The sequence below is a fragment of the Bicyclus anynana genome, chromosome 27, assembly GCF_947172395.1.
Source record: "Bicyclus anynana chromosome 27, ilBicAnyn1.1, whole genome shotgun sequence".
In the NCBI taxonomy this organism is placed as follows: domain Eukaryota; kingdom Metazoa; phylum Arthropoda; class Insecta; order Lepidoptera; family Nymphalidae; genus Bicyclus; species Bicyclus anynana.
Window position 1 is genome coordinate 6,361,520 of NC_069109.1, and position 144,179 is coordinate 6,505,698.

Consider the following 144,179-nt stretch of genomic DNA (forward strand, 5'->3'; position numbering starts at 1 on the left):
AAAGAGGTGTAGTTGTTTCATCGTGCTAGCCAGTGTGTAAGCACTGACATTTTAGCTCATAGTCTTCACCAGGAAGATCTTCCTGCAATGCTGTATGGTTTTCCTCTCGGCACATAATATCGGTTTTATTGTTATGTAAAACCGTTATATTGATGTGCCTATTGAAAACCATACAGCATTGTCTTGAAGACGTGTTTGTTATCTGCTGGTGAAACATATTATAGACACAATGCTATGATGATGATGATGATGTCGATAGTAAGATCTGACATCAAATTAATTGTTAATTTAACTAGGTATTTGACTTTTGCTTATAATTTTTATCATGGTTTTGCTACTTTATATATAAGCAAATATGTTTTTAAATAAAAGAAATCAATTTTTATGTATTTTGATTACAAATGTAAAATAAAAATTGTACCAGCGTTTGTATTATTACAGTTGAATTAAATTTTTGAAGAAAAATCGTACGATAATAAAAAGAACTAAAATATTAAGCAATCTTAATTGTATGAAAATAAACTAAGATCAAAAGCGTAACACTTATTTGGCAAAAATCACACCGCGCTGAACGTTTTAAAAATATTTATCATGTTTATTTTTAGGAAAATCAATTTCACGTCAATAATGATTAAAAAATGTGACTGATGATTTCCAGTTTTCAATCGGCTGGTTATCTGACCATCATAAAGATGCTACTACTTATCTACAACTGCCTGGGGAGGCGTCAATGCCGCTTTGGATAGGAACTGTTTGACCCCAGTTCCCTATTACAGAACGAGAAGCAGCTTTAGGTGTAATACCTTGTATGTAATATGTAATAAAGAGATTATTTAAGTTCTCAACTTTGCCTATTTTAGACTTACTTTTAACAATCAAAGACCTGACTAACGTTACTGGGCATATGTATATGTCGTTATGTTTGAAAGTTTCCATACCGATTGTCTATATGAGTGAGAATCATTTTTTGAACCAAATTCCGGTATTAAGTATATATATTCCCCAGTATCACAAAAACTATCTTTTGCAATTTTTAGCAAAGTAAAGTCGTGAACTCTACGACCCGATGCTAGCAACCAAAACCGTAGCTGAAATTGAAATTGAAATTTTATTTATCCTCTCCACACCATAATATGTACAACAATATAACTGTGTTAGGTTACAATTTCATTATGTGATAATGTGGGGACCGGTGCTCGCACCGGGTACAAAACCTGTGTTGCAAGACACCACGCTGATGTAGCCGTTCTCCTAGACATTTCAAAAAGGGTATCTTTAGGTGGATTTGTGATGAAAGTCATCTGAGCCCAACCTCGGGATCCCATATGGAAATTGACTTAGCGACTTTAGGTTTAGCTTTACTAATAGCCTTAAGGGCATGTTTTATTATGAAAATTAAGAAAAATATTGACACCTGCCATCCGTCTGGAGTGACATATTTTTTTCAAACAAATAAATAAAATTAAAATAATTTAAATATATACGCTACAAATAAGCCAAATCAAATAGAAACAGTAAAATGAATTTGAAGAACATTATAAACCATAGAAAATATGCGACGAGTTGGCGGCCAGAGCACCAGCGCACGAAATAACATCTTCATATCGTCGTCGACGTCGCCGTCGTCGTCTGAGGAATTTAAGACCCCGCCAACATCTGCGGGGGATGAGACACCCGTGCGGACGACTCATCGGGGTGTCACCACACGACGACGGCAACACCAACAACAACAGCAACAACACCAGCAGAACGTCGACGAGATACCACTACCGGAGAGCTTGGATCAAGAGGGGCTGCGGGCTCCTGTGAGTGCTCCCGCTACCGGTGATGTAGTGCGTCGCATGAGATGGTCTCGTCCACTCAATGAGAGCGTCATGCGAGCGTACTATGGGGCGACAGAGGGGGGAACTAACCTTACTGCGTACCGGTCAAGGATGTTGTCTATGTTTCAGACTCTTGAGCCAACAGTGACCGTGACTGCGCAGCGACTATCGGATCAGGTGCGAGCAATCCAGCGACGTCATCTGCTAGATGAAGCTCACCTTGAACGACTGCGCTCTACTTCAGTACAAATCGATACCATCCGTAGCTTACCTCAGCAAACATTGCAAACCAACATCCCAGAGGTGCTACAGGATGGTATCGATATGCAAGTAAGTAGCCAGAATTATGAGCAATTGAGGAGAACTTTGGAGGATTCTATTGTGACATACAGGTACATGCCTCTTAATTTAAGACCAAAATTGCCTCGTTTGCCTGTACATAGACGAAATATGGCGTTAGTGGGGGTTCTAGATCAGATTTTAGGTGAATATCTCGTAACATCTGAGGACCTAAGTGATACGCATTCGATTCTATTCTGTGGAGCCGTTGCGGCGTGTCGTATTGCGGGTGTCAAATTCCCTGAACCACGCACGGTTCCGCAGAGGACGGGTCAAGCACCAGCTTGGCGGACCAGAATCGAAAGGCGTATCACACTGACTAGAACTCTCATAGCTAAGCTAATCTGCTTCAAGGAGGGCAACAATCGCCCTAGAGTTATGCGATTTGTGAATCAGGCTTTTGCTGGGACTGACACACGTCCGTTCCAGTACTTGGCTTGTGTCACCGAACGCATTGACTTCTTGAAGCAGAAAGTCTATGCATGGGCACAACGCATTAGGCGTTATAAAGAGCGCATAGACCGGTATAATCAGAATAGAATCTTCCAAAGTGACCAACGGAAAGTGTACAGGAACTGGGAACGATCCAGTGCCTGTGTGACAGATGGGGAACCTCCGACTTCTGATGCTATGTCAGATTTCTGGCGTAGCATCTGGTCGGCCCCCGTAGGCCACACTGAAGGCGATTGGATGAGTACTGTCAAGGAAGAGTGTGCAATGGTGGAACAAATGATTCCGATATCCATTACTACAGAAAATGTAAGTTGTGCAATTCGTCCAGCGTCAAACTGGAAATGCCCAGGACCGGACGGATTGCACAACTTCTGGTTAAAATGGTTTCGTAGCGCCCATTCTATCTTGGCAGTGCAATTTCAAAATGCCATTGACACTGGATCGCTACCGGCATTTTTAACAACTGGTGTCACGTTCCTGCTACACAAATCCGGAAGTACCACAGACCCCAAAAACTACCGACCGATAACATGCTTACCCACCATCTATAAGCTCCTTACATCCATTCTGTCATCAAAATTAACGATGCATATAAATGCAAATAATATTTTGGCCCCAACACAGAATGGATGTAAGGCCCGGTCTCGTGGTACAAAGGAACTTCTCCTCATAGACACTGCTATTTGCCAACAGGTTCGGCGAAACAGAAAAAATCTCACGGCTGCTTGGATAGACTACAAGAAGGCCTATGATTCGGTGCCTCATTCATGGCTCATGGAGGTCATGCGGTTGTACAAGGTCGATACAACACTATGCTCTTTTCTTGAGTCATGTATGAGACAGTGGATGACAGTTCTTCGTCACCCAGGCGCTTCTGAGTGTTCTGAATCGAATGAACTGATAGGGATTAGGCGAGGTATTTTCCAGGGCGATAGTTTGAGCCCTTTATGGTTTTGTCTAGCCCTTAATCCTCTCAGTACTTTACTGCGGGATTCAGGGCTAGGCTTTCGCCTTCGCAGGGGTGGTGAGCTCATATCTCACTTGCTTTACATGGATGACCTCAAGCTGTATGCATCAAAGCGTACAGACCTAGTGTCATTGCTGAAGATTACTCAAACCTTTAGCAATGACATAAGGATGGAATTTGGTGTAGACAAGTGTGCGGTCATCAATGTAGAGCGAGGAAGGATAGTGAGCTCCGAGAATATAGTTATTTCAGAAACTATCATTCTCAGATCACTCCTTGAAGGCGAGACCTATAAATACCTTGGAATGACAGAAGCACTTGGTATTGAGACAGGGAATATGAAACAGGTAGTGAAGGAACGCTTCTTTGGCCGCCTGAAAAAAGTCCTAAAAAGTCTTTTATCAGGCGGTAACAAGGTGCGTGCCTTCAATAGCTGGGTCATGCCCTTACTCATATACACTTTTGGCATTCTAAAGTGGACTCAAACCGAACTGGATTCCCTGGACTGTAAAGTCCGCAAACTGCTGACGTCATACCGGATGCATCACCCCCGTTCATCTGTAATGAGATTGTACATCCCACGCAAGTGTGGAGGACGTGGCTTCTTAAACGCCAAGAACCTCCATAATCGTGAGGTGTGCAATCTCAGAGATCATTTTCTCAAGATGAATGTGAGTATGTTTCAGGATGTCGTTGCAGTGGATAAGGGACTTACCCCGCTATCCCTAGGCAAAGAGAACTGGCGCAAGCCTATAGTAATTAGTAACTCAGATCGTGTGGCAATATGGAAGAGCAAGGAGTTGCATGGACGATTCTACAAGGCCCTTACTGGGCCGGATGTAGATCAAATAACATCTGTATCTTGGTTGCAATTCGGTGACCTCTTTGGGGAAACCGAGGGTTTTGTCTGTGCAATTATGGACGAAGTTATAAAGACGAGAAACTACCGGAAACACATTATGAAAGATGGCACTCTAGACATCTGTCGAGCGTGTCATCGTCCTGGGGAGTCCCTCAGGCATATTGTGTCCGGGTGTTCTCACCTTGCTAACGGCGAATACTTGCACAGACATAATCAAGTAGCCAAGATAATCCACCAACAGCTTGCTCTTCAATATGACCTTATCGATTTTGAGATGCCTTACTATAGGTACGACCCAGCGTCAGTTCTTGAAAATAGCAGTGCATTGCTCTACTGGGACCGAACGATTATCACTGACAGGTATATTGTAGCCAATAGACCTGATATAGTGCTAGTCGATCGGTCAGTGCGTCGTGCAATAATTGTTGATATTACTGTTCCACATGACGATAATCTGGTTAAAGCCGAAAAGGAAAAAGTATCAAAATACTTGGACCTTGCTCACGAGATTACCGCCATGTGGAATGTTGAGTCAACTATTATTGTTCCGATAGTTGTTTCAGTCAATGGTCTTATAGCGAAAAGCTTCGACCAACACCTTAAGAAGCTTTCGCTTAACTGTTGGATCAAGAGTCGGATACAAAAGGCAGTGATTCTTGAGACGGCGCGTATTGTGAGGAGGTTCCTCACTCTGGAGCCCTGACCACCGGTTGCTTGGGCACTCAAATGTCCCGCAGCGGGAGGGTGAATTTTTTTTATAAATTTTTAATAATGTTTTGTATTTTATACTTATATTGTTAAAAATTTAAAAAAAAAGAAGTAATAAATAAATGAGAGAGAAAAATAATAATATATTCTTGTTTCACTACTGTGGAAGAAAGTGATTACCACAATACAGGGAATCCTAGTGTGGAAATCACAGATATATGTATTCGAAGGATGCAACTCATATAATAATGATCGAACTTCGCTTAGAAGTTCGTTTGATCATCTATTATTTTTATGTGTACTAGTGAATATATAAATTATTATTATTATTATTACTGATTATAATTGTATAGGTATATAAAATAAAGGAACATAAAATAGGTGTTGCAGATGGAATGATGGGTTAATTACTGACAATAACAATGTATATTCGCATGCGTGGTTCACAGAATTCCTGAATGAAACTGATATCATCATCATCATCATTATCAACCCATATCCAGCTCACTGCTGAGCTCGAGTCTCCTTTCAGAATGAGAGGGGTTAGGCCCATAACCACGCTGGCCAATGATTGGCAGACTTCACACACGCAGAAAATTAAGAAAATTCTCTGGTATGCAGGTTTCCTCACGATGTTTTCCTTCACCGTTTGAGACACGTGATATTTAATTACTTAAAATGCACTGTAACTGAAAAGTTGGAGGTGCATGCCCCGAATCGGATACGAAGCCACACCCTCCGGAATTGGAGGCAGAGGTCATATCCACTGGGCTATCACGGCTCTATGATATAAACTGATATGAAATGTGAAAACTTTTCAAGACAATAGACAGAGAGTTTAGTAAAATTTTTAACTTTAAACGCATTAATGCTAGCCAAAAATTAAAGTTTAGCGAATGGGCTACTGTAGGCATTTACAAAAGTAGAGACAAACTGTACGAGTTGTACGAGGAAAAACAATATACTTAAACGCGAACTTATTTAGATTATGTCAAAAGTTACTCAAAAATTTTCAAACGTGTTTGTATTCTTGCGAAATCGTTACACATCAAACAGAAAATAATTGAGTCTGAGAACAAGATACAAACCACCTGGAATATAATTAATAGAGAATCGGGAAAAATCAAACCGCGGGATATCAGTTTTGAATTAATTGTCAATGACAAAAAGGTAAACACTGATATCGAGGTTGTTAATGCCTTTGAAGATTTTTTCCAGAATGTTCCTATCTTGTTAACTGATTCACTAGATTCGTCTGCTACGGAAGCCCAGAGACTATTAAGAGGCAATGTTAAAGAGTGCAACGTCCTTTTTGAATTTCACCACATAACTGTATCAGACATTAAAAAATCTTTCAATTTGTTAAAATTAAAAAGAACCGGAGATCTGTGGGGCATGTCAGTGAAAGTAATATCTAATATAATTGATGTCATTGCTCCCCACTTAGCCATTATTTTTAATGAATGTGTGGACTTAGGTATTTTTCCGAACCTAATGAAGCATGGCAAATTGATACCACTTTTTAAATCAGGAGACAAGTCAGATCTTAATAATTATAGACCGATTACAATATTGCCAACACTTAGCAAGGTCTTTGAAAAAATCATATTAAATCAACTTTTATGTCATTTTAATTTAAATAACTTGTTTCATCCTGAACAGTATGGTTTTACAAAAGGTCGCAATACAACTGATGCAGGGGCTAAACTTTTAAAACATATTTATGAAGCATGGGAAGGTTCTAAGAATGCTATTGGTGTGTTCTGTGATCTGTCCAAGGCGTTCGATTGTGTTGACCATAACACCCTTCTACTCAAGTTAAGCCACTATGGCATCAAAAGTGTTGCACTCGATCTCATTGCCTCTTATCTCAGTGATAGAACACAAAAGGTATGCATAAATGATATAAAGTCGCACGGTTCCACTACCATAATGGGCGTCCCACAGGGTTCAATTCTTGGTCCTTTTCTATTTTTAGTGTACATAAACGATTTACCATACCATGTCAGCGGCATATGTGAGATTGTACTGTTTGCTGATGACACATCCTTAATTTTTAAGTCCGACAGAAATAAAGATAACTCTGACGACGTAAACCGTGCCATATCGCATGTGTCGCATTGGTTCACTGCAAATAATCTACTTTTGAATGCCAAGAAAACTAAATGTATTGAGTTTTCATTGCCAAATGTTAAAAAATTAGATAAGTCTGTAATGATCGATGGTGAAACACTGGAAATGGAGAGTTCCACAGTTTTCCTGGGAGTGACCTTGGATTGTAAACTTCAGTGGGGTGCTCATATAGAAAAACTGTCTGGTAAACTTAGCTCAGCGGCATTTGCCGTGAGAAAAATAAGACAGTTTACTGATGTTGATACAGCTAGGCTTGTTTATTTTGCGTACTTTCACAGCGTAATGTCTTACGGTATTTTATTGTGGGGCAAGGCTGCCGATATACAATCTATATTTGTACTTCAAAAAAGAGCAATTCGAGCAATATATCAATTAAAATCACGCGAGTCCCTTCGTCAAAAGTTTAAAGAAATAGGTATACTAACAGTAGCCTGTCAATATATATATAACAGTATAGTCTATGTAAGACAAAATATTAATTTGTACAAACGAAAAGGAGATTTAAACCCACGTCTTACTAGACACGGGCATAAGTTAGTTATTTCTGCATATCGTCTCCAAAGAGTAAAAAAATCTTTTGTAGGTTTGGGTGTACTCTTCTATAATAAGATCCCCAAGACTGTGATGGACCTGCCAATGCATAGCTTTAAGCAATGTGTTAAAAAACATTTACTTAGTCGAGGGTACTACAACATTGATGAGTTCCTTAATGATAAAGATGCTTGGAGGCCGTTGGATCAGCTTCCACCTTCACACAGAAAGTAAAACTATAAGAAATGTAAACAGTAATTGTTATTAATTGTAAATTATAATACTGTATGACTTTTTCAAAAGAGCAACTGTTGAGTTTCTTGCCGGTATCTTCTCAGCAGAACCTGCCTTCCGAACCGGTGGTAGAATCTTTACAAATAGTCAACTGACGTGTCAAAAGTGCTTGTAAACTGAGCCTACTTGAAATAAATGATTTTTGATTTTGATTTTTTGATTTTGAAAATGTAGATGGCCAGACCTAAAGCGGGCGATCGAAAGAGTTCGCCACACTAGTTGTTTTTCTAACGAAATAACTAACTAATAATTTTGACGGCCTCCGTGGTGCAGTGGTATGCGCGGTGGATTTACAAGACGGAGGTCCTGGGTTCGATCCCCGGCTGGGCCGATTGAGGTTTTCCTAATTGATTCAGGTCTGGCTGGTGGGAGGCTTCGGCGTGGCTAGTTACCACCCTACCGACAAAGACGTACCGCCAAGCGATTTAGCGTTCCGGTACGATGTCGTGTAGAAACCGAAAGGGGTGTGGATTTTCATCCTCCTCCTAACAAGTTAGCCCTCTCCCATCTTAGACTCCATCATCACTTACCATCAGGTGAGATTGTAGTCAAGGGCTAACTTGTAAAGAATAAAAAAAAAAGTTCGAGTTCCGTGGCAGTGTGCTATAAACTTATTAAAACATCCTTCACAACATAAAACATTTTTAAATAATTTCATTTACTCTCAAATGCAGCTCAAAGAATATAATGATAGCTCTAGGGTCGTAGACACAAGTATTATGGATCAGTAAAAGCTTTTGGCTGCAAAGTTGGTCAATAGTCAAAGGTATCGTAACCTATATCCTTCCTACTTGATACTTCATCATCATTAGAACCCGGCCGCTCAGGAATAGCGTTTCTGACAGGTCGTGATCGAATGGGCGATGTCACTTCGAACTGGCGAACAAGGTTGTTGAACTGCGCTGTTATAAGGTTATGCAAAGTGTTTGTTTATGTTGTGATGAGACAAAATATGTTATTTATTTACTGAATTATTTGTCCCATTCTATCACGACCTATCAGAAACAATCTCTGAGCGGCCGGATATTATCAGACTTTTTTAAAGGGCCACTACAGAGCCTTGTAGTAGAGGGATATTAAACATCCACCACGACCACCACGCGGCTATAATAATAATGTTTAATTAATTAACGACTATTATCAGATGATATCAGTTATACTATATCTATACTAATATTACTAGCGGACGCCCGCGACTTCGTCCGCGTGAAACTCGATGTAAACTTTCAACTACCCCTACCCTACCCCTACCCCAAAATTTTTAAATAAAAAAATTATTATTGTACCTGCCTCGACATAGATAGGTAGTGTGTCGCGGACTTTTTTGTAGATATTTATACGATCTACCATGACGCCGTAATCCACTGGACCGCCGAGTAACAATACACTAGAGCACAATGCTCGGGCATCGTTCTGAAATTAATCAGTAATAGTAGCATATTATATAAATATTTATTCATACGGATATAATGAGTGACGTATATTTTTTTCCTATTTTTAATATTTTTTTTTAATTTAAATTTAAAAGACTCTCTACTTTTAATAAGCTAAACTAAAAAAAATTATAATGTTTTTTTTTCTATTTTAACCGACTTCATAAAACAAATCTGTAATTAAAATAAACAAATTCGTACGGTTCACGTGTAAATAGTCACTTCCAATGTCTACCTACATCTGATTAAAACCGATTTCATAAATCCACCGAAGTCACTAAAACATACCCGTATTTTTTAATTGATGGATAACTTCTGAGCTCGTGATATTTTGCCATTCCCGCCACCTTTATAGTTACCTGCCACTGAGTTTATATTAAAAATCATGGATCTACAGAATTAATAATGAATTAAATTCGTAGACAGATAGAGTACCCAAATAATTTGTATAATTAAAACGTGGTTTTCTTTTGAATGTTGATCAGTCAATGAATGTTTGCCGTGTGTGGTAAATGGTGAGGAGCTACAAATGCAAATTGATAAATTTAAAATTATATTTATACGCTTGTCGAAATCTATTAGGTACGGAAGATTGATTGATTATTTGACGGCACGGCCATGTGATCCTGCTTCCTACATCCACGACCGTAGGTTCGATTCCCACAACTGGAAAATATAGGTGTGATGAACATGAGTGTTTTTTTGGGTGGGTGGTTCCTTTTTGTGCAGGTGAATGGTGTAAAAAACTGGCAAAAACTTCTAGTTTAGTATATGATACCTTGATACCAAATCTAAGCTCGTTTCCCTCAGAAAATGACAGACAATTTTGTATGTGGATTTGGGTGCGATTTTGCTGGTGCTGGTCCTTCTGTAATTGGTCTGAGCGTTGACACCTACTGAGTTTACGCTATCCCATTTTGATTCCGTTCATATTTTCACCTTGTGCCTATACCTCAGACGAATAAAATGTCTATGGTTTATGGTACATCTACAAGAACACGAAGCAGAGCTATGTTATTAAAAAAGTTATTGTCACTGTCATTTTTGATATTTATTTTCGGAATTCGAAATTCGTCATTTTCATTTGTGATTTGTCGTCTGTGTTCTGTCTGTGAATTGTGATAATTTTCGAGCGGCGTTTTTATCTTTCGATGCGCAGCAATAATAAACAATTAATCTCGTATATTTCTACTTTAATCGTATCAAACTAAATTGCAAAAAATGGCCGTAAGTAAATATTACACTATAAAACACCTAGGATACCTTGAAATCCTATAAACTTGCAAATAAAAGACCTTACTGAATTATTTTTCTAACCTAACTTGAAGGTGTTTTATGTTGTTTTTACTGTTTTATTATTATAGAACGCGTTACTTGAGTGATAAATTATCGTTTTCAGTCATTAGCAGCCGCTCAAGTGCAGGAAGTGCGATCTATTACACGAATAGAGAGAATTGGTGCCCATTCTCACATTCGCGGGCTGGGACTCGACGATGCCTTGGAGCCAAGAGCAGTGTCCCAGGGTATGGTGGGGCAGAAGATGGCTAGAAAAGCCGCTGGGGTGGTTCTGCAGATGATCAGAGAAGGTAATGATTAAATTTTTTTGGTTGTCATGGTTACTTCGTTTAGGTTACGGTCTCAAGTTATTTATTCTTTTTTTTAATTTTTAACAATGAAAAAAAATTATATTTTCCTCAAATGAGTCAGAAGCAGGCGTGACACTCACCTGATGCAAAAGAAGAATCCTCGGGGAATGAGAGGGGTTAGGCCAACAGTCCACCGCTAGCCCAATGCGGATTGGCAGACTTTACACACGCTGGTGGTACTGGTATGCGGGTTTCCTCAAGATGTTTTCCTTCAGCGTTTGAGACATGTGATATTTAATTTCTTAAAATGCACACAACCGAAAAATTGGAGGTGTAACTAAATATAAAGTGACTTCCCCAGCAACACTCCTTGAGGCATTTGGCAAACTGGGCAACCTGCTAACCTTTTGGAGCGAGCTCGGTTGGCTGGAGTGACTCCAGCGGTGACCAGCACTAAATGGACCTACGTACAACAACCCTTGTGGCCAAGTGCAGAAAGTGCAAGAAGATGAAGTGATTTAATTGTATTTTTCAGGTAAAATAGCAGGCCGAGCCGTACTCTTAGCTGGCCAGCCCGGCACAGGGAAGACAGCCATTGCCATGGGGCTGGCGCAGGCTTTGGGACCTGACACACCTTTCACTAGCATGGCAGGTTTGTGCCTCCAAATCAGAATAAATATGAGTATATTAGAACAATACACACATCACATAAAGGAGATTTGAACATCACATAAAGGAACATGAAATTATTGCCCTATAGAAAATTTAAACCCGCACTTAGAAAGTGGCTCATTAATTATGGATTTTATTCAACTAGAGATTTTTTTAATTATAAAAGCAAATAAAAAACTATGTATTGTGACATTTTTAATATTTCAATTTTTTTTTTTTTTTTTGTTTGTATTTATTAATTATGTTTATCCTATGACATTGTAAAGATTATTATTATATTATTAATTATTATTATTTGACATAAGTACTCGTACCTGCACAGATTGTAATTTTTTATTTGTTCTAATTTTTATTTTTTGATTAATCATCTGCTATTTGAATTCATTTTTTTTATATTTTGTTAATAGTATTTGTAACTTGTGTATGCCAGAAATGGCTGAATACATTAGAATGTATGTGTTCTCAGCAAAATAAATGAATGAATGAATGAATTTACAGGATTTTTGCTCTGACAAAGTCACTAGCATTTCTTGTACTGACAATCTGAGAGCAGCCCTATAAACAAAAATGTAAAAAAATCACAAAATTTGGTTAAAATCTGTTATTAATTGATTATTGTATGTATGATTATTGTGCATTTGTTTTTTATTTTGTCACTCAAGAAAGTATGACTACTCTATTATCTATATTTATCTATACTTATGATAAATCTCTCTACAGGTCAATTCTGTACATAAAATATATTTCCAAAATAACTATCAAGGGGTGATTAGAGATTGATACTGTACAGTTTTTTCTATCTCTCTGTCTGTATGTTCGTTATGGAAATAAAAACTACTTGACAGATTTTAACGAAACTTGGTATTATTCTTCATACTCCTGGGCAGGTTATAGTATACTTTTCATCACGCTACGATCAATAGGAGCAGAGCAGTGAAGGGAAATGTTGGGAAAACGGGAGAAGCGAAGCTTGACCGCATCCGCTAGTCCAATATAAAAGGAGCTTTAACTACATAATTTGTATGTGACAGGTTCAGAGATATATTCACTGGAGATGAGCAAGACTGAAGCCCTGACGCAAGCTATCAGGAAGTCTATCGGTATCAGAATTAAGTAAGTTACAATTTCTTAATACAGCACACATAGGTAACTTACCTTCATGGTAACTTTTTGCCAAAGACTTGGAGTTTATTCGACTACATATTATATGACTTTATGTGCTTGAAAATTTTGATTATAAGCTTAGAACAATTAGGTATGGTTAATATATTTTATATACCATTTTATAAACAAACCATATATAATTTAAAATAACTAAGTTATGAAAGAAAGATATTATGGAGCCGTGATAGCCCAGTGGCAAGACCTCTGCCTCCAATTCTGGAGGGTGTGGGTTCGAATCCGGTCCGGGGTATGCACCTTCAACTTTTCAGTTGTGTGCATTTTAAGAAATTAAATATCACGTGTCTCAAACGGTGAAGGAAAACATCGTGAGGTAACCTGCATACCAGAGAATTATCTTAATTCTCTGCGTGTGTGAAGTCTGACAATCCGCATTGGGCCAGCGTGGTGGACTATTGGCCTAACCCCTCTCATTCTGAGAGGAGATTCGAGCTCAGCAGTGAGCCGAATATGAGTTGATGACGTGTAATGAAATGCCATGCGTTTTCTACCTTCATTCCTAAATTCTTTGTTGGTAAACAGTATTCATCAAGAAAGGCTATAGTATAGTAACCCATTTTTGTCATTCAGATTTATATTACATTAAAAAAATGCATTTAATACTTGAACTACTATACAAAAAGTTTGTTTGCATTGCAGAGAAGAGTCAGAAATAATAGAAGGGGAAGTGGTGGAGGTGATAGTGGAGCGAGCGGCCGGGGGAGGAGGGGCAAGAACGGGTCGGCTCACGCTTAAGACTACTGACATGGAAACTAACTATGATATGGGCACTAAGATGATCGACTCACTGCTTAAAGAGAAGGTTAGTGAAAATAATTGATGAACTGGTTGGGAAGGCGCGGTAAGAATGGGTCATTAAGATAATCAACTTGCTGCTTAAAGAGAAGTTTAGTGTTAATAATACCTCTATATTATCGTCAAGTGGTGGATGTAATAGTAGAGAGAACAGCCAGGGGAAGCGGGGCAAGAACGGGTCGGCCTCATGTTCAAGACTATTGACATGGAAACTAACTATGACATGGGCACTAAGATGATCGACTCGCTGCTTGCTGCTAATTTGTAAACTGCTTGGGGAGGCGGGGCATGGATGGGTCACTAAAATAATCAATTTGCTGCTTAAAGAGAAGGTTAGTGATAGTAATTTGTAAACTGCTTAGGGAGGCGGGGCAAGGATGGGTCAGGCAAGAATTCATGACCTTAGTCTTCAGCTTGGTTGGCATGTTGCTCTTAAATATTTCTTTAAAGCTCCAGTACTTATTCCATGTTAACTGGACCCTGCGCTCCACCTCCTGGTGATTTCGTGTTTTGTTTTGTTGTTTTGTGATATGCTTGTGTTTTTAGTGAGCAGATTACGAAATGGCAGTAGAAAATTTCACCAGATATGCAAATCAGCAATGCTTTCTTTGTCCGCAGGTGCAAGCGGGTGACGTCATCACAATAGACAAGGCCACGGGCAAGATCAACAAGCTAGGGAGAAGCTTCGCGCGCGCCAGGGACTATGACGCGACTGGTGTGGTTATATTTATTTTTAGTTTTGCATAGCTGTGCTTATTATCATTTAGAAGGACGAATATCTTAGCATTCCATGGATTCACCGTGCGGGTGCCGGGTCTAGAGGAAACCTCCGAGCAAAGTCCAGGACTTGTGACCAATGGATGTAGGGTTAAGGGTATCCTTGACAATTAACTAACATTCCCCATTACCGGCCCAGGCCTACCCTAACCACCCGGCAATTTACTTGTATCCAAAAAAATCTCGATAATTCAAATTCTAAAATATATTAATAATTCATCTTTAATTTGTTACCAATGGACCATAGTAGCTTGAGTTTTACGATATTTTTTGAAAACTTATGATAAAATTATACGGCTTAAAAACGTTACTTTGCCGCTTTAGTACACCAGCGAACTTTTTGAATAAGAAATGTTATAAAAAATGTATTTTTCTTCATAAAACATACCTTTATTAAACCGATTATTTAATCAGACCCTTAATACATCATATTATCGTCTCCGTATTGGTAAGATCCTAATATAGCAGCATTGGATACCCTTTCTAGTATAGAACTTGTTGCAGTTCTAGAGAGATTTTGCCATAGCCATTTTTAGTTAGTTCAATTGTTAGGTCATAATATTTATTCACTGTTATAGTGAGGTCCTTTTAAATGTTACTTCCAACATTGACGCAGGATTAACGTGACATTGTTTGTAAAATGAACATGTAATTGAATGAACGAATGAATAATTAAAGTGGTTTGTATTCAGGACAGCAGGCGCGCTTCGTGCAGTGCCCCGAGGGTGAGCTGCAGAAACGCAAGGAGGTGGTGCATACGGTGACGCTGCATGAGGTACAGTAGAATAGACAGCAAGCTGTAGCATATTTCTATGATATGATGATGATGATGATGATGATGATGATGATGATGATGATGATGATGAGCCTCATAAAGCTCAGAGTAACACAGCAGGCGATGAAGTGATTTAGACGCACAGTTTCACTGTATGTCTCTCTTTTATTAATATGCAAAAAGGTCTGTGATGGAATAAATCTAATCTTCCTTTAATGTCAAATCAGAGCCAAAACCCAAATTCATGTGTGCAAATATTTTCAAATTTAAAATTGAAGTAGAAAGATAAAGATTATTGTGGTGACTTTAAAATAGGATGATGATGATGTTAATGATTATAATTCAAATATGAAGTAGGAAGATAAAGATGATAATAACAAGGGAGTCCTACGCCTGTGTTGTAGTAAAATTTTAAAATAGGATGATAATGATGAAGATTCAATTATGAAGTAGGAAGACAATGATGATCATAACAAGAGAGTCCATCGCCTGTGTTGTCGTAAAGCTTTAAAATGGGATGATGATGTTGATGATGATGATGATGATGATGATGATGATAAATAAATAAATTATGACACAACTTGACTTTTAAAAGTGCTTGTAAACTAAGCCTAATTGAAACATTTAAATTATGATTTTTTTTTAAATGATGATGATATTGATGAATGTGATGCAAATGTTAAAGGTGGACGTGATAAACTCGCGCACGCACGGCTTCCTCGCGCTGTTCTCCGGCGACACGGGCGAGATCAAGAGCGAGGTGCGCGAGCAGATCAGCGGCAAGCTGCAGGAGTGGCGCGAGGAGGGCAAGGCGGAGATGATCCCCGGCGTGCTGTTCATTGATGAGGTTAGTAGCGATATATCTGCTTGACAAGAGATATATTGTCGACCAATAGCGGTGAAATCTAATTGTCTTTGTCTTGATGAGACTAAGGCGTTAGTATAAGTAAGACTAACATGGACAATTATATTGTGGTGGTATACCTAGTCAATATATTATGTTACTTAAATTTTAAGGAAATTGTCAATCCATTAATGTTAGCCATGTTCATTTTGAGTTCGTTTTTGCCTTGTATATAATCGGCACTATCACGGTAACACGGTTTTTGCAAACATGTCAACATATCTTGTTACTGAAGTTAAACACGTTCGCTGCGGTACGAAGTCAATTGACCTCGTACACCTAGTGTCGTCAAAAGATACGAGGTCGATTGACCTCGTTCAGTACCCCATAATGTTTTAGTACGAGGTCAAAAAACCTCGTTCCGCACCAGGGGAAAGTGTCAGTGCCGCAGCAAACGTATGCTGTGTACCCAGACTTTAGTACAGCATTTGACAAAGTTGACCATGTTGTTTTATTAACAAAACTTGGACATTATGAAGTTCATCAAATGGTGAAGTTCAAATGGAACATTATAGAGGTGTTTTAAGTCATATCTTAGTGGTATTATCACTCACTCTCTGCATATGAGTCCTCTTTTAAACTAACATCTGGTGTACTCCAAGGTACTCACTTAGGTCCAATTTTATTCTTTATTTTCATTAATGACCTCATCAATTCAATAAAATTTTGTAAGTATTTTAACGTGTGAACTTTCAAAGCTTCTAGATATTTTGACCATCAGTATAAGACTCAGATAGTAGTTTGTCTATATTCCAAGATGATGGTTGTGTTTCCAGGCTCACATGCTGGACATCGAGTGTTTTTCGTTCCTAAACCGCGCGCTGGAGTCGGAGACGGCGCCCGTGGTGATGATGGCCACCAACCGCGGCATCACGCGCATCCGCGGCACCGACTACCGCAGCCCGCACGGCATCCCGCTCGACCTGCTGGACCGCATGATCATCGTTCCCACGGCGCCCTACACGCACCAAGAGCTGCGCGAGATACTGAACATCAGGTCGGTGATTAGCTTCCTTGAGTGCTGCATTCGACAGCAGAGATAGCAGGAAAAGTTATGATAATAATCGTGTCGTTGATTGATGGTAGTAGTGTTGTCGATGATGATGATGATGATGATGATGGTGATGATGATGATGATGATGATGATGACGATGATGACGACGATGACGAAGCCTACGATTAGGGCAACTATCGAAGCTTACTAACTAAAGAGGCATGATTGATTATTAGTGGGCGAATACTATGTCGTGTAGAACACCCAAAGGAGTGTGGATTTTCATCCTCCTCCTAACAATTTAGCACGCTTCCATCTTAGATTACATCATCACTTACCATCAGGTGAGATTGTAGTCAAGGACTAACTTGTAAAGAATAAAAAAAACTATGGAAGGATATTTTCAACATGTGGCACTAGGAATATAGTTTAATGATCTTTTATTTGTATGTGTGGGTTTTTCAATTGGGAGATTTGCTGAAATTTAAATCACAAAAAATTAAGTTGTCTTTGAGCCAAGTTGTTATTTTCAAAATTTTTCTCATCTCTGCGATTTGTTTGATTTCAGAGGACTTTACGGTAACCAAAAGAACATTGTCATCAGCAAACAAATATTTATGCCAGTAAATTGCATTTCATGTCATTAACGTAGAGCAGAAATAAATTGGGACCAAGTATGCTCCCTTGAGGGACTCCAAATTTACAATAGCTATAAAAAATGGAAAATTCGTCTAGTTTGACAAACAACGGACGACGATGCTATATTAGTTTTGTAAATAATGAAATGATTGTTTCTCAGGTGTGAAGAGGAAGACTGTCAAATGTCCGCCGACGCGCTCACCGTACTGACCCGCGTGGCGACGGAGACGTCGTTGCGGTACGCCATACAGCTCATCACCACCGCGTCGCTGGTCGCCAAGCGGAGAAAGGCGGCGGAGGTATGTATGTAATAGGTAATAGCAGACGTCCGCAACTTCGTTCGCGTCAAATTTTTGTACAAGTCCAATCAAATATCAACCCACATTCGGCTCACTGCTGAGCACGAGTCTCCTCTCTCTCAGAATGAGAGGGCCAATAGTCCACCACGCTGGCCCAATGCGAATTGGCAGACTTCACACACGCAGAGAATTAAGATAATTCTCAGGTATGCAGGTTTCCTCACAAAGTTTTCCTTCACCGATTGAGACACGTGATATTTAATTTCTTAAAATGCACACAACTCAAAAGTTGGAGGTGCGTGCCCCGGACCGGATTCGAACCTACGCCCTCCGGACTCGAAGGCAGAGGTTCTCGAGGTTCTCACGACTCTTAATATGTAAAATTTTAGAGAATGAATTTGTAAGGAATTTGTTAATGTGACGTCATGAGACAGTTGAAATATGGCTGACAGCGTTTTAGCTCGTATTTTCATAATATAGGGTGTTGATTTCATCCTCCTCCTAACAAGTTAGCCCGCTTCCATCTTAGACTGCATCATCACTTACCATCATAATTTTATTTCATTCTAGTAGAACGATAATGAACAATAGAACATTAAAAAAATGTGTCAACTAGCCTATTATAGATATTTCTGCATAAAGTTTAGCTGATGAATAACTAGTACCGCCATCTGTCGAGCTAAGTCTGAACTAATGTATCAATTGAAATGTTTACTTTGCAATCCACAATGTTTAATATTCACGAGTAGATAGCGTTCGTAGAGAACTTTGAAACAATCCCTTTTGAAGAACCTGTTGCGATTCAGTTATGCCTGAGGCTCATAGATGGCGCTTTTTAAGCAACTTAAAAAAAGAGGTTTTAGTTTTTTTTTCAAGAAGTTTTTCTTCAGTCGCTTGTTCACAGTCGGTTGTGCACACTCGGTTTTTATTATAATGATATTTTGCGTGTACCCTCAGGTGAGCATGGAAGACGTGAAGAAGGTGTACTCCCTGTTCCTCGACGAGCATCGCTCGGAGCAGTTCCTCAAGGAGTACCAGGACGAGTTCATGTTTAACGACGCCGCGGGAGGTAACACTGTTGTTTGTTCAATGAGCTATCGGTCGACCATGTCTTTCTCTCACTGTTATGAATTATTATATATATATAAATTATTATATATTAAATTATTTTCATTTTCAGATGCACCACAATTGATGGAGGTTACACAGTGAGATGTAGAACTTTAAAAGTTAAAATATCAAAGTGACGATTATTCCATAAAAACTTTATTTCGTGACTTAAACGAACTTTTTGTGTTGACATCAGAAGGTGATTTTATGTTAAGCCTTAATTAAGCTATTTTTTTGTAACAAATATAATTAAGTGTTAATTAAGTATTGAATGGGTTTTATTTCATAATTTCCAATAGGAATAAGTATAATATAATATGTAGAAAAGTAGCCATATCCTGTCGCGAACATTTTTTAGTTTAATTTGAGCTACTGTTCCTGAGATTAGCGTGTTCAACCCACAGATTAAAAATTAATGGCAGATAGAGCGCAGAAAAATGGCGTCTTTGTTTTTAAATTATTTTAATATTTTAAACCAAAAACTAAAGAAATAAGATGGAGTATTTTTTTATTGGCAATTATTATATTCATTTACGTAATTGTAGTGTTAAATTTTAAAATACAAATTATGAAAAAACTTTGTATATGCGGACGTCAAGGAGACGCGCGACGTTTGGGTTTTTTAGGTTTCACTGGCTTCACCACGCTGCTTGTAAAGTCTCATTCTGTGGTTCAACTAAACAAACTCTTATGTGATATTAAATTATTTATAAAAAAATAAAATCCATTTTCTTCAAACAATGTATTGTACAAAACACTTAATCTTACTTCACCAATATAAAATCACTTCAATACAATAATGAGTAGACAGTGCTTGTATATATAGCTTGGCAAGTCGTTGATGACACTCTCATGATATGCGGGCGACGGGAGAAAGGACTACATCGCTACCCCTCCCGGCCCGCGCGGACCATCGGGAGTTACGAAGTTTGCGAAGATATACGAAGTGCACACTATAGCTAGTAGACGGGGAAGTCTATGTCGACGTGTCGGGCCCAGGCGTGCAGTCCGCCGGTCAGGTCGCGCACCCGACTCCGGTCGGGTCCGACCAGCGCATCCAACACGCGCTCCGCCGCCAGCTGGGAGTCGTTGCCGCGCCGACACACGAATGTTACTGCAATTTTTTTTTATTAATGTTATTTTTAAGAAGGCTTAAATTTTGTCAGTCCATTTTTTGAGTTTACTCCTTAATAATCGATTTTTCATATATAGCTTCCGGTATGAAAAAATATGGGCAGTAAAATTCGATGAACGAATGACAGCGTTACGTTTTTTGTGCGCAACCTAGTCTGCGCACCTTTCACAGATGAAAGATCGCAGTCCGGCGCTAAGTTGGTAATATTGAACTTTATCCACCATATTTTATACAACTGATTTTTTACATAAGTTGGTCAAATTGTTTTTGCTAAGAGTAGTAGACAGCGCCATCTATATTACATCATACATGTGTTGAACTCGGCCTCGCTCGCATGTCTACCAATAGATGGCGCTCTTTGGTGTTTATATTGAAATGAGATACGAGCGATGTCATTTATATCAAGTAAGATCTGGATCCAGCGCTTTTTTTTTAAATATAAATAAATAAAATTTATTTACCATAACTCGTACAACTTCTGATCTTTTCCATAAGTTCTTCAAATTGTTTCTCACGTAACTTCTCTAACGGGTAGTTGACAGCGCCATCTATGTTACACATGTTGAACTCTGCCTCGCTTCGCACGTCCACCAACAGATGGCGCTCTTTGGCGTTTAAGCTTTTAGCTAATTCCTTTGCAGAGATTCTGTTTTCTGATTGTAATATGTGTAAATCTAAATCCTGCAATACGTAATAAATCAAATCAAAATCAAAATTTATTTATTTGAAGTTTTGGAACGTTAAGTTTGACTATTTGTGTTAAAACCTCTACCACCAGTTCGGAAATCACTAGGCAGGTTCTTTAGGTAACACATTACTAATGAAAAATAATAGACTTAATAAAACTCATTTTTACTTTAAATATACCTTTTCTTTAGCTTGGCTCTGGCATACGACCTCATAGTCGAGTAACTTCGTTATCGTCGGTTCGTCAGAGCAAATCTCGCACGCAGGACTCCTTGGCCGGAGTTTTACTGAAAATAATAATAAACAAACATTAGGAGACATTTTTAGTTCATTCAATTTAATATTAAATATATTGGAGATGGTCCGAAGTTCTATGGAGCCCAGGATCAGTCATTGTATGTATCCTGGCGGAAATAAAAGAGAATCTATATTTTGATTATACAAATCTACGAATTTACTTTAATTCTTTCGAAATAATATTCATTCTCTCCCAAGAAATGCAACACTAATATGAGTAATAATGGCGAATTGATGACATTTTGAATGCAGTCGTCGATTTGACGTTTGCTGTCAATTGTCATGTCATAGTTGCTTTATGGGCGCCATCTTGATATAACTCAAAAACTTGGGTTTTAATTTTATTTATTTCTTTTTATTTAGTTAAGATTCATTCGCTTATTTAGATTTTAATAAAATCTTTGTATTTTTAAAATTTTAATGATACGGGGTATAACAGTAGACCTGAAATGGACCATCTCCTTTAATTTTATTATAATACTAGCAGACCCGGTCAAGCTTCGCTTTGACTTCTGTGCGCTTCTTCCCTACCTATCCTACCCTACCCTACCCCTTACCCTACAAATGCTTCATACAAACACCCTCCCCTTCCATTTTAGGAAACTGGGAGGTTAAAATGAGACAAAAAGTAGCCTATGTCACTTAGAAAATCACTTTTCAATTATGCAATTCGTCGCTCCGTTTATATTATTAGAACACTGTAATAATTATTAATATAATTAAATTTAGGTGTTGAAAACACAACACCTAAATTTGGACAAACTGACAAACAATATAAACACCTGTTCTGAAGGTGCTGTCACCACCATCGAAGAGTAGCATCCTCTGCACCAGCAGCTGCGTGTGAGGGTGCCCCACCAACAGTTTGATAGCTTCCAGAGCTTGCAGCACTCCTGCAAACATACATATAGTACTTTTAGCAGACTCAGAAGTGGATTAAAAAATAAGAAAACTAATGTCCAACAAAGGTTATGTTTCACAATATTTGTCAGGACAACTTAATTAACAAATCAAACGGTAACCAAAATAAGACCCTAGAAAGAGAATGACCTTGAGTGAAGTCACGCACTTGTGAACGTTGTGTGTAGGGTTAAAAGATCCTTTAGCTGTTAACAAACACTCCCCTTTTACAATCAAGTCACTCCTCCCGCCTATCCCAAGTAACCCATAAAGAATTATACAAGCTAGAGAGGGGTAGCGATCGGTTGGCGGGAACGACTTGCGGCATAAGATGCTCGTCGTACGGTCGGCTTCAGTGTGCTCGTGGCGTTCGAGCCATCCACATTACTTGTTGTGTAATTCTTTAAGGGTTACCCATAGCTGGGGAGAGTGACTTGAGTGGAAAAGGGGAGTGTAACTTAACTGTCAAAGGCGCCTTTAATCCTACACACAACGTTCACAAGTACGTGACGTCACTCAAGGTCTTTCTCTTCCATTCTAGCGTCTTATTTTGGTTACAGTTTGATTTGATAATTAAGTTATCCTGACAAGTGTTTTTGTAATCCACTTCTGAGTCTGCTAAAAATAATGGATTTTCGCTTTTTATTTTTATAGGTAAGTTATGTTTTGAAGTCGGTTGTATTTTTTTAAATATTAATTAAGATAATACAGACGCATTACCTATGACCCCCGGTATGGGGCCGGCGACCCCCTGCGCGGAGCAGCTGCCCACGGTCTCGGGCGGCGGGGGGCGGGGGAATATGCATCTGTAGCACGGCCCTATGTGGGTCTGCTCCTAGAATAAATTACATTTTATATTAATATTAAATAAGTCCCTAAAATGGAATGACCTGAGTGAAGTCACGCACTTGTGAACAATGTGTGTAGGGTTAAAGGATCCTTTGACAGTTAACAAACACTTCCCTTTTCTACTCAAGTCACTCTCCCAAGTAACCAATAAAAAATTACTCAAAAAGAAATGTGGATGGCTCGAATATCACGAGCATACTGAAGCTGACCGTACGACGAGCGTCTTATATCGCAAGTCGTTCCCGCCAACTGATCGCTACCCCTCTCTAACTCCCTACTCTTTACGGAAACAAGTCGCGCCACCTAGCGTCGGCACGAGCTAATACGAGATCGAGCGACTTACATTTACATACATTTCCTACAGTATATTTATTTATTTATTCACTAACCTTTTCATCCCCACCCTTCCCTCTATACCCATATATGGTCAATTGCCCTTCCATCTTCAAAGCGCTGCCAGATATCAAAGGTATCCCGGTCAAGACACTAATGTCATTCAGCATATATCTAGTCGGTACATTGTCAGTGCAGTCCAGAATAAGGTCGTAGTTCTTTGCTATTTCCAGACCATTTGAAGGGTTAATGTCGATACTGTAGGGGGTTATTTTGATTTTTGAGTTTATGCTGAAATAAGAGACAAATAGGTTATAATTTCCATTTTAATTTTAACTAGGTTCCAGCTGCGAAATCGTCCGCGTGGAATAGTACTTACCAGTGGCGAAGGATGGAATTTAGATGAAGGCAAGCAGTCTCAAAGAAAAGGAAACTCATATAGCGTGATACAAACTTCAGTTTCTGATATATTTAGATATCTACAAATCGTATCGTACAACAATACGTCGTTGTATCGTAGCGTACAACAATGAACATGCATGAATTTTTAAAGGTAACCCGGCCGGAATCGGCTTACATGGACTCTTCGCCGCTGGTACTTACTTAACTTAGGGCTATCGCTAACTTTAACCCGTCTGCTGTGATGTTGTTTTAAAACTGCGATATCTTTTAAGATATTAATTTAAATCGAATTATGTGAAGGGCATTTTTTTTTAAATTAAATACTTATAATGAATGACGTATATATTTGGATAACGATTAATATCATCTTTATAAAAACAGCTTTGCAAATAATGCATTATTTAAGAACAAATTTAGTTAGCATGAAAAATATTATATGAGCTAACTTTAAAAGATAACACATAATTATACTGTCGCGAACTTAGCTCTCAATAGGAAAATTTTCGATTTTGAAACATTCTTCATTGATGCACCGCTCCTATTGGTGTTAGCGTGATAATATAGTCTTCCTCGATAAATGTTCTATCTAACAGTAAAAGAATTTGTCAAATCGGACCAGTACTTCCTGAGATTAGCACGTACAAACAAACAAACTTTTCAGCTTTATAGATATATAGCTTTATAGTATAGATTAGTCGTCTGCGTTGAAATTAGAATCGCACGACTCGCGAATGTATTAGCTTTTGAATTAGTATTTGGAATGGCTGCATCACTGGAATGGTTCCGTGCACTCTATCTGGATATTATTCTTTAATCTGTGATAATAAATTGCTGATTATGGCTGTGGAAATTACATGGACATGAGGATGCTTACCTTCTTAGGCTATTGGCAGCAGACTGAGCCTTGCTAAGGTTCTGGTCTCTCTCCCTGTGTAGAATCTGTCTGTGAATGTTCGTTACATCAACTTCGTCATAGTCTATGATGCCTATTTCACCTGAAAGTCAAATTTTGTATGGGGTATACAAGATGGTCATGTATTCGATCCCAGGCTAGGCCGATCGAGGTTTTCGTAATTGGAGCAGTTGTGGCTGGTGGGAGGCTTCGCCCGTCTTAAAATGCAGTGCTGCAGGTACTTATATTGTATTTTTTTTTATTAAAATTTTATGATACTGAGAACCTCCTCCTTTTCGAAATCGGTTAATAAGAAATGGTATAATTGTAGGTATTATGGTACTGGACTGGACTGATGATAATGATGAAGACTCACCAACTCCAGCTCCAGCAAGGTACGCTGATGCGGGACAGCCCAGTCCACCGGCTCCAACTATCAGCACCCTGGCAGCCATGAGTCTCCCTTGACCCTGCACACCGATGTCAGGCAGGAGGATCTGACGACTGTACCGTTCTATCGCCCATTTGGGCAAACCACCAATACGCACTTTGGTATTTTCTGTAGAATTTTCATTTATCTGAAAATGATATTTTTTTTATAAATCATATTTTTAGGTATTTTGACAGCCTCTGCAGCGCAGTAGTATTTACAAGACAAGTCCTGGGTTCGAAGTGAAGTTCTTAATTGGTCCAGGTCTGGCTGCTGGGAGGCTTCGGCCAGGGCTAGTTACCAGCAAAGGCAAAGACGTACCACCAAGCAATATAGCGTTCCGGTACGATGTCGTGTAGAAACCGAAAGGGGTGTGAATTTTTATCCTACTCCTAACAAGTTAGCCCTCTTCCATCTTAGATTGGCGGTACGTCTTTGCCGGTAAGGTGGTAACTAGCCACGGCCGATATCTCCCACCAGCCAGACCTGGACCAATTCAGAAAACCTCAATCGGCCCAGCTGGGGATCAAACCCAGGACATCCGTCTTGTTAATCCACTGCGCATACCACTACACCCCAGAGGCCGACAAACTTTTTTGTTTGTGAACCACTTTTAAGATAAGATTAGATAATGGTTAGACTTGCATTCAAAACAGTTCAGCCATTAATATATAATAATTCATTTAATTTGCTATCATCCGCAAAAAGCCAACAAACCCATGCAACACCGTCACCCAGGTCCGACAAAATACTCTCTACATATGTTTCACCCCGAAACCGGAGCATCCTCAGATGTTGACTCTACAACGTGCAATTGCAAAGATATTAAATAAATTATTATATATTCATGATGAACTTCCGCAAAGTAACGCCTGCTTCTATACAATTGTTTAGCCATTCTTGAGTTTATTGTGAACTAGCTGACGCCGCGCGGTTTCACCCGCGTGGTTCCCGTTCTCGTAGGAATATAATATATAGCCTATAGCCTTCCTCGATAAATGGGCTATCTAACACTGAAAGAATTTTTTATTCCATTTAAATTAACTTACCTGTAAAAATTTCTGCTTGATTTCCACAAGTTCTTGCTCTTTCATCTGCAAGGTATCTTTTAATTCAGCTATTTCTTGTTCTAAGCGCTGTATTACATCCATCACTGTTTACTTAAATATTCACTTGTTTTGTAGGGAAAATGTTCTTATTTATTTATTTATTTAAAATTTGTTTGCACACCACAATGAAAAAATACAAAAATATAGACATAGAAAATGTTCTTACAAATGTTTTATTTAAGTATCTATTTATTTATACTCATAGTTGGGCATTAAGTAGTTAATCTGTTAATCGTTAATTAATGAAAAATGGATTAACTTTTTAAAATGTTAACGGACATGTTATTAATTATATATATAATAACAAAATACTATATTAATGTTAAAATTATAGTTAAGATCAACAAAAAATTAATTATAGCACTTTTCTCCAGTGCTCGTCCTCATTTTTCCATTGGTGATCACAATGATATAAAAATGCAATTTTAGTCATATTAATGGATCAACGATTATTGTTAACTTGCGTTAATCAAAATGTAATGCTTCAATGTTTAATGAAGCTAACTTTTTTGTATTGGATTACCGATTAACTATTTGATTAATGGTGCCCAGCTATGTTTATACTTTATTTGCACACCAGAAAAAAATACAAGAATATAGAAACATCATAAGAAATAGACACCAAGTAGGGCATTTTATTAATTCTTTAACAAGCAACCCCTTGACCGCTATCACACTTCATATTAAGTGATGATGGAGTCAAAAATGTATTTGGGTCACTCAGAAGAGGCACAAGTATATTTGAACCATGCCTCTACGGTTTATACACGAAATCGTACCAGAACGCTCAATCGTTTAGTGGCACAGTAGCGGTAGAGTGATAACAAGCCATGGCCTATCCCTACCACACAACCTGGTTGGCTAAGGTCTAAGCCAATTTAGATATAATATTATATATTACTATATTATAGAAAATAAAAAAAAAAAACTACCAACTGCGCTAGAGAGATCGTAAAAAGATTATAAAAAACAGAGAGAAACAGATACCGGAAACGGCATTTACATACATTAGCAGTTTTAAATCATGTTTTACAATCTATTTTTAATGGTACACTACAGGAGCATGTTAACTTCCAGGACAAGGCAAAATTAAGCTTCCATGTTCCATCATCCATATTTACTGCCACGTATGTTGAGCAGCTCAAAGCAAGACCGAATAGGCCTTAAGCATATTCAAAGCACACAAATCCCAACCTAAACCTCTTTTTTTCACGAAACTTTTAAAGGACTTTTTCTACCGCACATAAATATAATACCACAATTAAATTAGAATCACTTTAAAGTAATTTTAAGTAACTTAGATATATGTTTAATACATAAAATAGCTAATTTTGTACAAAATAAAATAATACCTTAAAATTTAAATGTTTTGACAGCTGAATAAATAAAAAATAAACAGCTGATGGAAGTGTTGTATGTTTAGAGCGAATCGTAAGTTCCACAAAACCGTAAAAAATATCGATTTTTAATAATATACAAAATAAATCGTGTAAAATTTAAATCATGTTTTAATTAGGTACTCTGTACCTACTCTTAAATCGTAAGGTTTAATATTTTGATCAAATTCCTCGTCAAATTTGTTTCAATCAGTTTTACTCTCAAGGTTATTTTTTATTTTTATTGTTTAAGATTGTATGTTTTTATGTCTTGTTTTTTGCATCATTTTCAGAATAAGAGCTGTGATAGACCAGTGGATAGATATGACCTCTGCTTCTGATTCCGGAGAGTGTAGATTTGGATTCTAATCCGGTCCGAGCATGCACCTCCAATTTTCAGCTGTGTGCTTTTTATGATTAAATATCACGCGTCTCAAATGGTGAAGAAAAAACATCGTGAGGAAACCTGCATACTAGAGAATTTTCTTAATTCTCCGCGTGTGTAAAGTTTGCCAATTGGGCCAGCGTGGTGGACAATTTGGCCTAAGCCCTCTCATTCCGAGAGGAGACTCGAGCTCAGCAGTGAGTCAAATGTGGGTTGATAATGATAATGATTTTGATAATATTTTAATGCCACAAAGATAGGAGCCAGCTCTCCTTTTCATAGCTCGCCGAGCCAAAAGCGAAGCCACATACGCTAACTGGGACCAATAGGGCAGTCAGTTAAGCAGATAAAAGAAAAATCCAAAAAAATATAGGTTACCCACAGAATAAAGAAGATACAGAATAAGACTTTACAAGCAGCGGGTGAAGCCGGAGAAACAAATCATCCAAACGTTACGTGTCTCCTTGACATTCGCTTAAACAAACTTTTACTATAATTTGTATTTCAAATACTGACTCGAAAATATATTCGTTTTTGAATTTTTGTATTTGGAGCTGCTTTCTTTAATCAGTGAGGTTACCTAAACAAGCAAAAGAAACAAGTTGGGAGTAATACAATATTGAATCATTTATTAATAAAACTATCGAGTATAAAAATCTATGGATAAAATATAATTTCAATATAATTAGATACCTACGTGATCCAAGAGTCTGCTATAACTAGATAAACTTCATTATAGGAAGACTGGTTGTTAGCTCATGCTCGTACCATAATTATGTATGGTAGCCAATTACGGAGTTTATACTATCGGTTTATAAAATCAAGTGTGTTTAACCATAACCGGCTCTCGTTTTTTAACGTATGTACGTATAAATAATTCTGTGACTACGATAGAAACTTAAACCATACAAAATAATGTAAATGAATGCCATATGCTTTTAAATTATACTACAGCATTTCTTGATGAGTACTGTTTACCAATAAAGAAATTAGGAATGAAGGTAGAAAACGCATGTCATTTCACAAATTACTTATTTTAAATTATGTATTGTTTGTTTATACGATTTTATATAAAATATATTAACCATATCTATTTGTTTTATAATTATTAATTAAATTTATTTTCATCAATATATGAAAAAGTTAAATGTAATTATTATTCGGTGTGAAATGACTAGTGATTTATATCCTCATTTTTAATTTGTTGGTAAACAGTAGGTACTGTGCTAAGTAAACGGTGGAGCTAGGGTGTTTTTGATATCTACATGACCTTTAATTTTCTTAACTCAACTAGATACTGATAGAAATGCTTTAATTAACAAATACGTAAGTAAGTATATTAAAAAGTACGACAGTTTCATAATTAAAATTTGACGTCGCTTACTCCTATTTGCCTACCACGTCTCTGGTGGAAAAGAACTTTTATATATTGTAAAAAATGTCTAACTTGTTTAAAATAATAGAGATTTAGTAAATATCTTATGCGCAAACTACTTAAATAGTATCATACAATGCTTATACTAAGTATCCATAATAATTGGCATAAAAATCCTTAAAAAATATAAACTCAATAACTTATCACAAAATAAGCAATTTCATTTAGTTTAGTGTAAAAAATGCGTGTACCATCTCTGATGATTTATTCGTTTTTCCAGATTCGTTGAATCGTAACTAAGTAATAAACATTGGTAAATTAGTCGTTAAGCTTTCTGAAATTTATCAATTTTCGGTTAAAACATTCTTAAGCGTTCTTTAGCATGATCCAGAAAATAGGGATTCATTTTTAGATCATTTTATTTTATTTCACCCTTCAGGCGGTGTTCTGCCTTAAATGTTGATTGATGGTAACTTTTTTTTTTTTTTTCGTAGGGGGGAAAATCCTCATGGACACCCGTTTGGGTAGTGCCGGACTCCTACCGGCTAAAAACCCTCCTACCTTCAAAAACGCTAGTGTACCTACCATTTAGCCTACCACCAGCGTCACTGCCTCTTTCACTTTCCCAGTTCCCTTTCATCCTTCTCCTTTGTTTTCATTACGCTTTCTAAATACATCTTAATTGCGTCCCATTTGTCACTCGCTTGCAACATATTATATTTATTAGGTTTTCAACCGTGATTTCCTGTCCTACCTCCTTTGTCACCTCCTCTCTTTCGGTTTTTGATGGTATCTGATAATGTAATGGTTAAAGTTATCTTTATAACCGACCGATTAAATGATCCAAAATCTGAGGATCTAAGAAACTGTCTGATTTCAGGGTTCCGTAGTCCACAAGGAACCCTTATAGTCCATCCGTCCGTTTAGCGCAGAAACGATTACTACTAGAAAGCTACTACTAGTAATTCGGCATGGGTATAAAAACAGTAGAAATGTAAAAAAGTCATAAAATAAAATCTTGATAAATATTTTTAGAGTTCTTCTCCTACATGTAAAGTAGGGATAAATTTTTTATTCGTTTATTTCATAGTATGGGGTATCTTTGTCAGTACTTTTGTGCACAATGGAATAAAGTGCTAACTTAATCTACGGAATCCTACACTGCGCGTGGCCCGACACGCACTTGGCCGGTTTTTATTTAGTTTTAGCAAAAAACGTTGTATGTTAAACACGAAAGTATTAAGGAGGCTTTCCCAGAACGAATTTTTCAAATGCGATTCTAGCATTTAAAGCTGCCATTCTTTTCTTACTACAGTCTTCCATTAACACTATGGGTTCGAGCGTCACCTTGTCAGCTGATTCTAAACCACATGCTTGCGATTTAAGAGATACCTCGGGTTTATGACTTAGCATATGATTTTCAAGTTTCATCGTTTCTTCTTCATTACGGAAAGTGAACTTTTCAAACTCTACCATTTTAGGCGATTCAGACTTAGATGGTATTGGTTTTATAATGCAATTTTTATTGGGTGTCGTTTCAGTAGGATATTGTATTTGCTTAACGCTGTTATAAGTTTCTAATATAAGCTTTCTTTGAACATTTTGTGTCCAACCTAAAGCCTGTTTCCTATCAGCTAAACGTTTCATAATTTGCGGCAAAACTACAGACTTTTCATAGATGTCTGGTCCTTTTGTGAAACCTATTTTTTCACTGTCATTTTTTACGATATGCCTCTTGCTATATACTTTCGTATCCAGTTTTACCGTTTGTAGTATTGGAATCGATTCGTTTTGGCAATTTGAACTATAAACTGATGGACTGTTTAAGTCAACTAGGCTTGCTTTTATTTCATGGCAGTATTTTTGATCTATTTTAGAAGAAAACGCCTTTTTATTTTCATTTAAATGCACATTATCTTGTGAAGTGTATGCTATTCGTTTATCGTCATGATTAAACGATTTTGCCATTAATTTTTCTGTTTTTAAATGTTGATAACCATTCTGTGTTATAAATGTTTCTTCGTTATTCTTTAGTTGATTTTGTATTTTATTATTCAATGATGTTTTCTGAGGTACATCAATGTCATGAGATATACGTGGTTTAATAGAAGATATCGGCACGGTTTCCTTAATTATTATAGGTGCTTTTAAAACTCGCTTCGGTCGCAGTACATTGTCTATCTCATCTTCGTACATAGGATTGGGCTCAGTGTATTTAAATTTCGGTGCAGGATCTATTATAAGTTTTGAAGAATAATCACGATCGAGGACTTTGACTTTCGTATTACTACATTCTTCCGTTCCATTTTCGGGATGTTCTTTCCAATGCGACAAATTTTCACCCTGTTCTGCTTTCTCAAATAACTTTGTGTAGTCAATGTTCACAGTTCCAATGTTTTCTATAGGTGTCATTTTATTTTTGTCATCACTATTTTTTTTAATCTCTGCCGGAGTGACGTAAATATTTTGAAACAAATCTAACAAGTCAAACTCAGATTTTTTAACTTTATCCAAAAACGATCCATGTAAATCTGGACTAAGATCGGATGAATTTTGTCGTTCATTATCAATGTCACAGATATCAACAAGTATATCCGTAGGTACATTTTCTTTTACGTCAACATTAATTTTCTCTGGCTCTAAAACGTCGTAAACATTAAAGTTTTTTAAAATTGGCGATAGGTTCTGAGTTGGGTTCATATTTAAGCTTTTATGCAACATCAAACGCCATATCTGTAACACAAGAATAGTAAAATTATTAGCATGATCCATGTAACTTTATATACGTCGTAAAGACAAGTAAAGCAAATAATTATAAAATCAAGTTAATTTATCCATACATATTGGAGGATGGATCTGTATGATTTTTATGAACTTATAATTTTGGCCCAGAGAAATGGAACGCGCAGCAACTACCTAAAGATTACCTACCTGCAGATTTTCCCTTTTGTTCTCTTAGAGAAAATATAAGTTTTTGTGTGAAGTCTAGGACCCATCATCATCATTAATATATCATCATGAAACCACAATCATGAGTCGTCTATAACCTGCGACTCGCCTAATATCATCCGTCTACCTGGTGGAAGAGGACCGATAGCATGATTAAGCTATCTTGTTTATTTTAAGAGTAAAGACAAAATTAGTAAAAAAAATCAAACTGTAATGTATGGGTTATTCAGTTTTCAGGTTGTATATGTGTTGTACAACACATATACAACTGGCTGGTTGTATTTATGATTGATTAATCAACTGACAGTACATTTCACTGACGGATAGTGAAAATATATAATTGATTATCGAAGGCTAGTTTTATTATCCAACATTTTACAAACAAATCCATTTACCGGTTTTGAGCGATTAAACAGTTAATAGAGATTTGCTGCAGTTCATCAAAAAGCTACATACCTAGCTAATTCGCACCGCCGCCACTTTGTTGTCGTAATTAAATACCAGTCAATGGCATAACATTTTAAATAAAATATTATTAAAATCGATACGAAAAACCGATTCAAAAACATTGTTTGACTACTGTACATCACTAGCCATCTGACGTTAAACCTAAACGTCATGATTTTATCATTAGGGCACACGCACATGAATGGAAAATGTTTACCGGAAATAAGTAGAAAACAAGTAAATAAAGTCCGGCTGCTCAGAGATTGCGTTACTGACATGATCGAATGAGACAAACATATTCAGTTACAATTGCCTCGTTTTTTGTCTAATTACCACAAAGATCAGTTGGCATAACCTTGAAACAGCCCAGTTCAACAACCTTGTACGCCAGTTCGAAGTTGCATCGCCCATCCAATCACGACCTTTCAGAAATGCAATCTCTGAGCGGCCGGACTTAAATAAAAAACAATATGGTAATTCATAATATAAAAGGGGTAGGGTAGGAGTAGGGTAAGGGTAGGGTAGGGGTAGAGTAAGGCTAGGGTAGGGGTAGTTGAAAGTTACCTATCGAGTTTCACGCGGACGAAGTCGCGGGCATCCGCTAGTATTTAATAATTATTAGATAACGTATGCGTGAAACTGTTTAGCCTATATGGCTTAAGATCATAAAAGTCCTGGTCCGATCGTTGAATATATGGTTTTTCTTTCTTCCAACAAATTCTAAGACACCGCCCCGAGTTGAGAGGTAGGTGTTTGCCACACCTTGGAGAGCACTTTAATCCATCTATTTCAGCCATAGTCAAACATCATTACCTATTTTATAGTTGAGGGAATCTAGAGCTTAGACCCACCACACCAATCGCAGTACAAAATATTTGGTTTTTCTTTACCTACGTATATTGTATAGTTATTATATTATTAGATTTAATTCTACATGTAACTTAGTTATAAAAAAATTCTGTTATGAGATAAAAACTTAACTTACACATATATGTAAATCTTGTAAAAACAGACGGTATGTCAAAACAAACACATATTATGATTTTTTTATTTACGTATTTTAATATACGTAATACGTATTGTTACGCGGACTGAATCCCGTCATTTGCGTTGGGCCTTGAAAATTCTAAAATTTAAGATCATTGTGAAATCAATAAGTATGATTAATAATGAACAGTTAAATGTAATTCTGGTTAACACTTTTGTTTAAACGTATTTTAACAAACATTCTATACCTTTATTTTCAAAACGATAATGATAATTATACCTTTTTATCTGCAATGATAAAAAATCTCTAATGGCCTGTATTCTTTTACTTATTTTGCTTGTTTGTGAAAAACACAACACCAAGTAGGTCAAGAGCACATGTAGCCTTTTGTATTTGTACTATTTTATTATTTTGAGAATGTAAATCCCATGAAAATATTATAAAGAAATACATAAAACCATAGAGTACATTGAATATAGGGAAAACACTGTGGAAAACACCAAAAGTTAGAACCGCAGACATAGAGATAGAGTAGAGACCACAGACCAAGGAACATATTTAGACATAGATCAGGGTCACTACTGTGTTAGATCGTTTTTGATCTATATCAGAGAGGTGCCATTTAGCGAGGCAGGTCCCTTTATAATTAGTCTGAGGGAGTTGTTGTAGCTATATGCCGTACAAACTACTTTAGTATTTTAGTCGAGTACGAACAATTTTTGGACAGTAAATCGAAAAATTGTTCATACTCGACTAAATACTAAAGTAGTCCGAACTAGACATAAATAGAAATAAAAGTTAATTTATGCTCTATGCCATGTCCAGCCCCTGATTCCTCTCAGGAGCACAGACGACAAATGAAGGTTAGGAGTATTAGTGTTCTGTGCCATGCCATGGAAGAATGTATAATCTTTATGAAGCAGCGCCATCTACATCCTGGATTTAAGATTCCAGGATAGTAAATTCAATTATTTATGGTGTGTCTGTATTATAATGTTTTTAGAGACCTAAACCGTGTAAGTACGAAAAAATAACCGAAAAAAAATATTATTATTTATCCTTTTAAGTTTTGAATGTGTTTGTATTTCTAAAGCAAAGAGATTATTAAAGAAAGACAGTAACTATACATTAATTTCAACGATGTCTCACATAGTCAATTGGCCTAGTGGTGCTAAACAAAGGTATGATCTAATGTCGTTCTGAGTTCGAGCCCGGGGGTAACAAAGGAAAACTTTTTGTCTTTTTTTTGTTTTTCTCAATTGGTTTTTCAACTATTACAAAATCAAAAGTCTTTCTCCTTTACAAAAAATAAGCAATTCTATTTTTATAAAATAATGGATACTATAATAAAATACCGTAGCTAGTTACTAGATGGCGCTATCACAGGAGTTACGAAAGAAGTTAGAGTAGCCTATCTATTTCCAATAATACACTGTAATCTTTGTTCTGTGCTTTATTTGTCGTCTGTGGTTTTGTGTATCTCATGCTCTGTGGTACATACAAATTATTTCGCTTTGCATTTTCATGGAAAATTCGAAAAAGATTAAGTTCTACTGCAAATACAATGTTTTCTAATTATATATTTTAGTAAGAACCCGTGTTATCAATAAACGATTTTGATTTGTACATAATTTTTAGCTATAATGATGTTTCGTATGTGTAAATATAGATTTAAGATTTTACGTGTTGCTAAAATGTTTGTGTTTGATATTATCTTTTTCGAGTGTTTTTAATTGTAAATACTGCTTGAAGATAAGATATATATAAAGGTAAATTAATTTCCTATCTAAATTGTGAATTAAGTGTATTATTATGAATGTTTTTCGTTTAATTTCAGTAGATTCAAATCAAGTCAATATCAAGTCAAAATAGATTCAAATCAAGTCAAAATAAACAAAGTTATGTAAAGTCAACTCTATCAGTGAGTAGAGATTCCACCACCGGTTCGGAAATCAGTTTCTATAGAGTAGAATAGGCAAGAAACGCATAACTTACCCTTTTTTTAATTTTCCTATTACCAATTTTACACTTCTTATTCATCGTAGTAGATTACCTACTTTTATTAATTTTCATCATTATCAACCCATATTCGGCTCACTGCTGAGCTGGAGTCTCTTCTCAGAAAGAGAAGGGTTAGGCCAATAATCCTACTACACTGGCCCAATGCAGATTGGCAGACTTCACACACTCAGAGAATTAGGAAAATTCTATGGTATACAGGTTTCCTCACGATGTTTTTCCTTCACCGTTTGAGACATGTGATATTTAATTTCTTAAAATGGACACCAAACAATCTATGGTTGGACAGATCAAATTTTTTTACACCAAATGACAAGTTAATCATACTATGGTCCAGAGACTGATCTCCGATAGACAAAAGAACAAGAGAAAAAAAAAATTACAAGTTTACCTTTGCTGGCCTATTTACTATTTTGGTTTTATTATCCCATACATAATGTAAGATATCCACCAGTAAGCACCGGATGACATTTGTTACATAGAATCTCAATTTCGTATATTTCACTAGCATAATTCAAAGATACTGAATAAAGCTGCCAGTCCACTGAAGCGGAGCTGAGAAACTGAGAAATATTAACCAATAGATTTATACAAAATCTATGCTCCTATTAAGTGGACAGGGAAGCAAGCTAATTTAAAAACTCATATAAAACCAGTAAGCAGAGCGGGGAAACGGAGCAGGAAATCACGTGCAGGGAAGCGGAGCAGGGAAGTTTCTTCAGTAAGTCACTTTGCTCCACAGATACAGTATTCAACTCCGCTCCTGTACTGTAATGTACTATTATTGTGAATGCTGCAATCTTTCAATAGTGAAAGAACTGTTACCTGCACCATCCTACATGAAACATATTGTAATAGGGCAATAGGCTTACTCTATCTTACCTCTGACTGCTAATAACGCCTGATAAGACCAAAAGGCTAAAACAATCCACTATAGAAGAGTTGTGTGGTGGAAAGAAATAACCAACGTATGACTTAATGTAGCGACCTTCAACCTAAAACATTTTTTGGAGACCCCTGAAGAGTCTAACATGGACCCCTGGGGTCCACCAGGACCAATTTGCAAATCTGTGCTTTAACTGTTTCAGATGGAGTCATCTTGCACCCGGTTCACACCGGCCGAGGGGGGAGCAAGGTTGGCCGCTTGCGCAGGCTCCAAGAACATCCTGGTGACGGAGCACACAGCCTTCATCTCCACCAGCGTGCTCATTGAGCATGCCTACAAGATCAGGGGGTGAGTGTTGATACTGGTAGTTGAGCTAAAGGTCATAGAGTTTTATTATTTATTAATTTTTATATTGGGTTGGTTGGATCAAAAGTGCTTTATGTTTGTATGTTTTTTTTAATAAATATATGTGTATATTGTTTAAGTGTATTTATTAATTATAAAAAATCATACAAACTTAAAGCACTAGTCCCAAAGTATGCATAGCTTGTGATATGCGTACTACAAATATGATTGATTGATTGATTGATTGAGAAATGAGGAGTCCGCAGAAGGACCAAAGTCACCGACATAGCTCAATGAGTCGCGAAGCTGAAGTGGCAATGGGCGGCAACATAGTTCGAAGAGCCAAAGGACGTTGGGGCCCCAAGGTGCTGGAATGGCGACCCCGCACTAGAAAGCGCAGTGTTGGCCGACCCCTCACCAGGTGGACTGACGACATCAAGCGAGTTGCAGGGCTTCGATGGGATGCAGGTGGCTCAGTATCGTGATGTTTGGAAGTGCCTACAAAAGGCCTATGTCCTGCAGTAGACGTCCATTGGCTGATATGATGATGATGATGATTACGCATGTCACAGCCTATTGGCTTATAATAAGTTACCTTCCTCTCCAGGCTTCTATCATCAGGTCGTCAGCGCTCCGTGTACGTGTCGCGACCGTCTCGCATAGAATGCGTTGCCCACGAGCTGACCATCCTGACTGACCTGGCTGTGACGCAGGCGCGGATGTATGAAGATGTGGTGGATTGGAGACAGGAGTTGGAGGTTAAAGAGGTATGGTCACTGTTTTGATTAATCGCAAACAGACAAACTGACACGACTGAGAACTTTGTTTTAAACTGAATGACCCACGACTAGCGAGAAACTATAAATAGTAATAAATAATAAATGATTTATTGAACAAAAAACATTTAACTTAACAAGAAACTATGTAAACTTTCAACCCCTATTTCATCCCTTTCTGTTAATATTTTTGCACGATTTATTTATAATAAATAGTCCACTAATTATTTTACAAAAATAAAACTCAAAACATGAACAATTTATATTAAAAAAAACTTCAAACCCATTTTAACCCCATAGGGGTAGAATTTTTAAAAATCTTGAATGACATTATTTTTAAGTATAGAAGTATAGACAACATGTGAGCCGTGATAGCCCAGTGGATATGACCTCTGCCTTCGATTCTGAGGGCTTAGGTTCGAATCCGGTCCGGGGCATGCACATCCAATTTTTCAGTTGTGTGCATTTTAAAAAATTATGTGTCTCAAACAGTGATGGAAAACGTGAGGAAACCTGCATAGCTGAGAATTTTCTTAATTCTCTGCGTGTGTGAAGTCTGCCAATCCGCATTGGGCCAGCGTGATGGACTATTGGCCTAACCACTCTCATTCTGAGAGGACACTCGTGCTCAACAGTGAGTGGACAATAGGTTGCTAATGATGAAAAATTTTGATATAGAAGTGCATTAGTTTTTAACCGACTTCCAAAAAGGAGGAGGTTCTACGTTCGGCTGTATGTATGTTTTTTTTTTTTTTTTTTTTTTTTTTTAATGTATGTCCAGCGATAATTCCGTCAATTGTGGACCGATTTTGAAAATTCTTTTTTTGTTTTGTAGGGTTTACTTCCAGGGTGGTCCCATTTTTTTCATGTCAGGATCTGATGATGGCATCCTGGAGAAATTGAGGGGAACTTTCGAAAGTTGTAGAGACGGCTAGTACGTTTGTTAGTGTTTCCATAAGGTATTTTAAACCACTACAACTTTATGAAGGTTTGGAGTTGGTCTGATGATGGAGCCGAAACACAGACGATGGAACTCGTCAAGGATTTACAGCAGTCACCCTTTGTTTGGGCTTGATTAATTTGTATTGATGAGTACTTTCCACCTATATGGGTTGTGACTGTATTAAGGGTCTGGTGATGAAGACGAGGGACAGTGAAGAGAACTCCTCGACGGCTCACAGTAGCTACCTTGTCTTTGGACTTGATAAATTTGTATTGATGAGAACTTTCCACCTAGATGGATTGTGACTGTATTAAGGGTCTGATGATGAAGACGAGGGACAGTGAAGAGAACTCCTCGACGGTTCACAGTAGCTACCTTGTGTTTGGACTTGATAAATTTGTATTGATGAGAACTTTCCACCTAGATGGATTGCGACTGTATTAAGGGTCTGGTGATGAAGACGAAACACAGTGAAGAGAACTCCTCAACGGCTCACAGTAGCTACCTTATGTTTGGACTTGATAATTTTGTATTGATAAGAACTTTTCACTTAGGTTGTGACTGTATACACGCAGTGGGTATGCTAACACTAAAAATAAAAAAATAAAAATTTTAATAAAAAAAATTCAACCGACTTCCAACTCACAAAATAACTTTAACTAAAAAGCAAAAAATAACATCCTACCTATGTGCTACCTTCTGATCAGTTTGAAGGCGGTGCCAAGCCAGTGTCGTGTTTTAATTAAAGCTGTTTCTGGAATAACCACATAAATTTTGTAGTTTAAACGTATTTAATTAAAACATCACTGGCTTGGCACCGCCTTCAAACTGATCAGAAGGTAGCACATAGGTAGGATGTTATTTTTTGCTTTTTAGTTAAAGTTATTTTGTGAGTTGGAAGTCGGTTGAATTTTTTTTATTAAAATTTTTTAATAACCCTTTGTTTCTCTTGCAGGTGCTGGTCTGTACTTCAGAAGTGTTAAAGAAAATATTGGAAGAGCAAATAATATCTATACCAAACATTAATGTATTAGTTATAGATAGCTGTCACCTCATATTTAAGGATGAAAATCTACAATATGTAAGTTTTGACCATTGACCTTTTATAATAAAAAAAGAATTTTTAAAATCAGTCCATAAATGACGGAATTATCATGGACATACATAAAAAAACATACATACAGCCGAACATAGAACATCCTCCTTTTTGGAAATCAGTTAAAAAGGATGCACAATCATATAGAAAATTTCTCTTAAAAACTGGCCAATTTTGCTTTTACAGTTTTAGAATTATTGGTAAAGAAAATTATATCTAAAGGCCTTTAAATATAGTCCAATATTCAATAAAATCCCAAATTCAGAGCAAATTCAACCTTGAGGATTAAGTTTAAGGTTGAATTTGCAAATGCGACTACTTGAATTGAGTGCCAAGAAGTTGTGTTTAGCACTCATTGAGTGGGGACGTTTTTTGTGTCCCAGATTGTGCATCCACTTTTTAATAGGAGACTGATGGTTAAGACACATTTTATTACGAACTAGAAGACCAGCGGCTTCACCCGCCTAGTTCCTTTCGTCGGAATACGGAGATATAATATAGCCTATGACACTCACAAATAATGTGGTTTTCTTTTGATAATAGAATTTTCAAAATCGGTTCAGTAGGTTCAAAGACTATACTCCTACAAACTCAGTTTTACATTTTTATAATATTACTATATATGAATAGCATTTTGACTGCCTCCGTGGTGCAGTAGATTTCCAAGACGGAGGTCCTGGGTTCGATCCCCGGCCGATTGGTCCAGGTCTGGCTGGTGGGAGGCTTTCCCGTGGCTAGTTACCATTCTACGGACAAGGACCTACCGCCGAGATTTTAGCGTTTCGGTACGATGTCGTGTAGAAACTGAAAGGGGCCCGGATTTCATTCTACTCCTAACAAGTTAGCCCGCTTCCATCTTAGATTGCATTATCACTTACCATCAGGGCTAACTTGTACAGAATGAAAAAAAATGTTTCCAATTGTTGATTTATGTGGGTGCTAAGATAGTTTCTGACTAATTATAATTACATATAATATATAATCCACCCATACACTAAAAACATCTATGTTCATCACGCATATTTTGTTGTTGAAATCGAACCCACTGTCTTTTATGCAGAAGGGAAGGCCACTAACCACTGCACTATCCATGAAACATGTAATTTTATTGTAAGATTTTTTTTTATTTCAGATAATGAAACTCTATAAGGAATGCGAGGGAAGCAAACCAAGGGTCTTAGCTCTCACTTATCCATTATTCACAGCACCAAAAGATGCTAACGACCAAATAGATGAAAACACAGAACAAAATCAAGAAAATGACACAGCAGATCAAGTGAATGCGAAAGAAGAAGTAGCAAATGAAATTAATGAAAGAGATGAAGTTAAAGATGAAATAAATGAAACTATAGAAATAAAAGATGAAATAAATGAAAGAGAAGAAGTGAAAGATGAAATAGATGAAGGCATAGATTTAAAAGATGATGGTTTTGATGAACAAAATGATATTGGAAACAATGTTACTAAACCACTAAAAGAAATGAGCGATGAAAATAAAGATGTAGATTCAAAAGATTTAATTCAAAAAAAAGATAACGAAACTGATCTTAGTAATAATCAAAAAGAAGATAAAATTGAAAAATATGAAGATAAAGAAATAGAAGGAAAAGATTTATTATTAAAGATAGACAAAGAGATTGACCTTGGTGATAATCAAAATGATAAAGATGAAGTTAAAGAAAAAGATGAAATAAAAGTTGATGAGAAGGTTGAGAAAAAAGAAGTAAACAAGAGTGTGGATATAAATAACATGGATGATTTCAATCTGTATGAGAAGTTGGAGTGGAAGATAGAGGAGTTGGAGAAAGAGTTGTGCTGTTGTATGGATTTGGCGGAAGACATTGACGGTGGAAAACGGTAAGTGACAAGATAATAACTTTACAGTTAAAAGTCTCTTTTTGGAAGGCTGTATGTTTGTGCTTTTACCTCAGACCAAATAATATGGAATTGTATTGTTGCCAAAACCAACACAATTGTCTGTCATTCTTTGAGGGGGATTACGTAAACTCGCACATCGAAAATATTTAGCACCAATAAATGTATTTTGTGTATATAGACTACTATAATATATTTCATTCGCAACACGTGTAAGTTTTACATAGATTAATAATCATATAGCTTAGACTGGTTACACATAATATTTGATTACTTTATCAATGTTTTGCAGTTCTAGCTGTAGATCCATTATTTATATATATAAATATATAATATTAATTATTATTACAAACGCTTTTACATTTTAACGATAACTCAATGTACCCATTTCCGGGAAAAAATCAGACAATATCAATAAAACAAAAACATACTCACTACACAGTCACTAAGTCAAATTATTCTTACGGAGTTATAGAAATCAGTTGTGAAAAGTCTTAAAAAGAAAATGAAAATTTTCTAGAAACAGTTTTTACAAACGCGTTAAATCGTTGATTATAATTAATCTTTGATAGAGCGGTAAACGTTTAGCGAGGCAGGTTCCTATATAATTTGTCTGAGGTCTCGACCCTTGAAGACCACAGTCCAAACTACAAGATTGCTACTTATCTATGGTCGGAGCATGGACTTACAAACTAAGCTTTCATAGAATGAGTTATATCAGTTAAATGAAGTGTATAGATGCAATAGTTTATTTTCAGGCTATCAGCGACTCTAACTAAACCAAAGGAACTAATAGTGGAGTACAGTCCCAAGCTATCTGCAGAAACTCTATCGGAGACATATGTAGACTTGGAGAACTATATGAGAAGTACAGTCACTTCTGCGTTGGATTTTATCAACGAACACAGGTGAATATTGTAAAATATATATTATTGTGAAATATATATTTTAAACCAAAAAAAAAATTGCTCTAACCAATTAATAAATATACAATTTGTCCATAGATACGACCCAACAGAGATCTATGGTGAGGATCTGTACGAAGAATTTGCGAACATACCCAATCCTACTGTGGAGCCCAAACATATATTGAACAACTTTTTGTATGTTCTTGACCAATTAGGTGAGTGTACAAATGGAAACACTTATAGGTAACTAGCGGACGCCCGCGACTTCGTCCGCGTGGGATTTAGTTTTTCACAAATCCCTCGGGAACCATGGAATTTTCCGGAATAAAAAGTAGCCTATGTGTTAATCCAGAGTAAAATCTATTTCCATTCAAAATTTCAGGCAAATCGCTTCAGTAGTAGTGGCGTTAAAGAGTAACAAACATCGATACATCTATACAAACTTTATAATATTAATTAGGATTAGGTACCTAGCTTTTCTAGTATGATCCTACCTAAGCAGGCCACAAACAACACGAGCCGCGAAGTTTAGTGTTAAAAAGGATCTCCAGATTCTCCTGGTAAGGTGATCTGCTTAGTTTTTTTCTGCAATACAATGGAATGGGCTCCTTTATTGTGAATCCATGGAATGCTAAAATATTCATATGTCCCTTAACTTAAGGCTAAAGCCATTTTTAAAAAAGTCAATTTTTCATACTTCTCAGCTCTTGTCTTGTTGTATACAATGAATGTGAATAAAAAGGAGTATAAAAATGCCTGAAAAATATAGTAATTCGCATAGTTAAAACACAACAGGAAATAAAGAAGCCTTTATATTATTATTTGTTTCATTTCTAGGTCCATATGCAGCTGATAAAGCAGCGTTTTCACTACTAATAAAGTTGGAAAAACTAAAAATCAAGGTTCCATATGAGAGACATTTCCTCTTACTATGCCTATGCACCTCTGTGTTTGTTAAAATAAGGTGTTATGCAGACATACTGTTCTCAAAATATACATCGGATTGGGAGAAAATAACTTCATTGTCTACACCTAAAGTTCTCCGATTAGCAGAGATATTAGAACAGTTCCAGCCTCCGGAAAACTCTAAGGAAACCGATGCTAAAAGTAAATCTGACAGAAGTAATATTGATACTACTAAAGTAAGTGAAAGTGTTAGTAAAAATGTTCCACAGAATATAAATACAGCTGATTTAAAAACTATTGAGGATAGTAAAGAAAAGAATGACGTTATAAACATAAATAAAAATGATACAAATCAAACAAACGAGATGAAAAGATCTAAGACTGATGAACTGTTAAATGCTATAGAGAAATGTGATTTTGTAACTCTAGGTAATAAAATTGAGGATAAAGTGAATACTTATGAGGCTAATTTAAAAGACTTGAATGAAATTGATTGTACTTTTGAAATTAGTAGTTGTGTTAAAAGAAAAGAGAGCGATAGCGACGGAAATAAAACTGACAGCAAAGTTGAAGAAACTGTTATTAGTAAAGAGAATATTAAAAATGAAGACCTTAAAAATCATTATGACAGTCCGGAAAATAGTGAAAATACCGTTAATATTCATAAGAAATTTAATTGTAATGACATTGAAAGCGAAGTTAGTGAAAATGATGTAAATACTAGTCAAGAATATAGTGAGAATAATCTTAACATCGATAAGCAACAAGAAAATAATGACAATTCAAATGAAAATGGGGAAATTAAAATGAACATCGACAAGAAACAGAATGATAATGACAATTCAGTTGAAGTTAGTGAAAATAATGTAAATATTGCTAAAACACACAATGATGATGATAAAATTAGTGAGATTAATATTGATAAAAAACAAAATGATAATGCAAGTGAAGTTACTGCTAAAGAAAATAGTGAAAACATTACTAATACAGAAAGTGATAATGGAGTGATAGATAGAACTAAAGGAGAAAGTGATAGTGATTTGATTGTAGATAGAAATAAAAAAGAAAATGATAGTGTAACGATTGTGGATAGAACTAAAACTGATAGTGCACGGGTGAATGATAGTGATAAGGTGGGTGATAACAGGGTGGGGTTGGGTAAACGTCACAGGGTGCGAGGTAGGGGGAGGGTGCAGAGAAACAATGCTACGAAGATGCTGCAGCTACAGCAGAATCCGGATGCACTGTGTGGGATTGTGTTTGTGAAGGATGCGTTGATTGCCAACATAATGTTCATGATGATTGTGGTAAGTGACACGATTTTTAAAAAATGCAAATCTTATTTCTATAATATCCTTTTTATTATTAAGTAATTCATTTTGATAATGATTTAAGTTTAGTTGAGTAAATAATGATGTAAACCTTAGTGTATGGTTTAAATAATTTATTATAGTACAAAAGGTACTATATCTGCTAAAATATAGAAGATAGATATATGCTGTCGCGACATTTTTATACAAAATTATGTGTTCTGCAAAGTTGTAGTACATTATTTTATTCTAACATCAATAGTTTTTGCAGCGCACACCATGTAAACAAAACTTTTATACACCTTGGGTTACATTATTGGAGTTTCAGGAAGGATCACTATTTTTTTTGAAAATATAATATAGCCTATAGCTTTCCTCGATAAATGGGCTATTAAAGTATTTTTCAAATCGGACCAGTAGTTCCTGAGATTAGCGCGTTCAATCAAACAAACAAACTCTTCAGCTTTATAATATTAGTATAGATTAATAATAATTAATAAGTTAAAAATTTCTTATGAAACTTAATTTGAAAATCGTGTATGTTTAAAAGTTAAAGATTTCTTATGAAACTTGATTAAAAAATCATGTATGTTTAAAAGTTGAAGATTTCTTATGAAACTTAATTTGAAAATCGTGTGTGTTTAAAAGTTGAAGATTTCTTATGAAACTTAATTTGAAAATCGTGTATGTTTAAAAGTTAAAGATTTCTTATGAAACTTGATTAAAAAATCATGTGTGTTTAAAAGTTTCCAAACGTCAAAAACGCTGTCGTCCATTTTGTGACGTCACCATGTTACTTGATGTAGTGAACGTCAAACTAAAGGATGAAGGATTTGTGAATGTGACGTCATGAAACAGTTGAAATATAGACCATCATGGCCGAAAGGCGTTTTAGTGTAGAATATTGTGTAAAATTATTTGACGGCCTCCGTGGCGCAGTGGTATGCGCGGTGAATTTACAAGACGGAGGTCCTGGGTTCGATCCCCGGCTGGGCCCATTGAGGTTTTCTTAATTGGTCCAGGTCTGGCTGGTGGGAGGCTTCTGCAGTGGCTAGTTACCACCCTACCGACAAAGACGTACCGCCAAGCGATTTAGCGTTCCAGTATGATGTTGTGTAGAAACCGAAAGGAGTGTGGATTTCATCCTCCTCCTAACAAGTTAGCCCGTTTTCATCTTAGATTGCATCATTACTTACCATCAGGTGAGATTGTAGTCACTACAATCTCACCTGATGGTAAGTTACCACAGGTTAACTTGTAGAGTATAGAAAAAAAAAAAAAATTACAGGACATGTCACGCAGTCGTCCATCCTTGTCGCACCTATGCGCCCAGTACTGCGCGTCCGAGGGAGAGGGGAGAGATTGTCAGAAGGAGGGCAAGAAGCAAGAGGAGGTGCTGAAGAAGTAAGTTGAAAAAAATTACACACATGACTTATTTAAAGGAGAAACCCAATCTCGTTACAAACTCGGACTCTTTGTCTATTTGCTGTAATATAATGTTTTATATGTATAAGCTGTGATAGCCCAGTGGATATGACCTCTGCCTCCGATTCCGGAGGGTGTGGGTTCGAATCCGGTCCGGGGCATGCACCACCAACTTTTCAGTTGTGTGCATTTTAAGAAATTAAATATCACGTGTCTCAAACGGTGAAGGAAAACATCGTGAGGAAACCTGCATACCAGAGAATTTTCTCAATTCTCTGCGTGTGTGAAGTCTGCCAATCCGCATTGGGCCAGCGTGGTGGACTATTGGCCTAACCCCTTTCACTCTGAGGGGAGACTCGTGCTCATCAGTGAACTGAATATGGGTTGATAATGATGATGATGATGAATGTTTTATACTTCTAGGTTCCGTATGCACGAGTGCAACTTGCTTCTAGCGACTTCTGTACTAGAAGAGGGCATTGACCTGCCCAGATGTAACCTAGTGGTTAGATGGGATGTACCCCCTTCGTAAGTATACAAGCTGACGCCCCGCGCTTTCACCCGCGTAGTTCCCGTTCCCGTGGGGATACGGGGATGAAATATAGTTCATGATACTCGCAAATAACGTGGCTTTTTAGTGGTAAAAGAATTTTGAAAATTGGTTCAGTAGATCTAGAGATTATGGTAAATACCAACAGAAAGTTACATTTATTTTGAGGCTACATTTTTATGTCAGCATTCCCACAGGAATAGAACCTTCCGTTATGACCAATTTTTGAAAAAAAATTTAAATCAAATTATCTGTCATTCATTTAGGAACAAATTAGGTAATTAAAATAAATTATTATTAAATGTAAAATGATTAGCAATTTATACTTTTATTTTTAAAGAAAGCAAAGCAAATAAAGGTATATATGTATGTTTGGATCTTCTACCATAGCGCCTAATTTAAGTATATGTTTATTTTCGAGCTATGCTCGGAGTATCCCTGCGTGATCGAATCAGAAATGAGGAGATCCGCAGAAGAACCAAAGTCACAGACATAGCTCAACGAGTTGCGAAGCTGAAGTGGCAATGGGCGGGGCACATAGTTCGAAGAGCCAATGGACGTTGGGGTCCCAAAGTGCTGGAATGACGACCCCGCACTACAAAGCGCAGTGCTGGTCGACCCCCCACCAGGTGGACTGAAGACATCAAGCGAGTCGCAGACATTTGCTGGATGCAGGCGGCTCAGTATCGTGATGTTTGGAAGTGCATACAAAAGGCCTATAGTAGGAGAGCCCGGGGTGCTAAATTTGCAGTTACTAAAGCGTCAAGGGGACCGATTGCATTTGGTAGATTAAATGATAGGAAGAATAAATGCTTATTTACTTTTTTCGCTTTTAGCGGTGGAAAAAAAACTACACACTTTAAAAGCAATTGTTATTACTTTCGTTTAATGAAATTGTCAGAAAATTTTAGCGTTTAATTGTGAGATTATTTCCTTCAAAATAAGTAAAAAAATTATTCGCGTTCGTAACTCGAGAACTAAAATATTAGTTAGGGTTTTATTTTGTAACTTTGGGACCCTCCCATTCCATTACATTAACGCTAATTACGCTCAAATCACTAGATTTTCGAAATGCACACCTTTTAGTAATTAACTAACCTATGTTATCCATATCTGACGTTCTGGTTGAGGATTTCTGAAGTTAGTTTTTTTGGTTGCCCTAAACGTACCCACCAATATTATGGGCGCATACTTGGTGGAGGTACTCAACAACGTGCAAGGTACTTTATGTATATCTGCCTTGCTTGAGTAATTGCAAAAATCCCCTCTCCGGCTCCTCTACTATGACCTGCAGACTCCATCGGCGGATATGATGATGATGATGTTTATTTTCCAGGTACCGTTCACACGGGCTCTGTCGAGGCCGGGCACGAGCCCCCCGGGCTTCGGTCGCGCTGCTCGCATCCGCCGAGGCCTCCAGGGAGGCCCTAGTTCACAACCTCGCTGTCTACAAGGAGCTTGATCAGGTATCGTTTCTTTTTTTTTTTTTTTAAAAAAAAACATTTGCCTCTTTTTTTTAATATTCCCATTCCCCTCTAACTAGTCGACAAAGACTGTATTAGGAGTGGGTACGACAATAGACCAACGGGCAGAGATCGAACCATCACCCCTCGGTGATGAGTCCGACCGCTCTTACCGTTGAGCTATTGAGGCTATAAATATATTACTGACTGGTAGATTTGATATTCTAAAATCACTAATATTTGAAATTACATAATTTGAATTTTGAAAATACGCGACAGCTCCAAGTGAACGCGGTCATGACTAAAGACCCAGGATGAGATTATAGATCTTGATCCATAGTTGTGAGTTATAGCAGCGTATACCTTTTATTTTTAAAGTGATAACTTCTTAGAAAAAATACGGGTAAACAGCTTCGTAACGTAACGCGTTACGGCGCCACTCTGACTGGCTTCCCCTTCTCTCGCGTATACTGGTGCAGGTTTAAGTTATCACTTCTGTTGAGCGTCCCGACAAGTTTCTTTTTTGTTTAATTTGACAACTAGTTTTACATATCTTCGTATTCGTCCGTTTTTGTGCGTACGTTGGGAACCCTAAAAAAGAAAGAAAATAAATAAAAGTTTACTTAAACTACTTGTAAATATAAAAATCCTTAAAACTGCACTAATGTCTCTAAATATTAGTCTAAATCTATGTCATAAGTCTAAATCTAAGTCCATATTCTAAATATAAAACTATATTCTAAATCTAAGACTATATTCTAATTCTATATTTTAATTCTAAGTTCATATTCTAATTTCTACAGATAATAACTAGGAAATGCGGCTGCGGCATACAATACGAACCCCCATTACAAGAGGAAACGCACGCGGATTTGGCAGCTCATGTTGTAAAACCATATACACCCAATGCAATATTACAAAATGACCGGAAACACGAAAAAGAACGGATATTAGATAAAAATCGTGATAAAATTGATGAAAATCATGAAAAAGATAAAGTTACCAATGCAGCGGATGATATAGAAGGAAAAGATATTAATAAAATGGCAGCTAATACAATTAAAGATGAATTTGTAAATATATGTGATAATTTTAACTATGTAAATAAAGAATTAAATGAGAAATATAATATAAGCGATAGTGAAGGACTTGATAACTTATGTAATGCTATTAAAGTTAATACTAAAAATATAAATATAGATGAAGAAGTAAATTGTAATATACAAAGTAGTATAAATATTAGTGATAAACCACACGTTGTGGATAATAGTAATGTTCTAGCTAATAATGAAAATGAAACTATGGCTGCCAATAATAATAGTTTAAGTAATGAAAAAGACAATAGAGTTAGAATACATAAAGAGGATAAAGTCACCAAAGATTTTGATGCTTTTGTCGTTGTAAATAATGATATTACATGTAACAATGACAATGCATTAGGAAATAATCATATAATCCGTGATGAAACAGACAAATATGATAAAGTTATTGATGAAACAAATGAAAAGGAAATAACACTCACGAAAGACGTTAATGTAAAAGAATGTATAAATGAAATCAATGACTATGAAGATGTAACAAAAATAGAAAATCATGAGGAAATAGTTGATAGAGATAAAATAAATCATGAAGATGAAACAACAAAAGGTAACTATGAGTTAAAAGTTGACACTGATGAAGTAAATCATGACAAAAACTTATCAGAAGAAAAGCTTAGTCTGAAAGACGGAATATTAAATGAATTTGAAAGTGGTATTAAGATTGCAAATAACGATGTCAAAGAAGATAACACAAATAAGTTACATGTTAATAATCAAAAAATTGATTCAATAAAGGATTTAAGTAACAAAAAACTAGAATTTAAAGAATTTCGTGATGTAGAAAAAGAAGCGAATGGAAAAGAAAATGTAAAATATGAAAACATAAAGTTTGAATATAAAGTAAGTGATAGCAAGAAACCGGATGAAGTAGCGAGCGTGGATTTGAATTCAGCGATTGCATTAATTAATAGGTAAGACTGATTTAATTATAATTATTGTTATAAAAACAATAAGCTTTGTAATCTATACTAATATTATAAATGAGAAAGTAACTCTGTCTGTCTGTCTTGTACCTTTTCACGGTTAAACGGCTGAACCGATCAAGATGAATTTTGGTATGATCGTAAATGGAACCTTGGAGCAAAACATAGGATACTTTTTGACCCTAATATAAAAATAGAAAGGGGTGAAATAGGGGTTCAAAGTTTGTATGGAAAGTCCTTCATTTTTAGAGTTAGTCTTTTAATTGTTCATCATACTAATATTATAAACGCGAAAGTTTGTATGGATGTGTGTTACTCTTAAACGCCGAAACTACTAAACCGATTTCGTTGAAATTTGGAATGGAAATAGATATTACTCTGGTTTAACGCATAAGTTGCTTTTTATCCCGGAAAAGTTCATGGTTCCCGAGGAATTTGTGAAAAACTAAACGGGCGTCTGCTAGTGGTGAAATAATTTTTAAAATCGGTAGAGTACTTTTGAGTAAGATCGTAACAACAAAACAAACAAAATCAAATGTTGCCACCCTAAAATATTAGTTTTGTTCCAATTTTGACCAATTCCCTTCCCAGCTTGTTCCCTCACAACTTCGTAATTTATTTTATTAACATATTTTTTTTTAATGAACTGTTTTTTTTAGGTATTGCGGTAAACTACCCTCCGACACGTTCACCCGGCTGACGCCCCAGTGGTGGACGGAACAGGTTAGACTCCCGGACAGGCACGGCGAGATGACGACCGCATACATTTGCACTTTGAGGATGCCTCTCAACTGTCCCGTCAAATATAATATTGTTGTGAGTATGCATTATTTAAACCGACTTCAAAAAAAAGGAGCAGGTTCGCGATTGTTTTTTTTTTATGTTTGCTCTCATAACTTCGTCTTTCTTAACCGATTTTAGTCCCATTTAATTTTCATGAAAATCGGTTCAGTAATTTTGTGTTAAAATGAAAGTAACGAAACTTCCATCTTAGACTGCATCATCACTTATCATCAGGTGAGATTGTGGTCAAAAGCTAACTTTAAAAAAATATATATATGGCGTTTTTTTGTAGCGTAGTAGCATAGATAAAGCCTATAAGTGGTCTTTGTTATGTTAAAATTAGTGAATAAAAGTCGATTTTGCGCACACATACAAGGTATTTTAAATAAATAACACAGTGAATTGGCTTTTCTAAATTGAATATTTTTGGGAGCTACCATTAATGAAAGTAGGTCTTTTTTGGCTCAAAACTAGTGTGGAAAAGGCTACTTTGCTCACACAGTGAATATTTTCCCCAGGGTCACCCGATGCCTACCAGAGTGCTAGCCAGAAGGATGGTAGCTCTGCAGGCTTGTCGGATACTGCACAAGTCTGGTGAACTGGACAATCAGCTGATGCCGATAGGTAAGCTGATACCTTTAATTTGTAGGAAATATTTATTTTATAACAACTTTATCGCACAAAACAGAAAATAACAATAGAACACATACACTTTTAGGCAAAAGGCGACCTTATCGCTAATAGTGATCTCTTCCAGGCAACCTAATCATAAATAATCTAAACATCCTGTCAGATGGGAAATTGCAATACAATAAATTATAGGTAATATACACTAAATAATAATAACTAATATAATAAATAAATAAAAACACTATAATTCAATATTTCCACATTATAAAAATATATACTTCGTACAATTGTACACAATTATGATAAAAACAGCAAAACGTGAAATATACATAACATACACCTACATCTACATAGATACATACATACATACATACATACATACAATATACATACATACATACATACAAACAAACTACATACATACATATAATAAACACATATATATTACAATGATAGATAGTGTTTCCTTACACGATTTTTAAAAATAGGGATTTTGACCGTCTAATATGATCTGGGAGTGCATTCCAAAGTGTAGCTGCTTTTATAGTAAAAGACTCTGAATATGTTCGACTGTTACACCTAATCTTACCTAAAACGTTTTGCCTACAAGATCGTAGTGTGTTCCTAGAAGTGCGAGGGCCCAGGAAGTTGAAACGCTTGTAGCGTGCCTTATATTCAATCGTAAATACCGTTTGCAGTGAACCCTAAGCAGGCAAACTGCTATGTAAACATTTTCTGTAAGAACGTTCGCTACGATGTTAAGTTAAGGCAGTCGTTCCTAACTCGTCCTTACCAACGCTCGTGTTCTAGTTTATTCATTGTAACCAGTCCGCTTATTTCATGTATCTCAAAGTTATATTATTCGTGTGTGTTAATAAATATTAATTAGTTCATCCACTTGGTTTATTATTGGATTCCTGACAGAGGCACGCATTAACCTTCTGTAGCCTATCAATCAATCAAATCAATTACAACATAATTATCACCCATAACGCTAAACGCTAACGTTGAAATAGTGTTTAGGAAACCTACAAATATTATAAAAGCGAAAGTTTGTATGGATGTTTGTCACTCTTTAACGCTGCTACTACTTAAGAGTGTGCAATATGTGATTTGGTGGTTACAAATGGTTCTGGATCTCAGATTCTGGAAAAGTTAGGAGCCTGATATTTGGGTAAATGATATTTCAAAGTGTTAGCTTCGTTATGACTATACAAAATGCACAATTTGTAAAACTTTTCTCGATAGTTTATTTTTTTTTGAAAAATACATGTTTTGCTCACATTTTGCTTTCAATCTCGGGAAAAGCAAACTTATTTTCTTAAATATTTGTTTTGTATTGAAAATTAGGTATATATCTTGAACATGGCAATTTTGTTTTACGTTATGTTGTTTAATTTACTTGCAATTAGGTAAAAATGGTTTTGGCGTATGTAATAAAATTTGCGTCGCGCGTCAATCGCTCCGTGCTTTTCACTCACGTGAAAGTCATGATTCGGCGTCTCGCTTGCGCTTCGAATTTTATCCATATCTTTTCGAATTTTATCTTTACTCTGGATTAACATATATGTTACTTTTCGTCACGGAAAAATCCATGGTTTCCGCGGGATTTGTGAAAAACTAAATTTCACGCGGACGAAGTCGCGGGCGTCCGCTAATTGAAAATATAATATTACTAGCTCACGTCCGCGACTTCGTCTGCACAAAATTCATATTTTCAGAAAACCCGCGGGAACCATGGATTTTTCCGGGATGAAATACATTTTCTCGTGTTTTTCCCACTCGTTTGTTGACTTGACAATTTTGCTAAATGAAACTCTAAAAAAATATTTGGTCACGTGACAGCGGAATGTATTTAGTAATTCTACCGTACCGCCAAGTAATTTAGCGTTCCGGTACGACGCCGTGTAGAAACCGAAAGGGGTGTGGATTTTCATCCTCCTCCTAACAAGTTAGCCCGCTTCCATCTTAGACTGCATCATCACTTACCATCAGGTGAGATTGTAGTCAAGGGCTAACTTGTAAAGAATAAAAAAAAAAAATCTTTTGTTTGTGAAATTATACTCAGATGCACAATTAAAGTGGGCGGATAATTTTGCCTCTGAGTATATGTTTATGGCATATTTCTAGAGTTGTAATATATTTAAATTAATGTATGCAGGCAAGGAGAACTTCAAGGCAGCTGAACTGGAGACAAATGTGACTTGCAACGAACCTACCGACTCCAGCGACTGCGGCAGACCAGGCACCACCAAACGGAGGCAGTATTACTTCAAACGGGTATGTATAGCTTGGCAAGATCGTTCGTAACACTCCCAATGATCCGCGCGGGCCGGGAGGGGGTAGCGATCCCCCCCCCCACCCCGAGCGCACGACTTCATACCAGCGCAGTCCTTTCCTCTACCCCGCGCGCACGACTTCACACCCGCGCAGTCTTTATAAACCCAATAAATAAATAAGTTGTATAGTCATCATGATCATCATCATTAGGGGATCTGCAAAGAAACGACTGACTTTAGGCCTTAAATGGGCATCATCAACAACCCGTATCTGGCTCATTGTTGAGCACGAGACTCCTTACACGAGAATGAGAGAGGTTAGGCTAATAGTCTTCCACGCTGCCCAAACGTGGATTGGCAGACTTCACACACGCAGAGAATTGAGAAAAGTATGCAGGTTTCCAGGAGGTATTTTTGTGAAGTTGTTACAACAGTGATGGTATAAATAAGAGGGTATTTGATGATTTGAGCTCAGTTGTTTGTTAGGCAGCGTGCACACCGTCACGCTGCTAGTCGCGTTAGTGATTTTGTGCGATAATGTTTTGTGTATATATATATTAATCATAAATTGTTTAGTGTGGGCATGGAGAAGAAGTTTTTAGTAGATTGTTTTCTATTCACAGACAGCGTGGGCGTTCACGGATTGCCAAGCGATTATAGACACTACGGATGAGGAGATAGAGGCTACCCCGACGATAGACGACCCAGTCACCCTGGGAGAATCTAAAGGTATTCAATAATCTACTTATTTTAACGACTGCTCTACAGATACAGGTCTCCTTAGTTTTAGAGTCAGAAATCGATTTTTTTTTTAATTTTCTATTAACGATAGAAAAGCACCCAAAGAATTTTGTACATCACAAAAAGTAACACCCTATATATCGTCATCAACCCATATTCGGCTCACTGCTAAGCTCGACTCTCCTCTCAGAATGAGAGGGGTTAGGCCAATAGTCCACCACGCTGGCCCAATGCGGATTGGCAGACTTCACACACGCAGAGAATTAAGATAATTCTCTGGTATGCAGGTTTCCTCACGATGTTTTCCTTCACCGTTTGAGAAACGTGATATTTAATTTATTAAAATGCACACAACTGAAAAGTTGGAGGTGCATGCCCCGGACCGGATTCGAACCCTGTATATACTTGCTATATTTTTCAGTTTGTGATTAGCCCTTAGCATAGACTTTGATCTATTTGGGCTGCACAATTTACGCCACGCAAGCATTTTTCCCGCGGTGTCAATTGTTATAATTAATATATTGTAATAATAAATAATATATTGTCGGAAATAGTAGTCTGGGACGGATGTGACGTCGCTCGGTCTCGTGTTGACTTGTGCCGACGCTAGGGATTCAGAGAGGGGTAACGATCGGTTGGCGGGAACGACTTGCGATATAAGGCGCCCGTCGTACAGTCGGCTTCAGTGTGCTCGTGGTCGTTAATGCTCGTGGCATTCAAGCCGTCCACATCTCTTGTTGTGTAATTCTTTATGGGTTACTTGGGATAGGCGGGGAGAGTGACTTGAGTGGAAAAGGGGAGTGAACAGTCAAAGGTACCTTTAACCCTACAAACAACGTTCACAAGGGCGTGTCTTCACTCAAGGTCATTCTCTTCCATTCTAGGGTTTGATTTGGTTACAGTTTGATTTGTTAATTAAGTTGTCCTGACAAATATTGTGAAACCTTTGTTTTCTCATATTTTTTTAAATCCACTTTTGATCCTTTTGCTAATAATATTTATCTCCAATGTACAGACAGACAGAACACGCTGTACGCGATAGTGTCCCGGCTGTGGTGCGCATTGCCAGAACGCTACAACACGCGCGGACGTCGGCTGCACGCGCCACAGAACGCGCCGCAAGCCATAGGCGTGCTCATGGCGAGGAGGGAGCCCACGCAGTGAGTATTTACTCTCCAATGTACAGACAGACAGAACACGCTGTACGCGATAGTGTCCCGGCTGTGGTGCGCATTGCCAGAACGCTACAACACGCGCGGACGTCGGCTGCACGCGCCACAGAACGCGCCGCAAGCCATAGGCGTGCTCATGGCGAGGAGGGAGCCCACGCAGTGAGTATTTACAGTGAGTTACAGTGACAGGTAGTAGCGACAGTGATTGTACCATCATTTTGTGGTAGAGGAAACACCTCGAGCAGGTCCCAGGACTTGTGACTTTGGGAGTAGGTTTAAGGGATCTCTATAGAATGCATCAACACACCTTCCCTGCCCGATATTTTCTCCATGCCCACACTTAACAATTTATGATAAACAATAATCACAACACAAAACATTATCAGTAATAAATACAACACAAAACATTATTGCACAAAATCACTAACGCGACTGGCAGCGTGACGGCATCTACGCTGCCTATCAAACAACTTCAGTGTTTTTAGGGTTCCGAACGTACGTAGTACAAAAACGGATCTTATTATGTTCTAAGATAACTTAACCTAACTTTAGATTTGACAAAATTATACTTATAATTAACAATAACAACATATTACTAATGAAAGATCCGTGTTTGAAAAAAAACGTACTGGCCACCTCTCCGATTATCCCCTAGTATTTAATCATCAGATCCTGGTAAACTGACCAGCGCTGAAAATCAAATTTTTTACCTTTCTGTTAAGAACCACAGCCAACTGAGAGGTCGTCATATATAATGCGATGTCTGTCTATTTGTCACAGGCTACAGATCCCCGCTTTCCCGGTGTACACGCGGAGCGGCGAAGTGCGCGTGTCGGTGGAGGCAGCCGCGCACGCCGACGTGCGACTGTCGCCGCGTCGCGCCAGACTCATACGCAGGTGAGATGATCAATCAATCAATCAATCAATCAATCAATTTTTATTTCACCAGAATATGGCACATTTACATAGGTCTTTTCTATACTAATATTATAAAGAGGAAAACTTTGTTTGTATGTTTGTTTCTTTGTAATGAATAGGCTCAAAAACTACTGGACCGATTTTAAAAATTCTTTCACTATTCGAAAACTACATTATCCACAAGTAACGTAGGCTAAATTTTATTTATGAAAAAAATAGGGTTCCGTAGAATATTTGGGTTTTTTTGGACACAAGGTGTAAAAAATTAACCAGAAAAGTAAGTTATTTTGCGTACGCTGCCTAAACTATAAAAGATAGAACCATAAAATGTTCTAATTAGTTGTAGATCTCATAAATATCTACAAAAAAGTCCGCACACACTATACCTATCCATGTCAAGTGAGGCACAACAACCATTTTTTTATTTAAAACTTTAGATTTTTTTGGACTATATTTAAACACAATTTATTTAACTCATGCTAATAATCTTCATCAAAATAAACATTTCAATAAGGGTAGGGGTAGGGAAAGGTAGGATAGGGGTAGGGGTGGTAGGTAGGAATAGGGTAGGGATATACGAAAATAAAATCAGAAACGGGTGAAGTAGGGTTAGAACGTTTGTATGGAAAGTTCTTCATTTTTCTAGGTACATTTGTAAATGTAAAATGATTAGTGGACTATTTATTAGGTATACGTTATTAAAATTTTTAAATGAATAAAATAAAATTGCAAAAATATAAATAGAAGGATGTGAAATAGGGGTTGAAAGTTGAAATCGAGTTTTAAGCGGACGAAGTCGCGGGCGTCCGCTAGTATATTATATTTAAACATATATCCTGCCATAGTTGGCGTGCTAAAGTTCTTACAAAACAGATCTTACAAATTACAAATTTACAAATAATAAAAATAAAACAAAGTTCGAATTAATTAATGTTAATATAAATGTCACTTTTATGGTTAATGTCCCTATTTTAACTTTTCACTCATGTAATCATGTAATTGACGCTATAGTACAACTTTTTCATTAATAATAATAATAATAATTCATTTATTCATGAGAAAGTACAGAAGGTTTACAGAACAATCTATAGACATACATACTTTCTACCTTGACAGGTGTATGAATATTAAATAATATTATACTAACTAATATTCCAATAATTAAATGTTAAATCGGTGAACATGGTTTTAGCAAATAGAAAATACAAGTACAAGTAGCATAAATTGACGAGGCATTCTTAAATTCAAATAGAAATATCTATCATTCTTAACATCACATAAATACTATCTAATTTCAATTTTATTAAAATAAGAAAATAATTAATATACTATCAGAATCCATTAAACATTAATAAATCAATTGAGGTTACTACACTATTGATGAGTTCCTTAACGAGAAAGGTGCTTGGAGGCCATTGGATCAGCTTCCACCTTCACACAGGAAGTAAAACTATAAGAAATGTAAACAGTAATTGTTATCAATTGTAAATTATAATACTGTATGACTTTTTCAAAAGAGCAACTGTTGAGTTTCTTGCCGGTATCTTCTCAGCAGAACCTGCCTTCCGAACCGGTGGTAGAATCTTTACAAATAGTCAACTGACGTGTCAAAAGTGCTTGTAAACTGAGCCTACTTGAAATAAATGATTTTTGATTTTGATTTTTTTTTATTTTTACTCAGGTTCATGCGGTTCGTGTTCTCGGACGTGCTGCGGGTGCGGCGCCGCGGCATGCGTCTGCAGACAGAGGGCACCACGCACAACAACTACTATATAGTGCCTACTGTTAAAAGTAAGTTCTTTTTGAACAGACTACCGCGGCCGAAGCCTCCTACCAGCCAGACTTGGACAAATTAAGAAAATCTCAATCTGTCCAGCTGGGGATCGAACCCAGGACCTCCGTCTTGTAAATCCACCGCGCATACCACTGCGCCACGGAGGCCGTCAAATGCAAATAGATGGCGCTTTTTTATTTTTAAAAGAAGTTTTGCTTCAGTCTCTGGTTTGTTTTATGTTTCCAGAGACAAGATGGGACGGCGCTTCGTGGATCGACGTGGACTGGCCGTTCCTCGAGCTGATATACAAGCACACGGAAGAGAAGAAAATGCTGGAGATAGAGAAACCTGTGCTCTGGGAGCAGGACGAGAAGAAAAGGGAGAAAGAGAAGGTGAACAGACAGTAACCATAACTAGGAAATCTGTCATTTGTTGTCTATACTAATATACTCAGAGACACAATTATCCGCCCACTTTAATATACTCACGCCCAAAGAGTAACCAAAGTGAGTCTTTACAAGTGACGTGTGAAGCCAGTGCAACCCATAAAAAAACAAACGTCACGCGTGTCTTTGACAACCGCATATACAAACTTTTTTTATAATTTGTATTTCAAAATTTAACTAACAACAATTACGTAAATTAATATAATAATCAAATTAATATACTAACAATAAAAAAATACTCCATTTCATTTCTTTAATTTTTGTGAACACTTTTTAAAATATTTAAAAACAAAAGACGCCATTTTTATTGAATAATATTTAAAATTACTGTTGGCGCGCAACGAAACGTTACGTGGGCTGCGATTGGTCCACGTATCCTCTTCGAAGAAAACGTCACAATCAATTTATAAAACTGTCAAACTTTTAATTGTCATTATAATTCTATACTGCAACACGCAATAAAGTAACGCATCAATTTTGAATCACGAAAGGATTTTTATTTGTCTCCAAAAAAAGCGCAAAGTCTTGGAACGAATTAATCTACCAAACATAATTTGGTCCTTCGAGCCGGATTAAATTCGAAGTACGAAAAAATATATCACGCAACAATCTATACTTCAACTATTAAAGAGGTTCAGGAGAACAAGGAGAACAAAGGAACGATCTGCTGGCGCGTGTATAACGGTACGGTCAACCCATCCTTTCTTCTACCATCCAACCTCCACTTCATTTGACTAATATCGTGCTTTTTAGTGTTTATAGTGATTCATCCACCGCTTCGAACCCGACACGTACGCGGCGCTGACGTGTACGAGTTTCTGCTACCGTAAGTACTCCTCTTTTCACAATCCACCATGAGCACCCGCGATAAATCGCCAACGCAATTAGTTTTACCCGACGATAAATTAGAACAACATATAAAAGAATACATAAAGAAACGTGGCATCCTAAAAGGCAGATTAACCAAATTTAGTAATCATATCAGTAATTTTGATATTAAAGTCGCATCACCACAAATTTTAATAGATTTGAAATTAAGAATAGAAGGGGCCACAAACTTATTTAAAGAATTTAATAATATTCAGACCAAAATAGAAGAAAGTGTTCATGAACGCGATTTTGAGGAACAATTATCGCAGAGAGAACAGTTTGAGGACTGCTATTATAGCACAGTATCCCAAGCTGAGCTCTTGTTAAATAGTGGTAGCAGTAGGAATAGCAGTGAGGTCACTAAATGTTCTAATTCATGCGCTAGTTTAAAATCAGTAAAACTACCTACCATTACGTTGCCTTCGTTTGACGGGGCATATGAAAATTGGTTGGAATTTAGGGATACGTTTATTTCTTTAGTACACAATTCCAAGGAAATAAACAATATCCAAAAGTTTCACTACCTAAAATCCTCTCTGAAAGGCAGCGCAGAGCTAGTAATAGACGCATTAGAATTTACTTCTGACAATTATATAATCGCGTGGGAACTATTAGTTAATCGTTTCAATAATAATAGATTATTGGTTCAAAATCACGTTAAACGCATATTTAATGTTCAATCACTAAGCAAAGAATCTCCCGTTTCTATTCGCGGTCTTATTGACACAATTACGAAAAATATTCGATCCCTAAAGATTTTAGATGAGCCTGTCGATACCTGGGACACTTTAATTATTTTTATAATCGTGTCAAAACTAGATAAAATCACTGAGCGCGAGTGGGAGCAGTTCAAAAGCACATCGTTGAACAATGATTATAAAATAAAAATGAACGATTTAATTAACTTCCTAGAACGCCGAGCGGACATGCTGGAAACATTGCAAGGTTCACACAATTCGCAAAATAACATCAAGTATACAAAGGATACACAAAATAACGTGAAGTTATCCACCAATTCACACAAATGCAATGTTTCCACCACTAAATCGCACGAACGTCACTCCGCGGCTACAAAATGTATTATATGCAATCTCGATCACCGATTATACGCTTGCACTAAGTTTATTAATTCGAATTTAGAAAAGAAACTAAAAATTATTCGCGATAATAATTTATGTGAGAATTGCTTGCGTTTTGCTAATCACACCATTGAGTTTTGTAGGTTTGGCGGATGCAGATTTTGCAATAATAAACACAATTCGATGATATGCCCGCGAGCCTCTCAAAACGAAGGTAAAAACATAACTAGTAGTTCTCATAGCATCACTCTTCACTCGTCTAGCAGCCGGGAACTAACAGCGAATTCAGGCGCGGGCGCATCTGTGCCCTCCGCACACCTTTCCCCTGCGAATCCCAGTAGCGATACAATTAATACACACTTGCAAATTAGACGCACACATCGCTCCCTAAAACAGGTTTTGTTATCTACTGCATTGATCGAGGTACGAAATTGTCACGATGTTTATGAGCGCGCAATCGCTCTGTTAGATAATGGTAGTGAACGAAGTTTTATAAGCGAACCTTTTTGTAAATTATTAGGGGTTAAAATATTACAGTCCACTCACGAGATTAGAGGTGTAGGTAACTCCGTGACGCAGTGTAATCAAACATGCGACATTGAGATTAAATCGCGCGTCAAACCTTACACCACTAAACTTCAATGTTTTGTATTAAAACAAATTTCTTCGATGTTGCCCGCTGTACATTACGAACGCGCTAAGTTCCGTATACCGCATAGTTTACAGCTGGCTGACCCGCATTTTCTTAATTCTCGAAAAATAGATATTTTAATAGGCGCAGATATATTTTGGGAATTATTAAACGAAGGTAATATAAGGTTACCTAATGGACCTTATTTACAGAATACGCATTTAGGCTGGATAATATCGGGATCTATCATATTTCAATCGCGCAATGATAGCACTATCCAGTGTAATTTATCGCAATCCATAGATACGCAACTACGTCAGTTCTGGGAAGTCGAAGAACTACCTAGGGATCGGGATACGCGCACAGATGCCGAACGGGCTTGCGAGGAGTTGTTCTCTCAGACTACGAAGCGCAATGATGAGGGACGGTTCATCGTCAAGATACCTTTAAAAGCATCGCCCGAACTGTTAGGTGAGTCTTACTTTCACGCAGAACGACGGTTTTTATCATTAGAAAAGCGGCTTCAACGCGAGCCCGCTTTAAAACAATTATACGCAGACTTTTTACATGAATATGAAAGCCTAGGTCATATGACGCGCATTTCATCCTACGGCTCATCGCATTATTTTTTACCGCATAGTGGAGTACTTCGCGACTCCAGCACAACACGGCTCCGCGTAGTCTTCGACGCAAGCGCTGCGACCAGCACGGGGCTTAGTTTTAACGCAATACAGCTGGTAGGTCCACCTATCCAAGGTGACTTAATTTCAATCCTTCTCCGTTTTAGGCAGCATAAGTACGTCGCATGCGCGGACATCGAAAAGATGTATCGACAATGCTTAGTGGACGAAGCGCAACGCGATCTCCAGCTGATTCTTTGGCGAGACGACCCTACGCAAGCGCTCGGTGTATATCGTTTAAATACCGTTACGTATGGTACCGCGTCCGCGCCTTTTTTAAGTGTTCGTTGCTTAAAACAATTAGCCATCGAGTCTACAAACGACGAAGTTCGTAGAATTATAAACGAAGATTTTTACGTGGACGACTTAATTACGGGTTCGGATGAAAAACAAAAATTAATTAAATTATGTATAGAAACGTCAGCGACGTTGCAGTCGGGATGTTTCCCACTTCGTAAGTGGATATTAAATTTTTCGCGCGATGAGTCATCCGAGCATCTCACAAGTGTGTCGGCGCACACTTCTAAGCAACTAGATTTCAGTGACAATAGTAGTCACAAAACTTTAGGTGTAGGTTGGCTCAATGACACCGATGAATTTTATTTTAATACGCAATTCGAATTTCATATTGATCAACCTATAACTAAACGCAGTATATTGTCATACGCTTCTCAAATCTTTGATCCTTTGGGTATGTTAAGTCCATTCATTGTAACAGCAAAAATGTTATTACAACAGCTGTGGTTATTAAAATTAGGATGGGACGACGTTGTGCCTAGCGATGTCGCACGTCAGTGGAACCGATTTATTGCATCTTTATCTATCTTGCAAACGATTCGCATACCTCGTTATGTTATGGATAGTAACGCTATACATACGGAGCTGCATATTTTTACCGATGCCTCGCAGACCGCTTACGGCGCGTGTGCCTACATTCGTACATTAAATTTTAATAACCATACCGCCAATGTTCGTTTATTATGTTCCAAAGGAAAAGTCGCACCGTTAAAAACAATAAGTATTCCGCGTTTAGAGCTGCTAGGTGCCCTTATAGGAGCTAGATTATATGACAAAATTAAAAAATCGATTCAATTTCAATTTGATAATATAATGTTTTGGACTGACTCAACTATAGTCTTAGGCTGGCTACGCATGCAACCTAGATTATTAAAAACGTTTGTTCACAATAGAACTACAGAAATTCACGAGTTAACGAAAGAACTCCCGTGGCGTCACGTAAGCGGAAAAGATAACCCAGCCGATTTGGTTTCACGCGGGGTCTTAAATTTAAGCGATTTGTCTTCTTCACACTTATGGTGGGAAGGGCCCGCATTTCTTCACGACGTTGATTTCAATTGTATCAACGTACCTCCCTTTTATACGCAGTATGATACTGGCGATTTGCCTGATTTAAAAAATTCAGACGTAACCGCGCTAACCAGTCATATGTCGGAATTTGAAGATGGTTTTATCAACTTTGAACGATTCTCACAGTTCAGCAGGTTGAGACACGCGACTGCATATGTTTTACGATTTATACATAATACACGTAACAAATTTAGCAAGCGGTCGGGTGTGCTTAGCGTCGATGAGCTGAGGGAGTCCGACAAATTGTTGACTAGGCTGTCTCAATTAGAATCTTTTCCAGTTGAGTACAAGTCAATAGTCAACAAAAACGCATTAAAGAATAAACACAACTTGAGTAAATTAAGTTTGTTTATTGACAACGATAGAATTCTGCGAGTTGGTGGCAGGTTAGACTATTCTTCAGAGTTCGACTATGATAAAAAACATCCCGTGTTACTCTCAGGCAAACATCGTTTTACTCTTCTTCTTTTTCGACACGCGCATAAAATATTATTACACGCTGCACCACAAGCGCTTCTTTGCCACATTCGCGAATCGTGGTGGCCACTTGCAGGTAGAAATCTCGCTAGAAAAGTTTTTCATGATTGCGTCGTATGCAAGCGTATCAAAGGTCGTACGCTTACTCCTCTTATGGGAAATTTACCCTCTGAGAGAATCACACCCACCTTTCCGTTCTATCGCTGTGGCGTGGACTACGGGGGGCCAATTTCCATTTTAAATCGTAAGGGTAAGGGCGCTAAAACAACTAAGGCATACATATGCATTTTTATCTGTTTTGCTACACGTGCAGTACATTTAGAACTAGTTAGTGATCTCACTGCTAAGGCTTACTTGCTTGCACTTAGCCGTTTAATATCCCGTCGGTCTAAGCCCGACGAAATTTGGTCGGACAACGCCCGCACATTTTTAGGTCTTAAAAACGAATTCGCAGACTTTCTAGAACGTTGTGGTGATGAAATTATTGAACACGCTAGTCAACAAAATATTAAATTTAAATTCATTGTCCCATACGCGCCTCATTTTGGTGGATTGTGGGAGGCAGGAGTGCGCTCGTGTAAATACCACCTTCGTCGCGTGGTGGGTAACGCGAATCTCACCTACGAAGAGTATAGCACTGTATTAGCACAAATTGAAGCTGTCCTCAACTCCCGTCCGCTATCTCCAATATCATCGCACCCTAACGACCTTCTTCCCCTCACTCCTGCTCATTTTCTAGTTGGCCGGCCGCTTACAGCGCCTGCCTGCGACAGCCTCGTGGATGCACCAGTTCATCGCCTTGACCGGTACCAGCGAGTGGAACAGATTCGTCAACACTTCTGGACCCGCTGGTCCAAAGAATACGTATCCGAACTGCAAACTCGAGTTAAATGGAGGGAAACTATTCAAGATCTCAAGCCCGATACAATGGTGATAATAAAAGAGGATAACTTTCCCCCATTGAAGTGGCATCTGGGGCGAGTAGTGAGGAGCATTCCTGGGAAGGACGGCGTTGCACGAGTGGCCGAAATCCGCACATCATCAGGACTCGTGCGACGTGCTTATACCAAAATCTGTCCCTTGGTCGATCCTGATGAAGCACTTTGAAATCCAGGATTCCAAGGCCGGGGGCATGTTGGCGCGCAACGAAACGTTACGTGGGCTGCGATTGGTCCACGTATCCTCTTCGAAGAAAACGTCACAATCAATTTATAAAACTGTCAAATTTTTAATTGTCATTATCATTCTATACTGTAACACGCAAAAAAGTAACGCATCAATTTTGAATCACGAAAGGATTTTTATTTGTCTCCAAAAAAAGCGCAAAGTCTTGGAACGAATTAATCTACCAAACAATTACTAATGCGACGCTTCGTGTCGTACTGACTCGGGAATGTATTTGTTTTTTAATTTTCCGTTCCGCTCCATCTGCCTATTATTCTTAATCTGTGCTCGCGTCGCATTAAAGTGGCCGGATAATTGTGCCTCTGGGTATATTGTAAAGAGGAAAGATTTGCTTGTTTATTTGTTTGCATGCATGTAATAGGCTCTGAAACTATTAAATCGCTTTGAAAAATTATTTCACTGTTGGAAAGCTACATTATCACCGAGTAATTTAAGTTACATTTTATCCCCGTATACCCACAGAAACGGGAAACAAGCGCCTGAAACGGCGGAGCTTCCTCGAGTATTGTATAAATATTTTTTTCAGGATGGTGCAGTTAAAGAGATGGAGAACCCATTACTGAAGAGTGGAGAAACGTTTACTTTCGACCCGGAGAGGTACAAGGAAGCAGTGGTCACGCCGTGGTACAGGAACCAGGACCAGCCGCAGGTAAGTTTGTGGGATGGTGTTAATAAAAATACTTTCAGCATGGCACAGTGTTACACATGAGAACGCACTAATGAAGAGTGGGTTCTCCTTCGACCCGGAGAGGTACAAGGAAGCGGTTCTCACGCCGTGGTACAGGAACCAGGACCAGCCGCAGGTAAGGTTGTGGGATGGTGATAACAAAAATACTTTCAGCATAGCACAGTCTTACACATGAGAACCCACTACTGTAGAGTGGGTTTTCCTTCGACCCGGAGAAGTACAAGGAAGCGTTGGTCACGCGGTGGTACAGAAACCAGGACCAGCTGCAGGTAAAAATTGTGGGATGGTGATAACAAAAATACTTTCAGCATGGCATAGTGTTACACATGAGAACTCACTACTGAAGAGTGGGTTCTCCTTCGACCCAGAGAGGTACAAGGAAGCGGTGGTCACGCCGTGGTACAGGAACCAGGACCAGCCGCAGGTAAAGTTTGTGGGATGGTGATAACAAAAATACTTTCAGCATAGCACATTGTTACACATGAGAACCCGTTACTGTAGAGTGGGTTCTCCTTCGACCCGGAGAGGTATAAGGAAGCGGTGGTCACGCCGTGGTATAGGAACCAGGACCAGCCGCAGGTAAGTTTGTGGGATGGTAATAACAAAAATAATTTCAGCATAGCACAGTTACACATGAGAACCCGTTACTGAAGAGTGGGTTCAATCAGTTATTAATATATTCTGTAATGGCCGCTCTCGTTTTGATGAGTGTCTGAGAAGACTGTATACTTCCATTGTGTTTGAAAATTGAAAAATTTTCGATTTCAGTTTTTCCTGGTGGCGGAAATCTGCTGGAAGCTGTCCCCGGACTCCGCTTTTCCTTCCACTCAACACGACAGCTTCCGGTCATACTATCGGGCCAAGGTCAGTTATAATAATGTTACTCATATCAAATTTAATAATATAAAAAGTTTATGAGGGTGGAGGAGGATTTTGTAACTAAATAACAACTGTAACACTTTTTTTGTCCAATTTATAATAAAATTCTTAGAATAAAATATTTAATTTTATTCTAAGAATTTTATTATAAATTTCATTAGGTACTCTAAATTTTCAAATCGGAAGTAGTGGTACTCTCAGAGACTAGGACAAATAGGTAAAAAATTGGTTAATTACATAATTTACACAACTTTTCTTTCAACCGTCTGTCACGAAGCGTTATGATAGAAATTTCTGTTCAAAATTCCTCTTTGAGAGTGAATGTTCTGAGGCACTATTTTTTACCTATTCAGAACAGGACATCACTATGACAATAAATATGGTATCATTATTTTACAAAGTGACATTAGCATCTGTCAGAAAATTCGCACGATTAATGATTATACTATAGTAGAACGCTAATGAACAATTTAAGACCCTTTTTAAAAAAACGTCAACTAACCTATTGTGTACTCGCAGGCACACTTCGGTTTCACCCGCGTATTTCCCATTCCTGTGGGAATCATCATTCATCATCATTAATAACCTATATTCGGCTCACTGTTGAGCACGAGTCTCTTCTTAAAGAATTAGAGGGTTTAGGCCAATAGTCCACCACGCTGGCCCAATACAGATTGGCAGACTTCACACACGCAGAGAATTAAGAAAATTCTCTGGTATGCAGGTTTCCTCACGATGATTTTCCTTTACCGTTTGAGACGATTTTCCTTCACGTGATAGTTAATTTCTTTTTTTCTGTGGTAATACAGAGATGAAATGATTATAAGGAGATGAGCTCATGTTATTCGCTGTTAATGAAGACTGCTGTAGATGAAAAAAATTAAATATGGTCATTACATTGATGAATCGGCCCAATAGTTTCAGAACCTATTCGCTATAAAAAAAAAACAAAAATCTATTATCTCTTCAATCCTATTTAAAAATTTTATGAGGATTACCAGCATAATCTCTCAATAACTTGCTTAAAGACCTTGGCCTCTCTGGAAGTGCAGCTAGTTCTATATTAGAACGAGTATCCAAAGCTGCTCTAATAGGATCTTACCAAATTTGGCGACAGGGAGAACAACACGAGCAGAGAACGGGGAGTGTTGATCGATCGTCAAGGAATTCCTTACCCTACATACAGTAGTCATAAGTCCGGGACTCTGCTCGGAGTTTTTCTCTCTACCACGCGATGGACCCGGCACCCGCACGGTGAATCCATGGAATGCATGAATCCATGGAAGATAGTCGTCTCATATTGATGATGTTCACAGTACGGTGCAGAATTGACTCAGAGCTGCCAACCGTTGCTGGATGTCGACCACACCAGTGCTCGGCTCAATCTGCTCACTCCCAGGTATACTTCAAGGGCATCTTTGCTCTTTGTATTTTTAAAAAGAAAGAAAATTAATCTATTGAAATTTGGCATTTGAATATATTGATTTTTATTAAACATTTGTATTATTTGTAAAAATAATTTCAATAGTGACTAATTGATAAAAAAAATATTGTCAGGATGTTTTTAAAATAAAAAAATAAAATAGATAACTGTAACTATGTATTTAAGTAAAAGCAAACAAGACTAACTCTAAAACTATATATTATATTCCTCCATGTGACGATGATGATAATGGTGATGGTGATGATGATGACGATGATGACGATGATGTTTGTCACAGATACGTCAACCGCAAAGGTGTAGCACTACCCGTGTCATCGGAGCGAACGCGTCGCGCCAAACGAGATAGACTTGATCAGAAGCAGATCTTAGTGCCAGAACTATGCAGGGTGCATCCATTCGCAGCACCGCTGTGGTTTGCTACAGTTGCTTTACCCTGTGTGCTGTACAGGTGAGGTTTATTATAATGAAACCGTCTTTGAATCCCTTGCTACGCACTGAAATCTACAAAGTATGTGAGAAGAAAAGTATACCACAACATTAGTGTCTTTGAATCCCTTGCTACCAGACAATATTGTACTTGAATTCGTTGCTACTCTCAGAATCTGATAACTATGCAAGGCGCATCTATTCGCAGCACCGCTGTGGTTTGCTACAGTTGGTTTGCCCTGTCTGCTGTACAGGTGAGGTTTATTATGATAAACTTGTCTTTGATTCCTTTTGATTTTAAAATCCCTAGTTTTACAATTTTTTCATAAATCATAAATCATAAATCATAAATCATTTATTGCCAGAATGTGGTCATATACAGATATTGTTACATTTTAATTGTTACATTTTACATTGTATAGGCATGGTGTGATATGACTAAAATAGCTTTAAATCCTTTGCTACGTTTAGATTTATAATATTCCTAGTTAAAGAATTCTCGTAATATGACCGTCGAATGCCTTGTAGCAAGGGATTCTAAGATTCATAGTTTTAGAATTCCACATTCTGTACAAGCATAGGTAGCTTTGAATCCCTTGTTACATTCAGGATTCTAACATAGTTAACAAGTCGGTAACGAAGCCGTGATAGCCCACTGGATATGAACTCTGCCTCCGATTCCGGAGGGTGTGGGATCGAATCCAGTCTTGGTATACACCTCCAAGTTGTGTGTATCTCTCAGTTGTGTGCATTTTAAGAAATTAAATATCACGTGTCTCAAACGGTGAAGAAAAACATCGTGATGGAAACCTGCATACCAGAGAATGTTCTTAATTCTCTGCGTGTGTGATATCGCAGAACTAGGACTATTGGCCTAACCCCTCTCATTCTGAGAGGAGACTCGAGCTCAGCAGTGAGCCGAATATGGGTTGATAATGAATAACAGGTAGTCATTTAATTTTACAGTTTATTTTTTTCTATTATAATGAATTATTAAAGGAAAAACTAGACTTGCGCGATGATACAAAAAATTTAATACGGGATAAAAAAAATATTGTCTAAACCGTGCGGTCCCGGTGTAAGAATAGGACCGCTCCATATCCTCCCGTGGATGTCGTAAAAGGCGACTAAGGGAAAATGTCGCTAGTGGGTGGCGGTTCGAAAAAATCCACAACTCTAAGGATTCCCAAGGAGGGTTGACGTCAGGCAGGCGGCCGGTCACAAAAATTACTAGCCAAAACATTTAAAAAAATATGTCAATACAAGGAAACGGATTTTGTGAGAAGGTTAGGGCGTACCCCCTAGGCGACGCGCAGGTGCAGCACCCGGCGCCTGTGGGAAATGGACAAGGGTTGTTGCATCATGGACGGGTGCGACGTAAGAAGCAAGTCCGGGAAGTAAGAATGAGGATGGTAAGCTGGAATGTAGGAACTATGACTGGGAAAGGAAGAGAGCTAGCGGATGTTTTAGAAAGGAGACGTGTGAACATTGCTTGTTTGCAAGAAACGAGATGGAAGGGTTCAAAAGCTAGATAAATCGGGATGGGTTTTAAATTTTTTTACTGCGGGAGTGATGGCAAAAGGAATGGGGTTGGTGTAGTGTTAGATAATGAGTTGAAAAAATGTGTGACAGATGTAAATAGAGTTAATGATCGAATTATAGTAGTCAAACTAATTATAGAAAATGCAATGTCCAATATAGTAAGTGTATATGCGCCTCAAACAGGTTGTGATGATGCGACGAAAGAGAAGTTTTGGAATGATTTTGACGGAGTTATGATAGCTATCCCCAATAATGAAAAGGTCTATATAGGGGGAGATTTTAATGGTCATGTAGGAAGACTCAATGAAAGTTATGAGAGAGTACATGGAGGTCGGGGCTTTGGAAACCGTAATCGGGAGGGAGAAAACCTGCTGCAGGGAGCCACGGCTTTTGATCTGGCAGTAGTTAATACATTCTTTGAAAAACAGGATCAACATTTGATAACATATAAAAGTGGGAATCATAATACACAAATTGACTATTTTCTTATAAGAAGAGACCATATTAAAGAAATTAAAAACTGTAAAGTCATACCGGGGGAACCTTTAGTATCACAACACCGACTTTTACTAATGGAAATAAAAATTAAAATCCAAAAGTCTATGCCTAAGCCTAAGACCCTGCCCAAAATAAAATGGTACCTGTTAGAGAAAGAGGAGTGTGTGAAAGAGTTTCGAACAAGAGTGGTAGACAAAATGATTGACATGGATGACCTTAACAATAAATCGGGGAATGAATGCTGGAATGAAATAGCTTTGTGCATGAGGAGTGAGGCAAAGAATGTTTTTGGAGAGACTAAAGGTAAAAGTATGATAGCTAAAGACACATGGTGGTGGAGTAAGGATATACAAAATATACTGAAAGAAAAGAAGGATGCATTTAAGGATTGGAAAAATGTGAGTGATTATGACGGCAATTCGAAAGAGATTAAAAAGAATGTTTACGTGGAGAAGAAAATGAAAGCGAAAAAAGCGGTTGCTATTGCAAGGGGAAAAGTAAACAGTAAATTGTATGAGTCCCTAGATTATCCCCAAGGGCAAAAAGACTTATTTCGCCTAGCAAAAGCGAGAGAAAAGAATGCAAGGGATATAGTACATGTGAAATGCATAAAAGATGATGCCGGAAAGGTTTTGACAAACGACGAAGAAATAAAAGGTCGGTGGAAGGAATACTTTAAAAAGTTGATGAACGAAGAGAATGACTGGAATCGCGAATTAGAGAATGTATCAATGAATGTGGCAGTGGTAAAAGAGGTGAGTATAGATGAAGTAAAAATGGCAGTGCAAAGTATGAAAAGTGGTAAAGCGGTAGGGCCTGACAGTATACCAGTCGAAGCTTGGAAGTGCCTGAAAGTGGATGGATGGAAATGGCTGACTTTATTTTTCAATAAGTTGTTGCACGAAGAGTCAATCCCGGAAGAGTGGTCCAGCAGTTCGTTGGTGCCCATATTTAAAAATAAGGGTGATGTCCAGAATTGCAACAACTATCGAGGAATAAAGCTCATGTCACATACTATGAAGATTTGGGAGAAAGTGATAGATAAGAGAATAAGAGAGGAGAGTGAGGTTACTCTAAATCAGTTTGGGTTTATGCCAGGACGGGGTACAACTGATGCCATTTTCGCTTTGCGTCAACTGTGTGAGAAATACAGGAATGCACAAAAGAATCTCCACATGGTGTTTGTTGACTTAGAGAAAGCGTATGACAGAGTGCCCCGTGAGGTTGTATGGTGGGCTATGAACGTGAAGAAAATACCTGGGAAGTATGTTAGAATAGTGAAAGAAATGTATAGAGATGCATGCACGAGCATACGGTCAGAAGCTGGTGTTACTGACAAGTTTCAAGTGGAGGTGGGCTTACACCAAGGATCGGCTTTAAGCCCCTATTTGTTTCTCCTAGTAATGGATGCTCTGACATCAGACATACAGGAAGAAGCACCTTGGTGTATGCTGTTCGCCGATGATATTGTACTTGTCGGAGAAAACGCATCTGAGGTACAGAGCAGACTGGGAAAATGGCAGGAGAAATTGGAAAGTGTTGGTCTACGAATCAGTCAAACGAAAACTGAATATTTATTCTTGGACTTTGGCGGTACATCTTAATCTTCTAAAATTGCATTAAATGGTGTAACCCTACCAGCTTGCTCCGATTTTCGGTACCTCGGATCGCTTTTTCAAAACGATGGCAATGTGGACCGAGACGTGAAAAGTAGAATGAATGCGGGATGGATGAAATGGCGACAGGTCTCAGGTGTACTATGTGACCCGCGAATGCCTCTTAGACTTAAGGGTAAAATATACAAAACGGTTGTAAGACCTGTCGTGCTGTATGGATCAGAATGTTGGGCGGTGAAAGGGATGGATAGTAAACGAATGCATGTGAACGAAATGCGTATGTTGAGATGGATGTGTGGTGTGACAAGAATAGATAAAATAAGGAATGAGTATATAAGAGGAAGTCTGAAGGTGGCGCCAGTGACAGAAAAATTGAGGAGTAGAAGGTTAGCTTGGTATGGACATGTAATGCGTAGAGAGGAAAGTCATACTACTAGAAAAATGTTGAATGTGCAAGTGGAAGGTCATAAGAGGAGAGGAAGGCCTAAGAAGAGATGGTTGGATTGTGTGAAAGAGGACATGTGTGTAAAAGGAGTGGATGATGAGTTGACGAGTAATAGAAACGAATGGAAAAGATTGACATATTTTTCCGACCCCACTTAAGTGGGATAAGGGTAAGGAGATGATGATGATGATGAAAAAAAATATTGTCTCTGGTTTCAGGATCAACGCCCTACTGATAGCGGACGAGATCCGGCGCGCGGTGGCCATCGACGTGGGGCTCGGCATACCGCGGATAGACGACCACACCTGCCCCGGCTTCCAGTGGCCGCCGCTGGACTTTGGCTGGAGTCTGGCCGAGGTTGGTTTTACAGAAAAAAAAAAAGAAAAAACATTTCTTTCAATTTTTTTTTTATTCTTTACAAGTTAACCCTTTACTACAATCTCACGTGATGGTAAGCGATGATGCAATCTAAGATGGAAGCGAGTTAAATTGTTAGGAGAGTAGGATGAAAATGCGGCCTCTGTGGCGCAGTGGTATGTGCGGTGGATTTACAAGACGGAGGTCCTGGGTTCGATCCCCATCTCGGCAGACTTAGATTTTCTTAATTTGTCCAGCTCTGGCTGGTGGGAGGCTTCGGCCGTGGCTAGTTACCACCCTACCGACAAAGACGTACCGCCAAGCGATTTAGCGTTCCGGTACGATGCCGTGTAGAAATCGAAAGGGGTGTGGATTTTCATCCTCCTCCTAACAAATTAGCCCGCTTCCATCTTAGATTGCATCATCACTTACCATCAGGTGAGATTGTAGTCAAGGGCTAACTTGTAAAAATAAAAAAAAAAAACTTTAACTCCACTATGTCATATTTGGCACAACCTTGAAAAAGGATCCGGAACCCACGCGACAAGGTCACCCAGGTCCGACAATATACTCTCTACGTACGTTTCACCCTGAAACCGGTAGCAAAATAAATAAATCATTATATAATCATCATGAACTTCCGCAAAGTAACGCCTGCTTCTATCCAAAATTATTTTAAAACTCACGTTCCTTGAAAATTTTTATTAACCCCAGAGTTATGGGAAATGCTTCACAGCACCCTGTATAATCATTAACATAGCAGTAATAAGATTTTTATATAAGCTTGTGTTTTGTATAAACTTTGAAATTGAGATACATCCCCATGCTCATATTTGTAATGATGTCAAGAGAGTTTAAAATTTTCATTCATTCATTAAAAATATTTTCAGGTCCTCAGTGCTGATTCAGAGAAAATCGAGAAGAAGAAAGACGAAGAAGAATCGAAACAGGATGAAAAGGATGAAGAACGTATCGAACCACCGGAGGAAGTCGAAGTAGAGAAAGAGGAAGCAAAGGAGAAAACGATCAACGACATCCTGCAAGAGAAGTTGGATGCAGAGAACGTAAGTTTTGTTTATTTAAAAAAAAAGATTTATCCTCTTTAACAATGATTTCACAGCGTTCTAAAATAGCGTTTTTTTTAAATATGTCACTTATTTAAGAGTTTATTTAGCAGAAAGTAATAACGTCTCGTTAATCTCGGGATTTAATCAAAGGTTTAGAAATTCATTAAAAGTATCACACCACAACTCTGGCGTGTGTAATTCTCTTTTTTTTTCGAATCCCTCGGGGACAAAAAGTTTGCATATATTCTACTCTCTCTGCTCTTTATACTAAATTTTATCCAATCCATTTTTCAGTAGATAAGCTGTGAAAAGTTAACAGACAGACTTACATTCGTAATTATTTTAGTATGGATTACATGCATTTATATACTATCTTTTTACAGGGCTTCGAAATCGGCACTTGGAGTAACGATATGGCGTCGGCCATTCCTCAGACTGAATATGACGAGTATCTCGAGCCGTTGCCTTCTAACCTCACCTTCTGCACCTCTTCATCAGGTGAATGTAATGACAACTATCATCACGGTTCATTTAACATACTTTAAGTGAAATGAAGTGTCTCCCAGGGAGGTCAATTGTGTCCTAAATTATACTTTATCGATGTAAGTGATTTGCTTGACATAAACGAAGTTAAAATCCTGCGAAGACGGGTGTACTACTCGTCGGGACGTTCAGTAAACGCTTTTGATGATAAACACGACTTGGGAAATGTTAAATGTGTGTTACGGTCTGGAGTGTCTGCCAGGGAGGTTATTTGTGTCCAAAAATGTATAGCAGATATGAATAAACAAAGCAAAAAAATAAATACAAGCCGTGACTCTTCCAATTGCATGATAATCTGTCATCACAAAAAATTGGTAAATGTAAAATATTTATTCAATTCAATATTTTTTTTAAATTTCCAAATTGTATAGTTACATTAGCTGGTAGTGGCAATAAATGTTGAAGTTCCAATTTCACTTATTCCATTTTGGTTCCCAGGTGGTGCAAATTGGTCGGAGCCCATAGAGAAGCCGAAGGGGCAGTTCAACCCAAGCAGGGCGTATTCCATGGCTGACAGCGATTGCTCCTATGAGTCCAGGTAATAATGTAATTTGGCGATACTCAAGCATTTGATACACTTTATATATTATTAAGCAGATTCATTCAGTCATTGTAACAGATCATGAATAGTATTGAAAAATTGGTCAAGTGCGATTCGGATTGGCCCAACGAGGTTTTCGTACAAACATTTTATGATTTTTTCTTTTTTATGATTTCATTACAAATATTTGGTATTTAGATATTTACTTACATCAGTTTAGTAATAGACGAATTTTACAGTTCAAGGTCAGCGGAAATTACGTTAGGTTTTTTAATCAGAGTGTCGAAATATACGTTTTTGTGACAAAAACGGCCATATCTGCTTTCGCGTTAACTTGGAAATTTGATTTTTTTCACAGCTTCAAGGAACTGTGAATTGAATTGTGTGAATGAATTTGTATAAGAATTAAATTTTAACTCGATACCTCCACGCGTTTCTAAGATAAACAGTCTTAACAGACAACAAAGTGAATCCTATAATGGTTCTGTTTTTAAGGTGTAAGGAACCCTAAAATAACACAGATTTTTGTTGCAGTGACTTCGACACGGACGACTCAGATCTGACGGACTGCAGTGACGATGATGCCGACAACACCCTGTTCTGTAGCAACAGAAACTCTAACGGTACGTTTGATTTATAAAATAAAACACTGATATACACTTTTTTTATATTCTTAACTTGATATTTCTACATACTCTATTTTTTTTTTTTTTTGTAATTGCGATGAGGAACAAATAAATTGTGATTTTGATCAAAAATTTGTTATTATGTTAAAGGAGATGGTCCAAAATTGTATGGAGCCCAGGACCAGTCATTGTACCCTAGCGGAAATAAAAGAAGATATTTTTTTAAACTATTTTTGATTATACAAATCTACGAATTTACTTTAAATCTTTCGAAATAATAATCATTATCTCCCAATAAATGCAACATTATTAGTGGTAATAATGGCGGATAGATGACGTTTTCAATGCAGTAATCGATTTGACGTTTGCTGTCAATTGTCATGTCGTAGTTGCTCTATGGGCGCCATCTTGATATAAATGAAAAACTTGAGTTTTTATTATATTTATTTACTTTTATTTAGTTACATTTATTCACTTTAATAAAATCCTTGTATTTTTTCATTAATTTTTTTTTTTAATATTATTTAATTTATTATTTGCTGTCATTTCCAGCGGCAATGGGAGTACGGATAGAGTACAAGACAACACACGAAGCCGAAGCAGTAGACATAGAGAGACGGAAGCCCATCGCACCAGCGCCTCAACCCGACAAGAGTGACGATGAGCGTGATTTGGCGGAGTTCAAGCGTATACTGCGGACTGGGGTGCCTCCCAGGGAGGTTAGTTGTGTCCGAAACTATACATTATGTATATAAGTGACTTGTTGAACGTAAACGATGTTATGGGCCTATAACGTGGAATACCCATCGTGATGGGACTTTTAATGGTCAACTTTGATGATAAATAAGACATAGGGATATTAACACGAACGTTACTGACTATACCATGTCCAGATTGAATTGCGCTATTTGGTAAATAAACAAACCCTTTTGTCGATGCCAAACTTTCATAACAGTTTTCAAAACCATCAAACTGTTAAAACACGCACAAACACTTTGTTCTTTACAATCCACCTATGGAGAATCATACAAATGTAACATTTTTTTAATTTACACAGGGTTTAATCAAAAATTTTAGAAATAAACGAAATTAAACACGAAATTATGCACACAGATTACATTTAAATGTTAATTTGACGTTTCGTCTCTCTAAGGTTATACCGAGTAAAATTGTCACCACAGATTAAAAATGAACGATTTACCGATTGTAAACATCGAATGTATTCCGTTCAGTATCGATATCGTAATTGAGTAATTTGAATAAAGTAATTTTTTCATAGCGCTGTTTAGTTACGTACTTATATGTTAAAAAAAATATAATGCGTTAACAAATACTGCCTAAATTTTTTAGTACTCTTTTAATTTATAACAGACCGATACAAATGAAAAAAATGTTATTTGATAGGTATTAATTAATATGCAACAGAAAGAGGTAGATAGTTAATATAGCGCGTATTTTGACTGTGTGATTAGTGTTGCCAACTTAGAAGTGAGTTTTTAAGTAAAGTGATTTTTTTACAATTGATATAAAATGTAAACAAACAAAACAAACAAAGCAAAAAAAATTACACTGCCGTATCATGCATCACTGTCGTTATTATTTTAAACAAAAAACCCTTCACTTTCAGTCCAAACATCATAGGAGATAGTACATCGAACATGTTTATGTACTCGAACATAAACGCAGTTTGGTCTACCAGATACCATACATTTAACATGATGAAATAATAATATAATGATATTATGCTCGATGGTTAATAATGGATATGCCAATAAATATACTCCAGAATTTATAAAATTAATGTGGTGTAACATACGCGTTTTACTTCATAAGTTGACCTTTATGAAATTTAATTCGATTAGTAGTAGTTAATTCTCGATATAGTTCATCAACGGCCCATCCCTAGGATGACGTCACAACTAATGTCAGTGATGAATACGGCCATGTTTGTTTACAAAATTTTGCAATTCTAAAAAAACGAAGTTTAGAGTGTCTGTCTGCCTAGCGTTAGAGATATACCGCTAAGCGATATAGTGTTCCGGTACTATGTTCTACACATCAACCAGTCGGGGTGTACTTAATAGAGTTAGCTAAGGAGGTTCTAATACATAACTACAATATCGATGCATGTGTCTCTGAATGTGAAGTCGTCTCAAAACGAATGTCACGTTTATTTATTGAGACTGTTTCATTGTTCGTTTGTGAGAGATCTGTTCCGATTCGATTACTTGGACTGTTTTACTTTTCGTTAAAATAGTATTACACATAATAATTGGTTTTATGTTTCAGTATGTAAATAATTTCCGAAAATCCGTCGCCAAGCATAAAGAAGAAATCATGAAAGACAATCTTGTAGAAAAAGACAAACCTATAGTGAATTTATTGCCGGAACCTTCCAGAGACGTAGACAGACAAGTATTTTTAATTACCAAAGACAAGTTAGCCAATCAAAACCATTCCAGTGACATACAAATAGAAAACGCTAAATATGATAAAGTAAACTTGACTGGTTGTACAGAAAATAATGTCAATGCTCATTCAAGAACTTTGGTTGAAAATAGTTTACATTGTGATTATAGAATAAAAAATACAAGTAAAGTAAACCTAAACGATGTGCAAAGCAGATTAAAAGATTGTAATAATAAAATAGCTATAGAAAATATTAACAATATAAATCAAGGTGCTTGTAAAGAAACAATAGATAATGATAGTTTAAAATGTAACAAAGTTTCAAACAGCGACACAACTACTAATAACATTCAAAAAATGTTTAACACAGACGTGGAAGAAAAAATTAAAATAGACACAATCATGAAAGAAAATATTGCTAAAATTGATGAATCACATGCTGACAACATACAAGTAGCCAATATAGAAAATAATGCAAAAACAAATATAGAAGAAATCTTTCCATACAAGAATGCAATAGAACTCGATAACGGCCAGGTGACATTAGAATCCATAGAGAAAAACAAAAGATACCTGCTGGCTGAATTAAAAAAAACATTGACAAATGAGGAAATAAAGAAATTGAACTGTTTCTCTATGAAAGACATAGACATCGACGCACCAGGTTATATAAATGAAAAAGTTGCTAATGTTGGTTTCGATTCAAGCGAAAAATATCATGAAAAGGTCAACTCTTGGAAGGATAAAAATGAATATAAACATTATTACATGGACAGTAAGGGCCAGAATGGGAAGGACTTTGATTTCGATTATCAACCTGACTTAGAAGGACATCCTGGACCGAGTCCCAGTGTAATTCTGCAGGTAACTTTAGTTTTATTGCTGCCTTTTTCAAAGCTAGTACCTTCATCAAAGTTGTGCTAAACATGACAATGATATTTGATGCTTTTCTACTACTTGAGGTTTTTGTTGTTGCCTTTCTTAGGTGGTTGTAGCAGCATACACTACAGTAGTGCTTAGGCTCAATTTGTTTATTTACCTATTTCTTCTCCTTGTTTTCTGAACTTATAATAAATCTGTAGAGAGGCCAATTCTGTACATGAAATATATTTCCAAAATAAGTATCAGGGGGCGATTAGTGATCGATACTGATGCCAAAAATGCAATCAGTAAAATTTTTGTCTTGTCTGCCTGTGTGTTCGATATAGAAATAAGATAATAATAAATAAGATATAGATATAGAGTAATTCAGGCATTTACCTGAATTACTCTTGGCATAATTGGTAATTCATCGTTACAGGCATTAACAATGTCGAACGCGAACGATGGCATAAATCTCGAGCGCTTGGAGACCATCGGTGACAGTTTCCTGAAGTTCGCCATCACTGCGTACCTGTACTGCGCGCACCCCGCCGTTCACGAGGGAAAGCTGTCGCACATGCGCAGCAAACAGGTGTGTGCATCATCGTCATTATCATCATCATCATTGTCACCATTAGCATCAAAAACATCATTGTCAACGTCGTCGTCGGCACCATCATCATCATCATCGTCACCATTAGCATCAAAATTATTATTGTCAACGTCGTCATCATCATCGTCGTTGGTATCATCATCATCATCACCACCATCATTATCATCATCATCGTCACCATTAGCATCAAAATCATCATTGTCAACGTCGCCGTCGTCGTCGTCGTCGGTATCAACATCATCATCGTCATCGTCATCGTCATCGTCATCGTCATCATCATTATCATCATCATCAATAACGTTATCATAATCATAAACCTCTAGAAAGTAGAGGCTTTCTAAGATATAGCAAACTATATTAATAGCATATGTCATAATCAAAACCATTCTAGTGACAAACAAATAGAAAATGTTAAATATGATCATCGTCGTTGGTATCATCATCATCATCACCACCACCATCATTATCATCATCATCGTCACCATTAGCATCAAAATCATCATTGTAAACGTCGCCGTCGTCGTCGTCGTCGTCGTCGTCGGTATCAACATCATCATCGTCATCATCATCATTATCATCATCATCGTCTTCGCCATCATCATTATCATCATCATCATCAATAACGTTATCATAATCATAAACTTCTAGAAAGTAGAGGCTTTCTAAGATATAGCAAAGTATATTAATAGCATATGATGTATTAGGATTACGTAGACTTGTATTCGGTCGTAGGTCATGAGCATGAGCATTTATTTCATCATAGACTTTCAAAGATTGGGAAGTTGGTGGTGTCATATACCCTGCCTTGGAGGGTGTCATTTAACCCTGTTATTTTTAAAAAGTAATTATTATCTATACACAAACATGATTTTGGTTGCAGGTTTCCAATCTGAACTTGTACCGGCTGGGTCGCAACAAACGTCTCGGCGCGCGCATGATCGCGTCCAAGTTCGAGCCGCACGACAACTGGTTGCCGCCGTGCCACAAGCCGCCGCCCACGCTGCAACCCAGCGCCGCTGTGAGTTGTACTGTACTGTAGGCAGCATTGCTGAGTGCTCGGCCGCGCATGATCGCGTCCAAGTTCGAGCCGCACGACAACTGGTTGCCGCCGTGCCACAAGCCGCCGCCCACGCTGCAACCCAGCGCCGCTGTGAGTTGTACTGTACTGTAGGCAGCATTGCTGAGTGCTCGGCCGCGCATGATCGCGTCCAAGTTCGAGCCGCACGACAACTGGTTGCCGCCGTGCCACAAGCCGCCGCCCACGCTGCAACCCAGCGCCGCTGTGAGTTGTACTGTACTGTAGGCAGCATTGCTGAGTGCTCGGCCGCGCATGATCGCGTCCAAGTTCGAGCCGCACGACAACTGGTTGCCGCCGTGCCACAAGCCGCCGCCCACGCTGCAACCCAGCGCCGCTGTGAGTTGTACTGCACTGTAGGCAGCATTGCTGAGTGCTCGGCCGCGCATGATCGCGTCCAAGTTCGAGCCGCACGACAACTGGTTGCCGCCGTGCCACAAGCCGCCGCCCACGCTGCAACCCAGCGCCGCTGTGAGTTGTACTGTACTGTAGGCAGCATTGCTGAGTGCTCGGCCGCGTGGTGTGACATGTCGTGAAGACAAATGACATAATTATCGACCACCAAAAGAAGCTATATTCTCGTTGCTATATTGGTTGACTTTTATCTTGAGGTCTACTGGAAAACTGGGGGATTTTGATTTGTTAAAGAGTCGATTAAAGTCTTAAAAGACATGTTCCTCCGCGGCTTCCAAAATTTTTTTTATTTTACCTTTTTAACCCTATATTTCATGTTCTTCCTACTTATATAATAAACGCGATAGTTAGTATGGATGTTTGGATGTTTGTTACTCTTTAACGCCGCTACTACTGAAGTGATTTAGCTAAAATTTGGAATGGAAATAGGTTTTACTCTGGATTGACACATAGGCTACTTTTTATCCCGAAAAAATCCATGGTTTCCTGAGATTTGGGAAAAGTGATGATTCTGATGATATGAATGTTTGTTACTCTTTCACGCCTCGACTACTGAACCGAATTAGCTGAAATTTGGTATTGAGATATATTATAGCATGGATTAACACATAAACTACTTTTTATCCCGGAAAAATCCATGGTTCCCGAGGGATTTGCGGGCGTCCAATGGTTTTGAAATAATAATAATAAAGTCCCAGCTATCTATCTCCATACCAAATTGGGACATTGTCTTCTATCTGTTACAGGGAGACACGAAAGAGCCATTGCAGAAGACGGAAGCGCCTGTGGACAGCGCGGGATGTTTCATCCCGTACAATCTGATCACACAGCACAGTATACCTGGTGAGTTATCTACTTCTTGTTTATTCCTGGACCATTATGCTGCATTATTCTCTAGCCCAGCGGCTCCCGAATTCTTTTTACTTCGGAACCCATTTTGTTTCACCATATTTCGGCGGAACCCTAGCTTAAGAAAGAAGTAAATTAAAGACAGGAATACACTCACGTCTGGTAGCGCGCTAAAAACATATCGGTTACTTGCATGGAGCCATGAAATTTTGGTATGCAATAGGTATATTAAAACAAGTTATATTATAGGACTCAAAAGTGATTGCAAATATAAGAAAACTAATGTCGAACAAAGGTTATGATTCACAACACTTGTCAGGACAACTTAATTAACAAATCAAACTGTAACCAAAATAAGACCCTAGAATGGCAGATAATGACCTTGAGTGAAGTCACGCACTTGTGAACGATGTGTGTAGGGTTAAAGGATCCTTTGACTGTTAACAAACACTCCGCCTATCTCAAGTAACCCATAAAGAATTACACAACAAGAGATGTGGACGGCTCGAACGCCACGAGCACACTGAAGCCAACACGAGATCGAGCGACGTCATATCCGTCACAGACTACTATTTCCTACAGCGGCCAACTCGGCGATAACAGTTAATTGAAAATGAATAATAAATTACGTCAATTAATATTATAACAAGTGAAAAGTTTTACAATATGGAACTCTTGATATTTCGCGGAACCCCTGAGGGCCTTTCACGAGATCTCAGGGTTCCGCTGAACGCCTTTTGGAAACCGCTGCTTTAGCCCTTGACTACAATCTCACGTTCATCATCATCATCATATCAGCCGATGGAGTCCACTGCAGGACATAGGCCTTTTGCAGGCACTTCCAAACATCACGATACTGAGCCGCCTGCAGCCAGCGAATGTCTGCGACTCGCTTGATGTCGTCAGTCCACCTGGTGGGGGGTCGACAAACACTGCGCTTTCTAGTGCGGGGTCGCCACCTTATGGTGCTTAAATGATGATGCAATCTAAGATGGAAGCGGGCTGACTTGTTAGGAGTAGGATGAAAATCCACACCCCTTTCGGTTTCTACATGACATCGTACTGGAACGCTAAATTGCTTGGCGGTACGTCTTTGTCGGTAGGGTGGTAACTAGCCACGGCCCAATCCTCCCTGCAGCCAGACCTGGACCAATTAAGAAAACCTCAACCGGCCCAGCTGGGGATCGAACCCAGGACCTCCGTTTTGTAAATCTACCGCGCATACCACTGCGCAACGGAAAGGCGTCAAAGAAAAGTCTTTTAAAAGTTGTTTAAAAATGACAGACAATTTTGTTCTTGAAGCTTTAAAGGGTCATATATATATATATATATATATATATATATATATATATATATATATATATATACTTAAACAATACACATCACTATCTAGCCCCAAAGTAAGCATACAGAGTAGCTTGTGTTATGGATCCTAAGTAATGTACACACAGACACTGAAAAACAACACCCATGTTCATCACACAAATATTTTCCGGTTGTGGGAATCGAACCCTGGTCTGAAGTTGTGGTGATTGAATCCAAAGATCCCCTTTTCAGCTCCTCATTATGCGTTTCTTTCACAGATAAATCAATAGCGGATTGCGTGGAGGCTCTCATAGGGGCCTACCTGCTGGAGTGTGGCCCCCGGGGGGCTTTGCTCTTCATGTCCTGGCTCGGCATCAGGGTGCTGCCGCAGCACCTCCTGCCGCTGCCTGAAGACCACCCCTACGTGCGGGAGGAAGCTGACAGACTGCACGAGAGCAGGACTGTCCAGGTGCTGACTTACTTAAGAGCGCGCAGCGCGTCGGTACGATATGGATAAAATTCGAAGCGCAAGCGAGACGCCGAATTATGATTTTCACGTGAGTGAAAAGCACGGAGCGATTGACGCGCGACGCAAATTTTATGACGTGAGCGCCAAAACCATTTTTACCTAATTGCAAGTAAATTAAACAACATAACGAAAAACAAAATGGCCATGTTCAAGATATATACCTAATTTTCTATACAAAACAAAAATTTATGAAAATAAGTTTGCTTTTCCTGAGATTGAAAGCAAAATGTGAGCAAAACATGTATTTTTCAAAAAAAAAAAAAACAATCGAAAAAAGTTTTACAAATTGTGTATTTTGTATAGTCATAACGAAGCTAACACTTTGACATATCATTTACCTAAATATCAGGCTCCTAACTTTTCCAGAATCTGAGATCCAGAACCATTTGTAACCACCAAATTACATATTGCACACTCTTAACAAATTTACTAAATAACTGACAATTGACTGATTTATTTACTGAATGACTGACTGATTGATTGACTAAGTAACCGTATCGACGGATTGAATGGTCAATAGGCTACTCGCCTGCTGTATAAAACTAAGATGATTTTTTGCATGTAGGCAGTTTAGATGCCTAGAAACTCTAATCACATTTTTATTTGTGAAAATAATCTCGTGATTGTAATATTTTTATAAACAAAAAAATTGTATTTTCTTTTAATCATAAACTAAAGTGAGATCTGTCAGGTCTACTTCATTAAATGTATCCTTACCTAGTAACTCCCATCTTACCAGCGCGTACATGGCACACTCAGCTATAAAGTGATAGCTGGTCTCCTCACCACAACCTGGACATGGTGGATCTTCTATGACTTTCATTATCTTCAAGTGTCCATTGAGCAGACAATGTCCTGTTGTCATGCCTGCTACGAGTGCTATGTCAGATCTGTAATGTAACAGTAGTTTTTTTTTTTCTTCTTGTCGAATGACTTCAGGAACATTTTCAACTGTCTGTAATTCGTCGAGCTGTTCTATCGTATGTGCGATAATGATCCTTTATGGGTTGTAATGGAATAAGCGGAGAGAGTGACTTCAGTAGAAAAGAGGAGTGTTGGTTAACTGTCAAGGACGTCCTTAACCCTACACACAACGGTCACAAGTCCGTAACTCCACTCAAGGTCATTCTCTGGCTCGAGGGTTTATTGGTAACATTCTTTGTGGGAATTGTTAGAACTGTTTATTCAATAATTGTGTTTTGCTCTATACATCCGCTTCTGATGTCTGAAGCTAAAGAGTTTGTTTGATTGATTGGACGCGTTAATCTCAGGAACTACTGGTGCGATTTGAAAAATTCTTTCAGTGTTAGATAGCCCATTTATCGAGGAACACTATAGGCTATATATTATCCCCATATTCCTACGGGAACGGGAACCACGCGGGTGCTAGTACTTACATAAATCGTATCGCAGAGGACGGCGGTGTCCAAGCCGCTGGAGCCGGTGTCGGACGAGTCGTGCTGTTCTGACGACGAGGACGCGGACCCCGAGCTGAGCGCGCCGGAGCCCGACTGGGGCTGGCCCGGCAGACCGCTCGGAGCGCTCAGACCGTACCGGGACAAGGACGGGAGGTGGATGCAGGTGTGTCATCTATACTAATATTATAAAGAGGTAAAGTTTGTAAGTTTGTAAGATTCTTTAGATGGCGTAATCTTCGGAACTACTGGTCCGATTTCAAAAATTCTTTCACCAGTAGAATGCCACATTATCGGGGAGTGCTATAGGCTATATTTTATATTGGTATCATATATATTAGCCGAGTTATCACAGTTTTTGTCATACAGGTCGGACCGAAAATACTCTTAAACAGATTTATTCGCATGCGCTGCCTTGACCATTGTGTAAAATTTAAATTAATGTATAGGGACTTTATGTATCTTTAAAAGGGTTTGGATGGGGTTAGGGTATAGGTAAATCAAATCAAATCAAATCAAAAATCATTTATTTCAAGTAGGCTCAGTTTACAAGCACTTTTGACACGTCAGTTGACTATTTGTGAAGATTCTACCACCGGTTCGGAAGGCAGGTTCTGCTGAGAAGATACCGGCAAGAAACTCAACAGTTGCTCTTTTGAAAAAGTCATACAGTATTATAATTTACAATTAATAACAATTACTGTTTACATTTTTTATAGTTTTAAAGACTAACAAGACTACAAAAGATTTTTTTACTCTTTGGAGACGATATGCAGAAATAACTAACTTATGCCCGTGTCTAGTAAGACGTGGGTTTAAATCTCCTTTTCGTTTGTACAAATTAATATTTTGTCTTACATATACTATACTGTTATATATATATTGACAGGCTACTGTTAGTATACCTATTTCTTTAAACTTTTGACGAAGGGACTCGCGTGATTTTAATTGATATATTGCTCGAATTGCTCTTTTTTGAAGAACAAATATAGATTGTATATCGGCAGCCTTGCCCCACAATAAAATACCGTAAGACATTACGCTGTGAAAGTACGCAAAATAAACAAGCCTAGCTGTATCAACATCAGTAAACTGTCTTATTTTTCTCACGGCAAATGCCGCTGAGCTAAGTTTACCAGACAGTTTTTCTATATGAGCACCTCACTGAAGTTTACAATCCAAGGTCACTCCCAGGAAAACTGTGGAACTCTCCATTTCCAGTGTTTCACCATCGATCATTATAGACTTATCTAATTTTTTAACATTTGGCAATGAAAACTACAATATATACATTTAGTTTTCTTGGCATTCAAAAGTAGATTATTTGCAGTGAACCAATGCGACACATGCGATATGGCACGGTTTACGTCGTCAGAGTTATCTTTATTTCTGTCGGACTTAAAAATTAAGGATGTGTCATCAGCAAACAGTACAATCTCACATATGCCGCTGACATGGTATGGTAAATCGTTTATGTACACTAAAAATAGAAAAGGACCTAGAATTGAACCCTGTGGGACGCCCATTATGGTAGTGGAACCGTGCGACTTTATATCATTTATGCATACCTTCTGCGTTCTATCACTGAGATAAGAGGCAATGAGATCGAGTGCAACACTTTTGATGCCATAGTGGCTTAACTTGAGTAGAAGGGTGTTATGGTCAACACAATCGAACGCCTTGGACAGATCACAGAACACACCAATAGCATTCTTAGAACCTTCCCATGCTAGGGTAAGGTAGGGGTAGGGTAGGGCTAGGTTTGGGGTGGGGTAGGGTAGGGGTAGGGGTAGTAGTAAAGTTGACATCGAATTTTACGCGAACGAAGTCGCGGGCGTCCGCTAGTATTGTATACATATATTGTATTGTGTCCGAGCCGGTGTCGGACGAGTCGTGCTGTTTTGACGACGATTTTTCTGCTATCACATCATGCCTCCCATAGCACGGGCGAGGAATAACCATACGCATAAGCACACACAGAACCAACTTATATAAAAAAAATGTTTTGAATTTTCTATTAAAAGCTCCATCAATTCTAATAAAATTTTAACATTACTGTTTGTAATGTATTCTTTCATATCTTTTAAATTTTTTGGTTCATTGTGTAAATTTTGTTATAATCATATATGTTTGTTGTCAACAGAGAATTCAAAACAAATCGACTCTTAACCGCTGGATTACCGTAACCGACAAAACCAAATTTTACAACATTCTTTGAACTATTTATTACATTGATACTCAACATAGAATTGGGGATTTGATCATTTTATTACAACAATTTTGTGGTCTTCATTTCATATTATTTTATTACGTTTTGGCGTTTTCGATTTCGCATAAGATAATAAATTACTTATTTTTTGCTTTACTTTAACTACTATATTTTAGTACTATTCCATGTTAACTAAATAACATATATGTAAATTATTAATTAATTTAAATTTATGAATTAAAATTTATAAACAATAATCCTAAATTAAGTAAATGAATAAACTAATGTCGCTTACGCTGCAATATATCAAATCCTTTTACACTTACGAAGAAGACGGCACAATGTCGGTTGCACTAAAATATTAAATAGCTTTACTAACGATAAACTGAGCCGTATCGACCCATTTTACCTTTACCAAAATTGTTATCGTTAGTAATTATAAAGATTTTAAAATTTTACTATTACAAAATGTCACTTGCACTAAAATTTACACTTACGGTAAAAGTGTCGCTTACTATAATTTGATGACCATGTATCAATTTGTACCTCCCTTCGTTGCTGCACCTAGTGGATTTTTTAAAAACCTTTAGTGGGAAAAGGCTCATAAGAAACTATAACCTTAACTTTGTATTAATTATAAACTTTCAGCCCATCTTTGGTGAACTGAAGGCACCCCCCTCCCCACTTTTGAGATACATCGAAGATCCTGAGGGGGAATTGGAGCAAATGTTATCAGGTAAGCTGTGGTCAAGTTACTAAATATTTAGTAACTGTTTATAATTTATATTACAATTAAGGTCCTGCTGTAATTTAAATAACAATGAAAGTCTTGCTGTAATTTACATTACGGTTAAAGGCCTGTTGTAATTTACATTACAATTAAAGTCCTTCTGTAATTTACATTACAATTAAGGTCTTAAAGTCCTGCTGTAATTTACAAAACAATTAAAATCCTGCTGTATTTTACATTACAATTAAAATCCTGTTGTATTTTACATTACAATTAAATTATTGCTATAATTTACATTACAATTAAGGTCTTGCTGTATTTTATATATATTTCAATTATTAAACTCCTTCTGTAATTTATATCACAAATGAAGGTCCTGCTGTAATTTACATTACAATTAAAGTCCTTAAAGTCCTGCTATAATTTACACTACAATTAAGATCCTGCTGTAATTTATATCACAAATTAAGATCCTGCTGTAATTTATGTCCAATTTAAGTCCTGCTGTATTTTACATTACAATGAAGGTCCTGCTGTAATTTACATTACAATTAAAGTCCTCCTGTAATTCCCACAATATGCACAGGTTACGACGCACTGGAGAGGACGCTGCAGTACCGCTTCAGGGACCGCTCGCTGTTGTTGCAGGCGCTGACGCACGCGTCGCACCAGAGGAACCGCCTCACCGACTGCTACCAGCGGCTGGAGTTCCTCGGAGACGCTATACTTGGTGAGTATACCTTTGATATTGTGCTATACTTGGTGAGTTGGGACCTTTCATATTGTGCTATACTTGGTGAGTTGTGACCCTTCATATTGTGCTATACTTGGTGAGTTGGGACCTTTCATATTGTGCTATACTTGGTGAGTTGGGACCTTTGATATTGTTGTGCCATTTTAGGTTTGGTTTTAATTTTGATATAGTTGTGTTATTTTTGGTTTGGTTTTTAACTTTGATATGGCTGTGTTATTTTGGTTTGGTTTTAACTTTGACATAGTTGTGTTGTTTTTGGTGCGGTTTTAACTTTGATGTAGTTGTGTTATGTTTGGTTTGGTTTTAACTTTGACATAGTTGTGTTATTTTGGTTTGGTTTTAATTTTGTGATAGTTGTGTTATTTTTGGTTTGCTTTTTAACTTTGATATACTCGTTGTTGTGTTGATTTTGGTTTGGTTTTAACTTTCATATGATTGTGTTGATTTTGGTTTGGTTTTAATTTTTATATGGTTGTGTTATTTTAGGTTTGGTTTTTAACTTTGATATACTCGTAGTTGTGTTGATTTTGGTTTGGTTTTACCTTTGATGTACTCTTAGTTGTATTATTTTTGGTTTGGTTTTAACTTTGATATAGTTGTGTTATTTTTGGTTTTGGTGGTTTAGTTTTGGTTGTACTCGTGGTAGGAAAGCGCAGTGTTGGTCGAGCCCCCTTCGTGGTCTGAGGTCATCAAGCGTGTTGGATGATATCACATGTCTCTCAGGTGAAGAAAAGAAATCGTGAGGAAACCTACATACCAGAGTTTTCTCAATTCTCTGCGTGTGTGAAGTCTGCCAATCCGCATTGGTGCGTGGTGGATTGGCCTAACCCCTCTCATTTGCTCAATAGTGAGCCGAAAATGGGTTAGTCATGATGATGATTGTTGTATTGATTACAGATTACCTAATAACCCGGCACCTATACGAGGACCCGCGGCGTCACTCGCCCGGCGCGCTGACAGACCTTCGCTCAGCGTTGGTCAACAACACGATCTTCGCCACGCTGGCCGCTCGACACGGCTTCCACAAGTTAGTATAGCTTAAATCACTAACGCGACTGGCAGCGTGACGGTGTCCACGCTGCCTAACAAACAACTGAGTACAAGTCATCAAATACCCTTTTTTTTAATAATTATCATCATGGTTTGTTGTGTTTATGACATTTTTATATAATATATACTCGTATATGTATGTATAAATGTTGTAAATATACAATATGTATTATTTGGCATATGTATCGTATTGTATGTTATATATGTTGATATTTCTTAGTATTTTGTACATATTTAACTATTTTTTTATTTTATGCGTGAATGTTATTTCTTTTTTTTTATTCTTTACAAGTTAGCCCTTGACTACAATCTCACCTGATGGTAAGTGATGATGCAGTCTAAGATGGAAGCGGGCTAACTTGTTAGGAGGAGGATGAAAATCCACACCCCTTTCGGTTTCTACACGGCATCGTACCGGAACGCTAAATCGCTTGGCGGTACGTCTTTGCCGGTAGGGTGGTAACTAGCCACGGCCGAAGCCTCCCACCAGCCAGACCTGGACAAATTAAGAAAATCTCAGTCTGCCCAGCCGGGGATCGAACGCAGGACCTCCGTCTTGTAAATCCACCGCGCATACCACTGCGCCACGGAGGTCGTCAAAATTTCCTTTTGTATATTACTTCTGTACACCCTAGCCTATATCTTTATAATTATCATTATTAGTTTCTTCGTTAGGTTGCCTTTAAGAGATCCTCATTCCTTTTTTTTTCATTATTTTTCTGTATTGTATGTTTCTTTGTGGTGTACAATAAAGTTTATTTCCATTTCATTTCATTACCTTCTTATTTATACCAACACCGATATCCCCTCCACAATAACATAAATAATGAATTTTGCTACTTTTTTTGACGACCTCCGTGGCGCAGTGGTATGCGCGGTGGATTTACAAGACGGAGGTCCTGGGTTCGATCCCCGGCTGGGCAGATTGAGATTTTCTTAATATTGGTCCAGGTCTGGCTGGTGGGAGGCTTCGGCCGTGGCTAGTCTACCCTACCGGTAAAGACGTACCGCCAAGCGATTTAGCGTTCCGGTACGATGTCGTGTAGAAACCGAATGGAGTGTGGATTTTCATCCTCCTCGTAACAAGTTAGTCCGCTTCCATCTTAGACTGCATCATCACTTACCATCAGGTGAGATTGTAGTCAAGGGCTAACTTGTAAAAAAAAAAAAAACTACCCCCTTAATCGAAGAACTTGTCATTTCTACAGATACTTTCGCCATATGTCGCCCGGCCTCAACGAGGTGCTGACGAAGTACGTCAAGATACAGGAGGAGAATGGACACTCAATCAGCGAGGAGGTGAGAATACTTTGAGTTTGTTGCAGACTTCGTCCGCGTGGAATTTAGTTTTATCACAAATCCCGCGGGAACCATGGATTTTTTTAAAAATCCATGAAAAAGTGGCCTATGTGTTGTAAAATCCATTTCCATTCCAAAGGAGACGGCCTATTTCAGGTTCACTCTTGTACCCCGTATCATTAAAATTTAAAAAAAACAAGGAATTTAATAAAATTTATTAAAGTGAATAAATCTAACTAAATAAAAAGAAATAAATAAAATAAAAACCCAAGTTTTTCATTTGTATAAAAAAATATATTGTTTATATTAAATTTGATAGGATTCAACTATCCTATGACATTCAATAATTAATTAGATTCAATTAATTTAAGTTATCACTTTTGTCCCGAGACTCGCCCTTTTTTAGAGCTGAGTAATATTTCAACTCAATACCTCCATGCGTTTTCGAGATTAAGTGAGACAGACGAACTGACAGACAAACCGACTGACAACAAAGGTCTATATATATGTAAAAAGAAAACCTCTTTAATATTATTTCTTTTTGGTAATTTACTTTTCTTTCATGACATTGTCACAGTTAAAATGTTCGATATATTATTATTGACTTAACAGCAAAATATTAAAATTTTTATTAAAATATAAAGTAAATGTAAATAATGGCTTTGGATGTTGTTTTTATATTTTATTTTATATTAAGATTTAGTTTAATTTAATTATTTAATGTAAAACTTAATATTGTAAATAGCAATTATATTTTATTTATAGAAACGCAAACAAGCCTTTATACTATCTATCTACTATCACATTGATGTGAAATAATTATCATTATATATATATGTCGCCGTGGAAGCTTGGCTCACCGAAGGATCTATAACCTCAAACCTAATAATTATCATGTTTACTCTTTAGTTATTTCGAATCGACTTATTATCTAGTAAACTAATCATTTTGAAATCAAACTGTTCCGTCTTGATTTAATCAATAATTAGTCTCTCAAGTAATGATGACAGTTGACAGCAGTAGAAAAGAAACTCTTTAGGTTCTGTGTTGAGATTTTGCTGTCGTAATGGTCAGCAAAATCTACGTTAATTAATTTAATAAATTTAGAATCAAGTTTTCATGTATAACAGTTCTAATTTTTTACTTTTCGCGGTGAGGTATTCTAAAAAAGTGAAAAACAAAAAAAATCTATTGCATAAGAATTCAAGTCTTAATTTGATTTTTTTTCTACTCATTACTTTGTTTTATTGTTTTTCTGAATCGGAGGCCATTATTCTTTAGGTTAATTTGTTTTGTATTCCTCTGCAGCACTACTTGATACAAGAAGACGAGATGGAGCAGGCGGAGGACGTGGAAGTGCCGAAGGCTCTTGGAGATCTGTTTGAATCTGTGGCGGGCGCCATTTTCTTGGACTCAGGTATTTGATACATTGAAAACATCTTTAGTAATACATATTATCACATGCCACAGTTTATAAAGTAAATAGGTATCAGGAACCTTGGAGATTCTATCACTAGAACACTGAACGTATCTCACTATCACTAGAATACTGAACTTATCCCACGAACAAGGACTCAAATATGTATCTCACGAGCAAGGACTCAAATATGTATCTCACAAGCAAGGACTCAGCTATTCTTTGTATGTCACGAGCAAGGACTCAACTATTCTTTGTATGTCACGAGCAAGGACTCAACTATTCTTTGTATGTCACGAGCAAGGACTCAACTATTCTTTGTATGTCACGAGCAAGGACTCAACTATTCTTTGTATGTCACGAGCAAGGACTCAACTATTCTTTGTATGTCACGAGCAAGGACTCAACTATTCTTTGTATGTCACGAGCAAGGACTCAACTATTCTTTGTATGTCACGAGCAAGGACTCAACTATTCTTTGTCTCTCACGAGCAAGGACTCTACTATGCTTTGTGTCCCACGAGCAAAGACTCTACTATGCTTTGTGTCCCACGAGCAAAGACTCTACTATGCTTTGTGTCTCACGAGCAAAGACCCTACTATGTTTTGTGTCTCACGAGCAAAAACCCTACTATGTTTTGTGTCTCACGAGCAAAGACTACTATGCTTTGTGTCTCACGAGCAAGGACACACGGTACCGCGTAGTCGAGGACTCAGTTACGCAGATCGTGGGCAGACATTGAATGTTGTATGTTTGTGGGCAGGCATGTCCCTGGGCGCGGTGTGGCGCTCCGTGGGCGCGCTGCTGGGCGCCGAGCTGGACGCGTTCAGCGCCGCCGCGCCCAAGTCGCCCGTGCGGGAGCTGCTGGAGGCGGAGCCCGACACCGCCAAGTTTGGGTGAGTGAACATGGCGTTTGTTGCATGACCACATGACCACAACGATCCCACACTAAACTTACAGAGGAACTCATAGACGTTGCAGAGGCATCCCCAGGGGATCATTCAGCCGCTGAGTGTCGAATTTAACCTCTATCTGTTTGAGAATTTGACACTCAGCGTTTGAATGATCCTCTGGGGGTGCCCCTACATCATCTATGAATTCCACTGTTAGTGGCGCGTATAAGGCTTGTAACTATGCTTGGCAACTTCGTTCGTAACACTCTCAATGGTCCGCGCGGGCCGGCGATGAATGAAAAACCCACGACTGATGCACCTCACTTTACCGCGCAGTCTTTTCCCCCGTTGCCCGCATATCATGGGAGTGTCACAGACGAACTTGCTAGACTATAGGGTATGCACACAAATTAATCAATAATAGGCAGATGAACGCAACACGACGGTGTCGTACCCGTCACAAATACAAAATTCAAAAACGAATACATTCTCAAGTCAGTTCGACCGTCGCATCGATAATTTTCAATATTATTCAAGAAAAATGGTGTCTTGTGTTTTTAAATATGTCAGTGACTTTGCTTCCTCTGCGGATCTCCTCATTCCTGATTAGATCACGCAGAAAAACTCCAAGCATACATCGTAAGACCTCCTCCTTCTTTGGAAGTCGGTTAAAAAGTAAATTGTCTACATTGCAGCAAACCGGAGCGCCTGGCCGATGGACGACGAGTGCGCGTCTGTGTCGAAGTGTTCGGTCGCGGCGCGTTCAAAGGCATCGGCCGCAACTACCGCATCGCCAAGGGCACGGCGGCGCGCTGTGCGCTGCGACACCTGCGCACCTGCCGCCCCAAGTAGACACCTTCACCGGGTGTCTGAAGAACGTGGACACAATACACCACGCATCTGATGATGTGCACACGTTACACCGAGTGTCTGAAGGGGAAACTACACCAGGCGTCTGAAGACATTGACACAATACACCAGGCGTCTGAATACATTGACACTACACTAGGCGTCTGAAGCGGTGGCGGTGTATATTGTCATAATACACCGGGCGTCTGAAGACATTGACATAATACATCGGGCGTCTGAAGACATTGACATAATACACCGGGCGTCTGAAGACATTGACATAATACATCGGGCGTCTGAAGACATTGACATAATACACCGGGCGTCTGAAGACATTGACACTACACCAGGCGTCTGAAGACATTGACATAATACACCGGGCGTCTGAAGACATTGACACTACACCAGGCGTCTGAAGACATTGACATAATACACCGGGCGTCTGAAGACATTGACACTACACCAGGCGTCTGAAGACATTGACATAATACACCGGGCGTCTGAAGACATTGACACTACACCAGGCGTCTGAAGACATTGACATAATACACCGGGCGTCTGAAGACATTGACACTACACCAGGCGTCTGAAGACATTGACATAATACACCGGGCGTCTGAAGACATTGACACTACACCAGGCGTCTGAAGACATTGGCACAATACACCGGGCGTCTGAAGACATTGACACTACACCAGGCGTCTGAAGACATTGGCACAATACACCGGGCGTCTGAAGACATTGACACTACACCAGGCGTCTGAAGACATTGACATAATACACCGGGCGTCTGAAGACATTGACACTACACCAGGCGTCTGAAGACATTGACATAATACACCGGGCGTCTGAAGATATTGACACAATACACCGGGCGTCTGAAGACATTGACACTACACCAGGCGTCTGAAGACATTGACATAATACACCGGGCGTCTGAAGACATTGACACTACACCAGGCGTCTGAAGACATTGACATAATACACCGGGCGTCTGAAGACATTGGCATAATACACCGGGCGTCTGAAGACATTGACACTACACCAGGCGTCTGAAGACATTGACATAATACACCGGGCGTCTGAAGACATTGACACTACACCAGGCGTCTGAAGACATTGGCACAATACACCGGGCGTCTGAAGACATTGACACTACACCAGGCGTCTGAAGACATTGGCACAATACACCGGGCGTCTGAAGACATTGACACTACACCAGGCGTCTGAAGACATTGGCACAATACACCGGGCGTCTGAAGACATTGACACTACACCAGGCGTCTGAAGACGAGTGTTTTAAAAGGAGCTTAACAATCTAGTCCCTGAAATTAAGATTTTTTTTAAAAATCAATAATAATAATGATTCCATCACAAAGATTGATTGTTTGTATATTTGATGTATTTTTATCGTGTATTGCATGTTTATAACAGATTTTGTACTAAAGGCCTGTGACAGTCAGATACACCACATTGCAGTTAGTCTGTAAGTTTGTTAGTCCATGCTCCTATCATAATTAAGAACGGTAACTAATAGGCTAGTTGACACTTTTTAGGGTTCCGTAGTCCACAAGGAACCCTTATAATTTTGCCATGTCCGTCCGCGATTTAGCGAGACTATTACTACTAGATAACTGTAAATTAGCATGAGTATGTACATTAAAAAAGTCGTACAAAAAAATATTGAAAAATATTTTTTTGTAGGGTAAAATGGGGATGATTTATTTTATTCCTTTATTTCATTATGTGGTAATATATAAGGGGTCTTCTACCACTGTTTTTTTGATTTAGGGATCCGTATGTAAAATATTAAGGTTTTAAGTGATAATTTTTGTTAGAGTCAAGTGTCTCTACTAGCTAAACAGTTGTTTATGGATACGTGAAAGAAATCACAGAAGTTATCATAATGGATTTACAAGGAAAACTATAACAGCTAAGTAATTTAAAAAGTTATAGTCGACCAACTTGAAAAACGTACTGAGAACACGAAAATTGCATACAAATTCCGTTATCAACTAATTAGATAAAGTTGTCCGTAATGAAATGAAATGAACTTTATTTGCCATAATACACTTAAATATACAAGATGGTCAAACAAATATAAAGTCATAGTCATTGAAAATTTTACAATATATATAATTGTTTGAGTAAATATTACTTACCCACAATCATACAATTGTTTTAATTACGAAATACAATTTTAATTTGAAATAAACATAAGACTACTCAGAGTCTAGAAATATGAGACTTTTTAACAGACTCTGAGCTGACAATTTGCCATGAGCGTATATATTTATTACGTCTATAAAGTAGTAAAAAGAGATATAGATAAAAGAGAGAAAATTTGAAAAAAAAAAACATTTTTTAGGGTTCCTTCCCTACATACATAGTGAGAATGATTTTTTATCGTCTACCCCATTGTGTGGGGTATCGTTATCAGTATTTTCGTGCATTAAATTTGCTAATTTAATCTACGGAACCCTACACTGTGTGTCATTTTTATGTATGAATTGGTTAATATTGACTTAATTTTCCCGAATGACTCGTAAAAATCAATATATTTAAAAGTAGTCTTAAGTCTTAAATGACTACCGTACTTACATATGTAGAAGTGTCGACTAACAATCATTAATTTTTTTCGCTGATGGCTTCGGCCGTGGCTTACCACTCTACCAACAAAAACGTACCCCTAGGCGATTTAGCGTTCCGGTACGATGTATAGAAACAGAAAGGGGTGTGGATTTTCATCCTCCTCCTAACAAGTTAGCCCGCTTCCATCTTAGATTGCATCATCACTTACCATCAGGTGAGATTGTAGTCAAGGGCTAACTTGTAAAGAGTTAAAAAAAACTTTTATAAAATGAGGTAGGTGTGGCGCACGCAGGCTCGATCTACTTACTTAGTCCATAATATTAACATTAAGATTAATTTTACACTTTATATAGGAGAATTGTAAATTATTATTAATAAAAAAATGTATTCCTGTGCAATTAATTATTTTAATTACATACCTACTCGAATTAAATCGCTTTTTAAGATTTGATTTGTATTTTTATTTTACCTCATCGTTAACTGCCTATTTGGTCACTGATGAGCACGAGTCTCCTCTAAGGCCAATAGTCCAACACGCTGGCCCAATGCGGATTGGCAGACTTCAGACACGCAGAGAATGAAGATAATTCTCTGGTATGCAGGTTTCCTCACGATGTTTTCCTTCACCGATTGAGACACGTGATATTTAATTTCTTAAAATGTACACAACCAAAAGTTGGAGGTGCATTCCCCAGACCGGATTCGAACCTGCGCCCTACGAATCGAGGTCAGGTTAAATGCAAGAAATCACAAAAATTCAAAATTCGTTTATTTGAACTAGTCAAGCAGTTTACAAGCACTTTTGACACGTCAGTTGACTATTTGTAAAGATTCTACCACCGGTTCGGAAGGTACTCAACAGTTGCTGTTTTTAATTAAAATTTGATAATTTTAATTAAAAAGAGCAACTGTTCTTTACTATATCTATATTTACAATAAATCTGTAGAGAGGTCAATTCTGTACATGAAATATATTTCCAAAATAACTATCAGGGGGCGATTAGTGATCGATACTGATGCCAAAAATGCAATCAGTAAAATTGTTGTCTATCTGTCTGTATGTTCGTTATAGAAACAAAAACTGCTCGACGGATTTTAACGAAACTTGGTACAATTATTCTGCATACTCCTGGACAGGTTATAGCATACTTTTCATCGCGCTACGATCAATAGGAGCAGAACAGTGAAGGGAAATGTTGGGAAAACGGGAGAAGTTACTCCATTGTTACAGTTATACTACTGTAAGATCAGGTAAAGGGGTCTATGGGCGGATGAAGTTTAGTCTCGCTAAAGTCGCTCGCTAAAAGTCGAACACGTCTGAACGGTATATTATCTTGGTCTTGAAATGTTCGTGGAGGTACAGTGAAGGTTTAGTAAAAATTTGCACGCTGATTTACCTACTCGGTAAATTGTGTTGGAAATCATACTATTATTGGGCAAATAAATTATTATTATTATTATTAAAAGGTAAGAATAATTGCTAGTTATAAGTTTTTAAAATATTTAAAAACATATGACGCCATTTTTCTTGAATAATTTACTGATGAGTCGCTTTATGTCGTACTGACTCGAGAAAGTATTCGTTTTTGAATTTGTAATTTGTGTTTGTTCCGTGGGCTCTATCTACCTATTATTATTGTGGGTGTGGGTTGTTTGTATGTTACGTAGCCAATGATTGATTGGTATGAATTTAATTAAATATGCTACTGAAGGTTTATGCGTGTCTCTGTCAGGAATCCAAAAATAAACCAAGTAGATGAAGAAATTATTGTTTATTGACGCACTGAATAATACATAAATCTGAGATACTTAAACTGCCTTAACTTAGCGGACTGGTTATAATAATTAAACTAGAACACGAGCGTTGGTAAAAACTAGTTAGGAACGACTGTCGAGTGTCGACTGCCTCGATTTAACATCGAACATCGTTCTTATCAAAAATGTTTACATAGCAGTTTGCGTGTTTAGGGTTCATGCAAACGGTATTTATAATTGAGTGTAAGGCACGCTACAATTATTGAATCTGTGGTCTGTGTTATCAAAATAACTAAGTTAGATTTACTTATCAAGTGCTCTGGTTTTTTTTTTCGAAATCCCGAAAACAATTTGATAACTTATGATCCTTCTATCATCCTAAGGAAATACGTGGCAATCCATTGCAAAATTAAATTGTGAGTAAAAAAGATTGTTTTAATAATTACGATTTTTAACCGACTTCCAAAAAGAAAGAAGTTCTACGTTCGGCTGTATGTATGTTTTTTTTTCATTAATAGAATAGGATAGGATTAATAGAAATAAAAATACGAAATAAAATTAATAGCTCCTAAAATTTATGAATTTTTAAATTTTAACATGTAGGTACCATAGCATGTAGATGCACCTACTAGCATTATCTTTTTAGTCCCACCTTAATTGCATGCAAGCAATAAGCAGGACTTTCAAAAATTCCAAAAATATTTGTTAGTGATTCAACGTTACGCTACTTATATCTACTTAAGCTACATACATAAGAGAATGTGAAACTTTATGTAATGTGCACTTATATCCTACATTTGGTTACATGATTAATATAAGAAGACATAGATTTAAGTAACGAATTGGATTACCATAAATATATGGAAACATAGCGACGTAAATCTATGTTTAGAATGCGACAAACGTTAGCGTAATTATAAAGCATGAAGCGCCATCTGTCATGGTATTTGTAAGGTTTAAATTTATTATTTCATCTTAAAATATCTTCTAAATAAGAGAATTATGTCGTTTTTTGAAAAAAATGATTTTTTTGTCAATTTCTTTAAAATACTTTTATGCCTGATGCAATAAAATAGTAATTTCCCTACCTACGCCTACATTTTTTTTATAGCAATTGTGATGGTTGTTTGTATTGCATTTAATAATCTGTGTCAAACATGTATAGGTAAGTAGAAAATTACACATATTCTTGATTGTGTAATTTAAAATTTTCTATTAATTTCAATAATAGTTATATATCTTCACTACATAAAAACAAAGTAGCTTTCTCTGTTCCTATAAATCCCTATGTATGCCTAAATTTTTATGCAACGTATTTTGATGCGGTTTTTTTAATATATAGAATGATTGAAGAGGCAGGTTTATATGTACCTATAACTAGCAACCCGCCCCGGCTTCGCACGGCAATGCTGAAACTAAATACACTGTATTTTTATTACAAATTCTATATCACTGTGTATCTATTATGCCAACAAACGAAATCTATACTGATATTATAAATGAGAAAGTAAGTCTGTCTGTCTGTCTGTTACCTTTTCCCGGCAAAACCGATCGAGATGAATTTTGGTATTATGATAAATGGGACCTTGGAGCAGAACATAAGCTACTTTTTAAACCTAGAATAAAAAGGGAAGGGGGTGGAATAGGGGTTGAAAGTTTGTATATAATAGAATGGAATGGAATTTATTGGGATGAGATGCGATAGCGATAGCGATAATGAAGTAGAATAAAGAATAGTTTATAGTTACTAAGAACGGATTTAGTGATAAGTCTAAGGGACTGGCTAATAAAGGGACTGGATGATGAGTTGACGAATAATAGAGATGAATAGAAAAGATTGACATATTTTTAAGACCCCATTTAAGTGGGAAAGGAGATGAAAAAAATAGATATCTTTGATAGTTTCAAATATACTTATATAGTCGAGTTACTATATACATTTTGGAAATGCATATTAACCGAGAAAGCTGAATTTTGGTTAAGACGTGGGATAGGGGTAGCCTAGGAATGGCAAGGCGCGGGGATCTTGCTCCCCCGATCATTTTGTTACAGCCCCTTTCGTGGCTAAGGTTTCGTGGCCCCACGCGGACTGAGATTGCTTGCTATCCTGCGCTAAGGGCGGTGTCAAACAGGGTTCCCAACTTAGGGGTTTCCCCCCAGATTTAGGAGATATATAATTGTGATGGGATTTTTTAGGGGTCTAAAATTTTAAGGGGTATTTTCAGGGATTTTTTGACTCTTTTACATATATTGATAATATTAATTTCTTGATCTGGCGATTTATATACGACTTATAATACGTAATTCTACAACCATTCTTTGGCGAATGGCGACAAGCCAAGAAAAAAAAATGTTAAATTTATTCAACGTAAACATGTATGATTTAAAAAAGTCTGAATCTTCAGATGAAGACGTTTAGACATTTCAAACATATTACAGCATATTATTTCACACATTGTGTTGTTGTTATGAACCCATATTCGGCTCACTGTTGAGCTTGAGTCTCCTCTCAGAATGAGAAGGGTTAGGCCAATAGTCCACCACGCTGGCCCAATGCAGATTAGCAGACTTCACACAAGTAGAGAATTAAGAAAATTCTCTGGTATGCAGGTTTCCTCAGAATGTTTTCTTCACCGTTTGAGACACGTGATATTTAATTTCTTAGTGACATCTGAAAAGTTGGAGGTGCATGTCCAGGACCAGATTCAAATTTGATGGGTTCATATATATTAACCATATTAATTGTCCTAAGCTTATTAATCAATTTATTTTCATTAATTTAAGAACAAGTAGATTTTAATTGTTATTAAGTGTGAAATGACTAGTGATTTATTTTTACCCTCTTTTTTAATTTGTTTGTTGGTAAACAGTACTCGTCAAGACAGGCTGTACTTAGTTTATATTAGTTTTTATTAGCTTAGTTAAGTACATAAAGGCTATATTCTAAAAATAAAAAAACTTTGAAATACTTAGCAATACTTATAATTTACTTAAAAAGAATTTAAATGAAAAAAAAAAACTATTTTTTATTTTTATTTTGTGGTCGTCCCGCGTTCCCGCCACCTCGAGACAATGGCGCCGGACGACCGCGATTTCCAAACGCACCACGACTGCCTCCTCTACCAGACCTCATGTTTTGACCTCCTCGGCCTTTGTTCATGTCACCACGACCTCTGGTTTTGGCTTGGGTATCCTCCTTGACCATGTCTATAACTTCGTCAGGTATTCGAAGATATTTGATCGTACTGCCACGGATATAACACTCGGGCATCCGCCAGAACTTGTCGCCGTCTCGAGAAGTGCAAATAACTTCTCGTAAATTTATATTCATCCAATTATCGCAACTCACTAAGTGTCCGTTGTAGGTTTCGCCATTTTTCAATTCCACTAACATGGGGTGGTTTTGGGCTGTCCTTAGCAATGATAATGGAAGCATTTTCTATTGGTTTTACTTAATTTTTTATGTTATTAATAATACACAGCGGCAAAATTATTTGAGTCTATTTTTATTTACTTGTCATTCTGAAATTAAAATGTCAAATTTTAAGGTTATGTCATAGAGTATAAAGTATTTTTGTAAAATCTATTTGTTTTTTATTTAATATCTATGGTCAATCTATTGCAAGTTGCTTGCTAGTCCTCTCACTTGCTTCGTTTATGGCCACCATTAGTATCGAATTAGATAATAGCTAGAATCCAAACTGGAAAAGAAGATATAATTAAGAATAGTACTGTCAATTTTTCTCAGTTTTCCTTTTCTCTTGTCTTGTCACTTGTGTCAATTGTCAACAAACAAAACTTGGTATTTGCCGCATTGAATCAGTTTTTAAACATTTTTCTAGAAGTTAATAACTGTAATAACAACGTGTCGTAGTTTGATGCTGTAAAAATTGAGTAAATAACATCTAAAGGTAAATATTTCGCAGTAAGTACATTTAACCACTGTAAGTTAACCTATTTTCCGGTAACCGGATTGCTTTCTATTTTCCCATGATTTTCTATAGAAAGTGTATTCTCTAATTATTTTTCAGAAGAGGAAGCAAGATGCCGCAGGCCCGGCGTAAGACTCCATTCAGCGGGAAGGCCAAGAAACAACAGCTGCAGGCCAAGAAACAGAATAAAACCTTGATCATGAACAGTAAATATAAATAAACCAACTTTTTCGTTATGTATGTTTTAAACAGAGACAATTATATGCTGTGTATGACTGTCTTTACTTTTCATAAAAAGGGTTCTCAATGCTAAGCGGGAGCAACTATTTGACAAGTTTTCATAAAATCTTATGTCGGTTCCGTGAGTCGTGCGAAATGCGAATGACAGTGATTATCGATACTATGTACCGTTGGTACAATGCTATGTATGTATGTTTTATAATATGTATGTTAAATAATATGCTCCTGACAAATTTTAATTTTTTGTTAATTTTTTTTGGCAACGGCAGGCAATCTCATGTTGAGATTAACCATGTATGCAGGAAATATTATAGTGTACCAGTGTGCAGGCACAGGTGCACTCTCTATTCCCTCACTCTCATAGTTTGGCAGACTTACACCTTGGCCCTACGGCCTTAAGTGCACCCTGAGGAAGTGGGTGTACCAGCTGACTTCCCAATTCCGCACTGCTATTATAATATTTCTTGTAAAAATATGGGAACAGTGACAGTCAGACAGTAAAAAAATGGGTATCGTAAATCATAGCAAACTTTCCGGAGTAAAACGAACTTACCCGCACCATCCCACATGAAACAAACTGTAACATATATTTTTTTAATGGCCTGACGCGGGATTCGAACCCTGGAACTTGTCTGTAGCTGAACCACCTAATCATGGTACCAATGAGGCAGTTTTAAATAATAAAACATTAATCTACATGTCAGGTGGATATTCCACTTGTAAATTAAAAAAATATAATTATATTCCAGCATCATCAGGATCAAACAGCTATGACGTGGTGTCGGTGAACTACCAGCCTCAGCGAGCTCGCGGTCGGGGAGATGCCAACAGATATGCTCTCAAGTTCTACCGGGAGACTGATGAGGAACTGAAGATGAAGAAGGAGGATGCTTTGTGAGGCTCTATTTACCATTTTTTCTTTTATTTTACCTGTTTTCGGTATTGTATTTAAAAAACCTCTTTTACTCCATTTTCCTTTTTAACCGTCTTCCAAAAAGAAGGAGGTTATGGTCGGTTTGTTTGCATGTTTTTTTCTCATGTATTTTTAGAGATATTTCCATCATTTGTGCACCAATTTTGAGAATTATGTTTTATTTGGGTATACTTCAAGGGTGGTCCCATTTTTTTCATGTCAGGATCTGATGATGGCATCCTGGAGAAAATGAGGGAAACTTTCTAAAATTGTAGAGACAACTAGTGTGTTTGTTATTTTTTCCATTAGGTATTTTAAACCACTACAACTTCATGAAGATCTGCATTATATCATAAAAAGGTTTAATGAAAAACTACCTTCAAACTGAGAAGGTTGTATATACATTGATTTTTTTTGTTATTTAGTTCAGTGGGTAAGTTAATTTACTGTGTTGGAAGTCAGTTAATTTTTTTTTTATTGAAATTTTTTTAGTAAAACATATCCTTAAGGTGTATTACTTAAACTGAAACCTAGGACATATTAAGCACTAGATTGAAATAAATTTGTTTATTTTCAGGAAATCCTTAAACCCAGTGCCAGAGAAAGAGATGGAGATTGACCCGACAGACTTCTTTCCCAGTGAGATCTCTTTCCCCAAGAGACCTCCGTGGGACTTCAGCATGTCACTGGCACAGTTGGATGCACAGGAACAGAAATATTTCAGGGTATGTTTTATGTATTCAAATCATTAATTAAATTCCCGTTTCCCACAAATACGTGGGTAATATGACACTCACAAACAATGTGACTTTCTATAAGTATGAAAATTATCAAAATTGGTTCAGTAGATCCAGAGATTACCCCTTACCTTACAACCTCATTCACTATTTTTTTTTTCTCAGCCCGCAATCCAAGTATTGAGTAGCATGGTGGGTCTAAGCGACATATCCTCTTTCATAACAAACAAAAATATTATCATAATATATCATTGACACTGATTCTACTTCTACTTTCTTCAGCTCGCCCTCGGGCTTAGGCCTGCTTCAGACACTTCCATAGTCCTATGTCTCTTGCTTACCTTCTCCATCTGCCTCTTGCTGTCTGAAGTCATCCTCCCATCTTTGGCAGAAGCAACCTCTGTTGCTTTTTCCTGTCTTAGTATATACATAAATATACTAGTGCACGCGAGACTTCGTCCGCGTGAAACTCTACCCCTACCCTACCCGCAAAAAAAAGTATCCTATGTCCTTCTCCTGGCTCTAAACTACCTCCCTGCCAATTTTCAGCTAAATCGGTACAGCCGTTTTTGAGTTATAAGTGGAGTAACTAACACGACTTTCTTTTATATATAAAGATGTACATATGTTTCAGGAATACATAAATGCTTTGACAAGCACCGTTCACTGGAAAGACATGTCGTACTTCGAGCTCAACCTGGAGACGTGGCGCCAGCTGTGGCGCGTCCTGGAGATGTGTGACGTACTCCTGCTGATCGTGGACGTCAGATATGCTGTGAGTCATCGTCATCTTTATCTTCATCATTATCATTGTCATCATCATCATCACAATCTCAGTGGAAAGGAGCCAGACTATTATATAATGATTTATTTATTTTGCTATCATCCGCGAAAATTTGGCTCGGCTTCGCGAAAAAAGTCAAAAAATTTGACTTTGCAATTGCACGTTGTAGAGTCAACATCTCCTGAGGATGCTCCGGTTTCGGGGTGAAACGTACGTAGAGAGTATTTTGTCGGACCTGGGTGACGTTGTCGCATGGGTTCGCCGAATTTTCGCGGATGATAGCAAAATAAATAAATCATTATATAATCATGATGAACTTCCGCAGAGTAACGCCTGCTTCTATCCAATAGCCAGACTATTGTTCAGTCCGTAGCTCGACTTAGCCTGCATCAAAATTAGTTGGGGCTCGAAAATTTCGACAGTTTTTTATGTTTTTCTCTCTTACCACCAGATTAAGTGAGTGTGGATTAAATTTTACAAATTTTTTGGATTTTACTCCTTAAAATCGATTTTTCATATAATTATAGCACCCAGTAGGAAAAAAATATGGGCAGTAAAATTCGATGAACGAATGACAGCGTTACATCTTTGTGCGCAACCTATTCTGCGCACCTTTCACCGTGTGCTGCCGCCAACTGCGCACCTCGGTTAAGCACCTCAATAGTGTATGCTGCACAACATACACTATTTAGACATCACCGTGCGCTGCCGCCTGCTGCACCTCGGTTGCGCACCTTTCACTTTTCAGGCGTCAGTATTGAGACGCACATCGTGTATGCTGCACAACATACACTATTTAGACATCACCGTGCGCTGCCGCCTGCTGCACCTCGGTTGCGCACCTTTCACTTTTCAGGCGTCAGTATTGAGACGCACATCGTGTATGCTGCACAACATACACTATTTAGACATCACCGTGCGCTGCCGCCTGCTGCACCTCGGTTGCGCACCTTTCACTTTTCCGGCGTAGTTATAGAGATGTACATAGAGTATGCTGCAACATACACTATTTAGATATCACCGTGCGCTGCCGCCTGCTGCACCTCGGTTGCGCACCTTTCACTTTTCCGGCGTAGTTATAGAGATGTACATAGAGTATGCTGCAACATACACTATTTAGATATCACCGTGCGCTGCCGCCTGCTGCACCTCGGTTGCGCACCTTTCACTTTTCCGGCGTAGTTATAGAGATGTACATAGAGTATGCTGCAACATACACTATTTAGACAGTCGACCTGCAAGAGTAAACTCCATTCGTGCGTCGGAGCTGAGACACACTTTTAAACCGACTTCAGAAAGTAGGAGGTTCTCAATTTTATTGTATGTACACCAATTACTCGAAGACACCTAGGCCAATTTCAAAAATTCTTTTTTTTTTTTGTTTTAAACGGCATACTCCCCATTTTTATTTCAGGGTATGATGTTCCCACCATCGCTATACGAATACGTAGTGAACGAACAGAAGAAGAACATGATCCTTGTGCTGAACAAGATAGACCTGGTGCCGGCTGCGGTGGTGGCAGCCTGGAAGCAGTACCTCATGACGCGGTGCCCTGGTCTCCGGGTGGTGTACTTCACCTCCTGTCCAGGGTACAACTTGGCTGGGAACTGCAGCGACAAGGCTGGTGTGTATTTATTTGTATACCATTATATAAAAAAAAAACCGGTCAAGTGCGTGTTGAGCCACGCGTAGTGTTGGGTTCTGTAGATTAAGTTAGCGATATAATACCTTATGTCAGGGTTCTCAAACTGACAAACCACTGTTAAAATTTCCAAGTGGCAGCGAATACCTAACTAAGAGAACCCCTCCCTCCCTCCAAGAAAAAAATTAAATTTGACTTTTGAGGAAAATGTTTTTATTTGGATAAAAGGCACTATTATTACAAAGACTTTTAATTTTGGTACTTTATACCAAAACGAATGTCTGTAATATAAATGTGATTTCTTGTCGCAAATGGATTCAATGTTAGGAGCAATTTTGGACAATTTTAACCTTAATTCTGACTCGGTATCAGTTATCAAGACACCATTACGTAGATTTACGTTGTCGCGAACCCCCTGCCGTCCCCAATTTGAGAAAACCTTGCCTTTGTAATGCACAAAAATACCCCATACCCCAAATACCATGGGATGCACATTAAAAAATTCATTCTCACTTTGCATGTAGGGAAGGAACCCCAAAAATTTACTTTTTACCTTTTATAGAATATTAATATACGTACTCCTTCTACTTCATCATTAATAACCCCTATTCGGCTAATTGTTTAGCACAAGTCTTCCCTCAGAATGAGAGGGGTTATGGTAATACGAATAGTCCACCACCCAGGCCCAATGCGGATTGGCAGATTTCACACACGTAGAGAATAGGGATGATGACAGTTTTTTAAATTATATATAAATTAAGAGTATGCTTCATGATCATTACTTTCGGAGCTACAGGAATTTAAAGGGTCAGATTTGCGGCGCTGCCGCGGATCCCTGAAAAATGCCCCATACAAAATGGTACGAATTAATGACGTCGTAGGTACATAATGATCGTTATATTTGTATGGGCGTTCAAACAAAATTACTAATATCTTTACTTTTTTGTGCGTTTATGTTTATAGTTTATGTATTAAAAAATGTCACATTTAATGTAAGGAAACTAAAACTGTATGAATGTTCATCTAATTACGATGAAAAAAAAAAAAAATGAAAATTTTGAAATTGTATAATCTTATTTATTTTGCAAATATCCAGACAATCTTTGCTTTTTATGTATAAATTAGTTAACATTGACCCTATTTACCCGAATGTATCATAAAAATCTATATATTCAAACCTAGTCATCATCTCCATTGAGAAAATTCTCAGGTATGCAGGTTTCCTTTACCGTTTGAGACACTACTTAGACTTTGTTCACATTTACAATGTACATACTCATGCTAATAATATACATATTCATGCTAATGTATAGCTATCCAGTAGTAATAGTCTTTACACTAAACTGTGGACTACGGATCCCTAAAAATGACAAAAGCGAGTTCCATGTATTGTTGATTCTGTGAAGCAAACAGAACGGTGTAATTTAGAAATATGTTATACTAGAGTGCTTAAAAATAATCAATGAAATTTTTTTTAAGATAAATATACTTTTATTTGCACACCACAAAGACAAAAACAAGTGAAATAAAAACAAATTAGGAAGAGATCAGCATACAAAAGGCGGCCTTATCGCTAAGTAGCGATTTCTTCCAGGCAACCTTCGGTTTAGGAAAACTTAAGGACATCAGCAGGTGGCGTAAAACAAAAATAACCATAGTATTAGTAATACACATACATACAAATAATTTACATCCTAATACATAAACAATATTACACAAATACCTACAATAATGAATAAAATACATATCAAAATATACTAATAAATACATTATATTGAAGAGAAATAATATATACAGATCGTTTTTTTTTGTTTTTTCGTTTTTTTTTTACTACAACTTGGTTCAGATGACCTAAACCCTTCAATAGATGGCGCTATGTCATTTTATATCGCGCTACAACAGTTCCTATTGAATACCTATATACAGTCCGTACTACAGGGGGCTGTAGGGGGTCTCCTCTTCCTGTGCCAAAATACTCAAAAATTTTTGAAACAGATACTCAATAAGTATCTGTGTATAAATCACTAGTAGACGCCGCTCGGTTTCACCCGCGTGGTTCGCGTTCCCGTAGGAATACGGGGATAAAATATAGCCTATAGCCTTCCTCGATGAAAGGGCTGTCGGATACTAAAAGAATCTTTCAAATCGGTCCTGTAGTTCCTGAGATTTGTGCGTTCAAACAAACAAACTCTTCAGCTTTATAATATTAGTATAGATTAGTGGACCCGATAAGCTTCGCTTTGACTTATGTGCACTTCTTTCCTATCCCTACCCTACACTACCCTAGTCCTACCCTTACCCTACCCTCTACTCTACCCCTACCCTAAAATAGTCACACACTTTGCATACCAATTTTTAGCCTTCTACCCACAGAGTTGGAGGTGCATGCCCCGGACCGGATTAGAACCCACACCCTCCGGAATCGGAGGCAGAGGTCATATCCACTGGGCTATCACGGCTCTTTTCAGTTGTGTGCATTTTAAGAAATTAAATATCACGTGTCTCAAACGGTGAAGGAAAACATCGTGAGGAAACCTGCATACCAGAGAATTTTCTTAATTCTCTGTGTGTGTGAATTCTGCCAATCCGCATTGGGCCAGCGTGGTGGACTATTGGCCTAACCCCTCTCATTCTGAGAGGAGACTCGAGCTCAGCAGTGAGCCGTATATGGGTTGATAACGAACGAACGAACGAACCCACAGAGTAAAGATGATACAGAGTGAGTATTTACAAGCAGCGTGGTGAAGCCGGTGAAACCCATAGAAACAAACTTCATGCGTCTCCTTGACATCCGCATATACAAACTTTTTCCATAATTTGTATTTCAAAATTTAACACTAACAACAATTACGTAGGTATATTAATATAATAATCAATAATTATCAATAAAAAATACTCCATCTTATTTCTTTAGTTTAAGTGAACAGTTTTTAAAATAATTAAAAACATAAGATGCCATTTTTCTTGAATAATATTGAAAGTTACTGATTCGTGTCGTACTGACTCGAGAATGTATTCGTTTTTGAATTTTGTATTTGGAGCGTCTACGACACCGTCGTGTTCCGTACGCTCCATCTGCCTATTATTATTTAATCTGTGGCTTCAGTGTTGATTATAGTTACATAATTGACACTGGAACCACAGATTATTATATTATTATATGACCTAAAGGAGATGGTCCAAAATTGTATGGAGCCCGGATCAGTCATTGTACCCTGGCGGAAATAAAAGAAAATATTTTTTTTAACTATTTTTGATTATACAAATCTACGAATTTACTTTAATTCTTTCGAAATGATATTCATTTTCTCCCAAGAAATGTAACACTATTTAGGGTAATAATGGCGGATAGATGACGTTTTCAATGCAGTAGTCGATTTGACGTTTGCTGTCAAATATCATGTCATAGTTGCTTTATTGGCGCCATCTTGATAGAACTCAAAAACTCGCGTTTTAATTTTATATATTTCTTTTTAGTTAGTTAGATTTATTCACTTTAATAAATTTTAATAAAATCCTTGTATTTTTTAAATTTCAATGATACGGGGTACAAGAATGGACCTGAAATGGACCATCTCCTTTTACAAAGTATCTTCAAAGTACAGAATTTGACCTGTTAAAGTTTTATTATATAAAGTTATTCAAAATTCATTTATTTCAAGTAGGCTCAGTTTACAAGCACTTTTGACACGTCAGTTGACTATTTGTAAAGATTCTACCACCGGTTCGGAAGGCAGGTTCTGCTGAGAAGATACCGGCAAGAAACTAAACAGTTGCTCTTTTGAAAAAGTCATACAGTATTATAATTTACAATTGATAACAATTACAATTTCTTATAGTTTTACTTCCTGTGTGAAGGTGGAAGCTGATCCAATGGCCTCCAAGCGCCTTTATCGTTAAGGAACTCATCAATAGTGTAGTAACCTCGACTAAGTAAATTATATTAATTATATTAATTCATATTCGTTTCCTTATAAATTAAAAATAAAATGTCCCAGGTCTGCAAGTGAGAAGACGCAAGGGTCGGCAGCGGATGTGCGCAGAAGGCGCCACCAAGATACTAGAAGCATGCAAGGACATCGTTAACTCAGAAGTGGATCTCTCTTCTTGGGAGAAGAAGATCAAAGAAGAGACGAACGTCGAGTTTGATGATGATGAGACAGAAGTTGGTGAGTGTTTTTGGGGTTCTTCTACACATCGATCTCCTAGTAAAAAGTGGATGCACAATCAGCGACCAAAAAACGTCCCCACTCAATGAGTGCCAAACACGACTTCTTGGCACTCAATTCAAGTAGTCGCATTTGCAAATTCAACCTTAAACTCAATCGTTAAGGTTGAATTTGCTCTGAATTTGGGATTTTATTGAATATTGGACTATATTTAAAGGCCTTTAGGTATATTTTTCTTTACCAATAATTCTAAAATTGTCAAATCAAAAATGGCCAGTTTTTAAGTGAAATTTTCTACATTTCCTTTTATTATAAGAGGTCAATGGTTCAACACTAAAAAAGGAAAAAAATGTTATTTGTTGTTTGAGAAAAAACCTTACAAGATCACTTTGACTGTCGGTCTGTTTTATTTAACCGGCTTAAAAAATAGGAGGAGGTTTCAAAAAATGGTTTAGTTTACAAGCACTTTTGAAAAAGTCGGGTAGTAATATACAGAATGGTAATAATTCTGTTTGATGTCACAGACAGTAATATCGAATTTAATATAAACAATATTTATTTGGTGTAGTAAGAGTACATGGAATAAGGGTCCAAAATATACCGATAATAATTAATAAATCAAATCAAATCAAATCAAAATTTGTTTATTGCGAATTCAGGTTACAGTCAGATCTTATTGAAATAAACACCAAATTCCGCCTTACAGCTTGCGATATCATTATAAACAACATTATTATTTACAATAATCAATTCACACACTTATTTGTACAGTGATTAATTAATTAGTAGGTACATTGAATATTTTAAAGAATAATTCTAAAGATGCCTTTACGTCAATATAATGTCAGTTTATGTCAAAGATAAGTAAAATGATAAATTGCAAAAAAAAAAAAAAATTAGTCATTAATATGGTGTATTTGTATAGTAAGACTATAATAAGTATTGAAATCAATTGAAATTGGAAAAGTTATGGATTTCTTAAAAAATTAAATTTAAAAATCATGTATTTTCAAATTTTCCAAACGTCGATAACGCTGTCCATTCATCCATGTTGTGACGTCACAATGCTACTTGATTTACTAAACGTCAAACTAATTGTCAACTAATATTTTTGGCAAACGCTTTATTTGTAAAAGATTTGTTAAAGTGACGTCATAATATAGGTATATATAGAGTCTGCCTCATTGGTCCCGTGGTTAGCTAGTTCAGCTACGGACAATGTGGTCCAGGGTTCGAGTCCCGGGTCAGGCCAACAAAAACAAATTGGGATTTTTCTTACAAGGAAAATCTTAATAGCAGCCTGGAGTTGGGAAGTTGGCGGTGTTAGTACACCCCCGTGCCTCGGAGAGCACGTAAAGCTGTCGGTCCTGCGCCTGATCTATCACCGGTCGTGTCGGCTAATCTCACCATGAGATTAGCCGCCGTGACCGAAAAAAAAAAAGAAAAAAAAAAAGTCGGTCGGGAGCATTATATATAGAGTCATATCATAGCCTACAGGCGTTTTAGCTCAAAATGGTCAAAAAAAATTTTAAAAATTGAAATTTTTATGTAGTCATGTCTTAAAAAAGTATGATAATTTTTATTCGATCTAGTTAAATGATAATGAACAAATTTAAGACCATTTAAAAAATAGTGTCAACTAGCCTATTAGGCTTAGTTTACAAGCACTTTTGAAACGTCAGGTTGTAATATATAAGACTAGCTGACGCCGCGCTGTATCACCCGCGTGGTTCCCGTTCCCGTAGGAATACGGGAATAATATATGGCCTATAGCCTTCCTCAATAAATGGGCTATCTAACTAACTGAAAGAATTTTTCAAATCGGCCCAGTGGTTCCTGAGATTAGCGCGTTCAATCAAGCAAACAAACAAACTCTTCAGCTTTATAATATTAGTATAGATAATAGTGACAATAAATTAGTCGAAAACGAACAAAGAAAATATGTTTATATTTTTTTATTTCATTTCCTAAAAATAAACCGTACATTTTACATATTATATGACACCAAATATATATATGTCAATACATCTGTGACACCAAAACATAATGGTAAAAGTGTTTTCCGATAGCATGGGTACAGTGACAGTTGCCCTATGACGTTCATAATACGTACTATTACAGTGAATCGCGGCAAACTTTCAAGGGTGAAACGAACTGTCACCCGCACCATGCTATCTGGAAAACACTTTAATAAATAAAAATCTCGTTCCAGGTGAGACGATTCTAGAAAAGTCCGACACAACATACTACACACACGAGCGCTACAAGAACGGGATACTGACAATAGGCTGCGTGGGCCAACCGAACGTGGGCAAGTCCTCGCTCATGAACGCCATCATGGGCAAGAAGGTGGTGTCCGTCTCGCGCACCCCGGGACACACCAAACACTTCCAGACTATATTCCTGACGCCACAGGTACGTTTTCTGTGCACAGGTAAATTCTGTTTCCACAGGTAAATTTTGTTTCTTTATTCCAGGACACACGTAACCCTTCCAGACTATATTCCTGACGCCACAGGTAAATTTTGTGTGCACAGGTAAATTCTGTTTCCACAGGTAAATTCTGTTTCTTTAGTCGTATATATTTTGTGGACTCCAGGACACACATAACTCTTTCAGACTATATTCCTGACGCCACAGGTACGTTTTCTGTGCACAGGCACAGGTAAATTCTGTTTCTTTAGTCGTGTTATAAATGCATATCGAAAGATATAAATAATAATGATGGCTTGGATCTTAATTAATACAGCATTTAGTTACCGTTTATATATTCAGAATTAGTATGAGCAATGCAATGACTAATGAGTAATAGCTAATATCTGATTGACCCAACATGACAGTGACAGTTGACATATAGACAAACGTTGACAATGACTTTGACGTTTGACGAATTACGTATACTAATTAAAATGACATAGATTTATACTCCTAACAGTCATATATTATATTTTTTGGACTCCAGACACACACACTATTACACACACACACACTATTAGACTATTATTTAAGCTAAAGGTAAGATTATTTTACACCTTACCTTCTGTTTTCTTACCTGTATAAATATATTTATAGTAAATAAATACAATATTGTTGTCCGCAGGTCCGTCTGTGTGACTGCCCCGGGCTGGTGTTTCCGTCCAAGGTGCCGCGCCCCATACAGATACTGATGGGGTCGTACCCCATAGCGCAGCTGCGGGAACCTTACACCACCATACGGTAGAGACGTATATCTTAGCATTCCATGGATTCACCGTGCAGGTGCCGGGTCCATCGCGTGGTAGAGAGAAGAACTCCGAGCAGAGTCCCGGACTTGTGACTACAGGATGTAGGGTTAAGGAATTCCTTGACGATCGATCAACACTCCCCGTTCTCTGCTCGTGTTGTTCTCCCTGCCACCACATTTGGTAAGATCCTATTAGAGCAGCTTTGGATACTCGTTCTAATATAGAACTAGCTGCACTTCTAGAGAGGCCAAGGTCTTTAAGCAAGCAAGCAAGCAATTTACTCATTCAAAAGTACCGGGTAACATTTTGTCTGTCCGTCTGTCTGTCCGGGCTAATCTCTGAAACGGCTGGACCGGTTTAAACGCAACTTTCACTATTAGTTAGAGGAGGTTATTAAGCAACACAAGCTATTTTTTTTTTATCATGGAATAATATAATATTACCAGTTGACGTCACGCAGTTTCAGCCGCGTAGTTCTCGTCCCCGTGAAAATATGGGGATAAAATATTGCCTATGTCATTCACAAATAACGTGGCTTTCCAGTGGTAAAAGAATATTCAAAATCAGTTCCATAAGATTTGACGGCTTCCGTTGCGCTGGAGGCAGACGGAGGTCCTGGGTTCGATCCCCGGCTGGACCGATTGAGATTTTCTTAACTAGGCCGGATCTGGCTGGTGGGAGGCTTCGGCTTAGGCTAGTTACCACCCTACCGGCAAAGATATACCGCCAAGCGATTTAGCGTTCCGGTACGATGTCGTGTAGAAACCGAAAAGGAGTGTGGATTTTCATCCTCCTCCTGACAAGTTATCCCGCTTCCATCTTAGATTGCATCATCACTTACCATCAGGTGAGATTGTAGTCAAGGGCTAACTTGTAAAGAATGAAAAAAATAGGAAAAAAAGGATTACCCCCTATAACACCACAAACTTTACCACTTTATAATATTAGTATTAAAGATTTTATAATAGAGATATGTCACTAGCGCGCCAAAACTGAGCGCCATGATATGCGGGCGACGGGGGGAAAGACCGCGCGGGTGTGAAATCGTGCGTACAGGGAAGTGAGGTGCATCAGTCGTGGGTTTTTCATTCATCGCTACAAGCCCCCCCGGCCTGCGCGGACCATTGATAGTGTTACGAAGGAATTTGCCAAGCTATAGTATATTTATTTACACAGGTATCTAGCAGAGAGACTGAATCTGCCACACCTGCTGCGAATAGATCACCCAGAGAACGATGACACCTGGTCGCCCAGAGACATCTGCGACGGGTGGGCCAAGAAACGTGGCTACCTCACCGCTAAAGCTGCAAGGTCAGTTATGGCCTCGGGAACGAAATATTTATTAATGACCTTATCGATAAAATTTTGTGTATGTGTGTGACGACGAATAAGAAAAAAAAAACTTAAAAGTTGTGATAAAAATAGACAACACACATTAACATTAACATTCTTATAGGCGTCATACTTTCGAATAATATGGAATTTGTATATTAAATGAACCCGTGAAATGTTGTAAAAAAGTGTTAATTAAGCAATTTATTGATTGAAATCTTTAGTTAACCTTTACATTGGCATAATTTAATTTGATTTAAAAAAATGCGTGCGTACTGTGTACACAAGTCAGAAGTGAAACTTCTTTGGTAACCTAATTTATAAATATTGTTTATATTTATACAAATCTTAAACTTTACATTTCCGAGACTAAGAGGAAGGGAAAAAGGAAGATAGGTTAGGAATTTAATTGTCATTAAAATATAAAAAGTGTTGAAAATTAATGTAAATTATAAATTTAATTTATTCAATTTATTTCTTTAATATTTACATTGCGCGATTTCTCACTCTCGTTCAATCTCTCTCACTACAGTTCTCTCCCACCTCTCACTCCATAGCACTGTGCGTTATACGACGTTCGCTCTGTCTCACTTTTTCTCTCAATCTTTCTCACTCGCTCGCTCCCTACTCTTACTTGCTTCATGCTACGTTCGCCCTGTCTTACTCTCTCTCAATCGGTCTCGATCGCTCTCTCTCTCTTTTTCGACACTTCCGTTGCATACCGGCGTGACGTTACATCTGTAAAAATTTTACCCTCATGCGCCTAAAGAAGTTTCACTTCAAAAAGTTTACATCTAATAATCAGTTTGGTGAAAATAAAAATAGTTTGTTTGCTGATACAGTACACAAAGTTAGGTCTTAAAAATAACTATGATATTATTAAAGTGAACGATCGACATGCAAAATATTAATATAAAAAGTCGTTTTATACTTAGGTCTTAGTCTATTCGATAATTTAAAATTAACTTCAAATGCTCCGAAGATGAACAGCGCCATCTATCGATCAAAATATGCAATTAATTAAAAAAAAATGTTTATTGTCCATTAGGCTGGATACATACAGAGCAGCTAACAGTATACTGCGAATGGCACTTGACGGCCGGATATGTTTGTGGCTCCGACCACCCGACTTCACGGAAGAAAGAGGTATGTAACAAACAGCTTTTAGGGACTTCCAAAAATCACGATCCTTAACCGCCTGCATCCAGCCAATCATCAGGTCATCTAGGGTCAACCAACACTGCGCTTTCCGGTGCGGGGTCGTCATTCCAGCACCTTGGGACCCCAACGTCCATCGGCTATTCGAACTATATGCCCCGCCCATTGCCACTTCAGCTTCAGCTCGGTGACTTTGGTACGTCTGCGGATCTCCTCATTTCTGATTCGATCACACAGAGATACTCCGAGCATAGCTCGTTCCATCGCCCGCTGAGAAAAAGTGTAAAAGTGAAAAAAAAGGAACTCGTTTTACAAAATGTTGCCATGTATCTAGGTGTCTGTCAGTGAAAGACCTTTTAAAATCCGCCGTTATAAATATGAGCCTTAACAGATTTTTTTTAAAACTTCGACACACTTGATAAAACGCAGTTATTATGAAATCACTGACAGACAGAATTATATTTACATCAATCAATATTTGTTTTGCAGGTAAATTCGAAACCTGCGAAGAGATAAAATACATCAAATGGGTGCAAGCACTTACCAAAGATGATGAGTTGGTGTCATCGTCCACTCCATCATCAGACACGGAGCGGTCAGCTGGTGAGGACAGCTCTGGTGATGAGAGCGAAGATGATGATGATGATGAAAAACATGCGGAGATGGCAAACAAATTTGCGGCTTTGGCTAGTGATGACTAAATCGATGGGCAATAAATGTTGCTACTGTTGTTGCAATGGACACCTTACTGATGAATGTCCATATTGTATAGTCCATTAGTATTTTGTACTAACGGATGATTAAGGCAATCATCCATTAGCAGAAGCAGTAGATTATGAAATTGTTTACAACAGAGGTTATTAAAACTCGAGTGTATAATAATAAGAGACAGAAATGTTTAAACTCTACTTTACCTTGCTTATAACAATAAAACTTTAAATTATTGAAAATCACTCAAATATTTTAACCGTATCTAAGTGACGAAAAAAAGTCAAAATTATCTATTGATAAGTTGGTGTCATCATCCACTCCATCATCAGATACGGAGCGTCCGGTTGGTGAAGACAGCTCTGGTGATGAGTGCGAAGATGATGATGATGAAGAACATGCGGATATGGCAAACAAATTTGCAGCTTTGGCTAGTGATGATTAGATTATTGGGAAATATATGTTATTACTGTTGTTGCATTGGTCACCTAACTGATGAATGTTATGTCCTCAGACCAGTTATATACCTACCTACCTACCAGGGTGTCGGTTTTTACGGGACACCCTGTACAAGGACCTGCGTCGCTAGACGTTACACCTCTGTCAAAGATCTCTATCATATAGAAGAATCAACTATCTAACGCGTTTACAAAAACTTTCGATAGAATCGATATTTGATGTTGCATTGTTGTAATCGTTTTCTTTGAGTAATGAGCTTTTTTTCATCATGTGATGAATGTAATGTAAAAAAAATGTAATTTAGCTTTAATTAATTTTTTCCGTCATTTTGTTTATTGTAACGTTCCAGTGTTAACTATTAAACTGTTGCTTATTTTTGTAATATGTGATTATTTATTATTTAGGTACAGTAATAAAGAACTGCTTATTTATTTTGATGTATTTTTTATTTATAATATAGCGATCTCACCTGATAATAAGTGACGATGCAGTCCAAGATGGAAACGGGTTAATTTAGAAGACGTATGTATTTAAAAGTGATTCAGAAGTACAGTGGGTGAGTTATCCGTATAGTCAACACGAGCGAGGAAGAAGAGTATTGGCTATCTGTAAAAGACGTCTTTAAACCTGCTACTAGCGGTTGCCAGTCCGTGATCCTGCTCTATAGTCCAGGATCCGGGGAGCATTTTTACAATTGTTTAGTAAAGTTCATCTTCCGTGAGTAGCTTCATCTTGATGAGATGCACAACTTTTTTAACGCCCTCCGGAATTAAGTTTTATAAGAAATCCTTAACTTTTATTAATTGATATCGATATATTTTGGACCCTTATTTCATGTACAACACGAAATTAATATTGTTTATGTTAAATTGTGCCAGTGCCTCTGCCTCCGATTCCAGAGGGTGTGGGTTCGAATCCGATCCGGGGCATGCACCTCCAACTTTTCAGTTGTGTGCATTGAAATTAAATATCATGTGTCTCAAACGGTGAAGGAAAAACATCGTGAGGAAACCTGCACAACAGAGGATTTTCTTAATTCTCTGTGTGATATTTAAATATTGTGTTATGGGTATGAAATTCAAGGGCTTATCAAAAGGATTTTAAAATCATGGCCATATTTAAAAAAAACCTACAATTAGAAAAACGTTATTTATTAATCGCTACACAAAATACGCGAGGCGGGTGACTAGGTGTGAGCAGGGCAGTCGGGTTTATTTTTTTTTTAATTATTACTAATAATCATCATGTGGCCCGACCACTTCCACTTTAGCCTTTTTACTTTTAAGGTCACATCCTGTATTTTGGTCTTTTTTTCCTAATCAGAGGAAGGACAAGTGGAGCAAAATAATTACACAGTGGTATCCAAGAGAAGGGAAAAGGAACAGAGGAAGGCAACAAAAAAGATGGGACGATGATATCTGACAGGTTGCTGGGAAAACCTGGACTAGAGTAGCCAGAGAAAGAACTGAATGGAGAAGGTTGGAGGAGGCCTTTGCCGATCGCAAACGGACCTACAGAAACTAAATAAGAAATAAATATACGAAAAGTTTTGAATGTTTAAACGATTTTATATTTAAATGTCTGTAATATTTTGTATTGTATATACTATTGTAAGATATGCAATAAGGTCCGAATAAAAGGCTTATTTATTTATTTATTTTATAAAAATCATCATAATATACCTACATTAACCCTCCAGCATTCCGGTATAAAATACGAGAAACTACGAGATGAGAGACCGTCGCTCTATCTGCACCCACATCCCTTATAAATCAAAGCATCACTCGCAGATCCCTATTGTTCAACTTTTGGCACCCTTTGTAATATCTACCCACATCTCAAGCCTATACCGCTTTCAAAAAGATTTATATCTTAATCTTTGAAAATTCATAGTTTTGATAGCTAGCGCTAGGTAATGTTTCCAATAGGTTCGGGGTTTTTGGCTTATTTTTTATTCTTTAGAAGTTAGCCCTTGACTACAATCTCACCTGATGGTAAGTGATGATGCAGTCTAAGATGGTAGCGGGCTAACTTGTTAGGAGGAGGATGAAAATCCACACCCCGTTTTCTACACGGCATCGTACCGGAACGCTAAATCCCTTGGCGGTACGTCTTTGTCGGTAGGATGGTAACTAGCCACGGCTGAAGCCTCCCACCAGTCAGCCAGATTTTAACTCAAAATTACTTAACCGATTTCCATGAAAATGAAAGTGGACCAGTATAAATAGGTTTTTCTTTCAAGAAAATTTAAAGTTATTTCAAAAGGTACTTTTTTATTTAAATAGGTAACAATTTAGGGTAACCGTTATAACATTACGCGACCCTTTACATGGGTAAAGTGAGATTTACCTCAACCCTTGCTACGGTATAACCGTGGGGTCATTTGGACCCCGTCGTTCAATAAAACAGCGCCGGACTGTAACGGGTTGGGGACATTTACACCCGAAGATACGATTTGCTTAACAATTTCTAAACTTAATATTATTTTTTATTGAATCCAATAGAATTCGTTTATTTAAAGTAGGAAAGTTTACAATTTTGAATAGTCAATTATGTTGGTAAGTAGGTAGAGAACTTACCATTGGTTTGGAAAGCAGATTATTTAGGTATAGAATTTCTACACGACATCGTACTGCTACGCTAAATTGCTTGGCGGTACGTCTTTCTAGATAGGGTGGTAACTAGCCACAGCCGAAGCTTTCCACCAGCCAGACCTGGAACAATTGAAAACATCTATCAGCCCGGCCGGGGATCGAACCCAGGGCATCCGTCTTGTATAAATACACCGCGCGTACCTCTGCGCTACGGAGACCGTCAAAATATACCAGGTACACCATATAATCCATATCATTATAAAGAACTTTATTGTCATTCAATATGTATTTTTTCAATTTCAAATATTTCTACCTAATAGCCGTAATGAACATTACTATCAGACATTTTGCGGTTTTACCCACGAATTTCCCGTTTTCGTGGGAATAATACCGGGATTAAATATAGCTTACTAGAGGATGCCCGCGACTTCGTCCGCCCTTCATTACCATCATCATCATATCAGCCGATGGAGTCCACTGCAGGACATAGGCCATTTGTAGGGACTTCCAAACATCACGATACTGAGCCACCTGCCGCCTGCCTGAGCGTCCACCCTTAGACCGCCTTAATTCGGCCCTGTCGCATAAATCTGTTTTCGAAATGTAAATTTCGTAAGTTTTAAAATCAGTTACTTTTTCAATTAAATCGTAACGAGCAAAAATATAAAAGAGGTTGAAAATTATTGTCTATAGTTATTCAAACTTAATTTATTTTGTTATGTTAATTTATTGAGTTATGTTAATACATCGGATTTCCACATTAAAAAAAAAATTAGTAGGATGAACATTTACCCACTTGTAATATTAGTTTAGATGAAATCGTGTCGTGTAAACGCGTCTCAGATTAGGTTCAAACCCCGTTTAAACTTAATCAAGGCAAGCGATTAAGGTGTGGAGACAATTTGCAGTTACGACAGGCTTACGGCTTATGTTAAACTGTATTAGAACGAGTATCCAAAGCTGCTCTAGGAGGATCTTACCAAATTTGGCGGCAGGGAGAACAACACGATCGGAGGAGGGGAGTGTTATAACTCAAATTCGCTCGTAACACTCCCGATGGTCCGCGCGGGCCGGGAGGGGGGTAGCGTTTCCTCGCGCGCACGACTTCATACCCGTGCAGTCCTTCCCCCGTCGCCCTCATGTCATGAGAGTGTGAACTTGAAAATCTATACTTATAATAAATCTGTAGAGAGGTCAAGTCTGTTCATGAAATATATTTCCAAAATAACTATTATGGGGTGATTAGTGATCGATACTGATGCTAAAAATGCAATCAGTAAAATTTTTGTCTGTCTGTCTGTATGTTCGTTATAGAAACAAAAACTACTCGACGGATTTTAACGAAACTTGGTACAATAATTCTTCATACTCCTGGACAGGTTATAGTATACTTTTCATCACGCTACGATCAATAGGAGCAGAGCAGTGAAGGGAAATGTTGGGAAAACGGGAGAAGTGGTGGTGGTCACGATCCTCAGTCATGAGGGACCGACTGGAGAGATAGATTCCCATTCCCCTCCAACTAGTCGACAAAGTCTGTGCTAGGAGTGGGTACGACAACCCGAACGAACCCAGTTTCTTGTGATTCGAAACCACATATGCTAACCACTGCACCAGTAGGCAAACCGAAGCTTTAATCTATCGAATTATTATCCTTGAAAAGTCTCGAGTTCGCTTCCCAATTGTGAAAAAAGGGGGAATTTACAAATCGCAAAGACAATAGCCTCGTTAAGGGAGTCGTGTTGATTTTTCCGGGACACAGATTGTCGCGGGAATAATAATGATTCCGGGACATCGGGTTTTTTATACATTTTAAAAGGTTTCATTTAGCTTGCCGTGTTACTGGCGTGCACTTGCAATCTTTTTAACATAAAAAATTTTAAATAAAAAAAATTCAACCGACTTCAAAAACATAAAACGTACCGACTAAACTAAAATTGAAAAATAATATCGTATTATGTTTTTCCTACTGATCACTTTGAAGGCGGTGCTAACCCAGTGTCGTCGGTAAGTAGAACTTAATACTGTGTTATTTTTCGCTTTTTAGTTTAGTCGGTAAATTTTTTTATATACCAATTTTTAGTGTAATCATACTACAAATAGATATAGATGTAGGCAAGAAAAAATCCCCCAAGGTATACTACTCTTTGTAGTCATGTAAAAACCCCTAATGACAGTCACAACCTATATCTAGGTGAAATGTCCTAATCAATACAAATTAATCAAGCCAAATCACAAGATAGCTACTGTTCATCACTCAAAGGGCACGGTTCTTACGATTTTTGAAAGTTCCCCTCAATTTCTCCAGGATCCTATCATCAGATCCTGACATGGTGAAAATGGGATCACCTCAGGAGTCCCTTTCGAACAAAAAAAGAATTATTCAAATTGGTCCACAAAGAAAAAAAAACATACATTCGAATTGAGAACCTCCTTTTTTTTTTCAAGTCGGTCAAAGTCGGTTAAAAAATCGAACCGACTTTGAAGATCCGTTATTTTGATTTTAACACAAAACTACTTAACCGATTTTCATGAAAATAAAATAGGACTAATCTGGATCTCTTTCAAACAAAAGAAGAATTATCAAAATTGGTTAATAAATGACGAAGTTATGAGGTAATAAACATAAAAAAACATACGTCTCTATACCAAATTTCATTCAAATCTGATAAGTGATTTAGCCATGAAATGGGAACAGACAGACAGACTGATTTTCGATTTTATAAAATTAAAGTCATCGTCATTAACAACTCATATTCAGCTCACTTTTGAGCACGAGTCTCCTAACAGAATGAGAGGGCTCAGGTCTTAGTCCACCACGCTGGCCAAATACGGATTGGAAGACTTCACACACACGTAGAGAATTGAGAAAATTCTCTGGTATGCAGGTTTCCTCACGATGTTTTTCCTTGACCGTTTGAGACACGTGATATTTAATTTCTTAAAATGTACATAAATTAAAAGTTGGAGGTGCATGCCCCGGACCGGGTTCGAACCTACGCCTCCGCATCGAAGGCAGAGGTCATATCCACTGGGCTATTACGGCTCTAAATAGATAACATGGTGAAATTGAATGTCATTTCGTTGAAATAAGGAATTATTTTTAGGATTTTCAATTTTTAACCACACTATTTCTGTGTGCGTGGTAAATATACATAGATAAAATTTTTTTGTAAAGTGGGGATGAATTTTTTTTTTCTCGTCAATTTCATGGTGTGGGGTATCGTTGGATAGGTCTTTAAAAGTTGTAAGAGGTCTTCTACCAACATATTTCGATTTAGGGATCCGTTTGAAAAATATTAAGCTTTTAAGGGCTAATTTTTGTTAGAGTCAAGTGAATGAATGAATGAGATGCCCCCACAAGAGGATGAATTTTTTATCGTCTATCCTATAGTGTGGGGTATAGTTATCAGTATTTGTGCACTACATAATTGGATTTAAAGTGCTAACTTAATCTACGGAACCCTACACTGCGCGTGGCTCAACACGCAATTGGCCGGTTTTTTTTGTTAATTTTGTTGAGTTCAGTAATTTTGTAACTAGTAATTTTCGTTTATTATATAATCTTGTTTATTGTAGCTCAGAAAGATGAATTGGGCAACTGAAATGTCTTCTTTTTTTATTGAGAAAGAATACAATAAGGAACTTAAGCTAACTTATCCAAATAACTATACAAATCATGCCCACGTGGAATGGTGGCAAGAATACTGGCTGCATTTCCGCGCTGGAAAACGTCGAATTTTCCGAATGTCTTCTTGGATATAGTTTCTATAAATCGACTACGTAGTCCTAATGCATTTAACACTACTTCTCTTTCGGTCCTAAGGATAACAACTTATGCAGTGCCTTAAAAAAAGTCGTAAAATGTCGGCCATTTTGTAATGTCTGGGCGACAGATATTAAAATAATTTAAAACCTAGTCTGAGTGGGCGGGGCTAGACAGCTGCGTGGTGGGATGACGTCACAGGATTTTGTCGCACTTGGGCATTAATAGACTAAGAACCATATTAACGATCTTCACCCATCTGTTTGTTGGATGAAAAGTGTTTTATATCAAATTTATATGCTAATAATATATTGCGAGTAGGTTGCCTTATAAATCAATGACCAAACTATCATTAATGATAGTTAATAATACTTTGACCAGAAAATATACAATAATTTTCATCCAATAAACAGATGGGTGAAGATATTTTCTAATACGGATCTTTTACTATATCTCGTGAGCTGTGGGAACGTGCGGGTGACAGTTGCCTTATGACGTTCATAATACGTAGTATTATGGTAAATCGCGACAAACTTTCAAGAATAAAACGAACTGTCACCCGCACCATCCTACAGCGCATGAACTGAAATGCCAGTAAATGGAAAACACCGTTTTTTTATTGAATAACAAGTTAACCATTGACTGCATTTCACCTGATGGTAAGTGATGATGCAGTTAGAGATGCAAGCGGGCTTATTTGATGTACAATTTTTTCAACTCATTCTTATGGCATCGTACCGGAACGCTAAGTCGATTGGTGGTACTTCTTTGCTGGTAATGATAACTAGCCACGACCGAAGCATACCACCATGTTTTAAAAATTTATAACTAAAATAAAAAAGGTTTCTAAATAGTCTACGCTTTAAAAAGCAGTTCCTTTTTGTAATCGGTTAAAAATAGTTACTTCCTAAAGTAAACCAAACTCAAAACCAAAGAATACAAGGTCAATGACCTTGTAACGTATGTATACTATGTCATAGTGAGATGCTCCTATTGTGAAATCGGTTAAAAATAGTTCCTAAAAAAACTGTAAATCTGCTAAAACCAAAGAAAAGGCGTGGTTATGATATACTGTACCTCCCATCAATACGCCTTCAAACTCCTCCCTTTGGCGAGTTTTCCTGCAGTTTTCACTAAGATTTCCGCGCGCGAGAACGTATTTCCCATTTTCCGATGGAAAATTGCACAAAAAATCATGTATTTGTGTTAAAATTCACATAAATACAATGTAATTAGCTGCTGTTTCAAGGTTTTTAGTAACTATTCTAAGTGTTGTTTAAGTTGTTTGTTAAATCACTTGTTTGTAGATTGTTTTGTTTGTTTACAAACAATTTTGTGTTGGGTTCGGATGAGGTCAAGGACAATTTTGTTTTGACTGGTGTTTGTGACAGGTGACTTTAACAGTATCAATAGTAAAAAATGTTTGACAGTATTTGTGATAAATTATAATGAATTTGTGTTTATGGAAACTTTATACGACTTTAAAAAAGTGATTAATTAATTATTGATTAACAAAACACCTTTAAATGGTATTTTTATAACAATTAAATAGAAAAAATCGTGAAGAAAATAATTATTAAAAGTGTGAGCATATTATATTTAAATCTATTAAAATTATGTTTTACTTTATTAAACAATTGTAAAATATACTTTTGAAAATTACCCTTTGTGAAATATAAATTGAAAACTTATCTAAGTTCAATAACTGGCAAATTAGGTAATTTAAATGTACGTAATTTAATTAATTACAATAGAATAAACACTCGGATAACAATATTTGACATAAATAATTATGTTTAGTGACTTTAATAGAACAAAAAACAATTAAAGTGAATAAAAAAATATAAACTATGAATAAAAATGTTAACTTTTGTGTTAATTAGTAAATAGTGAATAAAATAACACAACAACTGTGAATTAAAAATAATACGCGAATTAAAGTTTTATATTAAATTATACAACTGTGCTAGTTAAATTGTAAAATAAAATAAAATAAAATTTTCGTAGAATAAAATTTTTAAATAAATAGTTGTGTCAAAAAATCAAATTGGATTCATTAAATTGCACAGAGCCCTTCGGGGCTGAGACTTTGGCGAGGAAACCCACAAAAACCTTACTAGTTCACCCGTTCACAACCAAAAACCAAAACAGGGAGAACGAAAAACCAAAATACCTATTAGAAACACCGGTCGACGTAAAAAGGAAGCAACCATTATTGGAAATTCCAAAAGATAACAAAAAACCAAAATTGTATGTAAAAGAGTCAGAAAACACAGAAAAATCAAATGAAAATTCTGTCACTGAAATGAGAAACACGTCAATACAGACAACGGAGTCGGATTGTCAAAACCGCTGTCAAAACCCACCTGTCAAAATCTGTCACCATTGCTGTTGTAGAGACTCGTGCGCCGAAGACAGAGTGAAAGTTAACGAGAAGGCTTGTGTCAGTGAAGTGTCAAAATCTTGCGGCTGTCAAAACCAACCTGTCAAGGTCATCTTCGCTCCAGCCATGATGCCATCAATGTTTCCCATGGCTGGCATGCAGTATATCATGAAACCAACTGTCAAAGTTAACGAGAAGGTAAAGCTATTTCTTTATTACATAGTTTTATTAAAGATATAATTTCTCATGGGAGGGAAAACTGCTGAGTAACGTAACGCGTTACGGCGCCAGCCTGTCTGGATTTTCTTTCTCTCACGCATACGGCAGCAGGTTTAAGTTATCATTATCACCGAGACACACACTTTTAGTTTTCAAATTCATGTTTAAGTCCATTATGAACAATGAATATAATTGATTTAATTTGCCAGTTTCTGCAAAAAGTCACCTGACTCAGGCGGCTAAGGTTACGACACAAACTAAGAATTGCTTATTGTCGCAAACCTTGACTGTTGTGGGCTCTTCTCGAACTAAGGGGCGTTTGGAACCCTAAAACTTTAATTTTAAGTTTTCGACTATTATATCCACCATTAGATTAAATTAAATTATGACATAATCCTTTCAAAAGTGCTTGTAAACTAAGCCTAATTGAAATAAATGATTTTGAATTTTTCTCACTAATAAGCCGAGAAAGTGTGATATATGCCTTATTTGATGATGGATGAAAGTGTGTTTGTTTGATTTATGTGTCAGCTGTTGTAGAGACTTGTGTACAGAAGACAGAGTGAAAGTGAACGAGCTTGTGTCAGTGGAGTATCCAAATCTTGGGGCTGTCAAAACCCACCTGTCAAAATCTGTCAGTATTTTTTTTTCTTTAGAAAAGTAAAAAATTACTTTTTGAGCTGGAATCGAACTCTGGTCTAATAAGTTTTGTCCCTTAGTTTCACACTTGTCCAGTTGAGTCGATATGATAACGTCATCATTATCAACGCATATTCGGCTCACTGCTGAGCTCGAGTCTCCTCTCAGAATGAGAGGGGTTTAGGCCAATAGTCCACCACGCTGGCCCAATGCGGATTGGCAGACTTCACACACGACCTCACGATGTTTTCCTTCACCGTTTGAGACACGTGATATTTAATTTATAAAATGCAAACAACTGAAAAGTTGGAGTGCATGCCCCGGACCGGATTCGAGCCCACACCCTCCGAAATCTGAGGCAGAGGTCATAACCACTGAGCTATCACGGCTATGATATGATAACGTCGAAATGTGTTAACTTGATGCACGGCTTTAGTTAAAAAGTTTAGTTTAAAAGTGTGTTACAGAATTTATTGATTCGGTGCGCTTAAAGCCTGCGATAAAAGCTATGCAATAGTTTAAAAACATTAAAATCCATTCATTATAACTTGGCTTCGTATAAAACGAATTGCACTATAGGTAGAAAACCAACAGGCCGAAGTCTTGACAGATTTATAGTTATCCGTTAAGTGCTGTATCCGGGGAAAACTGGGGAAAATGGAAACCACTTTTTGGAAATCAACGTCTATGCTTGCGGGTAAACCCTTTACGATTGATAGATTTATTACCAACCGATTGTAGATAATACATTATGTACGATTAGATATGTTACTCAAATATGGGGTCCGTGATAGCCCAGTGGATATGACCTCTGCCTCCGATTCCGGAGGGTGTGGGTTCGAATCCGGTCCGGGGACCAGGATGCATCTATACTAATATTATAAAGCTGAAAAGTTTGTTTCTTTGTTTGATTGAACGCGCTAATCTCAGGAACTACTCCGGTCCGATTTGAAAGATTCTATCAGTGTTAGATAGCCCATTTATCGAGGAAGGCTATAGGCTATATATTATCCGTATTCATATGGGAACGGGAACCATGAGGGTGAAACCGCGTGGCGTCAGCTAGTAATGAATATTCAGGGTATACATTGCGTTTATGCATCTATAAAGTGAGAGTTGTGATAGCCCAGTGGATATGACCTTTGCCTCCGATTCCGGAGGGTGTGGGTTCGAATCCGGTCCGGGGCATGCACCTCCAACTTTTCAGCTGTGTGCATTTTAAGAAATTAAATATCTCGTGTCTTAAAAACATTGTGAGGAAACCTGCATATCTGAATTTTTTTAATTCTCTGCGTGTGTGAAGTCTGCCAATCCGCATTGGGCCAGCGTGGTGGACTATTGGCCTAACTCCTCTCATTCTGAGACAAGACTCGAGCTCAGCAGTGAGCCGAATATGGGTTGATAATGATGAATGAATGATGAATGTTACTCAAAGTTTTCTTTTATTTTATTCTTTACAAGTTAGCGCTTGACTACAATCTCACCTGATGGTAAGTGATGATGCAATCAAAAATGAAAGCGGGCTAACTTGTAAGGAGGTGGATGAAAATCTACACCCCTTCCAGTTTCTACACCGTACCGGTATTCTAAATAGTTTATCGGTAAGCCTTTACCGGTAAGGTAACTAGCTACGGCGGAAGCCTCCCTCTAGACCCGGATCGATTAAGAAAACCCCAGGTTCGAATCCAGGCCCACCGTCTTGTAAATCCACCGCGCATACCACTGCGCCACGCAGGCCGTCAAAATAGAGAATAGACATACTGGGACATTCGTCACTCGCCAGTCGATTTTGTCTATTTATCGTCAATATATATGTCGTTGGTTGCATGTTAAGTCTGGAGTCGAACCCGCGACCCGCATAACACCACTTTACCACCGCGGTAGGCGTGAGCTACTAAAATGTAAATACAAAGGCACTTCCTCATCCCCACATAAATTCCTAACGCCCTATAAATTTAAAGTCAAACTACATTTTTATTCATAGGATATTTTTCCATCTCTTTTTGTAATATCCATATACTTTATGGTCCAGTGGTTAAAGAGGAGGGTTGTTCTAAGCTTCCGTTTTCCCTACAACATGGTATATTCAAGTCGATTTTTTTTTAATTGAGAAAAAATACAATAAGAAACTAAAGAGCGTGCAGCGCGTCGGTACGATATGGATAAAATTCACGGAGCGATTGACGCGCGACGCAAATTTTATGACGTGAGCGCCAAAACCATTTTTACCAAATTGCAAGTAAATTAAGCAACATAACGAAAAACAAAATGGCCATGTTCAAGATATATACCTAATTTTCTATACAAAACAAAAATTTAAGAAAATAAGTTTTGTTTTCCTGAGATTGAATGCAAAATGTAAGCAAAACATGTATTTTTCGAGAAAAGTTTTACAAATTGTGTATTTTGTATAGTCATAACGAAGCTAACACTTTGAAATATCATTTACCCAAATATCAGGCTCCTAACTTTTCTAGAATCTGAGATCCAGAACCATTTGTGACCACCAAATTACATATTGCGTGTGCAATCTATAAAAATAATGGAAGAGTGTTCTTAAGATAACTTATCCTGATGACTATCCTATATGTTTTTGAATCACTGTCATAGATTTTGAGTACAGGAATTCTAGGAAATATGTCTAAAAGAATTACATGACTTAAGATTTTTTAACCAACGGTAGGGAGCAACCCAACAAGCTTAACTTGGGGTAGCTCAGAAACTCAAAAAGTTTTTAAATTGCGTTTTTCTCCTAAACTATGAGTTTTGCAGTAAAGTTTATTTGACAAAAAATGTAGAAGATATCCTTATCTACAATTAATGTGATTGAGGTTTTATCGTATGACTTTAAATACGGAAGGTTCTGAAGTTTCTTGAAATGTGTTTTTTCAACATTTAGTGTATAAAGAATTATTTTACAACTAAAGTACAAAAGTTGTTTTTCTCAAAAAAACCTACAACATTTATTTGATTTTTTTTTGTCAGACTTAAAGTTTTATCTTAGTTAACCGGTTTGGAATATTTTTTTTTTTATTATTTACAAGTTAGCCCTTGACTACAATCTCACCTGATGGATGATGCAGTCTAAGATGGAAGCGGACTTGTTAGGAGGAGGATGAAAATTCACACCCCTTTCGGTTTCTACGCGACATCGTACCGGAACGCTGAATCGCTTGGCGGTACGTCTTTGCCGGTAGAGTGGTAACTAGCCTCGGCCGAAGCCTCCCAGCCAAAAATAATATAAGATATGAGGTAATACAGAATATTACATACATACAAGATACGCGCGAATAATATAACCCTTCTTTGCAGTGGGGTAAAAACCCACCAGGCAACAATACGCGGGTAGCGCCAGTGTATTAACTTCACCCACGATCACGTACAGACTATAAAAGACAGAGTCTTTATTATGTGCGCGGTGGCGCGAACAATCCCTTATACAGGGGGATGCTATTTTATATTACATTATTTTTTCATTTTTGTGCCTGTTTGTGATAAGTTTGTTATATTCGGCTCACTGTTGAGCACGAGTCTAATTTCAGAATGAGAGGCGTTAGGCCAATAGTTTACCACGTTGACCCAATGCGAATTGGCAGACCTCATACACGCAGAGAATTGAGAAAATTCTCTAGTATGCAGGTTTCCTGCACGATGTTTTTCAAAAAATATTTAAAATGCACACAACTGAAAAGTTGCAGGATTCGAACCCACACCCTCCGTAATCGGAAGCAGAGGTCATACCCACTGGGTCATATCCAATAGTTTTTTAATATAAGTATAGATGAAAGGGATCCAGGATGATTTCCAATAAAAAAATATAATATAATTTTCGGAGCACCCTGTACGTAAAGGTGTAGCGAAGCACCCTTTGCGCAGTGAGTTCGTGCGATGAATGTGTTACTTCGTGAAATATGGACCCGCTTTGTGCATTACTTAACAATTACTCTTGACTAGCGCCGCGACCTGACTTCGCTCGATTTGCCTTTTAACACGTTCTCAGTCCAATGAGCCCATCGTGGGCTCACGCCAGTTTATCCTTACATATTCGTAGGCCCAATGTGGGCTCACCAATGATATTTTATATTACAAATTTTTGGCTGGTGGGAGGCTTCGGTCGTGGCTAGTTACCACCCTACCGACAAAGACGTAACGCCAAGCGATTTACCGTCCGTCCGTTTTCAATTTTTTTTTTTATATTAAGATTTCAATTATCATCATCATTAACAATCCATATGTGGCTCACTGTTGAGCACGAGTCTCCTCACATAATGAGAGGGGTTAGACCAATAGTCCACCACGCTGGCCCAATGCGGATTGGCAGACTTCACACACGCAGAGAATTGAGAAAATTCTCAGGTATGTAGGTTTCCTCACGATGTTTTCCTTCACTGTTTGAGGCACGTGATATTTAAATTCTTAAAACTGAAAAGTTGGAGGTGCATGGTCCGGACCGGATTAGAATCGAGTCATATCCACTGGGCTAGCATGGCAATTAAATACAATTGATACGAATGCTGCCTACCCTAGTTGAACACCCTGAGCACGCCACTGTCTGCAACACACACGGTAAAGGAAAAAATACTAATATAGATAGTGTGATGGAAAGCCTCCCTCCCCCCTCCCCCCGGCGGTCAAGTCTCGTGGAGACTCTCTCGCAAAAATAATATTTTCTTAGCTTAGCTGCCGACGAGAGATAACACACCCTTGGTCACTCGCCTTGATGGTGTACAGTCGCGACCGAAAGCGTTATACTTTTTAACAAAAATGACTAATAGGTTGCCTGGTACAGATCGCTACTAAGCCATAAGCCACATTTTGTATTCGTAGAAACAAGCTTTTTGTTATGTTCTGTATTTATTTAATTGTGGTTTACAAATATAGGGTAATAAATAAAATAAAATAAACTTTTAAATAATAAATTATTCCTTTATTATATAATTTTAAGTATAAAAATAACTAATCAAATATGTCAATTATTATTATTAATTTAAATTAATTAAATTCAAACAGTTTTTATTGAAAAAAAGAAAGACAATTTTTATTAATGTTAAGTCTTGTAATTTGTTTATTGGAGCATCTATGGTTGTAAATTACTACCATTTTAACTTATGTCCGATCTGCTTCAATCTTACGTACTTTTTTTTTAATTGGTTTGCTAAACTGGCACAATGACTTAACCTAACATATATTAAAAATCGCTTCTTCTCATGATTTTAAACTTATTTCGTGGTTGTTCATTATGAATGTTATTTAAACGGGTACATACCACGATAAAACGACGAGATTTTTATTGTCGATATTTCGACCCAGTTGCATGGATCGTGGTCACGACGGGACTGAAGTTGCGAGATGAGAAGTGAAGTCAGCTGTTAGGGGCAAAATCGATCTACCCTCTTTCTTGTTCTTTTTCTTTTTTCAACGACCTCGCGTTTTTGGCTGTTTAGGCAAACCACACTCACGACATCGCTTTTGTTATTATACGTATCGCGGCGCCCTCTTGGTTTGCACAATTCTACCACCGGGTTCCACTCGCTGGCTAGTTTGAAACCATCTTCCCGATTGAAATTTTTGTATTTTCGAATTTCAATGGCTTCTCGAACTACTCGGGGTATATAGTGGCGGTCCGTGGAAATAATGCGTGGATTATGGATCTCAATCCAATGTTTAGTTCCCGGTTGTAGAATGTGCTCAGCTATCGCAGACTTTTGCGGGTCGTTGTTTTTTATCGCTCGTATATGTTCTGTTACACGGGTTGCTATGGGCCTCTTCGTTTGTCCAATATAAGAGCTACCACAGCTGCAGTCGATTTTATACACACCCGGACACTGGTATGGCAAACGATCCTTTGGAGAACGCATCATGTGGGCGATCTTTTGTAAAGGAGTAAACACAGTCTTGATGTTGTATTTTTTTCCTTAGGAACGATCCAATTTTATCAGTTACCCCTTTAACAAAAGGTAAGTAGGCCATTCTTCTTTCGACTTCCAAAGGTCGTTCTCTCCGTTGATATGAACTATTTTTTAATACAAGGGGCGTATGACCATTTCGACGTAACACCTTGCTTATATGTTCCAGCTCAGCCTGGATGTGAACGTCATCACACAGGTCCTGAGCGCGATTGAAGAGGGTGGTAGCCACTGACGCAAGGTGTCGTGGATGGTGATGCGAAGAGCCATGTAAATATCTGTCCGTGTGTGTCTGCTTCCGGTAAACAGTGTGACTAAAACTACCATCTAGTCGGACCTTGACTAGGACATCCAAGAATGGAAGCGACCGATCTTTCTCCATTTCGTACGTGAAGGTCATTTTGCGGTGAATACCATTCAAAAGTGCCAGATATTGTTGCACCTCTTTTTCACCGCCCTGCATGACAGCAAAAACGTCATCCACGTATCTTTTCCAAAACCTAACTTGTATGGGTATAGATGAGGTGGCGAGCTCTTCAAAATACTCCATCCATAAGTTGGCAACTACTGAAAAAGAACAAGAAAGAGGGTAGATCGATTTTGCCCCTAACAGCTGACTTCGCTTCTTCTCATCCTCGCAATTGTGCCTACTTGAAGCAAACACAACATGCTTACAAAGGGTACAATAACGCTTACTTTATCTACTGCATGGATATTAGTTTTTCACGAATCCTGCGAAAAACATGTATTTTTACAATTATTATGTGATAATCCAAGGTCTAATCTATCTCCATTCCAAATTTCAGCCAAATCAAAATTGATTTATTTTAAGTAGGCTCATTTTACAAGCACTTCGCACTTATAGAATCGTCAGTTGACTATTTGTAAAGATTAGTAACAAACATAAATAAAAATGGGTACGTAGTCACTTTTCCACTCGCCTGTACGTATCTCCGGCGTGTTATGTCAGGCCGGACGTAGAGTGCGCGCAAAATAAACATCACACGATCATGTCTTCAGTTTCATACTTTCATACCTACTGTCTCGGAATACAGAAAACTCTAGAAGGTGCGATCGCGCATAGGAATGAAGGTATTGAAATTACTCTTTTTTGGTGTAATTTCAAACCAGCGATTTCTGTGTACATGCCGTTCTATACAGGTACAATTTTTGGATATAATTACTTTATAATGACGAGCTCACGTGGCTTTTTTTTTTTACAAGTTAGCCCTTGACTACAATCTCACCTGATGGTAAGTGATGATGCAGTCTAAGATGGAAGCGGGCTAACTTGTTAGGAGGAGGATGAAAATCCACAAACCTTTTCAGTTTCTACACGACATCGTACTGGAACGCTAAATCGCTTGGCGGTACGTCTCTGTAGGGTGGTAAGCCACGGCCGAAGCCTCCCACCAGCCAGACCTGGACCAATTAAGAAAATCTCAATCGGCCCAGCCGGGGATCGAACTCAGGACCTCTGTTTTGTAAATCCACCGCGCATACCACTGCGCCACGAAGGCTTCTGGTGTTTTCTGTATTCTGAGCCTACTGCAAAAGATAACATACAGGAAGTGAGTTTATTTTGTTGACGCTTTGATGTCCAAACCGTTGAAATGATTTTAAAAATATTTTATCAATGGAAATCTACATTATTAATGAGCATACTCGGATGCAATATTTATGACGTCTTAAAAATTACCCGCACGTGTCCCGCAGGTCATCGCTAAAGTCAAAACGGGTGGACGTAACCGGTGATACCTAAAACCTTGTATAACACAGGCTACGTTTAATTGCCGCATTCCCACGAGAACGGGAACTACGCGGGTGAAATCGCGAAGATAGTTTCGCTATTTTTCCCAAAGATTTTTGATTTAATTTCATACTTGTACCTATAAGTACATATTATGTATTCTATGATATCGTTTTGTGATTTTTTCAAAGGCGATATTAACTTCAATAGTAAAGATCAGCTTTCCGTAAAGTCGGTTAACAAGACATTTGAAGTGCGATGAACAGAGATAACAAGAATTCAATACAGTGGTGTAACCATGCATTAGGTCTTTTTAGGAAATTTTTAAAAGTCAAAAGTCAAAATATTTTATTCAATATAAACCCATTTTGAATAATTAATTTTTTTTTTTTCATCATTATAAATGCAATCACACTAATAATATAAAGGCGAGAGTTTGTGTGTGTGTAAGTTTGTATGTTTGTCCTTTACGCTGCGGCTACTGAAGCGATTTGGCTGAAATTTGGAATGGAAATAGATTTTACTCTGGATTAACATATAGGCTACTTTTCATCCCGGAAAAATTCATAGTTCCCGCGGGATTTGTGAGAAACTGAATTCCACGCGGACGAAGTCGCGAGCGTCCGGTAGTGGTAATTTAAAATTAAATCTATGGGGCTTCCAAATATACTTAAAGTGCGACGATACCCAAAATAAACTCAGCTAGAGGATAAATAAAGGTATTTTTAGGGTTCCGTATGTCATAAGGAAATATTAAATGTAATGCAATGTAGAATCACTCACTAACTGTCAAGGCCCTTTATGACAGGAATGAGTAGAGATTTTCTAAAAAACTTAAAAGTTACAGCCGTAATAGTCCAGTGGATATGACCTCTGCCTCCAATTCCAGAGGTTGTGGGTTCGAATCCGGTCCAGGCATGCACCTCTAACTTTTTCGTTGTGTGCAAATTTAATATCACGTGTCTCAAACGGCGAAGGAAAAACATCGTGAGGAATCCTGCATACCAGAGAATTTTCTTAATTCTTTGCGTGTGTGAAGTCTGCCAATTCGCATTGGGCCAGTGTAGTGGATTATTGACATAACCCCTCTCATTCTAAGAGGAGACTCGAGCTCAGCAGTGAGCCGAATATGGGTTGATAATGATGATATACTTACAGAGCGGTACTCTGTAGGACATGGTTCTTACATTATAAGAAGATTTGCTCTGATTGCAGGCAATGGTTTACCACTAACCATCAGGTGTACCATCTGCTAGGTCCGTCAATTATTGACATAAAAAATGTAATTAGGAAACTATTGGTGTCCTGCTCCAATTCATAGCTCGAGGGCACCCTATGCTCTCCTTCTCGCTCGCACGTCTAAGAAAACAGTGATTAGCGAAGAGTGTAAGCACCCCCATTTGTATGCTTATTAGCAACCCCCGGACACTTGACAAAACTTGCCCTATTAAGCGACGGCGTCGGTCACAAGCGACAGCGGAATGTCCGGCTAACATCATCTGGCAATTTATTTTAAAAAGTGTTGGAAAGCCAACGTTAATTATATGTATGTAAATGAAGCTAGAGCCGTGATAGCCCAGTGGATATGACCTCTGCCTCCGATTCCGGAGGGTGTGGGTTCGAATCCGGTCCGGGGTATGCACCTCCAACTTTTCAGTTGTGTGCATTTTAAAAAATTAAATATCACGTGTCTCAATCGGTGTAGGAAAACATCGTGAGGAAACCTGCACACCAGAGAATTTCTTAATTCTCTGCGTGTGTAAAGTCTGCCAATCCGCATTGGACCAGCGTGGTGGACTATTGGCCTAACCCCTCTCATTCTGAGAGGAGACTTGAGCTCAGCAGTGAGCCGAATATGGGTTGATAACGACGACGAAATGAAGCTATTTTACATTTCATTTAAATTGAATTTCCCGCGCATTAATTAACGTTTAAGTATTATCTGTGGTGGCAGCACTTTTTACTCTATGTTTTATTAAGAAATTCATCTGTCAGAAAATTCTCGTAGTTTTTTGTACAGCGTTAGCGATTATTAGAAATAATTTTGATTGATTGTGAAAGAAAATTTGAAGCAATAGCTTTTAGTGTTGTTTCTCTTTACAGGTTAGTAAATAATTAATTATTATTTGTATGTACCGTAAATGTAAAAAAAAAAATAAGTTGTATTTGCATTTGCAAGGGTGACTTGACGTTCAAAACAAATAAATTTCTCTTTACAGAGCAACACTTTACTTTTGTTTCAATAAGCATCAATCAGCATATTACATGTGCAGCATTTGACAGCCGCGTGGCGCAGTGGGTAGTGACCCTGCTTTCTGCATCCACGGCCGTGGGTTCGATTCCCACAACTGGAAAATATTTGTGTGATGAGCATGGGTGTTTTCCAGTGTCTGTGTGTATTTATACATTATATAAGTATTTATATGTAGTATATAATTGTATATTAATATTATAATATTAACTATCTCAGCACCCATAACACAAGCTACTATGTATGCTTACTTTGGGGCTAGATAGTGATGTGTAATGTTTAAGTATATTTATTTATTTATGTATAAATAAACTATTTGGGGTGCTTTTCCACCAGATAACTACGCTACGTTGCTATGGATGCGTTTGATATCCACCGATCATATTCATTGGTGCGCTTAGCACTGGTGGAAACGGATTCAACTAACATGTGTTGTTTTTTTGACGTGACAACGTCTTGTAATTAGATGAAGCCGGCTGCAAACTCGAAAAAATATGACGTCATGCGTCGTTCCTTTGCTCTAGGGTTGCCAACTTTTACAAAAAATAAAGTACATTCTGGTGTATGAAGATTATTAAAGAGTATTTTAAAGTATAGAAAACGAACAGTGTTTTGTTCATTAACTTGTAAAGACGTTGTCACGTTCAACTATCGTCAGTAAACCGACTTTACATAGTACAGACAACCGATTTTTCATATGGGAGGATGCGTGCTGTGGGTATGTGCTATGGATGCTTTTTATGAGTGCGAGCTATGGGTAGCTATCTATAGAGCAGAGAACCATACTTGCATATTCGTAGCTCGAGCTACGCATCTTTCTCGCAGAGTATTGGTGGAAACGGTCACAAAGGACAATGCCAGACAATGTAAAGGAGTTTAACCCACTAAAAAAAATTCATTTGCAACAATATAATATACTTCATTTTATTGGATTTTGTGTACTATTAAATATATAATACCTTTTAACCCTTTATAACTAGGGGTATAATTATTTGCAAATTACTCCGAGGTGTAATATTATTATGTGTTTTGACAGTTTGACAGTGTTATGATTGTTTATTTTTACATTTTGATCAGAGTTTGCAGCTCTGGATTCTAGTCATTTTGAAGCTAAAGTGATAAAAATAGATTAAAAACGCTTTAAAGGGCTCGAACCCAAGGTTGAAATAAGGTTTCTAAAAAATAAGTAAACAATGTCTGCTACGAGGAAATAGCGTAATGGATTTAATTACTTTTTTTGGCAGATTTTTATTCCAGAGCTTAACAATAAAAATGGTTTATTAAAAAAACAATTATTTAAAAATTGGATAATTTTAGTACATTTACATTTTTCGCAAAATTCTGAGTTAGAACTGGGTCAGAATCTGGCATTCTCCTTTTCGTAGCGTCGCCGTTGAATGACATCAATAGTTTATAGCTCGCTTATAGGTAGAGACTCAGACCAATTATAGAAGGACCTGTATCGCACTCATAGTCACGAACAAAATGTCTGTCATTTTCTGAAGAAAACGAGCTTAGATTTGGTATATATCTTATACTAAACTAGAAGTTTTTGCCCGTTTTTTACACAATTCAATTACACAAAAAGGTATTTTTACGGAGCTCTTTAACCGACAAACACGATAACAACTATTTAACATCGATACTATAGAGACAGTTTCTATAATCGCATTAGATCGTTGATCATATACTTTGACAGAAAAGTAACGTTTAGCGAGGCAGGTCCTATACAATAATTGGTCTGAGGGTAGAGATGATCGTTGCGCAAAGTAGCTAGTTATTGAATGAAAAAAAATCTTCTTAGTTTTGTACAGCAGGCGAGTAGCCTATTACATCCTGAGTGATTGTGGAGTTAGACCAAACACGCTACTTCAAAGTGGGTGATATTAGATATTAATCGCAAATTCTTATAACTTGCACCACAATCTAAGGATCAAAAGAAAAAACTTGAAGCACAGTCTAATTACAAGGAAGATTTTTATGACTCTGGGATGACGGCGGACATTTTGTGTTACAAACTTTTGGTTCTTACAGCTTTTATAGCGCCATTGTCTTTACAACGACTTGTTATTGCAAATTATCATCAGCATATTTTAGCAGACTCAAAAGTGATTACAAAAATAAGAAAACTAATGTCGAACAAAGGTTATGATTCACAACATTTGTCAGGACAACTTAATTAACAAATCAAACTGTAACCAAAATAAGACCTGAAGATGGCAGAGAATGACCTTGAGTGGAGTCACGCACTTGTGAACGATTTGTGTAGGGTTAAAGGATCCTTTGACTGTTAACAAACTCCCCTTTTCCACTCAAGTCACTCTCCCCGCCTATCTCAAGTAACCCATAAAGAATGACACAACAAGAGATGTGGGCGGCTCGAACGCCACGAGCACTCTGAAGCCGCCCGTACTGCAAGTCGTTGCAACGCGGCAATAACACATATATTTTTTTAATTTTTTATTTTCCAGCGAGTTGCAAGGATTCGCTGGATGCAGGCGGCTCAGTATCGTGATGTTTGGAAGTGCCTACAAAAGGCCTATGCCCAGCAGTGGACTCCATCCAATGCTGATGATGATTGTAGTGTTTGTGTAGACTAAATAGATACCTACAATACTACATACACTATCTCATGTAGGTACATTGGTGTGGGGGCAATGGGACAGTCTATCACCGGCGCTTGATCGGGGTGGTCGTGTGTGTCTGCTTGCCATACCAGTGATCAGCCTTTTATCTTATAGTAAGGACGAGGGTCCTTACAATGATGATGATTATACCAGAGGGGCGGGGATCGAACCACCACCCCTCGGTGATGAATCCGGCCTAACCACTTTCTGAGCCATTCAAGTTCCGGTTCTTTGGTGTATGTTGTGGTTCACAATCTTTCGATTATTTATTTTCTCATTATTATGAACCCATATTCGGCTCACTGCGGTGCTCCAGTCTCCTCTCAGAATAAAAGGGGCTAGGCAAATAGTCCACCACGCTGGCCCAATGCGGATTGGCAGACTTCCACACGCAAATAATTAAGAAAATTCTCTGGTATGCAGGTATTTACAATTTTACGGTGACATATACAATTCCAAAAAAAATGTTATCATTTATGTCACCCAAAAGAACACGAAATAAATATTCATTCGATTAAAAAAATTGGAGTAATATATTGAGACAGGGAAGTGGGGGAAACGATATTAAAGGACGGGACACATGTGTTCTCAGATGTAATATTCAAAATTTGATATACGGTCGGTCTGTAGCGAGTTAACCGATACAGAAGAAAGAGGATTATTTCGATTGAGTTTTAACCCGCAACGCAAAAAGAATGGGTGTTAATAATATAAAGCTGAAGAGTTTGTTTGTTTGTTTGATTGAACGCGCTAATCTCAGGTCCGATTAGAAAATCTCTTCCAGTGTTAGATAGCCCATTTATCAAGGAAGGCTATAGGCTATATATTATCCCCGTATTCCTACGGGAACGGGAACCACGCGGGTGAAACCGCGCGGCGTCAGCTATTGGGTGTTATAAGTTTGACGTGTCTGTCTGTCTGTCAGATGGGAGACTTCGGCCGTGGCTAGCTACCACATTACCGTCAAAGACGTACCGCCAAGCGATTTAGCGCTCCGGTACGATATTGTGTAGAAACCGAAAGGGGTGTGGATTTTCATCCTAAAAACCAATTAAGAAAACCTTTATCGGCCTAGTCGGGGATCGGACCCAGGACCTCCGTCTTGTAAATCTACAACGCATACCACTGCGACACGGAGGCTATTTAAAATTTACTTATCAGAGATGTTTGAGTTGCATGCCCCGAACCAGATTCGAACCTACGCCATCCAAGGTATCATATAAGGAGTTTTCTTTCTTATAGCAAATATTTATATATTATACTATGTGTAACTTATATGTATGTGTAATCAATATTATATATAATAATGTACAAATTTAGTAATTATTAATTCATATTACATTTTTATATAAATATTTTTTATCTTTTTTATTTATTATGTAGTTATAGTAAGCAAATATAATAATAATAGTATAGTAGGTACATTTAAACTTGGGAATAAAGATTGTTGGTTTTTTTTTTTTTTTTAATACTGTAGGTACTTTAATGTTATATAATTTTTCTTTTTCTTCTTTTTTATAATTTTTAAACTAGTAATTTAATTTGGTGTTGCTTTGAATATAGGTTTATGTTGCCTGTTTTCGTGGTGGTACTTTGAACTGGGTCCTAGCTGAAAATCAGCGCTGTATGTTCTTTGTTTATGGGGAGCATATAGCAATATGCTGAGCTAGGACCTTTTTCTAGGTTATGCCACATATCGCAGGGTATTATTCTTAAATAATTGTGATGTGTGGTATGTAGTAATAAATATATTCTTTCTTCTTTCTTTCTTATATCCACTGAGCTATCACGGCTCTAATCTACACTAATATTATAAAGAGGAAAACTTTGTATGTTTGTATGTTTGTTTGTTTGTTTGATTGTAATGAATAGGCTCAAAAACTACTGGACCGATTTTAAAAATCCTTTCACCATTCGAAAGCTACGTTATCCACAAGTAACATAGGCTACATTTTATTTTGAAAAAAGAGTTCCGTAAGATATTTGGGTTTTTCGGACACAAGGTGTAAAAATCAACCAGAAAAGTAGGGTAGGGGTAGGGGTAGGCTATGGATAGGCTAGGGGTAGGGTAGGGGTAGGGTAGAGGTAGGGTAGAGGTAGGGTAGGGGTAGGATAGGGGTACTTGAAAGTTAACATCGAGTTTCACGCGGACGAAGTCGCGGGCGTCGGCTAGTAAATATAATAAAGTTTAAATTCTCTGTGAATGCAAGCATGGTATCGTCTAGGGGAGACAGTTTTCCGCCATTTCCCTCTCGACTCAATGTTTTATTTAAAATCCTAATTTGCATCGGAACCGACTGGATACAAGATTGAAACATTTCTTTCTCTACGCGATTATTTTTCTTTGCCTTCGATGATAATAGGAGGGATAAGACAGTTTTATCGGTAATCCATTAATGCGGAAGTAAAATCTAATTAATATAATATGATTCACTAACTTTGACGTATGTTAGTTGACATATTATACGACTAGCTTATGCCGCGCGGTTTTACCCGCGTGGTTCCCGTTCCCGTAAGAATACGGGGATAAAATATAGCCTATAGCCTTCCTCGATAAATGGGCTAATTAACACTGAAAAAAATATTCATTTCGGACCAGTAGTTCCTGAGATTAGTGCATTCAATCAAACAAACAAATTCTTCAGCTTTATAATATTAGTATAGAAATTAGCGGACGCCAGAGGTGGAATTCAGTTTTTCACAAATCCTTCAAGAACCATGAAATTTTACGGGATATAAAGTAACCTATGTGCTAATCCAGAGTAAAATCTATTTTCATTTCAAATTTCAGCCAAATCGCCGCAAATTTGACAAAGTTTCATACAAACTTTCATCCCCTATTTTATCCCCTTGGGTACCCATTGGGTTAAATATTTTTTTTCGATTTTTTGTCTGTTTGTCTGTCTGTCCGTGTTTTTTGTTGTTCGGGCATCACGCTGAAACTACAGAATGAATTCAAATAAAACTTTTGCTCGGTTTGATACCATAATATGGATAAAGTTATAGGATACTTCTTATTGCGAAAATAAGGGGGTGAAATAGGGCTTCAAAGTTTCAATGTAAACTTTCAAGCCTTATTTCACCACTTTAGGATCCACGCGGACGTAGTCGCGGGCGTCCGCTAGTAAAATAACTAAATAAATAAAATACAAATCATATCCACAAGTTGATACCACTTCATACCATCCACTCGTGAAATTGAAACCGTCGTAGCGTAAAAGTCGCGTGTTTATTCCGACGGAGGAATGAACGGGAATGAAGTTATGGAATGAGGAATGAAAAGGAATCATTTTCTTTCTTCTCTCATCTGTTTTAAATTTAATTAGGAATTAATTCCTAAGCGAAATTATATTTAGTACTCTCTGGTGCTATTAGTAATGTGAATGTAATGTAAGAGTCGTGATAGCCCAGTGGATATGACCTCTGCCTCCGATTCTGGAGAGTGTGGGTTCGAATCCGGTCCGGGGCATGCACCTCCAACTTTTCAGTTGTGTGCATTTTAAGAAATTAAATATCACGTGTCTCAAACGATGAAAGAAAACATCGTGAGGAAACCTGCATTGCACCACTAAAGAATTTTTTTTTAATTCTCTGCGTGTGAAGTCTGCCATTTCGCATTGGGCCAGCGTGGTGGACTACGGCCTAATCCCTTTCGTTATGAGAGGA

The 144,179-nt window shown here is 37.7% G+C and overlaps 7 protein-coding genes across 16 annotated transcripts; 4 read left to right on the forward strand and 3 right to left on the reverse strand.

The window, feature by feature from the left end:
* Nucleotides 1–10,614: 10,614 nt before the first annotated feature.
* LOC112046150 (ruvB-like 2) lies at nt 10,615–19,543 on the forward strand. Its single transcript, XM_024082668.2, has 12 exons — nt 10,615–10,770; nt 10,943–11,129; nt 11,665–11,781; nt 12,833–12,914; nt 13,623–13,785; nt 14,397–14,493; nt 15,248–15,330; nt 16,016–16,177; nt 17,011–17,231; nt 18,028–18,166; nt 19,124–19,235; nt 19,347–19,543. The coding sequence occupies exons 1-12, from the start codon at nt 10,765–10,767 to the stop codon at nt 19,376–19,378; spliced, it is 1,401 nt and encodes a 466-aa protein (XP_023938436.1). The 5' UTR covers nt 10,615–10,764; the 3' UTR covers nt 19,379–19,543.
* Nucleotides 19,544–20,003: 460 nt separating this feature from the next.
* LOC112046171 (adenylyltransferase and sulfurtransferase MOCS3) lies at nt 20,004–27,726 on the reverse strand. 3 transcript variants are annotated; one of them, XM_024082714.2, is made up of 10 exons: nt 27,663–27,726; nt 26,251–26,395; nt 25,148–25,349; nt 24,754–24,874; nt 23,534–23,768; nt 23,016–23,127; nt 22,178–22,288; nt 21,279–21,385; nt 20,873–21,092; nt 20,004–20,390 (listed from the first exon to the last, which is right to left on the reverse strand). In XM_024082714.2, the coding sequence occupies exons 2-10, from the start codon at nt 26,350–26,352 to the stop codon at nt 20,236–20,238; spliced, it is 1,365 nt and encodes a 454-aa protein (XP_023938482.1). In that variant the 5' UTR covers nt 26,353–26,395; nt 27,663–27,726; the 3' UTR covers nt 20,004–20,235. The 3 variants fall into 3 exon arrangements, with proteins under 3 accessions (XP_023938482.1, XP_023938481.1, XP_052746234.1); XM_024082713.2 differs by having other exon boundaries at nt 23,016–23,130; nt 27,663–27,724; XM_052890274.1 differs by lacking the exon at nt 27,663–27,726 and adding an exon at nt 27,505–27,623 and having other exon boundaries at nt 23,016–23,130.
* A 952-nt stretch (nt 27,727–28,678) lies between these two features.
* On the reverse strand, nt 28,679–34,326 carry LOC112046161 (uncharacterized). 7 transcript variants are annotated; one of them, XM_052890272.1, is made up of 4 exons: nt 34,110–34,326; nt 33,828–33,958; nt 32,378–32,522; nt 28,679–32,179 (listed from the first exon to the last, which is right to left on the reverse strand). In XM_052890272.1, exon 4 carries the CDS (start codon nt 32,165–32,167, stop codon nt 30,686–30,688), a length of 1,482 nt encoding a protein of 493 aa, XP_052746232.1. In that variant the 5' UTR covers nt 32,168–32,179; nt 32,378–32,522; nt 33,828–33,958; nt 34,110–34,326; the 3' UTR covers nt 28,679–30,685. The 7 variants fall into 7 exon arrangements, with proteins under 7 accessions (XP_052746232.1, XP_052746233.1, XP_023938449.1 ...); XM_052890273.1 differs by lacking the exon at nt 33,828–33,958; XM_024082681.2 differs by lacking the exon at nt 32,378–32,522.
* A 1,013-nt stretch (nt 34,327–35,339) lies between these two features.
* LOC112046162 (endoribonuclease Dcr-1) lies at nt 35,340–97,773 on the forward strand. Its single transcript, XM_052890278.1, has 43 exons — nt 35,340–35,599; nt 36,938–37,083; nt 37,688–37,847; nt 39,755–39,880; nt 41,028–41,752; nt 42,529–42,678; nt 42,775–42,893; nt 43,516–44,891; nt 46,183–46,298; nt 46,743–46,847; nt 48,206–48,335; nt 49,136–50,343; nt 51,015–51,171; nt 51,657–51,762; nt 53,930–54,048; nt 54,671–54,776; nt 55,804–55,948; nt 56,741–56,857; nt 58,560–58,669; nt 58,899–59,044; nt 65,915–66,037; nt 66,845–66,940; nt 68,272–68,354; nt 68,677–68,847; nt 73,145–73,283; nt 74,174–74,347; nt 74,734–74,848; nt 75,332–75,431; nt 75,969–76,057; nt 76,613–76,779; nt 78,350–79,333; nt 79,770–79,922; nt 80,824–80,973; nt 82,206–82,275; nt 83,865–84,055; nt 85,529–85,696; nt 88,388–88,475; nt 89,056–89,199; nt 90,121–90,250; nt 91,482–91,572; nt 92,881–92,989; nt 93,754–93,886; nt 94,579–97,773. The coding sequence occupies exons 2-43, from the start codon at nt 36,938–36,940 to the stop codon at nt 94,733–94,735; spliced, it is 9,192 nt and encodes a 3,063-aa protein (XP_052746238.1). The 5' UTR covers nt 35,340–35,599; the 3' UTR covers nt 94,736–97,773.
* Nucleotides 61,125–65,491, forward strand: LOC112051537 (uncharacterized). Its single transcript, XM_052890275.1, has one exon. The coding sequence runs from the start codon at nt 61,231–61,233 to the stop codon at nt 65,308–65,310; it is 4,080 nt and encodes a 1,359-aa protein (XP_052746235.1). The 5' UTR covers nt 61,125–61,230; the 3' UTR covers nt 65,311–65,491.
* A 4,272-nt stretch (nt 97,774–102,045) lies between the features above and the next one.
* Nucleotides 102,046–102,612, reverse strand: LOC112046158 (U6 snRNA-associated Sm-like protein LSm4). Its single transcript, XM_024082678.2, has one exon. It carries the CDS (start codon nt 102,513–102,515, stop codon nt 102,099–102,101), a length of 417 nt encoding a protein of 138 aa, XP_023938446.1. The 5' UTR covers nt 102,516–102,612; the 3' UTR covers nt 102,046–102,098.
* A 146-nt stretch (nt 102,613–102,758) lies between these two features.
* Nucleotides 102,759–118,809, forward strand: LOC112046157 (guanine nucleotide-binding protein-like 1). 2 transcript variants are annotated; one of them, XM_052890277.1, is made up of 12 exons: nt 102,759–103,004; nt 103,111–103,217; nt 104,001–104,145; nt 104,742–104,889; nt 105,536–105,676; nt 107,100–107,310; nt 111,327–111,497; nt 113,710–113,912; nt 114,598–114,713; nt 115,898–116,032; nt 117,102–117,199; nt 117,701–118,809. In XM_052890277.1, exons 2-12 carry the CDS (start codon nt 103,124–103,126, stop codon nt 117,910–117,912), a joined length of 1,674 nt encoding a protein of 557 aa, XP_052746237.1. In that variant the 5' UTR covers nt 102,759–103,004; nt 103,111–103,123; the 3' UTR covers nt 117,913–118,809. The 2 variants fall into 2 exon arrangements, with proteins under 2 accessions (XP_052746237.1, XP_052746236.1); XM_052890276.1 differs by having other exon boundaries at nt 102,760–102,990.
* Nucleotides 118,810–144,179: the final 25,370 nt, after the last annotated feature.

Excerpts from the sequence above, each read along its gene's own strand:
- LOC112046150 (XM_024082668.2), top strand. Across the intron at positions 18,167-19,123 it reads AGCGGAGAAAGGCGGCGGAG|GTGAGCATGGAAGACGTGAA; the intron begins GTATGTATGTAA and ends GTGTACCCTCAG. Across the intron at positions 19,236-19,346 it reads GTTTAACGACGCCGCGGGAG|ATGCACCACAATTGATGGAG; the intron begins GTAACACTGTTG and ends TTTCATTTTCAG.
- LOC112046171 (XM_024082713.2), bottom strand. The coding sequence starts at position 26,352 with ATGGATGTAATACAGCGCTTAGAACAAGAAATAGCTGAATTAAAAGAT. Across the intron at positions 23,131-23,533 it reads GGAAGGGTGGGGATGAAAAG|GAGCAGACCCACATAGGGCC; the intron begins GTTAGTGAATAA and ends AATTTATTCTAG. Across the intron at positions 22,289-23,015 it reads CCCCATACCGGGGGTCATAG|GAGTGCTGCAAGCTCTGGAA; the intron begins GTAATGCGTCTG and ends GTATGTTTGCAG.
- LOC112046161 (XM_024082684.2), bottom strand. The coding sequence starts at position 32,167 with ATGTTGCATAAAAGCTTAAATATGAACCCAACTCAGAACCTATCGCCA.
- LOC112046162 (XM_052890278.1), top strand. The coding sequence starts at position 36,938 with ATGGAGTCATCTTGCACCCGGTTCACACCGGCCGAGGGGGGAGCAAGG. Across the intron at positions 56,858-58,559 it reads CGCGCCAGACTCATACGCAG|GTTCATGCGGTTCGTGTTCT; the intron begins GTGAGATGATCA and ends ATTTTTACTCAG. Across the intron at positions 90,251-91,481 it reads GCTCGACACGGCTTCCACAA|ATACTTTCGCCATATGTCGC; the intron begins GTTAGTATAGCT and ends TCATTTCTACAG.
- LOC112051537 (XM_052890275.1), top strand. The coding sequence starts at position 61,231 with ATGATATGCCCGCGAGCCTCTCAAAACGAAGGTAAAAACATAACTAGT.
- LOC112046158 (XM_024082678.2), bottom strand. The coding sequence starts at position 102,515 with ATGCTTCCATTATCATTGCTAAGGACAGCCCAAAACCACCCCATGTTA.
- LOC112046157 (XM_052890277.1), top strand. The coding sequence starts at position 103,124 with ATGCCGCAGGCCCGGCGTAAGACTCCATTCAGCGGGAAGGCCAAGAAA. Across the intron at positions 107,311-111,326 it reads GAACTGCAGCGACAAGGCTG|GTCTGCAAGTGAGAAGACGC; the intron begins GTGTGTATTTAT and ends AAAATGTCCCAG. Across the intron at positions 111,498-113,709 it reads TGATGATGAGACAGAAGTTG|GTGAGACGATTCTAGAAAAG; the intron begins GTGAGTGTTTTT and ends ATCTCGTTCCAG.